This window comes from Cervus elaphus, chromosome X (assembly GCF_910594005.1).
Source record: "Cervus elaphus chromosome X, mCerEla1.1, whole genome shotgun sequence".
In the NCBI taxonomy this organism is placed as follows: domain Eukaryota; kingdom Metazoa; phylum Chordata; class Mammalia; order Artiodactyla; family Cervidae; genus Cervus; species Cervus elaphus.
Window position 1 is genome coordinate 81,260,363 of NC_057848.1, and position 118,526 is coordinate 81,378,888.

At 41.1% G+C, this 118,526-nt stretch overlaps 1 protein-coding gene and 1 long non-coding RNA gene across 4 annotated transcripts; both read right to left on the minus strand.

Annotated features, from left to right (window-relative positions):
* Positions 1-3,909: 3,909 nt before the first annotated feature.
* Positions 3,910-6,467, minus strand: LOC122690643. Its single transcript, XR_006340067.1, has 3 exons — positions 6,200-6,467; positions 5,107-5,305; positions 3,910-4,122 (listed from the first exon to the last, which is right to left on the minus strand). It is a non-coding gene; the product is annotated as an uncharacterized LOC122690643 (long non-coding RNA).
* Positions 6,468-43,438: 36,971 nt separating this feature from the next.
* On the minus strand, positions 43,439-100,687 carry SYTL4 (synaptotagmin like 4). Of its 3 annotated transcripts, none has more exons than XM_043896889.1 (17): positions 100,558-100,687; positions 77,180-77,351; positions 76,721-76,936; positions 76,350-76,459; positions 76,007-76,109; positions 65,410-65,511; positions 64,865-64,940; positions 64,110-64,200; positions 63,894-63,961; positions 59,448-59,540; positions 57,641-57,819; positions 57,250-57,352; positions 56,592-56,753; positions 49,997-50,105; positions 48,031-48,130; positions 46,794-47,002; positions 43,439-44,613 (listed from the first exon to the last, which is right to left on the minus strand). In XM_043896889.1, exons 2-17 carry the CDS (start codon positions 77,287-77,289, stop codon positions 44,465-44,467), a joined length of 1,980 nt encoding a protein of 659 aa, XP_043752824.1. In that variant the 5' UTR covers positions 77,290-77,351; positions 100,558-100,687; the 3' UTR covers positions 43,439-44,464. The 3 variants fall into 3 exon arrangements, with proteins under 3 accessions (XP_043752824.1, XP_043752822.1, XP_043752823.1); XM_043896887.1 differs by having other exon boundaries at positions 63,894-63,997; XM_043896888.1 differs by lacking the exon at positions 100,558-100,687 and having other exon boundaries at positions 63,894-63,997; positions 77,180-77,354.
* Between the last annotated feature and the right edge of the window lie 17,839 nt (positions 100,688-118,526).

The following is a 118,526-nucleotide window of genomic DNA, read 5'->3' on the forward strand; positions in this document are numbered from 1 at the left end:
AGAACCCATATGTCCACAAAACAGGAAATAGACACATTATGGGGTTTTCATATGATGGATAACATTACAGCAATGGAAACTGATTTATAAGTTGTACACATCAGTATACATAAATCTCACAAACACAGGGTGATGGGGGAGAGGAGAAAGACAAGTAATACATCTAGTATAATTATATTTGCATACAGTCCAAAATGGACAAGAAATAATGTAATTTGAAGGAACATTTCCATGCAGTGAATGTATAAATAAGTGAATTATTAATAAAGTTCAAGATAGTTGTTACCTCTGGGAAGGAATGAGAAGGTGAATCAGGGAAGGCACAGGTAAGATTCAAAAGCATTGGTTATGTTCTAATTTTCAAGCTTGGTGATGGGTATACAGGTGTTTATATTATTATGATATACCTTACATGTATGCTGTATTGTCTTCTGTATATACTAAATAGTTCATAATTTATAAGGAACTGATGGGGACTAAAATATGGTGGGAAATGGAAATAAAAGCACTAGAATAAATAACAAATTGAATGAGAGGGAGAGAAAAAGAGCCAACCTTTAAGTGCCTCTCAGAATAGTTTTAAACTGATTTTCTTCATGGATTTGGTGATGAAATCAATTCCTCATCTATGCCCACATAAACCATTGCTTAGACTTCTAAGAAATGTAAATTTCATGCCTCAAAACCTATGCTATAATATTATGTGATTCATATCACAGAGGACTTAATAATACCACATTTCACAAAACATCATTTTCTAAGAGTCCTGCCATGTTAGGGTTATAAATGTGTACTCATTTGTATTCCTTGGAGCTATAAGCATCTGAAAATAGGGGGCTTAGAGTACAATGATTCTTCATCAGTAACTTTAGTATCATTAAAATATCCCTAAGTGGTAACAGAAAATCATTTCCATCTCTGGCACCCACCATACTCCTTTCTTTTTCTCCCAATGGTAATCTCCCAGGTAGTGGAATAAAGGAGAGTTTTGGATCACATCCTTTCAGAAGATGAGCCATAACCAAGGAAAATATCAAAGCACCCTAACCTTTCCTGGGTGAGACAGATAGATACAAGACAGGTCTTATCCTAAAGAAGCCCAAAATTTTCAAGGTTGAAGGACTCAGTGAGAATATATTCAATACATGTGAAAATAGGAAACCCACAAACACCCAGAGTAACAGAAAATGCAAGGTTTGTCCCTGACCTGATTTAGGGACCATCTCTCAGAGACCCAGAGAAGCCCAATATGTTAGAGCTTCCAACCTTCAGTGAAGCAAGGCTGAGCTTCCTCCCTCACCATGAGAGGCATCACGTACATCTATGTGGATAATGTGGACCACTTGTCCTGTTGCCTGTATACAAAGCTACCACCTCTTAGCTTCCTCTCAGTTCTGAGAGTATAGCACTGACAGTGCCACTCAACCCTTAGAAGCACAGACTCGGGGAAGAGGAACACACATGCCTCTTGCGGCTGGGGACATGGGGCCACTTAGGGAGTAAATTCAGGGTCCTAGGTACCTGGACCATAACGAGAGGCAGGGACATGAACTTGGAGTATGCACCAAAAAAGGCTTATCTCAAAAAGAGGTGTTTTTTTGTTTAAAGTGAACCTCCAAAAATTCTTAAGCCTGCATAAGGGCCTTTCATGTTAACTACGGTTATACATGGGTGGCTCAGTGTTAAACAATTGCCTGCAATGCAGGAGACCTGTGAGGCGCGGGTTCAATCCCTGGGTCGGGAAGATCCCCTGGAAGAGGAAATGCTAACCCATTCCAGTGAGACACTCCTACGGACAGAGGAGCCTGGAGGCCTACAGTCCACAGGGTTGCAAAGAGTTGGACACGATTGAATTACATTACCTTAACTATATTAACCCAGAAATACACACACACGTGCACACACACACACGCTCCTAGCATGGCATGAACCAAACAGAACCAATCTGAAGCCTTTCAAGTGACACTACATGGATAAATTTCTACTTGGACTGTTATTTCATTAAACAACAATGAAAAAAGGTCTTGTGCCTTTTTTCTTTGTTCTAGCCATAAGGAATACTCTGTGTTACTATGTGATAATACATTCTTAAAGCACAAGGCAGAGTCATGGAAAAGGGTTGTGGATACCTTATACTAACTTCACTTTAACAAACCTCTATCAAGCACCTATGAAGAAGAAACCACAATGCTTTAGAAGAGACAAATAGAAGCTTTTACGTTCTCAACTATTCAGAAGCTCAAACTTTAGGGAGTCGGGGAGAAACATTAATAAATAATGTTAATATACTCAAGGATATGAGATGAACTAGCACAGAAAGTAGGAAAAGGTTTTGCTGCTAACTAGCGAGCATTCAAGTGGCCTTAACTAAATATGGAAATAAGGCCTTCTACCCTCAAACCCCTGGTACTCTCCTTCTCTGATCCTCTACTCTGCTCAAATACCACTTTACATTTTTCCTTCAATAAGTTCCAGATATTAGGCCCATTTCTCCTTGCAATTTTCTTTAGATGAGGAGATATTTCAGACCTAGACAAAGGTACAGAGATTACTGCACCCATGCAACCATCGCTCATCATAAAAACAAAAGATTACAAATAAAATTTAAACCCATTATACCTCTCCCCAGTTGAATTCTCCCTCTATTGAATAAGATTTAACCACTGTCCTAAATAGTTTATTGTTTTCACACACACCTGTCTGCATGCTACATATGTATGCATCACTCCTATGTATACCTTTTACTACAAATATATGAACCTATAATCAATATAAGAACTGTTGCATGTTTTTAAACTTCATATATGTATGGTATCATAAAGCCTTTATCCTTTCAGAAGTAGGTTTTATCTATTTGTCACTTCCACCCCTGAATCTTTGCCCCTTGTTATAAGCTGTATTTTGTCCCCCTGAAAAGATATGTTGAAGTTTTACCCCTTGAACCTGTAAATGTGACTTTATTTGGAACTAGGATATTTGCAGGTATAAGAGTTAAGATGAGGTCATACTGGATTAGGGTGGGTCCTTAATTCAGTATGACTGGTATCCTTATGAGAAGAGAAAGGACACAGAAACAGACAGGGGAAATCACTATGTGAAGATGGAGATTGGAATCATGTATTTACAAGGCAAGCGGTGAAAACGATTGACAGCAACCACCAGAAACTAGGAGAGAGGCATGAAACAGATTCTCCTTCAGAGCCTCTGGAAGGGACCACCCTTTCCTATATATTGCCCTCAGATTTCTGGCTTCCAGAACTGTGAGAGAATTTATTTGTGTTGTTTTAAGCCATCTGGTTTGTGGTAATTTGTTATGGCAACCTTAGGATACTAACACACCCCTCCCAGAGTGCTGTCTGTCTCAACCCCCTGAGAGTTCTAGTGTCTTCCTAAGTCCAGATCTTACCACCCTGTTTTGTTTACCTGCAATACCAAGTCAGTGAATTAAGGATGATCCCACAGTAGATGTAGTAAACCTTTCCCCCACTGCTCGAAAGCAGTGGTTCTGAAACTTCAGTGTGCTTTAGTAGCAACTGGAGGACTGTAAAACCCTGATGGCTAGCAGCCTACTTTCAGAATTTCCAACTCAGTAGGTCTGGAGCAGGGTCTGAGAATGTGCATTGCAAACAAGTTCCCGGTGATGCTGATGCTGCTGGTCCAGACAAGCTAGGTCATCCATCAGTTTCTTTCAATAAAATATAGTAGAGGCTAGGGCACCATCACACAAATTATTTACAACCTTATATTTTAATTTATTTGGGGTTGCAATAAAAGGATTTAAAACAGGCTTGACAAATAGCTGAAAGAAATCCCTTTCAGTGACAGTAAGGTGGGCCAAAATAAATAGAACAATGATAGATTTGAGTCAGTGTTATTCATGTGAAAAAAAACACACAACACTACAGCTTATTAATTTCAAACAAACTTTTATTTCCAGTGTGAACAATAATACGAAATTATCTGTAAAACGTAAGAGTAAAGTCAGATGTCAGAAGTTCGTATCATTTTGGGGCATTGAAACTTTGAAACAAAATTAGTATTTCAGGCTAATGAAAACAAGAATATCCATGAAGAACAAATGCATCTTTTCTTTTGCTGTCTGCTTCTTTCTAGACCTTCCCACTGTAGGATGAAATAAGAGCCAGTTAACAATTGTACCTCAATAACATGCACCAGTGACTTTCTAAATATGAATCAATACTATGTACATCTATTTTCTCAACAAGGAGAAAACAAAATGTTTTCTTCTTGTAACCCAGACCGTTGGTGATCAGGGTGCACGTCATTTCATCATGCGAACCTTATTTCCCTCTTGCCCACCACTATAAGTGCTTGCTTCTTCCTTGAAAGGCCACACCGTGATTTAAATAAGTCATTCCACCTTACAAACTGGTGTTCCCTTACACAAATCATAAATCCCTTATATTTCCAGACTTTCAGTTCCCACCTGTGTAAAATGAGAATGAGGCTTTATCAAACATCCACATGCATGAAAACTAAGAAAGGTGAGAGACAGAGACTAAAAGATGAATGAATAGAGGAAATAGAAACAAATATTTAATTACCAACTCAGTGATAACCAATAATCTTACTAAGACTAATTTTCTTTTCTTTTGAATAAAAAATCTAAATTGACCTAATATTTGTGAATTAATCCTGAAATGCAGTTCTCTTGAAACCCTTAATGTCTTACTACTTTGTAAGGAACCACTTTCTCAAAGTCATTGTCAGTACAAGAGACTACAATTCTGTGGCCAGGTGATGATGACACAGCTAATGCATGGCCTAGTCACTTTAGCTGCTGCTTCTGGTGACGATTCTCTAAAGAAGCACTGGTCTCCATTTCCAGGTCTGATAAATCTCCTATCTGTAGTAGACTTAAAGGTACAGGACAAAAGTCTTGTGGCTATAAATGAAATAGATTTCAGAACATACTGCCTCCTACATTATCTAGAATACATTATTAACAATAAACTGTTTTTCCAAAATTAAGTTTCAACAATTTTCTTATTTACCTTACAGAAGAAACATTTAAAAATATAAAGCTGTTAGTAACAGGTATGCGTCAGGAATGGTTATGTCATACTAAAGCCTATACAATAATACCTGTATTATCCAGAGCTGCTCTTTGCTGAGACCATATCCATTTAGAGTCCTTCAGGTTTTTCATTTCCATCCTCTTCCTCTTCATCAGCATTTTCATACTGATACTCACCCTCATCATTAGGGCAGAATGATGCAGACTTTGGCGTCAAAAGTTGGCAGGGAAAATATCCCAATTTAAAATCAGCAGCAGAGTCTAGGCCTGAGAGAAGAGAACTATGTTTAATAAAAGAAAAAACAAATAATAGCTGGGCATGTTTCTACCGTTTGATACATTTCTAGCCCCCACCCCCATGTCTGCTGCTTGACAATTTTCACAAACATTTTTCCCCTCTTTCCAGTAGATCTCACACAGATCTGATTGTTTCTGGCCCCTTTGGAGAAGGGATCCGAATCATTTGATACTGATACCATTTTGTATGTGTTTGTCGGAACCTCAATGGAAAAAATGTTCTTTTGATTTAAAGACAAATGGCTGATTCATGTCAATGTATGGCAAAAACCACTACAATATTGTAAAGTAACTAGCCTCCAACTAATAAAAATAAATGAAAAAAAAAATAAACAGCCCACATTCAAGTAAGGCTATAAAAAAAAAATTCTATGGGGACACTCACAGATTCCTCAATCGCTGAAAAGTGCCCCTGTGCTATGTCATCATTTTCTGAGATCCTCCTACCGAGAATATTCACATTTTTTAAAGCCGTTGACCAAAAGGGAGGGATGCCACTTGTTTGCCTCTAGGTCGGTTGACGGCAGCATGCTTTTTCTCGAGACCATGAAGGTCTATAGAATTGCCCTTCCACTTGTGCCAATTGTGCCCGGAGGTTTTTGAGAGCTTTGACCGTCTGCTTGACTGCCAGAGACCTGCCTTTGAGCTCAATGGCCCCACAAGGGCCTGAAGGCTTAGCCACCACTTGCCCGCCTCGGCCCCTCCGGGACCACAGGCCTCAAACTCCCAGTCTCAGAGGCAGCAGTCAGGACTCCCTCGCCCAGAACTCGGCCTCCACCGCCGGTTCCCCTGCCTTCTAGGATACAACCCCCTCCGCAGGATCCCGCAGCTCCCAGGGTGGAGCGCCCTCCACTGGGTACTCACCCTGCAAGACTTTGCCTCCCTCTCCCAGGTCTTCCTGCTCCTGAGGAGGCACGGGACCTTCTCCAGGGTCGGAGAGTGGCTGGGAGCAGCCCCTGACCATCAGGCACTCAGCGTGAGGCCGGAACAGGACATGTTTGTTGTTATGTAAATTGCGTAGAAAGGAGTCGACCTGACTCCAGAACAGGGGCCCAAAACTCTCCTCAGAGAACCCAAGGCCTGTAACCACTGCCGCACCCTCCTGCTCATTCTCGTTTGTGTCCTCCTCTTCCTCGACCTCTCCCGACAGGTGCTCCTCCTCCTCCACGTCCTCCAACTCGAAATCAGCCTCACCCTCTTCCTCGTCCTCCTCCATCTCCTCTACATCTTCCTCCATCTCCTCCTCCTCTAACAGCTCTCTATCACATTTCTCTTCCACTGTGGCCTGTGGCCAACCCTGCTCCCCGGGAAGGGCTCTGGAGACCTCCAAGGAGGCCAGAAGAGCCGTGGCCTCCTCGACTCCTTCCAGCCCCTCCCAAGCGGATGCCTGGACCCCAAGGAGACTGGGGTCGCGGCCCGCCCCGCCACCAGCTCTATCCTGGCCACCTGGGATCCAGTCGTGCTCCTCTGTGGCAGACATGGCAGGACAGACGCGCCAGACAGTGATGCGCCTGCAGTGACGTCTGCGGGGAAGATGGCGGCCGCCGGGCTGTGTCGCGCTGAGGAGACGCTGTTGGCTGTGGGACCGCAGGGTGGGGGTGGGGACGGCAGAGACGATGGCTGCACAGGGAACAGGAGTCTGCGAGTTGCTGGTGTAGGCCGCACAACAGGAACTTCAAGAGGGCGGCCCGCAGACCGGCCCACCAGGCCGAGGCTGAGATGGCTGGACAGGCGGGAAAGACCCTGATGGGCTGGCGGTGGTAGGTGGAGCTGGAAGGGTCAACCGGGGACCACTTCCTCCAACGCCAGCTCTAAGCTCATTTGCCAGGAGGCAAGGGTTGGCATGACCGCCGTCCAATGAGTGATCAAGGCTTTGAGACTGCAGGGAAGCCTTCCAGCCCCAGGTCATACTTTGAGCCCACAAGAGTCCCTTCCTTTACATTGCACCATTGCAAAAACAAAACCACAGTGTCCCTATAGGGCGGCACCCTGGGGTATGAGAAGCTGGGTGTGGTCCCCAGTTGCCACCTTGTGTCAGCTCAGGTCCTCAGAGATACACTTATTTTAAAAAGTTAATAAAGGCTTGAGAAAGAACATCAAAAGAAAGAGATGGAGAAATTGGAAAACATAAACTAAACTAAACAGGAACACCAAGTAGGAAGTAGGAAAAAAAATGAAACAAACTAGATAAAACTAAAAGATCATCATTATGGTCCAGTTGATTTTAAGCATGGCTGCTCATTAGCAACATATCTGTAGCTTTGGAGAATAAAAGCAATACCTTGGCATTTTTTCAAAAAATTCTAAAATAATTCTGATATGTGTCAGGATTTTAAAAGTGATTACAGGTTTTTCTATTAAATGGTAGCTTTGGTGATATAGAATTCTATTACTTTTCTGTTACCCGATCATGGTACAATGGTATTAAGTGAATAATAGTTACTCACTAGTATGTATAATATATATTTTAGAAAACTTATTAATGTTTGCCTAACTAAAAAATTTATGACAGGTTGATTCCACTTGTTTGACTTAGTATGAATAGAATGCTAGATTTCTAATTTTTAAAAAAGATGTGCAACAACCAACAAAGTTTTACTATATAACACTGAGAACTGTAGTTCCTTTGTCAATCTCTTGAAATACCTATAATGGAAAATAAACTGAAAAATAATATATGTGTATAGGTATAATTGAATCACCTTGCTGTGCACCTGAAACTTTGTAAGTCAACTATATGTCAATAATATATATATATATATATACACACACACACACACACACACACATATATATGTATGTATTAAGGAAAAAAAGATAAAGTGTATAGATCACATATGAGCAACTGTTTAAACCTCCTGTGAGAGACAGAAGGAGAATTTGGAGGTTTTAATGTTGCTAAAGCTACTTAGAAAAGAACATACAAGTTGACATGGATGCCTCGAGAATGGAGAATGGAGAGTGGAAGGAGTAAAAATAGGAGCTGAAAAGGGATTCATCAGGGCTCCCCAATTCACTTCAAGGCTCCAAGAAATGAAGAGAGACTTTTCATGACTGAGCTAATCACCTGCTCTACACTAAACAGTGACACCCCCTCCCAAATTCATATATTTAAATGTTTACCCACTCCATCCCCCAGATGATGGTATTTGGGAGTTATGGCCTTTAGTAGGAGACACAGTGAAGATAATCAACCCTTCCCTACATAGAACTTATGCATTATAGATTTCACCCCTTATATCGGCCTTGTTTTGTTTTACCTAACTCATACTCAATATTTTCAACGGGGATAGTCCATTGGGTCCCAAGCTGTCAAGCCCATTTCTAAGTGACAAAGACTCAATTTAACTTTATGAGCCATATGTCCAAGTGCCTATGCCCACTACGGGATATTTTAGGAGAATGGCTTCTATGATCGGGAGCACTGAAACACCACAATAATAAGATTCTTAAGGCAAATAAATCTATTGGCTATCTTCAGTATCTCCCTTAACACTATAGGGGCATCTTTTAAAAATTCAGTGGTATCTTCAAGTATTCCTCTATGTTGTTCCCTGGTATTATGTTCAAAAAGTTTTCCTAAAGGATGCATTTTAGCATTTGTTGAAAAGTGAAAGTCACTCCATCATGTCCAACTGTTTGTGACCCCATGGACTACACAGTCCATGGAATTCTCCGGGCTAGAATACTGGAGTAGGTAGTCATTCCCTTCTCCAATGGATCTTCCAAATCCAGGGATCAAACCCAGGTCTCCTGCACTGTGGGTGGATGCTTTACCAGCTGAGCCACAAAGGAAGCCCAGCATTTGTTGAAGTCAATTCCCAATATATTTGCAGAAGTCTTAAGCCAATAAGCACTTTTTATGTTTAAAAAATATTATTGGCTGATTCATATCAATGTATGACAAAACCCACTGAAATGTTGTGAAGTAATTAGCCTCCAACTAATAAAAAATAAATAAATAATAAATAAATAAATAATAAAAATAAATAAAAAATATTATTGCACTATTGTGGTGAATGTCACGGGCATTTAGTACATTCACAATGCTTTTCAGCCATTCTCTCTGTTGTCCCCAAATAAATCATCACTCCTAAAGGAAGTCCCATGCCAGTAATCAGTCCTTTACCATTTCCCCCTCACTGCAACCAGGCTCTGATAACTACTAACCTTCTGTTTACCTCTATGAACTTACCTTTTCTAGATAGCTGAGAGAAATAAAATCCTACAATATGTGACCTTTTGTGTCTGGCCTCTCTCGTTCCTTTTTGTGGCTAAATGTTATGCCGCAAAAAGTGACAGGATCACTTTTGTTCATGAATGTGAAACAAGTTGAGGACAAGTTGATGGATCCTTGGAATGTTTCCCATTTGGGTTCCCATTTCAGTTAGGGCTGCTATGAACATGGGCATAGAACTTTTTGTTACCTTTTGTTTGAACAAATAACTTCTAATTCTTTGGCTTACACAGTTAACAGTGGAATTGATGAGACAACCATAAGGCTTTTAACTCTTTCAGGAGCTTTCAGACTCTTTTCTACAGCTACTTGCTGTTGTCCAGTTGTTCTGCCGTTAAGTTGTGCCTGACTTTTTGCAATCCCATGGACTGCAGCACGCCAGGCTTCCCTTTCCTTCACCATCTCTCGGAGTTTGCTCAAACTCATGTCCATAGCGTTGGTGATGCCATCCAACCGTGTCATCCTCTGTTGTCCCCTTCTCCTCCTGCCTTCTATCTTTCCCAGCATCAGAGTCTATTCCAATGAGTTGGCTCTTTGCATCAGGTGGCCAAAGTATGGGAGCTTCAGTTTCAGCATCAGTCCTTCCAGTGAACATTCACGGTTGATTTCCTTTAGCATTGACTGGTTTGATTTCCTTGCAGTCCAAGGGACTCTCAAGAGTGTTCTCCAACACCGCAGTTCGAATGCATCAATTCTTTGGTGCTCAGCCTTCTTTATGGTCCAACTCTCACATCCATACATGACTACTGGAAAAACTTTGACTATATGAACTTTTGTCCTCAAAGTCTGGAAATAAACCCAGATATCCACCCTCAATTGAGAGAAGGAAATGGCAACCCACTCCAGTATTCTTGCCTGGAGAATCCCATGGAGGGAGGAGCCTGGTAGGCTACAGTCCATGGGGTCGCAAAGAGTCGGACACAACTGGGCAACTTCATTTCACTTCATCAAAGTAATGTCTCAGGTTTTTAGTTCACTGTCTAGGTTTGTCATAGCTTTTCTTCCAAGGAGCAAGCATTTTTTAATTTCATGGCTGCAATCACCATCTGCAGTGATTTTGGAGTCCAAGAAAATAAATCTGTCACTGTTTCCATTGTTTCCCCATCTATTTGCCATTAAGTCATGGGACCAAATGCCATGATCTTAGTTTTTTTGAATGTTGAGTTTTTAATCAGCTTTTTCACTCTCGTCTTTCACCTTCATCAAGAGGCTCTTTAACTCCCTTTTGCTTTATGCCATAAAGTTTGTGTCATCTGCATATCTGAGGTTATTGATATTTCTCTCGGCAGTCTTGATTCCAGCTTGTCCTTCATCCAGCACAGCATTTCCCATGATGTATTCTGCATATAAGTTAAATAAGCAGGGTGACAATATACAGACTTGATGTACTCCTTTCCCAATTTGGAACCAGTCTGTTGGTTCATGTCCAGTTCTAACTGATGCTTCCTGACCTACATATAGGTTTTTCAGGAGGCAAGTAAGATGGTCTGGTATTCCTGTCTCCTTAAAAATTTTCCATAGTTTCTTGTGATCCACACGAGGAAAGGCTTAACATAGTCAGTGGAGCATAAGTAGATGTTTTTCTGGAATTTGTTCTATGATCCAATGGATGTTGGCAGTTTAATCTCTGATTCCTCTGCCTTTTCTAAATCCAGCTTGTAAATCTGAAAGTTCTCAGTTCACATACTGTTGAAACCTAGCTTGAAGGATTTTGACCATTACCTTGCCAGCATGTGAAATGAGTGCAATTGTGTGGTAGTTTGAACATTCTTTGGCATTTCCCAACAGTAATGTACAGGGATCCCAATGCCTCTACATCCTCATAAATACGTTTTATTTTTCACTTAAAAAATTCTACTTACTCATCTTTTTTAATGTACTGTGACATCATGTGGTGGCTTTTCCTTGTATTTCCCTAATGACTAATGATGTTAAGCTTATTTTCATGTACTTATGCCACATTTGTATATCTTGTTTGGAAAAATTTGTATTCACATTCTATGCTCATTTCTCATTCAGATTTCTTGGCTACTTGTAGAGTTGTAAATGTTTTTCATGTGTTCTGGATACTAGACCTTTATTAGATATATGCATGCCACAAGATTCTTATCCTATTTTCTAGGTTGTGCTTTCACTGTCTTGTTAATGTTCTTTGATACAGAAATATTTTTGATTTTTATGAAATTCAATGCATCTGTTTCTTCTTTTGATACTGATGCTTTTATCATCATATTTACAAATCCATTGCCAGATGAAGATTATGAAGATTTACCCCTTCTGAGGACTGAATTATGGATCCCCCATATTCCCACATGTTTAATGCCTAAGCCCCATTATCTCAAAATGTGGTCGTTTTTGTTGACAGGACCTTAAGGTCAGCAGAGGTCATATGGTTAGACCCTAATGAGCCTGACTGGTATCCTAGACAAAAGTATACTTGGTGACAGGAAGACAAACCAGAGATGGGTATACACTAGAGAAACGATCATGTATGGATGCAGGGAGAAGCTCGCCCGCCATCTGCAAGCCAGGAGAGCCCTCACAAGAAACCAAACCTGCTCACACCTTGTTCTTGGACGTCTAGTTTCCAAAGCTGTCAGCAAATAAATTTGTGCTGTTTAAGCCATCGGTCTGTGGTATTTTGTGATAGCAAGCCCAGCAATCTAATATACCCTTGTATTTGTTCTAAGAGTTTTATGGTTTTAGCTCTTACAGGTAATTCTTTATCCATTTAATGTCTGTATTTGGCATAATGTAAGAGTCCAACTTTATTCCATTGCATATGCATATCCTGCTGTCCTCATACCATTTCGGGGAAAAGATTCCCACTTCTCACCACTTAATGATCTGATATCCCAGTGGAAAATCAATTGAGGGTCGATATCTGGGTTCTAGTCCATTGATCTGTATGCCTTTCATTATGTCAGTACCACACAGTCTTGATTACTGTTGCCGTGGTACATTCTGACACAGGGTAGTGGAGTCTTCCAATTTTCTTTTTCAAGATTGTTTTAGCTATTCCTGGTCTCTTGTAATTGCACATGAGTTCTAGGACCAGCTTTTTTTTTCTGCAAAGAAGGTCACTGCCATTTTGAAAGGGAATGCTTTTCATCTGTAGACCTCTTTATATAAGATTCCCATCTGTATATTAAGACCTCAAATTTTCAATGCTGCCTTAATGCCTTTGAGACTCATATTACCCCACTGGCCCAACTGTGCTTTCTCCTGCTCTCACCTGCAATGTCCCCTTCCTTGTGGGAAGACTACCCTACTCAGCTGATTCTCTCTTGTCAACTAGACTAACTGCACCCCACCCATTCCTCCAGCTACCAAGTTTTACTTCCCTGCCAGCCAGTGCAATATTCCAATAGGACAATCATCTCCTCATGTGGGAACGTAGGTGTGACCCATCCTCTTGTTACTACAACATTTATTTCCCATGGTCCCCACAGGTTAACTCTCTTCTTAAGTCCCACACCCCCATTGCCCTGCTTGGCATTCCCTGTTGCCACCCCACCCCCCGGCCAGCTGTTAGTCCATGAGACTCACAAACAGCTGGCTGTCCATCTGTCCAGTGTTGCATGCTTGGCTATCTCACACTACTTAGGGTAGGGGATCCCTCCTTCATTAGTGGGGTGAATGGGAGATAAACAAAACTTTAGTTGTCACAACAGGATGGCCCAACCATGACCCTGGACAGCTTTAACTCGCTTCTCCTTTGCTAACTAAATGTTTTTTTAGTTTAAGGTGAAGGCAACCTGGGCTGAAACTGCCAAAGGTGCCTGGATTGTGCTTTGGCGGGTGGCTATTCTGTTGTCTCTCTCAACCTCGGCCATCTGTTCCCACCCTAACTTATTGTTCTAGCACCTGAGGAGGGAACTTTGGTTAATTGTCTGTATCCTGGCCTGAGGTGCACTGGGTTGCCCCTGGTGCCTGGCCCCTCCCAGCATTCACTCTGAGGCTGGGAATCATCAATTAATCCATAGAGTGGAAGCCAAGGGAGTGTTTAGCCAATAGTGACAGGGAGTGCTGATGACATAGTTTCTTAACTACTCCACAGTTGATTCCCACTTTCTGGGGGGCAGCCTAGAGCCTTTGGGGATAAGAATTCCAGTGTAGTGTGTGTAGGCTGGTCACTGCAGATGGATCATGGAATGCAGTAGCAGGTAGATCATGGGGCAATCATCCAGAAAGGAGCCCACGGGGCAGGTTCAGGTCGACTTTCTAAAGAGTTGTGGAAAAGCATAGTTCCAGGCCACCCACAATGGAAGAATTATGAATAATGCTTCCTGGTTGCTTCTCACATGTATCCGTTTCAAGCAAGGGTAGCAAACTTTCCTTCTCCTTTGCTGTAGCCCCAAGAAAATGATCCCACATGCCACAAATAAAAAGACATCCCACATGCCTCAACAAAGATCCTGCATAGCACTATTAAAAAGATCATGCATGCCACCACTAAAGATACCACATGCTACAACAAAGATTCCACATGCCACAAGAAAAATCACACATACCACGGCTAAAAGATCCTGCATGCTGCAACTAAAAGATCCCATGTTGCAACAAAGATCCCACATATCACAACAAAAAAAGATCCCACATGACAAAACAAAGAGCCTGACTGCCACAATTAAAACTACCCCACATGCTGCAACAACAATCCCACATGGTACAACTAAAGATCCCATATGCCACAAGAAAATCCCATATGCTGCAACAAAGATCCCACATTCAGCAACTAAAAATATCTCACATGCTCCAACTAAAAGATGCTGAATGCCACACTAAAAGATAGACTTGGATTATTATGGTTTGCCTTGGAAATGAACAGACATCATTCTGTCATTTTTGAGATTGCACCCAAGAACTATATTTTGGACTCTTTCATTGACTATGAGGGCTACTCCATTTCTTCTAGGGGGTTCTTTCCCACAGTAGTAGATATAACGGTCATCTGAATTGAATTCTCCTATTTCAGTCCATTTTAGTTCACTGATTCCTAAAATGTCAATGTTCACACTTGCCATCTCCTGTTTGACCACTTCCAATTTACCTTGATTCATGGACCTAACATTCCAGATTCCTATGCAATACTGTTCTTTACAGCATCAAACTTACTTCCATCACCAGTCACATCCACAACTGGGCATTGTTTTCACTTTGGCTCTGTCTCTTCATTCTTTCTGGAGTTATTTTTGCACTCTTTCAGTAGCATATTTGGCACCTACCAACCTGGGGAGTTCATCTTTCAGCATCTTATCTTTTTGCCTTTTCATACTGTTCATGGGATTCTCAAGGCAAGAATACTGAAGTGGTTTGCCATTCCCTTTTCCAGTGGACCACGTTTTGTCAGAATTCTCCACCATGACCCATCCATCTTGGATGACCCTACATTGCATGGCTTCTAGTTTCATTGAGTTTGACAAGGCTGTGGTCCATGTGATCAGTTTGATTAGTTTTCTAATCAAAAACTAATTGTGATTTTGATTTTCAAATCACAATTTTGATTGTGATTTTCATTCTGTCTGCCCTCTGTTGGATAAGGATAAGAGGCTTATGGAAGGTTCCTGATGGGAGAGACTGACTGTTGGTGAAACTGGGTCTTGTTCTGATGTGCAGGGCCATTCTCAGTAAATCTTTAATACAATTTTCTGTTAATGGGCAGGGCTGTGTTCCCTCCCTGTTGTTTGACCTAAGACCAAACTATGGTGGGGGTAATGAAAATTATGGTGACCTCCTTCAAAAGGTCTTGTGCACGCACTGTTGTATTCAGTGCCCCTGACCCTGCAGCAGGCCACTGTTGACCCACGCCTCTGCCAGAGACTCCTGGACACTCACAGGCAAGTCTGGGTCAGTCTCTTGTGGGTCACTGCTCCTTTCTCCTGGGTCCTGGTACACCCAAGTTGTGTGTGTGTGTGTGTGTGTGTGTGTGTGTGTGTGTGTGTGTGTGTGTGTGTGTGCCCTCCAAGAGTCTGTTTCCCCAGTTCTGTGTAAGTTCTGTAATCAAATCCCACTGGCCTCCAAAGTCAAATTCCCTGGGGGTTCTCAGTCCCTTTGCCAGATCCCAGGTTGTGGGTCCTCATCATCATCATCAGTTCAGGCTCTGTTGTGTCTGACTCTTTGTGACACCATGGAATATAGCCCACTAGGGTCCTCTGCCTATGGAATTTTCCAGGTAAGAATACTGGAGTGGGTTGCCATTTCCTTCTCCAGGGAATCTTACTGACCTAGGGATAGAACCTGGGTCTCTTGCACTGGCAGGCAAATTCTTTACTGTCTGAGCTACAACTTTCTTAGCAGTGCGAGAATTTATTTGGTATAATAGTTCTGCAGTTGTGGGTCGTCTGCTCAGCAGCTCTAAGGTGGGGTTAACAGCAACCTCCTCCAAGAGGGCTTATGCCACATGCTGTGTGACCCAGGTCTGCTGCACCCAGAGCCCCTGCCCCTGTGGCAGGCCACTGCTGAACTGTGCCTCTGCAGGAGATACTCAAACACTCAAAGGCAGGTCTGACTTAGTCTCTGTGGGGTCTCTGGGTCCTGGTGCACACAAAGTTTTGTTTTTACAAAAGCTGGAGCATTTACAGTTTACTACAATTTGAGGTGATGTGAATAGAAGCATATGGTGTTACAGTCAAACAAGATTGCATGTTATCCACCTTGCATTGGGAACCTGAGTCAGATAAACTGGTTACAGGCTCAGTCTACCAGTGCCCACATACTTACATAGATTAGCATCTGGATATTGATGGTGAGGGGAATAAGCTCATTTTAATAAATGAAATTTATGGGGGAGCTTGTCAAGGGAGAGATTTATGCTATGGGCTCTAAAATCAGGTTGGCAGAAGAAAGTCCAGAATGTGGTTAAATCTGCCATCTTATGTTATTACTGTGACTAAGGACAGATGCAGTCTTGTTTTAGTAAGTGATTATATGTGCCTTTTTTTTTCAGACTGGTGTGATTACTGCCTGAGTTTCCTGCCAACTACCAGTAACAAATAGGCAGGAGGGCCAAGTTATTTAAAAAGTACAAATCAACTATATTATATATTTGGCCCATTTATGTCCCTGTATATCACAATGTTCCTTTATTTCAGTGTGGGACTATCTGTTCCATTGCTTCCATGCTGGGGGAATTTTTCTTTGGCAGATGCTTCTGTAACTTTAATAGCCTCAGAGGTGGCTACTTGGGAGGTAATCATGTGACTATACCAAAATATTTCCTCCAAGGTTAGCTTTGCTACTGGGCTTATCATTATTATTCTGTAGACATGATGGTTATGATTTAATATCCCCCAGAAGAGTAACATCGGGCTTCAATTTCCCTGAAGTTCTTTCCAAACCCTTGTTAAAGATGCTTGGTAAGCCTGATGAATTTTGTAATAGTTGTAAACAAGTAGCTGTCAATTTGGATGGAAAAACTCCCATAGAGAGAGTGGTTAGATTTCTCAATGGGATCAAATATGTTTTCATGAGAATTTTTTTTTTGCTGACATACTCAAAAGCTATGATTGTTTCCCGTGGGCAGTAAGTGTTGCAGTTGTTGAAGAGACCACTCCCATTGAGTGTGATGTAACCTTGAAGTTGGTATTGGAAGACACATTAGGAAAGAATTCCCAAACTAGATGTATTTCCTGAGTCTTCAGTCATGACTCCTCCGTGGTATTTTGTTGTATATATTCCTTTCCCTGTATGTATACTGTGTGTGTATGTCTATAAAATATAAAATCCTAATCAGGGAGGAAATTCATGGTGAGTTGCCCTTAGTCACTTAGTGGAATTTTTTTTTTAGTGCAAGGTTCAATAAATGGGACTTGTACTAGAGAGAGAGAGAAAAAAAAAAACATTATAACTAATAAGAAAAGTAACCAATAGATGTAAAGATAAACATTTCTGGCAGGGTTTACATTCCACATTATACCAGGGATTAGTAAGACCTCTAATTTTATCTAATTGTAACTGCATAGAATTTGTTGGTATGGCTCTGCATTATGGCATTTTTAATATGATTGCACCATCACAAGTATCCCGATTTTAATATTGGGTGCATATTATCTCTGGGCATTCTTTACATAAGACTCAAGACACAGTGGCTCTATGTGGTTAATGGCACTACTTAAAAACAGTGGGTCTCATCTGACTTGAGGTCAAAGTTGGCCCTGAGGGTTTAGAAGGTTAAAGAGTCTGCCTTAGTGAAAATGGGTTTTGCTAATAGTAGAAGACCAACATAGACAGCATATTAAAAAGCAGAGACATTACTTTGCCAACAAAGGTCCATCTAGTCAGAGCTTTGGTTTTTCCAGTAGTCATGTATGGATGTTAGAGTTGGACCATAAAGAAATCTGAGCACCAAAAAATTGATGCTTTTGAACTGTGATATTGGAGAAGATTTTTGAGAGTCCCTTGGACTGCAAGGAGAGCTAACCGTCAATCCTAAAGGAAATCATTCCTGAATATTCACTGGAAGGTCTGATGCTAAAGCTGAAGCTCCAGTACTTTGGCCACCTTAAGCGAAGAACTGGGTCATTAGAAAAGACCCCGATGCTGGGAAAGAGTGAAGGCAGGAGGAGAAGGGGACGACAGACACATCACCAACTCAATAGACATGAGTCTGAGCAAGCTCTGGGAGTTGGTGGTGGACAGGGAAGCCTGCCATGCTGCAGTCCATGGGGTCACAAAGAGTCTGACATGACTGAGTGACCGAACTGAACTGAACTGAATAGTACAAGAAACAGAAGAAGGTTGCTAGCTTCAGTGTTGGTGTCTGTGGTTATTTAGTAGGACTGACAAATGTGAATAGCCAACATTATGGTTCCCATTGTTCCCAATCAGACCTCTGTTGTAAGACTCCCTATTAATTCCATGTGTATAGTTTCCAGACAGATCATGTCAAGTTGTAATTAGATTACTAGGGCTGGGTCGACCACCAACAGACATAGAGTCAACACTGGCAAAGGTAGGAACTTCTCAGCTAAGAAAAGGCATGGTAACAGCATAAGGCTTAAAGTGTGAGGTCACCTGTAGCCAGAAGTAGAGGATCTGACTGTCCCTGGGTATTGTTCACATGGTGTTACCTGGTCTGGGAAAGGTTTAGGTCCACCTCTTCAGTGGACCAAAGTACATGGATGGTGGGTAAGGTCAACTCTGTTGAGAAAGTGGTGGGTAGTTTGTTTGGCTTATACTGGATGATGATGAACACAGGCTCAGGATGGTTTCACAACCATTAGTCCATGTCAGGTTCTCATCAGGATCATGAAGGATGTGGCTAAGCTCTGGGTTTTCTATGAGGGAGAAAGGAAAGATGAAAGTACCAGGTGAATGTTTCTTTTCTGTACATGGCAATACCTGGGCTCCCATGTCTGTGAAAACCAATAATTGGGTTGTGTCTGGTGGGAATGTTATACCAGTAGACACAGAAATATCTCTGTGGGGTCCTTGTCATTAGTTGTGAAGTTAAATGTGATGGAGTTATGCCATATGGACATGAATTTAATATAATCTAAACCATGGGCAGTATTCTAGACCATTTGAAGGACCACTGCTCTCCAAGTTCTCTTACTAGCCCTTGATTTAAAAGTTCTTTATGTCTTTCATGATACCTGCTACTGGAGGATGACAGGATAGGTTAAAAAAAAAACCAAGCAATGATTATAATGCCTGTTGTTCTTCTGCTTTACCATGAAGTGGGAACTTTGGGTTGACTGTATAATTTGTATGGCAGTCCCAAGGATTGTAAAATCTGAATCACTGTATGTACACCTGAAATTAATGCTATATTGTAAATCAACTGGAGTTCACCAAAAAATAACTAAAGTAAAAATTAAATTAAAAGTATAAAATGTTCAGTATTATACACATGTGATTATATACATTAAAAAAAAAAGCCTGGAGGTTATGCAAATTAACTTCAGTGTCAGAGAATGTAGCTATATTCTCATGGAGTTGCAATTCTCTAGCAGAGAGAGGTTGAGCTCAATCCAATAATATTACCATTTTAATAGAGATTTCTGTTGGTATAGGAGGAGCTTCTGCTATTCCCCAGGGCACAATAGGAATCTCAATCCATAGCATAACTGGCTCTGCAGAAGAGACTTGAGTTTCGATAAGGGCTCAGTGTAACTCTGGAAGTTGCCTCTCCATTGGCCAATACCTTCGCACTGAGTCTGCGCGTTGCTAAAGCCCATGGAGATTTGGTCCAGTGGCTCCCAGAGTGAATTTTAGGGTCACCCAAACTTTTACCTGTAAGGCCTGTCCTCAGAACACTAGTTGTAAAGCTAGAACAATAGCCTTTTTTAGTTTATTTAGTGCCTGTTGTTGCTTGGGTCCCCACAGATAAGTGGAAGTCCTGAGGGTGACTCCATACACAGGTACCAGTAAATGTTAGAGGCTGGCACCAGAGTCCAAACATTCCTACAAAATGTTGGATCTCCTTTACCAACATGGGAGGGTGGGGCCCTAGGACCTTTTACCAAACTTGGACTAGGTTACCCTTTTGAGATTCAATTATAGCCCAGGTATTTAACAAACTAGGAGGTGCCTTGTACCTTATGGAGGGCAATTGCCCATGCCCTCAGTAAGGTGTTCACTCACAGTAGTGATGGTGTGTGACATAGAGTCTTGGCCAGGCCCAGGGATGAGGATGACATCGATACAATGCCAGAGCTGAGTTTCTGCAGGAGATGCCAGTACAGAACATGCATCTAGGTCCAGACTGAAAATCCAAATACAATCACAGAGGAATTCATGTACCCAACAGGCAACTGGGAAAAAATTGTACTGTTGATCCTCAAAGAGGGAAGGCAAATTGTGACCAATTATCCTATGACATATTTAACAAAGAGAACATGTTAGCCCAGTCTTGGACTCTGAACCATTTACCAATATTATCTGAATGTCATTCATTAAGATATGAAATTCATAATGTCAATACCTAGTAGAGGGGATCTAATACAGGAAGGAGCCTTCTTTAACTCTCTCTAGTCCATAGACAGCCCCTACCTGTTACTAGTGGCTTTGAGGACATGCCATAGCAGGAAACTGAAAGTTGGGGATCCATATCCTTTTACTAACTTGGCTATGACAGGCCATAATCCTTGGGTGCTTTACTTTTAGTCAGTACCTCTCACATGGGTAAAGGAAGGTTAATTCATTCCCATTGGCCAGAGTCTACCAGTAGCATAAACACATTAGGCTTATTTTATGAGGTTATCTGCTGACTGAGGAAATCCATTTCAAAACTGGGAAAAGGAGACTCAGAACAACCAAGGCAGAGGCATTCTTTAGCAAAATAAAGCCAATTTTAAAAGCTCAGTAGCAAATTATCCCTTCAATTAATGCTCCTCCCAAGCTAGTCGTCTCCTGGGGGAATCCCTTTAATGCAGCAGCCCCCAGCCTTTTTGGCACCATAGATGGGTTTTGTGGAAGATAATTTTCCCATGGGCTGGGGTGGTAGGAGGGATGGTTTCAGGATGATTCAAGTGCATTACATTTATTGTGTACTTTATTCCTATTTTTATTACATCAGCTTCACCTCAGATCATCAGGCATTAGAACCTGGAGGTTGAGGACCCCTGCTTTGAAATATTAGTGCTCCCTGGGTTTCAGAAGATGTGGGCACCTGTGTAAATCAGAGCCAGGCAATGTTGTTAATATTTTTGAGCCAACACTACAGTTTATATGGTAAGAGGTCAACTGCCTGCCAGAAGAGGCCTGCTTTGAGACCACTGGGTCTTGATGTGGTGTCTGGTCCTTGGTACTGTCAGAGGTCAAGGGCAGACATGGAAGGTCAGGCTGTTACTGAAGGAAAAGCCAGACCAGGTTGGAATATAACTTTAGTAACTATATCAATTGCTATACAGATTTATCAGAGATCATCTAATATGTCATGGCTCCTTATCCCTTGGGGTCCAATACAACCAACTTCTCTTTTTCATTTCAGAGTTCATGTTTAAAAGGGGACCTGGTGTTAAGTGAATCATTTTGCCAAGGAAGGGGGCAATCACTCTATGGACAGTGATTTTGAATTAGGCCAGGTAGGGTATTGAATGTACACTTAACAGGCAGCACTGGACTCTAAGTTTGTCATTCATGAGCTTCCGTTAAATCCAGGGCAGCTATGTCCTTTTGAATTGTCTGAGCATTAGACATTACTGCCTGTAAAGAAGCTGACCCCCACCCCAAGAAACAACGTGGTGGTCTCACGACTGAATTCAGCCCCCTCAAGACTTGGCTAATCATTACGCTGCATGATATCTGTGGTCTGAGGAGAAGCCCATTCCTTCAACCCTGGTTGATGGATGCTAATGTCCTTTGAGAGTCTGCCAGGATCAAATGTTGGACCTCCTTTACCAACATGGGAGGTTGGGGTACTAGGAGCTTTCCTTTCACCAAACTGGGACTAGTTTATGAGTGTTAATAGCCTCGATAGGGAGGCCAGAGGTCCCCAAGATGCGGGAGGAAATAAAGTACAACTGGCAGATGTCTTTTTTTCTTTCCTCTTCTAATCCTGTGTTGCCATGGCATGGCAACACTTGGTCCCACCTGAACTTAACTTTATCTCAAACCTTGAGCTAACCATTGTGTTTTTCTTGTGGAAATGTTTTCTTAAGCTGTGTTAACGAACTACATATTTGCTTGGAAATCTGCCTTTCTTCAAGATTCATGTCAATTGTTTTACGGCTGGGGATGACTCACCTTGTGCCAATGCTATGTCAAAATGCATGTTGTGGATGAGAGGCCTGGTGCAACTCTCAGTTTTGTGAGGCATCTCCCTTTCTCTAATTAGCAGCTTACTAATAGGGATATAGCTCCTTGTTAAAAACTAGCAAGGGGGCACTCTTTCTGTCTCATTCTGATGTATATGTCAGAAGCTTTCTCTATGTCTTTAATAATTTAATAAAACTTGATTTCACAAAAAGCTCTGAGTGATCAAGCCTCATCACTGGCCCCAGATCGAATTCCACTCCTCTGGAGGTCACAAATCCTGGCGTCATTCATGGCTTATAACAGCAACCTTTTCTAAGCTTTCAATTTTCACTTATAGACCAGACATTGAACAAACTAGGAGGAGAATTAATTGAAGGGCTAATTCTCTACTGAGGTTTTAAAATTGACTTAGTTTTTCTAAAAGATGCTTCTGCCCTAATTCTTCTCTCTGAGACCATCTCTTTTCCCATTTTGGAATGGACTTTCTCAGGTAGCAGGTAACCTCATGAAACAAGCCTAAGGCTTTTATGCTGCTGGTGAGCATTGGCCAGTGGGAATGAGTTAACATTCCTCTACCTGTGTAAGAAGGATTATGGCCTGTCATAGATGACTTAATGAAAGGATATGAATTCCCATCTTCAGTTCCCTAATATGGCCTGTGCTTAAAGCCACTACTAATGGATAAATGTTGTCTATAGTCTACAAAGAGGTAAACAAGTCTGCTCCCTGCATTAGAGCCCCTCTACTGGGTGTTAACATTATGAATGTCATATCTTAGTGAAGGATAATGCTAGTGAATGGTTCAAAGTCCTAGAATGGGCTAACATGTTCCCTTTGCTAAATATGTCATAGGATGGTCAACTACAATTTGCCTTCCCCGTTGCGGATCAATAGTACACCTTTTCTCAGTTGCCTATGGGGTACATGAATAGCTCTGTGATTGTACACAGGATTTGCCATCTGGAACTAGGTGCCTGCTCTGTACCAGAAACTCCCATAGAAACTCGGCTTTGGCACTGTATTGATGTCATCCTCATCACTGGACCTGGCCGTGACTCTGTGTCACACACCATCACAACTGTTAGCAAACACCTCACTGAGGGGCTGGCAATTTCCCTTCATAAAGCACAAGATGATGCCTGCTTTAAAATATGAGTACTTTCTGGGATTAGGGAGGTGTGGGCACATGTGTCAATCAGAGTCAGTCAGGGTCATTAATATTTTGGAGCCCACACAACAGTTCAAGTGGTAAATGGGTTACAGTCTGCTAAAAGAGGGCTGCTTTGAGAACACTGGGTCCTGATGTGAGGGCAGCATAATGTATGTGTGTGCAAGACACCCTTATTATGTGTAAGGGTGTCTACATGTGTGAAGGAGTTTGTAACCATATTTGTATGTGTGATTGAATGTACATGTTCACTTGCAAACAACTTAAGGAGGAATATGCTCATGTATGTAAGTAAATTTATGAATGACAGTGTACATGAGGAATATTCGAGTGTGTGAATGAATGCATAACTATTTTAACTTGAGAACATTTGTATGAATTTGTCCATGTGTCAGTGTGTCTATGAATGGGAGTAAATCTGTAAGCATGTTCAACTGAGTGAATGTGTAACTTGTGGATGTATGTGAGCGTATCTGTGTATAAGAGTGAATTGAGCCTGTTCATATGTCAGTGTTAATGTGCTTTTGTGTGTTTCTGTGTGTTCATGTGTATGAGTGAATTTGCAAGCAAGTGCATGATGGTAGCACGTTTACCTCTGAGTGAATGTGTAACCATGTTGATTCGTGTGAGTTGTTAATGTGTACATCTATTTCTGAATCGATGCATGCATGTATGTGTGAATGGTAATCATATACATGTACATGACTGTTGCAGAGTGTATTTGTGAGTCTGTGATCAGGTTCACTGTGTGTATATGTGCACATGTTCCTGTGTGTCTGCAAATGACTGTGTGAATATATACATCAGATGATGTTCCTGTGTTCAAATGAAAATGTAAGCATATCATGTATGTTCATGACTATGAATGAATGTATCCTTTGTATTTGTGCTTTTCTACATTTGTGTTTGAGTAAATGTACAAACAGGACTGTCAATATACACACAGACATAACTATGTGTGTATATTATTGAAATGAAAGTTTAAATGATTTTAGGAACACATGTGTGTGTTAGTGAATATACAAGCATGCTTGTCTGTGTAGGTACATGGTAAACTATGTGTTCTTTTCTGTGAGTGAATGTGACTATGTTTGTGTATGACCTAAAGTGTGCTCCTTATGTGGAAGTGATAATGTCAGTGTGCCTATGTGCAACTGTGAGTGAATGTGTATTTGTGTGTTTGTTTGTGAGAGATTGAGTGAATATGATCTTGGCTAAATGTGAATGTGTGATCATGCCCATGTATGTACATAAGTGTTTTTGGGGTGTGTATGAATGTGTAAATGCACATGTATGTGTGTTTATGAGCATGCAGACTATGTGAGTATGTCAAAGTGTTCATGTTTGTGAACTTGTCATGCATGACTTATTTGTGTTAGCATGTGGTTTTTAAAATAAATGTGAGAACATGTCCATGTCAGTGTGTGTGAATGGATGTAGGGACTGAGTATGGGTGAGTGTATAATTTTTCTGTATGTAAGTCCACGAGAAAGTGCATGTTTATGTGGGATGTGAGTGAAAGTGGAGGTCTACAGCTGTTAGTGACATAATGGCTGAGCACATTTGTGTGTCTGAGAATGTTCATGTTTAAGTAGGTTCATGTGTGAGTGAATGTCTGAGTATGCTTGTGTGTGTGAGCATGAACCTATGAAAATGAAAGTGTGGAGATGTTTGTGTTTTGAGCATTTTAATCTGCTAGTGTTATAGTTTGTATTTGTGAATACATGAATTTGTGTGTTCATTCATATCTTAGTGTGTGAGCAAGTACATAAATGTGAGCATGTTCATGTGTATAAATTATGGCATGAGCAAGTTGGTGTGTGTGAAGGTATTAATGTATAATTATTTTTCCTTTGTGCAACTGAATGTGTAAGCAAGGTCATGTATGTGAGCATGATGTAAATTTTAAGTGAAGTTGTGAGTATATGTGGGTGTGCCTTTGTGCTTGAATTAATTTGTGAACAAGCTCATTTAACTGAATATATCAATATATTTCTTTGATCTTGCTTATCTGTTTAAGTTATCCTCTGTTCATGAGTGTCTGAGCAGGTTTATATGTGTGACTGAATATAATTAGGTACACTTATGTGAAATTTTCCTTTGTGTAACTAAATTTGAGGTTTTCCTGTGTTTGATCATGGTAAAATATGACTATGTTCATTAAGTGAATGTGTGAATATGCAGATGTATGAATGAACATCTAAGTATATGTGTGATTGTACTGAAATATGTGATCATGTGTACGTTCATGTATGTGACTATGTGATGGCATTCACGTGTGGATTAACTTATGAACACTCATGCGTGAATGAATATAGAAGCAGTTTTATGTGAGCATGTTCACGCCAGTTTAATGTCAACATCTTAGTTTGCATGACTGTGTAAGTATCCTGTGATTGGTCATGAATGTACATATGTGTGAAGGAATGTGTGTGCATACTTGCACATCTAATCATGTTAATGTGATCATGCTCATTTGTGTGAATGAATGTAAGAGTGTGCTCCTATGTGTGATTAAATGCATGAGTGTATTCCTGGGGAGTGATTGTCTGTCTGTAGGTGTACGTTCATGTGCAAGTGGGAATGAATGCATGATTTACTGTGTCTTTGTGTGTAAGAGAATATCATAGTGTTCATGTATGTGAATACATGTGTGAGTGTGAATGTATGTGAATGTGTCTGTGTGCAAATGATTGTGAGAGTAGGTCACTGTGTCTGCCAGTGTGTAAGCATGTTCTTGTATGTGACTGAGTTAATATACATGTACATGTGTGCATGTTCATTCATGTGAATATGTGAACTTGATGTCTGAGTGATTTACAAGTGTATATATGAGCATATTTGTCTAAGTGAATATACAAGTATGTCAGTGTGCAAGCTTATTCATGTGTGAGTGAATGTGAGTGTATTAGATCTTTTGTGTGAATGTACCAGCATGTTTGTCTATGAAAAATGTGCAAGTGTGTCCATACATGTGAGCATGCTGAAAGAGAAATGAAAAGTATGTCTTAGTGTGTTCAGGAGTCAATGTGCAAGAATGTGTGTGTTCACTTAAAAAACTGGAAATAGAACTGCCATATGACCCAGCAATCCCACTCCTGGGCATACACACCGAGGAAACCAGAATTGAAAGAGACACATGTACCCCAGTGTTCATCGCGGCACTGTTTATAATAGCCAGGACATGGAAGCAACCTAGATGTCCATCAGCAGACGAATGGATAAGAAAGCTGTGGTACATATACACAATGGAATATTACTCAGCCATTAAAAAGAATACATTTGAATCAGTTCTAATGAGGTGGATGAAACTGGAGCCTATTATACAGATTGAAGTAAGCCAGAAAGAAAAATACCAAAACAGTATACTAACACATATATATGGAATTTAGAAAGATGGTAATGATAACCCTGTATGCGAGACAGCAAAAGAGACACAGATGTACAGAACAGTCTTTTGGACTCTGTGGGAGAGGGTGAGGGTGGGATGGTTTGGGAGAATGGCATTGAAACATGTGTATTATCATATGTGAAGTGAATCGCCAGTCCAGTTTCAATGCATAATACAGGGTGCTCAGGGCTGGTGCACTGGGATGACCCTGAGGGATGGGATGGGGAGGGAGGTGGGAGGGGGGTTCAGGATGGGGAACACATGTGCACCCATGGCGAATTCATGTCAATGTATGGCAAAACCAATACAATATTGTAAAGTAATTAGCCTCCAATTAAAATAAATAAATTTATATTAAAAAAATAAAGACCAAGGATGGCACAGACACACTGGAAATGAAAGCAAAACCAAGTTTATTAGAAATCTGATATTTTTGGAGAGGGAGAAGAGTTCTGTGATGAGACAAGCACACTGGCACAATAATGAGACCAACTAGTAGTAAAAGCCAAGGAAGTAAGAGTGTCATTGATGAATCAAAGATAGCATGATAACAAAATGGAACTGCTAATACTGTACATTTTCCCTTTATTTTTCACTCATGGAGTTGACCAACCAGGACTGCCCACCTCTGAAATCTTAAATTCAAGAATCCTTGCTTTTCAATTACAGCTTACCCCCACTATACCTATCTACAACCTTATCAAGACCACAGTCTTATCATATGTGAAACGAATCACCAGTCCAGGTTTGATGCATGATACAGGGTACTCGGGGCTGGTGCATTGGGAAGACCCAGAGGGATGGGATGGGGAGGGAGGTGGGAGGGGGGTTCAGGATGGGGAACACATGTATACCCGTGGTAGATTCATGTCAATGTATGACAAAACCAATACAATATTGTAAAGTAATTAGCCTCCAAAAAATAGATAAATAAATTTTAAAAAATAAAATAAAATTTTAAAAAATGAAGTACTAATGGGCCATGGTGGATGTACAATAGAAGTCTTCTTACTGCTTTTGATACTAGTAATTGGTCATTTGATTGGAAATAAGTTACAAGTGGCAAATTATCTTTTAAAATAAATATAAATTTAAATTTTTAAAAAATGTGTGTGTTCATGTGAGACATATGAGTGTGTCTTATATGTGACTAACTTTGTGAACATATTCATGTGAATGAGAGAATATATGCATTTGTGGTAGCATATATGTGTCTACATGTGTGTGAGAATTGAAGATGTTTCTGTTAGTAAATGTGTGAAAATGTCTTCATATGAGCATAAACTTGTTTTAGTGAATTTGTAAGCATGTGTATGAGTTGCAGCTGGTATGTGTGTGCGAGAGAACATAGAGATGTTTGTACATGAGTATGTAAATATGGGAGTAAGACTGGACATGTGATTTGTATAAATCATTAAACACAAGAGTATATATGTGACTGACTTTATAAATATTTAAATGTGTTGATTCTCATATTTTCTGTATTCTGTTTTCAAGCTTTTCAGATCATCTTTACTATCACTACCTTGAATTATTTTTCAGGTAGTTTGCTTATTTCCTCTCTGTTTACTTGGTCTTGATATTTTCTACCTTGGCTCTTCATTTTCACAATATTTCTCTGCCTTTTTTTTTTTTTTGTAACTTACTGTGTTTGATGCCTCCTTTTCCCAGACTATGGGGTCGTGTTCCTTCTTCCTTTTGGTTTATGCCCTTAGTGCATAAGTTTGGTCAAGTGGTTTCTGTAGGCTTTGTGATTGGAGTAACTTGCTCCTGCATTCTGGTGGGAGGAGGTAAATTTTTTTTTCTTTCTTGATGGGCAGGGTTATGTGAGGTGGTATGTTTTAGGGTGTTTGTGACAATCCTGTCTGCTGATGACTGAGTTTTTTTTTTTTTGTTTGTTTGTTTTTTTGTCTTACTCTTTGCTTTGGTGAGGCATCCTGCACTGGGTGCTGCCAGCAGTTGGGTGATGCCAGGTCCTATACACAGGTGGAGGCATTCATGGGAGTTCTCACAAATTAATACTCCCTGATGATAGGAGTTCTCTGGCAGTCTAGGGTCCTGGACTCAGTGCTCCCATTCTAAAGTCTCAGGTCTGATCCCTGGCCAGGGAACTGAGATTCCACAAGTAATTTGTTATGGCATTAAAGGGGGTTAAAATAAACACACAAAACAAAAAGCAAAACATAACAAGAAACAAAGGTGAACCCAAACAGTAAATACAAAATCAAATAAAAAATCAAATAGACTAACAACAAAAACAATGGTACACAAACACACACACACACACACACAAACTGAACCACAGGAGGCCAAAGAAAAGAAAGTACAAAAGAGTGGTCTGGCCAGCAAAGTAAACCAAAGGTGATACTGACCGATTAAAAACAAAACTAACTTAAACACAAACTGGAAAACAAAACTGAAACACAGTGCCAACTGGGGAGTAAAGCAAAAAACAAAACAAACAAACATGCTGGAAAAAAAAAAGAAAAGGAAGAAAAGAAAATAAAAAACCAGTTGTATGTGTGTGTGTGAGTTGCTCAGTCATGTCCAACTCTTTGCACATGGACTGTAGCCCACCAGTCTCCTCTGTCCATAGAATTCTCCAGGCAAGAAGAGTGTTGCCATTTCTTTCTCCACAGTATCTTTCTGATCCAGGGATTGAACCCAGGTCTCCTGCATTGCAGGTAGATTCCTTACCATCTGAGCCACCAGGAAACCCCAAGCAGTTTTACAAAGTATATAAAATTAATTATATACACGACTGAGCAACTTCACTTCACTTCATGTGTGTGTGTGTGTGTGTGTGTGTGTGTGTATAAAAGAGTAGACACTGAGCTATCAAGACAAACACTGGACTGAGATCTGGTCCAAATGCATAATTCTCTTGACTTAGTGAAATTGTTTTCCCAGATTTCTCACATGATGGTCACTTCTTTTCAGGGTTCCTCTTACACCTGACACCTTAATATGATCCCCTTCTTTCTCTCCTGCCCACAAATGTACAACCACAGGAAATTCCTCTATGAACTAGTACTCAAGAAAAATTTTCAAAAGATGACTTCAAATCCAGAAGCAATAAGGGAAAACCATGGGAATACTTGATTTCATTAAAAATTGCATGGCAAAAACATCCCATAAGCAAATTAAACAGAAATTTACAAATTTGGAAAAACATACAACTAATTTCCCTGGCAAAGTTTATCTATTTGTAATAGAAATGTTTACTGTCGTTCAGTCCCTCAGTCGTATCCAACTATTTGTGACCCCATAGACTGCAGCATGCCATGTTTCCCTGTCCTTCACTATCTTCTGGAGGTTCTTCAAACTCATGTCCATTAGTTGGTGATGACATCCAACCATCTCATACTGTGTTGTCTCCTCCTCCTGCCTTCAATCTTTCCCAGCATCAAGGTCTTTTCCAATGAGTCAGCACTATGCATCAGGTGGCCAAAGTATTGGAGTTTCAGCTTCAGCATGAGTCCTTCCAATGAACAGTCAGGGTTGATTTCCTTCAGGACTGATTGGTTTGTTGTCCTTACTGTCCAAGGGACTCTTTTTTTTTTTTTTTAATTTTTTATTAGTTGGAGGCTAATTACTTCACAACATTTCAGTGGGTTTTGTCATACATTCCAAGGGACTCTTAAAAGTCTCCAGCACCACCATTTGAAAGCATCGATTCTTTGGCTCTCAGCCTTCTGTATGGTCCAACTTTCACATCCATACATGACTAATGGAAAAAGCATAGCTTTGACCATATGGACCTTTGTCAACAAAATGATGGCTCTGCTTTTTAATACACTGCTTAGGTTTGTCATAGCTTTTCTTCCAAGGAGCAAGCTACTTTTAATTTCATTGCTGCAGTCACCATCTGCAGTGATTTTGGAGTCCAAGAAAATAAAGCCTGTCACTGTTACCATTATCCCCATCTGTTTGCCATGCAGTAATAGGACAGGGAAGTCTGGCATGCTAAAGTCCACGGGGTCTCAGAGTCGCACATGACTGAGTGACTCAAATTAACTGAACACAGCTCAGATATGGAAGCACAGAGAGTTCAGGCAACTTGCCTAGGATGACACAGATCAGAAGTGGAAGCACAGAGAGATTATGAGGTGGCCTAAGATCACACAGCTCAGAAGTAGAAGCATAGAGAGGTTAGGCAACTTGCCTAAGATCACAGACCTCTGAAACGGAAGCACAGAGAAGTCAGGCAACTTGCCTATAACCACACAGCTCAAAAGTGGAAACACAGAGAGGTCAGGCACATTTACTAAGGACACACAGCTCATATATGGAAGTACAGTGAGGCCAGGCAACTTGCCAATATCACACAGCTCAGAAGTGTAAACATAGAGAGGTTATACAACTTGTGGAAGATCACAGAGCTCAGAAGTGGAAGCACAGGGAGGTTAGGCAACTTGCTTAAGATCACACAGTTCAGACGTGGAAGCTCAGAGTTTTCACACAACTTGCCTAAGATAAAACAACAAAGATGTGGAAGTTCAGAGAGGTCAGGCAGCTTGCCTAAGATCACACTGCTCAGAAGTGGAACCACAGAGAGGTTATGCAACTTGCCTAAGATGACACAACTTAGATATGGAAGTATAGAAAAGTTCAGCACCTTACTACAATCACAGAGCTCAGAAGTGGAAGCAAAGAGATGTTAGGCAACTTGCCTAAGATTACACAGCTTAGATGTGGAAGCACAGAGAGTTTAGGTAACTTGCCTAACATCATGTAGTATAGAAGTTGAAGCACAGAGAGGTAAGGCAACTTACCTAAGGTCACACAGCTCAAAGATGGAAGCACAGAGATGTCAGGCAGTTTACCTAAGATCACACAGCTCATAAATGGAAGCACAGACAGAATACACAACTTGCCTAGATCTCACAGCTCAGATGTGAAAGCACAGAGAGGTCATGAACCTTTGATAAGATACATAGATCAGAAGTGGAAGCACAGAGATGTTGCAAAATTTGCCTAAGATCACACAGGTCACATATGGAAGCAGAGAGAGGGTATGCAACTTGCCTAAGGTTACACAACTGATATATGGAAGCACAGACAGGTTATGAAACTTCCCTAAGTTCACACAACTCACATGTGGAAGCACCGAGAGGTTCGGCAACTTGCTTAAGATCATACAGTTCAGATGTGGAAGAACAGAGAGGTTAGGCAACATGCCTAAGATCACATAGCTCAGATATGGGAGCACAGAGAGGTTAGGCAACTTGCCTAAAATCACACAGCTCAAACACGGGGGCAAAGAGAGGTCAGGCAGCTTGCCTAAGATCACACAGCTCATACATGGAAGCACCAATACATTAGGGAATTTGCCTAAGATCACACATCTCAGACAGGGAGGCACTGAGAGGTTAGGCAACTTGCCTAATATTTCACAGCTCAGAAGTGGAAGCACAGAGAGGTCAGGCAACTTGACAAAATCACACAGTTCACTAGTGGAAGCACAGAGAGAATGGGCAACTTGTGAAACGTCACACAGCTCAGATATGAAGGCACAGGGAGTTCAGGTAAATTGCTTAGTTCCCACAGTGCCGAAGTGTAAGCACAGAGGTTAGGCAACTTGCCTAAAATCACACAGCTCAGAGGTGGAAGCACAGAGAGGTCAGGCTACATGCCTAAGGTCAAACAGCTCAGAGGTTAAAGCAAAGAGATGTCAGGCACCTTGCCTAAGGTCACACAGCTCAGAATTGGAAGCGCAGAGAGATTACCCAACTTGCCTAAGAACACAGAGCACAGAAGTGGAAACAGAAAATTTAGGCAACTTGCCTAAGAGTACACAGCTCATTAGTGCAAGCACAGAAAAGTCAGGAAACTTACCAAAGATCACACCTCAGAAGTGGAAGCACAGAGTGGTTAGGCAAGTTACCTAAGATCACGCAGCTCAGATATGGAAGCAAAGACATCAGGCAACTTGCCTAAGATCAAAGAGCTTCTGTGGAAGCACAGAGAGTTTAGGCAACTTGCCTAAAATTACACAGTTCACAAGAGGAAGCACAGAGATGTTAGGCAGCTTACCTAATCACACAGCTCAGAAGTGGAAGCACAGAGGTCAGACATCCTGACTAAGATACAGCTCACATACGGAAGCACAGAGAGTTTTGGCAACTTGCCTAAAATCACACAGCTCAAATATGGAAGCACAGGGAGGTCAGGCAGCTTGCCTAAGATCAGACATCTCATATATGGAAGCACTGAGAGGTTAGGCAACTTGCCTAAGATCTCACAGCTCAGATTTGGAGGCACAGAGAGGTCAGGCATCTTGCCCAAAATCACACAGCTGAAAAGTGGACACATAGAGATGTTCGGCAACTTGCCTAAGAACACACAGCTCATATTGGAAGCACATAGAGGTCAGACTTCTTGACTAAGATACAGTTCAGAAGTGGAAGCACAGAGAGGTTAGGCAACTTGCTAAAGTCACACAGCTCTTATTGGAAGCAAAGAGAGATCAGGGAACTTGCCTAAGATCACACAGGTCAGAAAGAGAAGCATGGAGATGTTAGGGAACTTGCCTAATGTCACAGAGCTTAGATATGGAAGAACAGAGAGGTCAGGCAATTTACCAAATATCACACAGCTCAAAAGTGGAAGCACAGAGATTTCAGGCAACTTTCTTAAGATCATACAGCTACAAAATGAAGCACACAGAAGTCAAGCAACTTGCCTAAGATCACACAGCTTGAAGTGGAAGCACAGAGAGATTGGCAACTAGCCTAAGATCTCACAGCTCAGAAGTTCAGGCACAGAGCGGATATGCGACATTCCTAAGATGGGCGCAATCTCAGAAATGACAGAATGATCTCTGTTCATTTCCACGGCAATCCACTTGATATCATAGTAATCCAAGTCTATGCTGCAACCACTAATGCTGAAGAAGCTGAGGTTGAACAGTTCTATGATAACCTACAAGACCTTCTAGAACTAATAGAAAAAAAAAACAAAAACGTGTTTCTTTCATCACAGCAGACTGGAATGCAAAAGTAGGAAGTCAAGAGATACCTGGTGTAACAGGCAACTTTGGCCATGGAGTACAAAGTGAAGTAGGACAAAGCCTGACAGTTTTGTCAAGAGAATGCACTGGTCGTAGCAAACATCCTCTTCGAGGCCCCCAAAATCTGACTCTACACATAGACATCACCAGATGGTCAATACTGAAATCAGATTGATTATATTCTTTGTAGCTGAAGATGTAAGCTCTATACAGTCAAAAAAAAAAAAAAAAGCCCAGGATGTGACTGTTGCTCAGATAATGAACTCCTTATTGCAAAATTCAGACTAAAGTTGAAGAAAGTAGGGGAAACCACTAAACCATTCAAGTATGACCTAAATCAAATCCCTTATGATGATACACTGGAAGTGACCAATAGATTCCAGGGATTAGATCTGATAGAGTGCCTAAAGAACTATGGACAGAGGTTCGTGACATTGTACAGGAGGCAGTCATCAAGACATCCCCAAACAAAATGAAATGCAAAAAGGCAAAATGGTTGTCTAAGGAGGCCTTACAAATAGATAAGAAATGAAGAGAAGCTAAAGGCAAAGAGAAAAGGAAAGATATACCCATCTGAATGCAGAATTCCAAAGAGAGCTAAGAAAGCCTTCCTCAGTGATCAGTGCAAAGAAATAGAGGAAACCAATAGAATGGGAAAGACTAGAGATCTCTTCAGTAAAATTAGAGATACAAAGGGAATATTTCATGCAAAGATGGGCAAAATTAAGGACAGAAATGGTATGGACCTAACAGAAGCAGAAGATATTAAGAAGAGATGGCAAGAATACACAGAAGAACGATATAAAAAAGATTTTAATGACCCAGATAACCATGATGGTGTGATCACTCACCTAGAGCCAGACATCCTGGAATGTGAAGTTAAGCGGGCCTTGGGAAGCATCACTACGAACAATGCCAGCGGAGGTAATGAAATTCAAGCTGAGCTATTTCAAATCCTGAAATTGATGCTGTTAAGTGTTATATTCAATACGCCAGCAAATTTGGAAAACCCAGCAGTGGCCACAGGACTGGAAAAGGTCAGTTTTCATTCCAATCCCAAAGAAAGGCAATGCCAAAGAATGTCCAGACTATCACACATTTGCACTCATCTCACACGCTAGCAAAGTAATGCTCAAAATTCTCCAAGCTAGGCTTCAACAGTATGTGAACTGAGAACTTCCAGATGTTCAAGCTGGACTTACAAAAGGCAGAGGAACCATTGCAAGATGAAATTGCCAACATCTGTCGGATCATAGAAAAATCAGGAGGGTTCCAGAAAAACACCTACTTCTGTGTTAATGACTACACCAAAGCCTTTGACTGTGTGGATCACAACAAACTGTGGAACATTCTTAAAGAGATGGGGATACAACAGCACCTTACCTGCAACCTGAGAAATCTATATGCAGGCCAAGAAGCAACAGTTAGAACCAGACATGGAACAACAGACTGATACCAAATTGGGAGAGGAGTACAACAAGGCTGTGTATTGTCACCCTGCTTATTTAACATCTATGCAGAGTACATCATGTGAAATGCAAGGCTGGATGAAGCACAAGCTGGAATCAGGATTACTGGGAGAAATATCAATAACCTCAGATATGCAGACGACACCACCCTTATGGCAGAAAGTGAAGAAGAACTAAAGAGCCTCTTGATGAAAGTGAAACAGGAGAGTGAAAAAGTTGGCTTAAAACTCAACATTCACAAAACTAAGATCATGGCATCCGGTCCCATCACTTCATGGCAAATAGATGGGGAAACAATGGAAACCATGACAGACTTTATTTTCTTGTGCTCCAAAATCACTGCAGATGGTGACTGCAGCCATGAAATTAAAACACGCTTGCTCTTTGGAAGAAAAACTATGACAAAGCTAGACAGCTTATTAAAAAGGAGATACATTACTTTGCTGACAAAGTTCCATCTAGTCAAAGCTATGGTTTTTCCAGTAGTCATGTTTGGATGTGAGAATTGGACCATGAGCACTGAAGAATTGATGCTTTTGAACTGTGGTGTTGGAGAATACTCTTGAGACTCCCTTGGACTGCAAGGAGATCCAGCCAGTCCATCCTAAAGGAAATCAGTCCTGAATATTCATTGGAAGGACTGATGCTGAAGCTGAAGCTCCAATACTTAGGCCACCTGATGGGAAGAACTGACTCATTGGAAAAGACCCTGATGCTGGGAAAGTTTGAAGGCAGGAGGAGAAAGGGATGACAAAGGATGAGATGGCTGGATGGCATCACTGACTCAGTGGACATGATTTGAGCAAGCTCCAGGAGATGATGATGGATAGGGAAGCCTGGTGTGCTGCAGCCCACAGGGTCTCAAAGAGTGGAACAGGACTGAGTGACTGAACTGAACTGAACAGAGCTCAGATATGGAGCACAGAGAGGTCAGGCAACTTGCCTTGGAACACACAGCTCAAAATGGAAGCAGAGAGGTCAGGCAACTTTCCGAACATCACACAGCTCAGAAGTGGAAGCACAGAGAGGTCAGGCAACTTGCCTAAGTACAGAGCTTTGAAGTGGAAGCACAGAGAAGTTAGGCAACTTGCCTAACCTCACCCAGCTCATAAGTGGAAGCACAGACGAGTCAGGCAACTTGCCTAAGATTACACAGCTCAGAAGTGCAAGCACAGAGATGTCAGGCTATTTGCTAAGACCAAACAGCTCAAAAGTGGAAGCACAGAGAGGTCAGGCAACTTGCCTAAGATCACACAGCTCACCTATGCCATTACAGATAGGTTACACAACTTACCTAAGATCATATAGCTGAGATATGGAAGCACAGAGTGGTCAAGCAACTTGTCTAAGATAACACAGCTCAGAATTGGAAGCACAGAGAGGTTAGGCAACCCCCCTAAAATCACACAGCTCAGAAGTTAAGCATAGAGAAGTCAGGGAACTTGCCTAAGATGACACAGCTCAGATGTAGAAGTCCAGAGAGGTCAGGCAACATGCCTAAGATCACACAGCTCTTAAGTGGAAGCACAGATGGGTTAAGCAGCTTGCATAAAACCACACAGCTGAGATATGGAAGCAGAGATTTAGGCAACTTGCCTAAAGTCACACAGCTTAGATATGGAAGCACAGAGAGGTTAGGCAACTTGCCCAAGATCACACAGTTTTTAAGTGGAAGTCCAGGTAGGTTACTCAACTTGCCAAAGATCACATAGCTCAGATGTGGAAGCACAGAGAGGTTAGACAACTTGCCTAAGATCACACAGCTCATATTTGGAACACAGAGATGCCTGACAACTTGCCTACGATCACATGGCTCACATATGGAAGCACAGAGAGGTAAAGCAAGATGCCTAAGATGAAACAGCTCAGATATGGATGCACAGAGAGGTTAGGCAACTTTCCTAAGATCACACAGTTCACATATGGAAGCACAGGGAGGTTAGGCAACTTGCCTAAGATTGCACAGCTCAGTTGTGGAAGCACAGATAGGTGAGGCAACTTTACTTAAATCACACAGCTCAGAAGTTAAGCAAAGAGTGGTCAGGAAATTTGTCTATCATCACACAATGCAAAAGTGGAAGCACAGAGAGGTCAGGCAACTTGCCTAAGATCACACAGGTCAGATGTGGAAGCAGAGAGGTCAGACAACATGACTAAGACAACACAGTTCAAAAATGGAAGCACAGAGCGGATAAGCAGCTTGCCTAAAATCATACAGCTCAGAGGTGGAAGCACAGGGATGTTAGGCAACTTGCCTAAGGTCACTCAGCTGAGATGTGGAAGCACAGAGAGGTTAGGCAACTTGCCAAACATCACTGAGCTCACAAGTGGCACAGCCGGGATTTAAACCAAAATGGCCTAGCTCCAGAGCTAAACAGGATATTATACTGTTTCTGCTTCTCTACTTTTCATTTAAAGACAGCTGAAAACTCTAAGCAAGGAGAAGTTTTGTAATTCCACTCAGATGGAAAACTCAGAGTTTCCCCAGGAGGAAAGAGGGAAAAGAAAAGCTCTCGACCCAAGAAAACTCACTGTCTCAAGCAGAATGATGGAATGGAAATTGAATGTCCAGGACCTATCGGTGCACTGGTGAGTCATAGAGAAGCTATTCCACTGGGTCGGTTAGTGAAAATCATTTTAAAAAATGAAAAACTAAAAGGCAATTTCTAGGTGGAACTGGACAAATAGGGAATGATCAAACTTGGAGCACAAAGGTCCCTTTTCCCTACAGGGAAATATAGGAGCTCTGAAAGGCAGGAAGCGAGTTATGGGCAGAAGGCAAAATATAGTGAGTCAATGTGGGAAATCTCCGGTCAGACAGGGTCTGTGGCTGCAAAGGCAAAGATTGCACATCAGGTAAAATGAATGCCTTCCTTGTCTTTTTCACTCATGCTCCATGTGGCAAGCCAGGGCATGCCAGAGGGTCAAAGGCCTGAGTAAAAATGCAAGGAGGCCTATGGCCTCTCAAGCAGAGTTTTCCACCTGGGCCTGACTCCCTCTATAAATGCTCCTCTAGCTTAAAAAAATTCAGGAGGCTTTGTTTTGTTTCATTTTATTGCATCAGTCAGTCAGTTCAGTCAGTTGTGTCCCACTCTTTGCGACCCCATGAATCGCAGCACGCCAGGCCTCCCTGTCCATCATCAACTCCTGGAGTTTACTCAAACTCATGCCCATCGAGTCGGTGATGCCATCCAGCCATCTCATCCTCTGTCTTCCCCTTCTCCTCCTGCCCCCAATCCCTCCCAGCATCAGGGTCTTTTCCAATGAGTCAACTCTTCGCATGAGGTGGCCAAAGTATTGGAGTTTCAGCTTCAGCATCAATCCTTCCAATGAACACCCAGGACTGATCTCCTTTAGGATGGACTGGTTGGATCTCCTTGCAGTCCAAGGGACTCTCAAGAGTCTTCTCCAACACCACAGTTCAAAAGCATCAATTTTTCGGTGCTCAGCTTTCTTAACAGTCCAACTCTCACATCCATACATGACCACGGGAAAAACCATAGCCTTGACCAGACGGACCTTTGTTGGCAAAGTAATGTCTCTGCTTTTTAGTATGCTGTCTAGGTTGGTCATAACTTTCCTTCCAAGGAGTAAGCGTCTTTTAATTTCATGGCTGCAGTCACCACCTGCAGTGATTTTGGAGCCCCCAAAAATAAAGTCTGACACTGTTTCCACTGTCTCCCCATCTATTTTCCATGAGGTGATGGGACCAGATGCCATGATCTTAGTTCTCTGAATGTTAAGCTTTAACCCAACTTTTTCACTCTCCTCTTTCACTTTCATCAAGAGGCTCTTTAGTACCTCTTCACCTTCTGCCATAAGGGTGGTGTCATCTGCATATCTGAGGTTATTGATATTTCTCCCAGCAATCTTGATTCCAGCTTGTGCTTCTTCAGCCCAGTGTTTCTCATGATGTACTCTGCATATAAGTTAAATAAGCAGGGTGACAATATACAGCCTTGACGTACTCCTTTTCCTATTTGGAACCAGTCTGTTGCTCCACATTCAGTTCTAACTGTTGCTTCCTGACCTGCATACAGATTTCTCAAGAGGCAGGTCAGGTGGTCTGGTATTCCCATCTCTTTCAGAATTTTATTGCGTAGTCAAGACAAATTAATCTTGCTTTCTTTCACTGAAATTTTACTGTTACTTCCTTTGGATTCTTAGTCAGGAAATTCTAACTCACTAAAATAGGGGAAGGAAACATAGTGGAGTCAGATTGCCAGCCAGACCCAAAGGGGTTACCAGACCCAACCCTCTAGGGCCTACACACAAACACACAAGCTATTCCGTCAGTCTGCTGACTAGGTAACATCAAAGCATTTGGTTGTTCTGCCCTGTGAGCATAACTCCTTTCTTTGATATATTTCAGAAGAACCATCCCTTCCTTCAAATCTTGGCCCCTGACATGCATATCATCTTCACAGGAGGCAGCAGAGTCAGACCTTGCTTCACATCTCCACTCTAATGCCTGAGAGTGGGCTGACTTTCCTCACCTGTGCAAAGGGAAGTTTTCCTACTTCATAATGAGAGTCTTAATAGCCTCAGTAGGGAGGCCAGAAGAGCCTCCAGTAGGGAGGCCAAGTGGCAGAGCTTTTTTTCTTTTCTCTTCTAATATGTTGTCATGGTGACACCTGGTTCCACTAGAACTTAACTTTATCTCAAACCTTGAGATAACCAATGCACTTTTCTCATGGAAATGTTTTCCTTAAGCTATGTTAATGAACTACGTATTTGCTTGGAAATCTAGTCAAGCTATGGATTTTCTAGTAATCATGTATGGATGTGAGAGTTGAACCGTAAAGAAGGCTGAGCACCAATGAATTGATGCTTTTGAACTGTGGTGTTGGAGAAGACTCTTGAGAATCCCTTGGACTGCAAGGAGATCCAACCAGTCAATACTAAAGGAAATCAGTCCTGAATATTCATTGGAAGGACTGATGCTGAAGTTCCAATACTTTGGCCACCTGACGTGAAGAACAGACTCATTGGAAAAGACCCTGATGCTGGGAAAGTTTGAAGGCAGGAGGAGAAGGGAACAACAGAGGATGAGATGGCTGGATGGCATCACCAACTCGATGGACAGGAGTTTGAGCAAGCTCTGGGAGTTGGTGATGGACAGGGAAGACTGGCAGGCTGCAGTCCATGGGGATGCAAAGAGGCAGACACTACTGAGCGACTGAACTGAACTGCCTTTCTTCAAGATTCCTGTCAACTGTTTTATGGTCGTGGATGACTCACCTTGTGCCAATGCTATCTCAAAATGCACATTGTGGGTGAGGGGCCTGGTGCAACTCTCTCGGTTTTGCAGCTTGCTAATAGGTTTTTCCAGTGGTCATGTATGGATCTGAGAGTTGGACTGTGAAGAAAGCTGAGTGTGGAAAAATTGATGCTTTTGAACTCTGGTGTTGGGGACGACTCTTGACAGTTCCTTGGACTGCAAGGAGATCCAACCAGTCCATCCTAAAGGAGATCAGTCCTGGGTGTTCATTGGAAGGATTGATGCTGAAGCTGAAACTCCAATACTTTGGACACCTTGTGCGAAGAGTTGACTCATTGGAAAAGACCCTAATGCTGGGAGGGATTGGGGGTAGGAGGAGAAGGGGAAGACAGAGGATGAGATGGCTGGATGGCATCACCAACTCGATGGGCATGAGTTTGAGTAAACTCCAGGAGTTTGTGATGGATAGGGAGGCCTGGCATGCTGCGATTCATGGGGTCGCAAAGAGTCGGACATGACTGAGAGACTGAACGGAACTGAATTGGATAGGTATATAACTCCTTGTTAAAAACTAGCAAGGGGGCGCTCTTTCTGTCCCCTTCTGATGTCTATGTCAGAAGCTTTCTCTGTCTCTTTTATACTTTAATAAAACTTTATTACACAAAAATCTCTGAGCAATCAAGCCTCATCACTGGCCCCAGATCGAATTCCTCTCTTCCAGAGGCCAAAAATCGTAGCGTGGTTCATGGCTCATAGCAGCAACCTTTCAATAAGGACTTGGAGAAATTAAGGAAATAACATATACCTAGCAGAAAGCTTTGTACCCAAGAGGCATTCAATATATTTTCATGCCCTTTTGTATAAGAGATCAATGATCACTTGGGCTTTACCTGGAAACCAAGAGCGTTATTTTTGAGATGGGTCACTAGGCATCTGGGTTATTTATCTCCCAAAACTAAATAGTGGAAGTAGGAGTAATAGAAAAGGCCCTCCCTCCTAGAGAAAGTAAAAGATCCAGAAAGAAACAGCAGAGGATGTCTTTCCTACCCTGTGTACTTTTCTCTCCTTCCTGAAGCTGCAGAGATGGGGTGGGGGAGTGGCTACAAATCTAAAGGAGGAGTTCTTTTGATACTTTAGAGAAAGACAAGCATTGGCACTTCTAAGGTGGGTTCTCATTCTCTCCTTATATACCAAACATACAGATCAATGCATCAGACCTCAGAGGAGGTATCAGGCAGTAATGAAGGGAGAGGGAAATTTTCTTTGAGTCAGCAAATGATGCTTAGGGAAGGGCATTTGTCACTTTGGTTCTTATCCTTGGAACCATGTGAAGAGCAACAACAAAGTCAGGACATCAGAGACAAAAGTGTCTAGAGAACTAAGGAATGCAAACACTTGACAAGGAAGAAAGTTTTATTGAAGCACACAGACATCTTGGGGGGGGTGAGGGTGGAGAACAAAGGAGCAAGTGACAGTCCAGGATCCCAAGTTATGCTTTGCAGTACAATATTAATCCACACCAATACTATTTTGTTCACTTCATACATACAACAGAAACCACAGTATCCACCCTGAATCCCTCAGCCTCATAGGCCAGGCAGCTGGCAGCTGACTCTACTGAAAGGAACTTCTTCTCCGGTATAGACTCCCTTTACAGATGACTTTGGGAAGGTACAATTGTGAGAATTAAAAGGTCAGTTTGGGACAGTGGGTTTCAGAAAATGAATCTTAGGTCAATAGACCCTTCTTAGGAAGGTTTCAACCCACCATACCCAGGTTACATCTAGGTCAACTTTGGGAAACAAGAGAAAAAATATAGGAACTGAAACCACTTCAAGAAGGAGGTCAGAAAAGCTGTGTTCTCTGAACACATTCTCTTGGACACTAACAGTGCCCAGCCTAGAGAAAACACTGGCCTGGTTTAGACCATAGCTGGCAATTTAGGCTAATACGACAGTTCAGTTCAGTTCAGTTGATCAGTTGTGTCTGACTCTTTGCAACACCATGGACTGCAGCATGCCAGGCTTCCCTGTCCATCACTAACTCCTGGAGCTTGTGCAAACTCATGTACATTGAGTCGGTGATGCCATCCAGCCATCTCATCCTCTGTCATCCTCCTCTCCTCCTGCCTTCAAACTTTCCCAGCATCAGGGTCTTTTCCAATGAGTCTGTTCTTCGCATCAGGTGGCCTAAGTATTGGAACTTAAGCTTCAGCATCAGTCCTTCCAATGAATATTCAGGACTGATTTCCTTTAGGATGGACTGGTTGGATCTCCTTGCAGTCCAAGGGACTCTCAAGAGTCTCCTCCAACACCACAGTTCAAAAGCATCAATTCTTCAGTGCTCAGTTTTCTTTATAGTCCAACTCTCACATCCATACATGACTACTGGGAAAGCCATAGCTTTGACTATATAGACCTTTGTCATCAAAGTAATGTTTCTGCTTCTTAATATGCTGTCTAGGTTGGTCATAACTTTCCTTCCAAAGAGCAAGCGTCTTTTAATTTGATGGCTGCAGTCACCATCTGCAGTGATTTTGGAGCCCCCCAAAATATAAGGTTTGTCACTGTTCCCATTGTTTCCCCATCTATTTCCCATGAAGTGATGGGACCAGCTGCCATGAGCTTAGTTCTCTGAATGTTGAGCTTTAAGCCAACTTTTTCACTCTCCTCTTTCACTTTTATCAAGAGGCTCTTTAGTTCTTCTTTGCTTTCTGCCATAAGGGTGGTGTCATCTGCATATCTGAGGTTATTGATATTTCTCCTGGCAATCTTGATTCCAGCTTGTGCTTCCTCCAGCCCAGCATTTCTCATGATGTACTCCGCATAAATGTTAAATAAGCAGGGTGACAATATACAGCCTTGACATACTCCTTTCCCAATTTGGAACCAGTCTGTTGTTGCACGTCTACTTCTAACTGTTGCTTCTTGACTTGCGTACAGATTTCTCAAGAGGCAGGTCAGGTGGTCTGGTATTCCCATCTCTTTAAGAATTTTCCAGTTTGTTGTGATCCACACAAAGTGTGTAGACTGTAACACACAGCGGACACAAATGCTATGAAAGATGTGGGAGCGAATGTGTTATGTGGTATATGGTATGTCTTTTCTTTCATTATGAGCTTTCTAATGACTGCTATATCAGTTTAAAATGCAAAGAATCAGCACGGGCTGAGAGATGCTCCATTGCTGGTCCTCTGGGACCACTGAGAAGCCTGTACTGGGCATGCCTGTGACCTAGTCCAAAGGCCATTATCTAATTAAAGTGCTCTTCTAAAGCAACTCTATTATAAGGGTCCTGCAGAGGTCTAGGGAAGGTGTTCAAAATTGGAAGCAACTTAGACATCTTCTTAGCATTTCCAGGAAAACTATTAGACCCAAGCAAGGTGGAAACTGCTCCAACAAGAGTTAAAAGCCAAGTTTCAGAAATGTGTCAAGGTAGAAATGGAGTGAAAAGCATAAAGTGGAGGAGAAAGAAGGGACCAAGTCACCTCTCTCCAATCTTCTTCTGTCTTTAGTAAACCACCCCTGCTTCCCAGAGCCTTGGCCTCAGACCAGGCACACCCTGAAACACAGACCAGTACAAGTGCCAAAGGCAGCCAGGGCTTCCTATGAAAGGAGGAACCAGGATAGCAAGACAGGCGGTTAAAAAGTTGTTTTAAAAGATAAATTAATTAAATCTCATAAAGATAGAAGAATCATGGACTCTGGAAATATATAGTAGTTAATGCACAAATAAAAATATTTTTAAGAGACCCTTATTCTTGAGCCTCCTTTAAAAAGGGGAAGTCTACATCGCTCTAGTATAATGAGATCTGTAGAAATACACATTTATACACACACACACACACAAATTGTAAATCTTCGCCCTTGGTTTCTTCGCTTCCTCTGACTTGCCCTGGACAGGAATGGACCTGCAGAGAAGGACAGGGCTCACAAGCCCAGCTTCTGCTTGGCCATTGAGGAACGGAGTTGCAGAGTCCCTTCGGCCCAAGACCCTGGGTACTGTCGCATCTTCTGCCACAGGCTCACTTCTTCCCCAGTCGAGTCCATCCAGTCCACCACTTCCCCGTTACTGATCCCTGAGGAAAAATACCAGAGGAGGCTGAACAGAGACCCCACTCCTCAGCCCACCGGAGAAGATGGGTTATGCATTAAAGGCAACATCCCATAAAAGACAGTGTGCTATGAAGATGGGCTAATGGGGACAGTGTTCTGGGAACAGCTCCCTGTTGACTGCACTGCCATATTTCTCTGCTCCTGAGATTCCATCAAGAGACTTCAAGTTGATAAAACAGGGCTCCAAATGGCACACAGTAGCTCGAGACCTCTTATTCTAAGGTTATTACAGCTAGGGTCATTCTGTTACTGCCAAGTTGACTTATGATGGAAAGGGAGAGGAGGGGAATGCAAGGAAGGGAGGAAGAAAGGAAGAAAGAGGGAGAGAGGAAGGAAGGAGGGAGGAAAGGAGACAGAGAGGGTGAGAGGGAGGCAGAAAGAAAGAGGGCTGAACACTTTTATTTTCTAGCTGTAGACTCCAGGCTTGAAATTTGGATTATATGGGGCCTCATTTCTACTCTCTTGTACATTCATTCATTCAGGAAACATTTATCAAGTGGCTACTGTGTACTAAGTACTCTTCCAGACTCTGGAGGTACAGTGTGAACAACACAGAAAATGTTCTGCCTTCAGGCAACTTACGTTTGAATAGAGAAGATAGAAAATACAGAAGTAAACCAACAAGAGTGAGGTAAGCATCATAAAGCGAATAAACAGAGTGATTTGTAGTGCCTAGATCAGGGTCTCAGATGAAGTGGTCTTTGGGCCCCTCTGAGAAGGAGATATTTGAGTCAGGAGCTGAAGGACAGAAAGAAAGCAGCCCTTCCAGACAGATGGAACACTAATTGCAGAGGTTATAAAGTGGGGAGAAGCTTGGTATATTTGGAGAACAGAAAGCTAGTCACCATGTTTAGAGCACAGTGAGCAAGCAGTGTTACAGGACAGATAATAAATGAACAGAGGGTCCAGATCACACAGGGGCCTCTTGGCATGATGAGAACTTTGGGTTGTTTTCTAAGGTCAGTAGGAGCCCCTGAAGGGTTTTAAGCAGGGGACTGACATGAACCAGCTTACATTTGTAAGAACATCATTCTAGATTCTTTGTGTTAAATACTTTGTATGAATTAACAATATACAAGTAATAGTCACAGCCACAGGAATGTAGACTGTAGAGATAGAAAACAGTATTCAAGACTAAGCCTTGAGAACCACCAATATTCCAAGTTTGGCTAGAGAATGAGGATGCCCCAAAGAAAAGTGTGGTGTCAACAGAAGCTAAGTTATTTCAAGAAAAAGGGAGTGATCAGCTATGTTAAATAGCATGAAAATTCTAGAATGATGAAAACAAAATTTTGACACAAGCTGTTGCTCAGTGGAGTGGTGGGATAGAAGTGGGATCACAGTGGACTGAAGACTAAAGGAGACATGAGGACATGGGGACGACTCTTTTTCAGAGATTAGAGGGGGGACATGGACTCAAGAGAAGGTTTGTTTCTGTTTATTAAGACTAGAAATACCAGAGCATATCAACTTTCACCTCCAATAGAGAGGTAGAGAGAATAAAACTGATCAGACAGGAGAGACAGGAGATTCCAGAAGAAAGTTCATTGATAAGGTGAGGGTGTTGTGATCTAGAACACTTGGACAGAGCTTGGCCTTTGCTAGAAGGACCCCTTCTTTTATATAACAGGATGGAAGGTGGAAATCAGAGGAACAGATACAGGGACATTTGGGGATGTTTTTGGTGGGAAGCTGATGGCATTCCTGGGCATTCGGAGTACCATTTATCTGTACACCTGACAGTGCATGAGCTTGGCCTGCCTCCAGCCCTGCACATAGTAGGCACTCAGTAAATCCTGTCCGGATGTTCACTGAAAGGAAAGAAGACAACTCTTGACATAGAGGAGCTATGCAGCGAAAGTGGCTCAGTCATGTCCGACTCTTTGTGACCCCATGGACTATAGCCCACCAGGCTCCTCTGTCCATGGTGATTCTCCAGGCAAGAATACTGGAGTGGGTTGCCATGCCCTCCTCCAGGGGATCTTCCCGACCTGGGAATTGAACTCATGTCTCCTGCCTTATGGGCAGATTCTTTACTATCTGAGCCACCAGGGAAGCCCATGCAGGGAGAGGGATGGGTCTATTCAGATTGAAATATATAAGAGCCCCTGAAGACAGTGAGGGTGAGGGGAGAAGCTCTCACCTGTGCCGACACTCAGCCTGACCCCACCCAGGAAGTCATTGCTGGCCAGGGGCTCCCGGTCCCACACAGTCAGTTCCAGGCACATGTGTTGGAGATCTTCCAGCCTCACACCATTGTAGACAAATGTATGGTTATAGTGGGGATTCAGGGTCTTCTTCACCACAGGAGTTTTACGCTTACTGGCCTTGTTCCTCATGGGAAGGAGGTATCTGGCAGACAGTGTGGAGGAGTCAACAACCTACTCAAAGCTGGCAATATCTCTCTAAATTCCCCTTTCCTCTCCCACAGGCCTAGCCCAGGAAGGTGAGTCAACACTCGGATCCAAGAACACATATTCCCTCCTTTGAATCTGAGGAAACACAGTTCCTACCACCTCCACTAGATCATTCACCTGATTCAATGCCTTTAACCTGGAGAGAAAATTAACACAATGTTATTAGGGAGCTGTTGTCTATACTCCACCAAAAATGGGTTTTGAATATCTTGTTCCACCTCAATTGGGCAAAGTCCTCTTTAGTAAAAAAAAAAAAAAAACAATAAACAATAATAAGTACTTCTTGTTGTTCAGTTGCCAAGTCATGTCCGACTCTGTGACCCCGTGGACTGCAGAATGACAGGCTTCCCTGTCCTTCACTATCTCCCAGAGTTCACTCAAATTCATCTGCATTGAATCGGTGATGCTATCTAACCATCTCATCCTCTATTGCCCTCTTCTCCTACCTTCAATCTTTACCAGCATCAAGGTCTTTTCCAATGAGCTGGCTGTTCACATCAGGTGGCCAAAGTATTGGCATTGTAATAAACATAGGCATTGCCAAACATGATTTCAAATTTGGTAGAGAACTGAAGTCAGTGGGGGTGAACTGTAAGTTGGGGAAAGCTGGCATTGCTTAAATACTGTGGGTAACAAAGTCCTGAGTCCCCATCTTGACAGTCAAGGAATGCATATTTTTATTCAGGATTAAGAGCACAAATCTATAACAAAGGAAAAGTCGGATCTAACTGTCCACCACTCTCCTTTTTGGAAATCAGCACTGCAGCCCAGTCCAAACTGAGCTCTGATCAGTGCCAACACAGTACTGGAGGCTGGGCCATTACCTAATTTCAAGAACAAAGTTGGCTGCTGGAGATGGCAGGACACACAGGGATAATATCCACAGAGAAAGGTTTAGCTGGATTCCTCTCTGAGCTCTCATGTCCTGAAACCGGTTAATTTGGTGCTGGTCCATGGACTCACCCCTTTACAAAGCTGTCTGAAGTCCCTCCTAATTTGGCAGCTGTCAGGTTCTTGGCTTCTTTGATCCACACCTGGAGCTCTCCCCCTTCCCCACCTTTACCTGGAAGGGATATCAGTCAAAGCAAATGAGTTCTGACACCTTCACATTTCTCTCAAGCTTTACCTACGTAGCACTTTCTCTCCTGGTTCCTGAAGACAGCCAGCTCCACAAAAAGTGGACCACACCTACCTTGTATTCGCAGTACCCAGCACAGTGCCTGACAGTGAGCAACAGGCACTCAAGTCATAACAAAAATAGCAATAAAGACTTACTGAAAACTGGCTATGTGCCATATTCTACATTAAGCATTTATTCCTCAAAACAATTCTATGAGATATAGACTATCATCCTCATTTTACATGTGAGAAGATTGAGGCATAAAGAAATAAAGTTGCCTGATATTTGTTGAATGATTGAAAAAAGGGAACTCCTCCACTTCTGTTCCGGATTCCATCCCCATGGCAACAAGACTCATCAGGCATCATCAATTTCAACCCCCAGCTTGCATTTTAATATCTTGTTCTCTACTGGTTCCATTCCTTTCAGTCTAAATAGATGCTAATCTCACTTATGCTTTTAAAAAATTCTTTTGAAAGAATATTTCCCTTCATCCTATCTCCTTTTCAAGCTCTCCTCCGTTGTGCTCTTTTCTCTCACCATCAATTTTCCTAGAAAATAGAGTCCACATGCATCACTTCTACTTCTTTGCCTCATTCACTCAGCCTAGTTTCTAGTGAAATCTGGCTTCTGCTTCCACTGAGATCCACTGAAAATGTAATCTAATGCCAAGGAGTTGTGTCTTCTCATTGGGCCTGACAGGCCAGTGGTATTTCAATACTGTTGACAACCCTTGCTCCCTTCATCAAGCTCTCTCCCAGCATGGCTCTCTTCTGATAAGCCTCTACCTCACTGGCTTCTCTTCCCCCTCTTCATACTTTACATTTTTCCCCATGGTTCTCTCCTTGCCTCTCTTCTCTAGTCATCCTGCACAGCCTCTTTGGAAATCTCATTGACTTCCCCAAATCCTACAGATTAGACCTTGCTGAAAGTAACTTTTTAAGAAATTTTTCTTAAAATTTCTTGATTTTCTTGTGTTGCCAAAGCATCAAGTTCAACTTCTTACCATTACGTGCATGGCCCTTTATAGCCAGGCTCCAACCCCATCAACAATTCCATCTCCACTCCCACATCTATATACCAGAACTCCAGCCCCACTTAACTAAGAAGTTAACTGCCTCACAGTCACACACCACCTCACATTTACCATGCTTTTTTTCCAACCTTTGCACCTGCTAGCTCCTCTTCTTAGAAAGTGCTCTTCTCACCCCATCCTCTTCCTTTTCTGCCTGGTAAAGTCTTAAGTAAAATACCATCATTACTTCCTCTTTAAAACTCTCCAAAATACAACCAGACAGAATTTATCACTCCTGTATCTATGTTCTTTGAGCAGATGACTGTCATTCTTTTTAAAATAAGCTGTTCAAGGGAGGGCAAAAATCATGTCTTATTCACCTACATATCCACAGTCACTAGTACAGTGCCTGGTGTGTTGACTTACTCTTCCTCAGCCTTCAACTTCCTGTCCCTTATACTTATACACCACCCTTTCCAACCACCTTCTCTCAGTCCTGAAGTTTCTGTCCTGTTCTGACTTCTTAGTAGCCTTCCAGAGCTGGACCAAGACCAAGTTAGTTTAATGGCATCAAAAAAAGACAAAACAAAAAAAATAATTTCAACTTGAAGGCATTCCCTTCTGGTTGAAAAACAGAAATGGCTTACTTACTACAGAAATCTCCCTTAGAAGATGATCCACTGTGAATCATAATCTGGTCTCTCTAATAGTGCTAGCCACTAGCCAGCACCAACCTTGCACAGATCAAGTGCAGAAAACTAAGAGTTAAATCCAAGGCCCAAAAGAAAACTTACTCTTTTTCCGGTCACTTCCAATGGGGAGTTTGGAGGCTGGGATATATTTCAATGAAACCACCAACTCGCCTTTGTGTGTTGGCAAGCTAGTTGAGGACTCAGCACTGATCTGAAACACAGGGAAAACCAACAGGAAAACCAACCAATAGGCTGGGCTATTCAGACTGTTGAGACCTCTCACTGAGGCAATTCTAAAATTACCTGCAAGAAGAGCTTCACAGAATAAAAGTATCCTCCTCCTTATGAATACCATCCAGGATCCCTAGGCCATGGCAGCCACAGGATTCTAGGCAGTTTCTTCAGAAGGAGCTGCAGAAGAACTAACAAAGAGTCTTCTGTGATGCTGACTGTTTTCCTACTCTGGGGATACTGTTACTAGATTCCAAATACCCTTAAAGGTCTTCAAGCAAGGCTGTCATACAAACTGACAGGGGACCGACACCATGATGAAGAATCTTGCTACCAACATTGTTAGTGATAGCCCCAAAGTGGAAACAATCTAAATGTCAATCAATATAGGAAAGGTTAAATGAGTGATTTTAATGCCCTTGTATGGCATATGGCATGTGATCCTCAAAAAGGATGCAGTGAATCTCTACATGCTAACAGGGAAATATATCTAAGATGTACTGTTAAGTCAACAAAGCAAGATGCAGAAAAAGTATGCCACTTATATTAAAACATATTCTTACTTGTATATGTGAATATATATATGTTAATAATGATTATTATAATTATCACTCATACAGTACTTACTATATCTGCCAGGTACTGTTATAGTATTTTAAGTATATCATTTTGTTTAATCCCCAAGATACTCCCTATGACATGAGTACAATTACCCCCACTTTACAGATTATGGAACAGAGGAACAGAGAAGTTAAGTAACTTGCCCAAGGTCACATAGTAATTGGCAGAGCCAGGATTCAAATTCAGACAGACTCCATTCAGACAGACTCCAATTCAGAATCCATGCTTTTAACCACTATGCTACACTGCATAGAAAAACCCAGAAAGATACTGACAAACTTAACACTTGTATCTTCTAAAGAGGGGAGTAGAATGGGAAAGGAAAAATGGCTTTCACTTTTTACTCTCTCTATATCTATAGTGTCTTTTTAATGAGAATGGCAAGTATCACTTGTATGATTTTCAAAGATCGGAAGTCTTTTTTTTAAAAGAGAGCTTGCAGATATTTGAGGGCTCGGTGAAACTCTGTTACTAGGATTTGGATATGCTACAATTTTAATTTTATGTTACTTTTGGTTAATAACTCTCTCTACCACTAGAATCTAAATGTCAGGAGGACAGGAATCAAGTGTTTTTATCATTGTTCATCCTAGCATGCCGGACACTTAGCAATGTACCTGGCATATATAGGTGCTCTACAAATATTTCCTGAGAGAATGCAAGAGGGAATGAGTGGGTGTCAGGGATTAGCAGCAAGTGGCCATGAGCAGCAGGATGGTTTTGCTGGCTCTCTTGCCATGGCTGTGTTCCTTATGTCTTAGAATCCAGAGCATGAGCTGGTGCAGATCAGAGGTGCTCTTTCACTGCCTGTGTTCATGGGGGCTCCTCTAACATAGGGCCTCAGCTCTGAGTATAGCAATACAAGGAAGGCATAATCCCCATCAATCTGGAAAAATGTACCATATACCAAGAATGCACGGCAGTGTAATGGATGAAAGAGACATAGAAGAATAGGGAGGTGGATGCCAGGAAGAGAAAACTGAATGGAAGCAAACGGATCACTAGGGCAAGGAAAAAAAAAAAAGAAAAATCAGAGACAATAAATGGAGAATGTTTTCAGTTAAAATATGCAATACTAGAGTGGTCTTTTTGTTGTTTATAAAATATCTATACAATTTGTTAGTCTCTAGATTGTGGGCTTCACTGGACTCTTAAAAATTAGGGTTTAACCTTAGCTGGAAATTGGCATAATTGGCATATTTGTTTCAAGAGCATATTTTCATTCTGGCTCAAAATAATTTCAAAGAGCAAACAGTTCCATTTCAGTGCAGGTTTTTCTTTTGTTGGAAGGCATTCTTTGTTGGCAGTAGTTCATGATGGTTTACAATGACATTTCCATTATAATTGTATCAACTGTAGGCCGTTGAGAGAATGACTTATATGCGAAATGCTTAAGAAATTCTAAATTTCTAATAATATGCTATAGTTTTATTATAATGGCTTTCCTATTTTTATTAGTATTTAAAGGGAGATTTTTAATGTTGTTACTATATTTTTGGAGGGCAGTAGCTTCAAAATACCAAATGCTCATTTCTTTGACTCAGCAATTTCACCACCAGAAATTTCTCCTACAGTTACACTCACAAAAGGACTAGATATAGCATACCATAGTTTTAACAGAGAAAAAAGAGGCAAAAAAATTAAATGCCCATCAGTGGGGGAACTGAAAATATAATACAGGTACATGAAGAATGTGTTATGTGTGCTTAGTCATTCAGTTGTCTCTGACTCTTTAAAATCCCATGGACTGTAGCCCACCAGACTCATCTGTTCCTGCGATTCTGCAGGCAAGAATACTGGAGTAGGTAGCCATTCCCTTCTCCGGGGGATCTTCTGGACCCAGGGATTAAAATCAGGTATCCTGCACTGCAGGCACATTCTTTACCATCTGAGTCACCAAGGAAGCCCACATGAAGAATACCATCCAGCAATTAAAATGAGATAAACCTGCAGTGATGGCATAAAAAAATGTCCATGATAAATGACAAAGTGTTAAATGAAAAAAATCAAGATATATATACACACAATGAGAAGAGCTCATTTGTGTAAAAAGGAAAAAATGTAAATCCATATTTATATATCTGTCCTGCTTAATACAAAATTTATATAAAGATATTCAAGCAGTCGATAACGCTGCTAACCTACTTTTCTTTTTATATACTTCTATATTGTTTTATGCAATCTCAAAAACAACAGAATGATCTCTGTTCGATTCCAAGGCAAACCATTCAATATCACAGTAATCCAAGTCTACGCCCTGACCAGTAACGCTGAAGAAGCTGAAGTTAAACAGTTCTGTGAAGACCTACAAGACCTTCTAGAATTAACACCCAAAAGAGATGTCCTTTTCATTAAAGGGGACTGGAATGCAAAAGTAGGAAGTCAAGAAACACCTGGAGTAACAGGCAAATTTGGCCTTGGAGTACAGAACGAAGCAGGACAAAGGCTAATAGAGTTCTGCCAAGAGAACGCACTGGTCATAGCAAACACCCTCTTCCAACAACACAAGAGAGGACTCTACACATGGACATCACCAGATTGTCAACACCAAAATCAGATTGATTATATTCTTTGCAGCCAAAGATGGAGAAGCTCTATAGAGTCAGCAAAAACAAGACCGGGAGCTGACTGTGGCTCAGATCATGAACTGCTTATTGCCAAATTCAGACTGAAATTAAATAAAGTGGAGAAAACTACTAGACCATTCAGGTACCACCTAAATCAAATCCCTTATGACTATACAGTGGAAGTGAGAAATAGATTTAAGGGACTAGATCTGATAGAGTGCCTGATGAACTATGGACGGAGGTTCGTGACATTTTATAGGAGATAGGGATCAAGACCATCCCCATGGAAAAGAAATGCAAAAAACCAAAATGGCTGTCTGAGGAGGCCTTACAAATAGCTGTGAAAAGAAGGGAAGTGAAAAGCAAAGGAGAAAAGGAAAGATATACCCATTTGACTGCAGAGTTCCAAAGAATAGCAAGGAGAGATAAGAAAGCCTTCCTCAGTGATCAATGCAAAGAAATAGAGGAAAACAACAGAATGGGAAAGACTAGCAATCTCTTCAAGAAAAAGAGATACCATGGGAACATTTCATGCAAAGATGGGCTCAATAAAGGACAGAAATGGTATGGACCTAACAGAAGCAAAAGATATTAAGAAGAGGTGGCAAGAATACACAGAAGAACTGTACAAAAAAAGATCTTCACGACCCAGATAATCACGATGGTGTGATCACTCACCCAGAGCCAGACATCCTGGAATGTGAAGTTAAGTGGGCCTTAGGAAGCATCACTATGAACAATCTAGAGGAGGTGATGGAATTCCAGTTGAGCTACTTCAAATCCTGAAAGATGATGCAGTGAAAGTGCTGCATTCAATATGCCAGCAAATTTGGAAAACTCAGCAGTGGCCACAGGACTGGAAAAGGTCAGTTTTCATTCCAATCTCTAAGAAAGGCAATCCCAAAGAATGCTCAAACTACTGCACAATTGCACTCATCTCACACGCTAGTAAAGTAATGCTTAAAATTTTCCAAGCCAGGCTTCAGCAATACGTGAACCATGAACTTCCAGATGTTCAAGCTGGATTTAGAAAAGGCAGAGGAACCAGAGATCAAATTGCCAACATCTGCTGGATTATCGAAAAAGCAAGAGAGTTTCAGAAAAACATATACTTCTGCTTTATTGACTATGCCAAAGCCTTTGACTGTGGGATCACAATAAACTGTGGAAAATTCTGAAGGAGACGGGCATATCAGACCACCTGACCTGCCTCTTGAGAAATCTGTATGCAGGTCAGGAAGCAACAGTTAGAACTGGACATGGAACAACAGACTGGTTCCAAATAAGAAAAGGAGTACATCAAGGCTGTATATTGTCACCCTATTTAACTTATATGCACAGTACATCATGAGAAACGCTGGGCTGGAGGAAGCACAAGCTGGAATCAAGATTGCTGGGAGAAATATCAATAACCTCAGATATGCAGATGACACCACCCTTATGGCATAAAGTGATGAACTAAAGAGCCTCTTGATGAAAGTGAAAGAGGAGAGTGAAAAAGTTGGCTTAAAGCTCAACATTCAGAAAACTAAGATCATGGCATCTGGTCCCATCACTTCATGGGAGATAGATGGGAAACAGTAGAAACAGTGGCTGACTTTATTTTGGGGGGCTCCAAAATCACTGCAGATGGTGACTGCAGCCATGAAATAAAGAGATGCTTATTTCTTGGAAGGAAAGTTATGAGCAACCTAGATAGCATATTAAAAAGCAGAGACATTACTTTGTCAACAAAGGTCCGTCTAGTCAAGGCTATGGTTTTTCCAGTGGTTATGTATGGATGTGAGAGTTGGACTAAAAAGAAAGCTGAGCGCCAAAGAATTGATGCTTTTGAATTGTGGTGTTGGAGAAGACACTTGAGAGTCCCTTGGACTGCAAGGAGATCCAACCAGTCCATCCTAAAGGAGATCAGTCCTGGGTGTTCATTGGAAGGACTGATGTTGAAGCTGAAACTCCAATACTTTGGCCACCTGATGCAAAGAGCTGACTCATTGGAAAAGACCCTGATGCTGGGAAATATTGAGGGCAGGAGGAGAACGGGACAACAGAGGATGAGATGGTTGAATGGCATCACTGACTCAATGGACATGGGTTTGGGTGGACTCCGGGAGTTGGTGATGGACAGGGAGGCCTGGTGTGCTGCGGTTCATGGTGTCGTAAAGAGTCGGACACAACTGAGTGACTGAACTGAACTGAACTGACATTGTTTTAATTTTGAACCATGTACACATAAATCCTTTTATTCTTAATGTTCTTTATAAGCAATATATGTGTAGACATGGTAAAAATTTCAAATGTTATAAAAGGGCATATAGAGAAAACTAAGTCCTCCCACCTCAGTTTCTGTTTTTAGAAGCAGTCACTACTACTACTTCTATGTCTATCTTTCCCGTTATTCTATCTACCATGAACTATTTTAGCATTGAAAATGCTAATTTTAAAAAGTTTTACAGAAGAACCTTGCCACTGAAAATTTCTGATAATCAAGAATTCCTAACTCTGTTTTAGCAATTTCAGCTTAACCAGAATGACAGTAACCTACTGAACATCTTTTATGTGCCAGGCACTGATTGGTACTCTGTATACGATACTACTGAAGAGAATATTATTATCATTTCCACTTTATAGATGAAAAAACTAAGGCCCACTGAAGTTAGGTGACTTACCTAAGTTAGTTTTTAAGTTAGGTAATTTCCTTAGCTGTCAAATCACAGTGGCTGGATTCAAATCCAGGTCCACACTCAGATCCCAGGTAGTATTACACACTCCGCTACACTCGCCCCTGGGATTCTATCTCCAAAGTAATACTTTCCCTGGCTTGTATGACAAAGAGCATGGGAAGTGGTGCTCCATGAATTGGTTTACTTCCCATTTCTGTAGTGAAAAGGGTAGTTTGGAAAACCAGCACAGACTAGGATACATCCAAAAGGTTAGCTTGGAGAAAAGGCACGAGTCAGGATGTTAGGATACACCCAGACTCTGGAAGATTAGGAGGCAAAGCTTAACACACATATATATGAAAGACTTCAAAGGGGAACCACAGCTTCATCCTTCACCTGGCTTGTTAACAACAAGCTTGTTAACAACAATGTAACAGAACAGATTACTGACACTTGTCATCCCAGAGCATCTGAAATTACTGTTAAACTAGGAAACCCCAGCAGGGGGCGCGAGAACTCCACAGACTACATTCAAAACTGTTCCTGAAGAAGTCACTGCAGACAATTCTACCTCAGATGCAAATGCAAACTCTGTAGGGAGTTGTTAAAGGAGACTACCTTTCCATGTAAAGGGAGACAATGATCTAGTTTCTTATCAAGCTTCCAGGAATCCATCTGGACCTCTGCCTCTCCAAGAAAAGTGTTTCTGCCAAAACGACCGTGATGCCACACCGAGAATTGCAAAGTCCTCTGGGCCAGGAGAGATTCTGGGATTTCATACTGTGAAAGGAAAGGAGACACCCGAGATGATTAGTTCACAGTACTTCCTCAGAAAAAGATTATTCCAAAATCTGAGCAAGCATTCTCAAAGTCCATAGTCCTGATCAAATCACTTGTCCCTAAGCACTTTGAGTTTCATCCCTCAAAGCCTTCACTTATCCCATTTCACAAAAACCTACCATATTAATTTTTCCTTCAGTGGGTGAAAGAACACTGCAATATGCAAAAGAACTGCCAGGGAGACTCCTGATCACAAATGACCCCTTAAAATGTGATTTGTGACCACGTGGCCCTCCAACTTCACCAGAATCCAAGAATATCAAATCAGCTTTGTTTGCTGAGAGGTCAGGATGTGAACAGATGCCCACAGTGTATCCTCAAACACAGACATGGCCGCTGAAAACCATGTTGACCGCCATATAGTAGAGGAATTGCTACAGCTCAGCACACAAGACAGAACAAAGTTCTCCTATCTTCTCAGACTCTAGATACTTACTCTGAGGATCTCATCATATAACGGATTAATAGTGTCCCGCTTGATGCTGGTTTTTCTTTTTCCTTGGCGGGATTTGTCTGGCAGAAGATAAGCCTTCACATATCTAGAAGCCAAGGAGGATACTGAGTCATTGGCTGTCTTTTTGGAAACCTGCTTCTCACTTACCTGCCCTCCATACACATACGCCATGATGAAATGAAAATATCACATCCTCTTATACACACCATTCTTGGATTTTCCCAATCCTGGCCCCTTTCCCACATCTCCCCTAACCACTCTCAATCACACCTCCCTGTCTGCCCAGGAAGTAAGAGCTTTGGTTCAAGGGTGCCCAAAGAGATGTTGTGGTCTAATCATCTCCAAGCACTGTGCAGGGTCCGGAAACACTCACGGGTTTGAGCGCTTCTTGGCTTCATCAGCATAGGCCAACTGTTGGCACTCTTTCACGTGAATGACCAGAGCCTGTGTTTGCTGTTCGTACTTCAGAGAAAAGGCAATCTTTCCAGTCACAAAGATGTTCCCGAAATCACCAGCTTCACTATAGATGCTCATCATGCTGCCAATCGTACTCTGAAGATAAAAGCACCCACATAACAGGTGGTAACTAGACTTAGCATGGTGAGCATTTTTAAATTTACAGAAATCATTATGTTGTGTAACAGGAACTAACATAGTGTTATAGGTCAATTATACTTCAAACACAAACAAAACTCATAGAAAAAGATAGCAGATTTGTTGTTATAAGAGGCAAGGCGTCAGGGGAGGGGGAATTATATGAAAGTATTCAAAAGGTACAAACTCCCAGTTATAAGATAAATAAGTACTAGGGATATAATGCACAACATGATAAACACACACACACACACACACACATATATAATTAACACTGCTGTGTGTTATATATATTTAAGTGGTTAAGAGAGCAAATACTAAGAGTTCTCATCACAAGGAAAAAATTCTATTTCTTTAATTTTGTATCTATATAAGATGATGGATGTTCCCAAACTTATTGTGGTAACCATTTCACGATGTATGTAAGTCAAATCATTATGCAGTAAATCTTACACAGTGCTGTATGTCAGTTATATCTCAATAAAACTGGAAGAAATAAACAAGATAAAGGACCTATAAACATCTGGTGAAGGCACACTCTCCCTGCCACATTGCTCACATTTTCACTCATGAGAAAGTCATAGTCACTAAACAAAACAAAAGCCCCTGCAACTAACCAGTACTGCCGATGGTCTTGTACCCAGAATGTAAGAGACAGCTAAGAGCACACTCACAACTGCTTAAAACTGCTCAAGTTTATCAATCAGCTCACCTAGGCTCTGAGCTGCTCTTCTTATTCTCTTTTTATACATTTTTATTGTTAATTTTCAACTGCCCCAGAAGGTGGGCAAGGAGTAGAGGTAGCCAGTCTGATTTTGGTGTATATTATGTATGTTACAATGTTGGTTAGAAGGGATCAGTTACCAATTAAAACAAGGGGCATTAATTATCTGTGGGTTTCTTTTATCCACCTTATCCCTCTCAAGGCCTATAGAGAAAAGTGAATGTGTCAGATTTGGGGGGAAAACCCCACCAGAGGTGAAAAGCCACGTTCCTCTCAGCTAATAATCAACTCTGCAAGCCTACCGTTCTCTTCCTGTGTGAGTGTGATCATCTAATCACCCTGCTTTCTGACTCTGTTTCCCCTAAACATCAGTCTTCATACTTAATGGCAGAACTAAGCCTTAATTCTTAAATGTCCCTTTAACTTTATGATTCTGATTGGTATAGTTTTCCCTTAATCATATCCTGATGCCAGTTAACCCTGCCAAGACCCTTCTCATGGCATTCACTGCCCTTGAATGTGAGACTTGGGGTGTGCTCTGATGAGGACACCTGATCTTTCTCACTTTGTGGCCTGGGTACCTTTTTAGGGTAGAAGTTATGGGTTACTGTTCACAAAGCTGTGATGAACATCTCTAGCCCTAACTACCTGAAATGAGAATTTCCAGGGCAGAGACAGAAAGTCACCTAACTGTGCACTAAGCAACTATGGTCTAACTTGAGAAAAGGAACAAACAAATGCATCTCACTTACCTAGAAAGAATAACCAGAACTCCCCCACATCCTGACTCTGCTCTAGGGAAGTACTTCCATCTTTCCTGGTACTCCAACATGTCCACAGCCACAGAACTAACAGAACTTACCATGGAGGAACCACTTCTCATGCTGCTTCTGGCCAGCTTCTGACGATGCAACTTCACCAGGTGGTCAATATCTTCTTCTTCTTCTTCCTCTTCCTGGAATGATAAATATAGATCAGAGTTAACAGAAATATGAAAAAGTTCAAAAACGAATATCTTTCCTTTAGTAGGGCCATAATTGTTGCTAAGCTCTGAGGTGTCATGTGCACACATATATGCTTATCTCTATCTTTGTGTTTCCCTATTTCAGGCTCCCAAACTACATCCCAACCATCCTTCTCAAATCACAAAATAGTAACAATATCTCTTTCTAATTTGACTGCCCCAACCCAGCCATCTCTTTACATTTTATTAAGTGTGGCATAAATCCCTTGGAGGAGATTGCCATTAGCCCCATCATAGAGCCACCGAGAAGATGACCCACAAACTGGAGAACAATTATATCAAAGAGTGTCCAGGAGTCTCCAGTGGAGGCGTGGGTCAACAGTGGCCTGCTGCAGGGTCAGGGGCACTGAATACAACAGACCTGGGAGCCGCAGAACATGCTGGCATTAAGTCCTTTTGAAGGAGGTTGCCATTACCGCCATTACCCCTACCATAGTTTGTCCTGAGGCCAAACTATAGGAAGGGAATACAGCCCCACTCATCAGCAGAAAACTGGATTAAAGATTTACTGAACATGACCCCCCCATCAGAGAAAGACCCAGATTCCCCCCACAGCTAGTCCCACCAATTTGGAAGTTACCACAAGCCTCTTACCCTTATCCATCAGAGGGCAGACAGAATGAAAACCACAATCACAGAAAATTAACCAAACTGATCACATGGATCACAGACTTATGTAACTCAATGAAACTAGAGCCATGCAGTGTAGGGCCACCCAAGATGAACAGGTCATGGTGGAGAGCTCTGACAAAATGTGATCCACTGGAGAAGGGAATGGCAAACCACTTCAGTATTCCTGCCTTGAGAATCCCATGAACAGTATGAAAAGGCAAAAAGATATGACACTGAAAGATTAACTCCCCAGGTTGGTAGATGCCCAATATACTACTGGAGAAGAGGAGAGAAATAGCTCCAGAAAGAATGAAGAGGCTGAGCCAAAGAGAAAACAACGCCCAGTTGTGGATGTGACTGGTGATGAAAGTAAAGTTTGATGTTGTAAAGAACTATATTGCATAGAAACCTGGAATGTTAGGTCCATGCATCAAGGTAAATTGGAAGTAGTTTAACAGGAGATGGGAGTGAACATTGACATTTTAGGAATCAGGGAACTAAATGAACTGGAATGGGTGAATTTAATTCAGTTGACCATTATATCTACTACTGTGGGCAAGGATCCCTTAGAAGAAATGGAGTAGTCCTCACAGTCAACAAGAGTCTGAAATGCAGTACTTGGGAGCAGTCTCAAAACAACAAAATGATCTCTGTTACAAAGGCAAACCATTCAATATCACAGTAATCCAAGTCTATGCCCCAACCACTAAGGCCAAAGAAGCTGAAGTTGAATGGTTCTATGAAGACCTACAAGACCTTCTAGTACTAAAACCAAAAAAAGATGTCATTTTCTTCATAGTGGACTGGAATGCAAAAGTAGGAAGTCAAGAGATATCTAGAGTAACAGGCAACTTTGGCCTTGGAGTACAGAATGAAGCAGGGCAAGGCTAACAGAATTTTTCCAAGAGAATGCAGTGGTCATAGCAAACACCTTTATCCAACAACAGAAGAAATGACACTACACATGGACATCACTGGATGGTCAACACTAAAATCAGATTCATTATATTCTTTGCAGCCAAAGATGGAGAAGCTTTATAGAATCAGCAAAATCAAGACTGGGAACTGACTGTGGCTCAGATCATGAAGTCCTCATTGCAAAATTCAAACTTAAATTTAAGAAAGTAGGGAAAACCACTAGACCATTCAGGTTTGACCTAATACAAATCCCTTATGATTACACAGTGGAAGTGACAAATAGATTCAAGGAATTAGACCTGATAGACACACTGCCTGAAGAACTATGAACCGAGGTTCATGACACTGTACAGGGGGCTGTGATCAAAACCATCCCCAAGAAAAAGAAATGCAAAAAGGCAAAATGGTTGTCTCAGGAGGCCTTACAAATTGCTGAGAAAAGAAGAGAAGTGAAAGGCAAAGGAGTTAAGGAAAGATACCCAACTGAATGTAGAGTTCGAAAGAATAACAAGGAGAGATAAGAAAGTCTTCCTCCATGATCAATGCAAAGAAATAGAGGAAAACAATAGAATGAGCAAGACTAGAGATCTCTTCAACAAAATTAGACCTATCAAAGGAACATTTCATGCAAAGATGGGCAAAATTAAGGACAGAAATGGTAGGGACCTAGCAAAAGAAGAAGATATTAAGAAGAGGTGGCAAGAATACACAGAAGAACTATACAAAAAAGACCTTAATGACCTAAATAACCATGATGGTGTGATCACCCACCTAGAGCCAGACATCCTGGAATGCGAAGTCAAGTTGGCTTTAGGAAGCATCAGTATGAACAAAGCTATGGAGGTGACATAATTCCAGGTGAGCTATTTCAAATCCTAAAAGATGATGCCATGAAAGTGCTGCTCTCAATATGCCAGCAAATTTGGAAAACTCAGAAGTGGTCACAGGACTGGAAAAGGTCAGCTTTCATTCCAATCCCTAAGAAAGGCAATGCCAAAGAATGTTCAAACTACTGCATACTTACACGCATGCCACACACTAGCAAAGTAATGCTCAAAATTCTCCAAGCCAGGCTTCAACAGTACATGAACCAAGAACTTCCAAATGTTCAAGGTGGATTTAGAAAAGGCAGAGGAACCAGAGATCAAATTGCCAACATCCATTGGATCACTTAAAAAGTAACGGAATTCCAGAAAAACATCTACGTCTGCTTCATTTACTATGCTAAAGCCTTTGACTGTGTGGATCACAACAAACTGTGGCGCATTCTGAAAGAGATGGGAATAACAGACCACCTGACCTGCCTCCTGAGAAACCTGTATGCATGTCAAGAAGCAACAGTTAGAATAAGACATGGAACAACAGACTGGTTCCAAATTGGGAAAGGAGTACATCAAGGCTGTATATTGTAACTCTGCTTATTTAACTTAAATGCAGAGTACATCATGCGAAATGCCAGGCTGGATGAAGCACCAGCTGGAATCAAGATTCCCAGGAGAAGTATCAACAACCTCAGATATGCAGATGACACCACCCTTATGGCAGAAAGTGAGGAAAGACTAAAGAGCCTCTTGATGACAGTGAAATAGAGTGAAACAGCTGGCTTCAAATTCAACATTAAAAAAACTAAGATCGTGGCAACTGGTCCCATCACTTCATGGCAAATAGATGGGGAAACAGTGACAGACTTTACTTTCTTGGGATCCAAAATCACTGCAGATAGTGACTACAGCCATGAAATTAAAAGATGCTTGCTCCTTGGAAGAAAAGCTATGACCAACCTAGACAGCATATTAAAAAGCAGAGACATAACTTTGCTGACAAAGGTCCGTCTAGTCAAAGCTATCGTTTTTCCAGTAGTCACGTATGGATATGAGAGTTGGACCATAAAGAAAGCTGAGCACCAAAGAATTTATGCTTTTAAACTGGAGTGTTAGAGAAGACTCTTGAGAGTCTCTTGGACTGCAAGGAGATCAAACCAGTTCATCCTAAAGGAAATCAATCCTGGATATTCATTGGAAGGACTGATGCTGAAGCTGAAACTCCAATACTTTGGCCACCTGATGCGAAGACCTGACTCATTTGAGAAGACCCTGATGTTTGGGAAAGATTGAAGGCAGGAGGAGAAGGGGATGACAGAGAATGAGATGATTGGACAGCATCACTGACTCGATGGACATGAGTTGGAGCAAGCTCCAGGAGTTGGTGATGGACAGGGAAGCCTGGCATGCAGAGTTGTACATGACTGAACTGACTGACTGAAGTATTTACTTGAGCCTCCAACCATATATCAAGCAATGTTTAAAAAACAAAAGAGATAATGAAATATAATGAAATATAATCTCATTCTTTAAGCAATTTAGCAACCAGATTTACTTTAGGATTGAGGGAGAAATCAAAATTCACGTTACCTTTTCCTAAGGAACTAAACAGGTAAATTGAGAGTATCAGGTAGTAAAGTCAACTTTGCTTGCATGCAAAGTCATGTCTGACTCTTTGTGACCCTATGGACAGTAGCCCACCAGACTCCTCCCAGAATCCTCCATGGGATTCTCCAGGCAAGAATACTGCAGTGGGTTGCCATGCCCTCCTCCAGGGGATCTTCCCGACCTAGGGATTGAACCCATGTCTCTTACGTCTCCTGCATTAGCAGGCAGGTTCTTTACCACTAGTGCCACCTGGGAGGCCCAAAGTCAATGATATATATAAATATATATATCATATGGTGACCAGGTGAAATACAAGGGTACTTACCATATCCACACTGAGGCCTGGGACAGATTTGCTCCTGTCTCCCAAGGCACCACTTTCATGCCCCACTTCTTCCGGGCGAAGATCAATCACAGACTTAGTATATTCTGAGTGAAAAATCAAAAACCAAAGCAAAAGAAACATACTCTTCTCCATACCAATAACCCACCAAGTACTCACAACTTCAATCTCAAAAGGCCATGAAGGAAAACCAGCTACCTGAAGGCCTGAGGATTTTTCTGGTGTTCTTCTTGAATATCATTTCACCCTCGTCCACAGATACCACATTTTGACCCCTAGGCTGAGTTTCCTAGGGACAGATAAGGGCAAAATAATGGAAAAAGACTGTTGGGTAGGTGAAAGAGTGGACTAGGGAAGAAGACTCAGATATTCACTAAATTATGACAAACCTAAAAGAAAGATTAATTTAATCTTAGGGCTTTAACTTAATCCTAGGAAGTTGCACAAAATCTATTTTTTTGTTTGTGGTTTACACTAACTTTTTAAACTTTTTAAACTTTTATTTTGTATTGGGATATAGCTGATTAACAATGTTGTGGTAGTTTCAGGTGAACAATAAAGGGACTCAGCCATACATATATATGTATCCATTCTACCCCAAATTCCCGTCCCATCCAGGCTGCCACATAACATTGAGGAGAGTTCCACATGTTATACAGTAGGGCTTTGTTGGTTATCCATTTTAAATACAGCAGTGTCCATCCCAAACTCCCTAACTATCTCTTCTCTTCATCTTTCTTCCTGGCAACCACAAGTTCATTCTCTAAGTGTCTTTCTAAAACCTATTTTCTCACGTTTCAACCAAAATCTTAGAAAATGCTACCACAGGAATCTGAACTAAAATTTGTTTGCTTCAATTCTTAATTTAAATTCTTCCTGAGAAAGGAAGAAGAAAGAGAGAGAGAGACAAAGACAGAAAGAGAGAGATCAACCAACCAATAACTAAAGCTTACCTTTTCTACTTGAGGTTTGGGGGCAGACATCTTCTTCCATTCTGGAAAGAGGCCAGATTTATCCAGAGAGTCTCTCCTGGGGGCAGATACAGAAACCGTAATAAAATCACCTTCTCCCCCCGTCCCTGTCCATCTAGGGACCCAAGCTCTATGGAAGGAAAGCCACTGGCTTAAGGTCAGTAACCAAATGCAGAAGGTAAACTTCACATCTGATTTACTTTGAAGGAATGCAGACAATCAGATAAGTAGCTTTGTACAAACACTCACACCCCCATGCCTAAGGGATAGCAGCATCCACTGATGCTGGTCCAAGGGTCCAAGAACACTCCTCCAAAATGCAGCAGCCTGTGGAAGTTAGTGTGTTCCAGAAGGCTGTGCTCAGAGAAGTGCTAGTGGGAGACTTGCAGCAACAGAGAAAATATTTCATTCACCTTACCAAGTACAGAAGTCAGGAACACCAAAGGCAGGGGAACCCCACACCCTGGCTCTAGAGAACAAAACGGAAGCTCAGTTGAGCAGAATGGCTGGGACTGGGGACATCTCACCTGGACATGGTATCCGAGTCAGCCATATAGCTATCCAGGCTCTCACTCTCGGCTTCCAGTGCACTCTTTCCACTTTTCAGCTTTGGCACTTCAAATGACATGCTACAATAAAAACCAAGAGCCAACACATAAAGAAAGTGGGCTCTCCTGCTGGGTGTTGGGCTTCCTTCCAACTCCTTCACAGTGGTAGCCTAAGTGATCTTTCTAAGAGCTGAGTAAACTTTTAAAACTGCTCAGAGGTTCTCTATTGCCCTTGGGATTGAGTTCAAACTCTTTAGCATGGCAAAAAAATCCTTATGAGTTGACCCCCTGCTCATATCTACAGACTCATTTTTCACCCTCCACCTCTCCTTATACTTTACATTATGGAATGATGAAGCTCTCTTGGTTCCCTGAATATGACAAAGCTACTTTTCTTTCCTCTTCTCTCTGCCTAAGATGGTCACAGTGGCCATTTTTCTTGTTTACTTGAAACTCCTGGCTAAATCTACTCCTTCTTCCTGTCTCTCTTTACATGTCAATTCCTCCACATCTCTGACCATGCCCCAACCCCAAGTATGGATTAGTAGCCTTCCTATGTTCTCCTAAAGCAACCTGATGTCTTTGTAGTAATCATATCCATAATTATTATGTCTTTTATACAAATTATTTAATTTGCACGATAATTTAAACAAACAACTTGTTTAGTGTCTTTCTCTTCTATTAGACTAAGCTCCAGAAGATCAGTGATCACATATTTTGTTCATTGCTATGTTCCCAATGCCTAGCAGAGAAACCAGCATAGACTGGGCACTCAATTATTTGTTGACTGAATTCTTGACTAAATCCCTTCAGTGGGGCTTAAAGTATGTACATAAATAAGCAGTATGTGTCTCTTTCAGATCTGGTTTCCTCAGTGTGTATGCCCAAAAGTGGGATTGCTGGGTCATATGGCAGTTCTATTTCCAGTTTTTTAAGGAATCTCCACACTGTTTTCCATAGTGGCTGTACTAGTTTGCATTCCCACCAACAGTGTAAGAGGGTTCCCTTTTCTCCACACCCTCTCCAGCATTTATTGCTTGTAGTCTTTTGGATAGCAGCCATCCTGACTGGCGTGTAATGGTACCTCATTGTGGTTTTGATTTGCATTTCTCTAATAATGAGTGATGTTGAGCACCTTTTCATGTGTTTGTTAGCCATCTGTATGTCTTCTTTGGAGAAATGTCTGTTTAGTTCTTTGGCCCATTTTTTGATTGGGTCATTTATTTTTCTGGAATTGAGCTTCAGGAGTTGCAATCCCACTTTTGGGCATACACACTGAGGAAACCAGATCTGAAAGAGACACGTGCACCCCAATGTTCATTGCAGCACTGTTTATAATAGCCAGCACATGGAAGCAACCTAGATGCCCATCAGCAGATGAATGGATAAGGAAGCTGTGGTACATATACACCATGGAATATTACTCAGCTGTCAAAAAGAATTCATTTGAATCAGTCCTAATGAGATGGATGAAACTGGAGCCCATTATACAGAGTGAAGTAAGCCAGAAAGATAAAGAACATTACAGCATACTAACACATATATATGGAATTTAGAAAGATGGTAATGATAACCCTATATGCAAAACAGAAAAAGAGACACAGAAATACAGAACAGACTTTTGATCTCTGTGGGAGAATGTGAGGGTGGGATGTTTCAAAAGAACAGCATGCATACTATCTATGGTGAAACAGATCACCAGCCCAGGTGGGATGCATGAGACAAGTGCTCGGGCCTGGTGCACTGGGAAGACCCAGAGGAGTCGGGTGAAGAGGGAGGTGGGAGGGGGGATCGGGATGGGGAATAAGTGTAAATCTATGGCTGATTCATATCAATGTATGACAAAACCCACTGAAATGTTGTGAAGTAATTAGCCTCCAACTAATAAAAAAATTAAAAAAAATAAAATAAAAAAAATAAATAAGCAGTATGCTTTGAAGATATTATTAAGAAGACCAGAATTTCTTTTCAGTTTAATGAAGGATGACCCTGGGCATTCAAAACAACAGTCCTCATCTCTAAAGGGAAGGACACAATTCCTGGACCCCTTACCTCAAGGAATGCTTGTAATAGTCTCCTAACTGAACTCCCTACTTCTGCCCTTGTCCCCATACAATCTATTCTCAACACAACAGCTAAAATGAGCTTTAAAAATATAAACCCAGGGAATTCTCCGGTGGTCCTGTAGTTAGGACTCCACACTTCCACTGCCAGGGGCCCAGGTTCAATCCCTGGTTGCGGAACTAAGATCCTGCAAGCCTCGCAATGTGGAATAAATATACACACACACACACATATATATAGTCTCCTCCATATATATATATATCTCCAATACAGAATTACCACACAACCCAGCAATTCCACTCATAGGTATCCACCCAAGAGAACTGGGAGCACGTGTACACACAAAAAATTGTATATAAATGTTCAAAGCAGCATTATTCACAATAGCCAACAGGTGGAAACAGTCCAAATGTCTATCAACAGATGAACAAATAAAGGAAATGTGGTACAGCCATATAATGAAATATTATTGACAACAAAAAGGAATGAAGTTCTACACATGCTACAACATGGATGAACCTTGAAAATATTATGCTAAAGTGAAATGCCAGACACAAATGGCCACATTCTGTATGATTCCATTTATAGGAAATGTCCAGAATAGGCAAATCCATAGAAACAGAAAGCAGATTAGTTGTTACGGAAATAGGGAGTGACTGCTTAATGGGTACAGGGTTTCTTTTTGGAGTGATGAAAATGTTCTGAAATCTGACAGTGGTGATGGCTGCACAATATTCTGAAAGTACTAAAAGATACTGAATTGTATACTTTAAAACTGTTAAAATGATTAACCTTATATGAATTTTACCCCAATTAAAAAAATAATATCACATCATTCAGAGCCCTCCTTCTAACTCGGAATAAAGACAAAGTCCTTACAAGTGTCAAAATCTTACATGATCTGCTTCTCACCCAGCCTCTGTCTTTATCCCCTACCCTCTCCCCTTGCTTGCCAGTTCCAGATGACTCATACGTGCCAAACACAAACTCACTTTAGGGTTGTTATACCTGATACTTTCTCTGCCTAGAAAGTATCTCTTTCCCCCAGATGCTCTCAGGGTTTGTGTCCTCTTTGCTTGTCTCCTCTCAAATGTCATCTTATTATCAAGCCTTTCCTTGCACTGGCCTAGATAAAACTGCCTGCATACATACACGCTTTCCTGGTACACCCTTTTAGACTACTTTATTTTTCTCCATAGCACTTGTCAACATCTGACATATATTTACTTGATCATTCACTTACTGTCTGTGTCCCCCACTCCCAAATCTACACTTCTCAAGCAAGGAACTTTGTTGTCTTCACCAGTATATCCTATTGCCTAAAACAGTGCCTGGAAAATAGTAGGCATTCATAGACAAACAAATGAAGGAATTAATAAGAAAAGAACACAGAATGAAATAGCCAAAATCTATAATGTCTTAGGCAGGAGAGAATAAACTTTCCAAGTTATCATAACATGATATTTGAGATAGCTCTATGAAAACAAACAGCAGGGGTTGAAATCCTAGGGGTGCCAGAGGTGAAACAGTGTCATTTCTTGAGAGAGATATTAGCTTTATAGTCAAAAACACAGCAGGGAGCTTGATTTCATTTTCACTTTAGAATCATTCTTTTTCCCTCTTTGCTCCAAAGAACAAAGAACCCAAAGCAGAACCTTTCCTCTAGGGAGACAGTTTAATAGTGGTCCATGGAGAGTGTTTTCTGCTTGTATTTTTTCCTAAAGATTAATACGTACTGATCCAAAGCTGATACAAACCACTCGAGGGCAAAAAAGCAATTATTTGACATCTGTGCAGTAGAAAAATTAACTTAGAGATGGGAGTCCTGGGCTCTAACTATCTGTATGATCTAAGGTAAATCACTTATCCTGCTTTCTTTTCTGCAAAAATAAGGGAGTTGAATTAGATTATTTGTGAGGCCCCATAATTTTATGAAAAAGATCATTTATGGCCACTTAATCTGTTTTCATGTTTAGGATAGATGAAAGTCTTCTGGGTCCAATGAGACAAGAAATCATAGACAGCCAGAAGCAGTGGGCTTCAGAAATTACATTCTGACCAGTGATGTCAGATGTGTTAATCAAATTCAGGAAATAAAAGCCATTTTTATCCACAAAAGAAGGGGAGGGGCTCATCACCTAAAAACAGATAAGTCACCCAACCAAGGCTGTGTGGATAAAGTCATAGTACATATATTCAATGACACACCATATGAGAACAAAAAAGAAGAAGATGCCAATGCTATATTTTTCTGTCATTTTTTTCCATTTGCACCTTGGGCTATAACTAACATTAATAAAATGCACGTGTTTAAGTGTTTGATTTGATTAGTTTTTTTATTTATTTTAATTGGAGGTTAATTACTTTACAATACTGTGGTTTTTGCCATACACCGACATGAATCAACTATATGTATACATTTGTGAAACCATCACCACAATTAAGCTACTGAACATATCTATCACTCCCCAAAGTTTCCTCATGCCCCTTCATAGTCCATCTCTCCCTCCTCAGACCTGTCTCCAAGTAATTGCTGATCTGCTGTCATTAACATTTAGCTTGATTTTTCTAGAATTTTATATAAACAGTCATACAGTAGGTCCTCTTTTTTGTTTGGCTTCTTTCACTCAGCATGATTATTTCGAGATTCATCCATGTTGTTGCATGTATCAGTAATCCATTCCTTTCCATTGCTGAGTAGTATTCCACTGTATAAACAAAGCAAAGTTTATCCTTTCACCTGCTGATAGACACTGGGGTTATCTCTAGGTTTTGGCAATTACAAAGCCACTATGAACATTCATGCACAAGTCTCTGTATGGACGTATTCTTGTGTTTCTCTTGAGTAAATATCTAGAAATTTAAAGGCTGACTCACAAGGTAGGTGCACGTTTAACTGGTTAAGACACTACTAAACTGTTTTTCAAAGTGGCTTCACCATTGGACATTCCTAGCAGCACTGTATGAGAATGCCAGTTGCTCTACATCCTCATCAAAAATGGGTATGGTTGGGGATCGAGTCAATATGGCAGAGGAGTAGAATGTAGAATTCACCTTCTCCCACAAATATATAAAAAATACATGTGAAATGAGTCTCACAGAATATCTACTGAATATTTTCACTGAATATCCTCACTGAATATCTACTGGAAGAAGACCTCAGACTTCCAAAAGGGCAAAAGAAAAATCTCCATATAACTGGACAGGACAAAGGGAAAAAGGAAGAGAGAAAGGAATCAGGACTGGGACCTGTGCCCCTGGGAGGGATCTGGGAGGGAACTGTGAAAGAGAAAAGGGTTCCACACACAGGAAAGTTCCTTCACTGGAGAGAGATCAGCCAGGACAGAGGGGCAGCTTTAGAGCCTCAGAGCAGAGTGTAGTAACAGGTTTGCAGAGGGCAAAGCGAACAGGGACCTGAACAAACAGTGCCAATGGCATTCCCCAGCCTAGATACTGGTCTGTTGGGGAGGTGGGGGCTAGGTGCTGAGTCTCAGGTTATAGAGGCCAGAGCTGGGGAGAGGACTGGGGTTGCCTGCATGAAGATAGCCTGAGGGGGCTAGGGTGTGGTGTGCCACATAACGGTGCTAACAAGAAGCCTGGGCCCGCCAGACAGGCAAGGTGCCATTAGCGGGGGGTGAGCTAGGAGAGGGGTGGGCTCGCCATAGAAGCTTCTTTCCACAACCATATACTCTCATATTGGCAAAGCACTGCCTACAAAAGCTCCAGGGGTGTGTGAGAGCCACCACTGCCATCTCAGACCCCAGAAGAGGGCACAGTCTGCTGCTACCACTAAGGGCCCCACTACGGGGTGCCAACTGCTGTACCTGCCTTCCTGGGAGCGCACTTGCACTCTCCCTGTCAAGGGGATAACAGCCAACATGCAATGAGGAAAGAGACGGTAAGCACCCGAACCAAAAACAACCCTCATGCCAAAAAAATATTAAACACACTATGCTACGCAGGAACACTCCTGCAGATAAACAGCCCTCCAAGACTAAAGTAGATATTTGTTTCTCTTAAACTCACAGAGTAAGAGAAACATAAGCAAAATAAAGAAGCAGAGGAACCACTCCCAGTTAAAAGACCAAGAGAATTCCCCTGAAGGAACAAACAACGAAATAGATCTCTTCAGTCTAATAGATACCAAGTTCAAAAATGGGGTAATGAAAATACTGAAGGAATTAAGAAAGCATAGTAAGCATAGTGTTAGTCACTTAATCATGTCTGACTCTTTGTGACCCCATGGACTGTAGCCCACCAGACTCCTCTGTTCATAGAATTCTCTAGACAAGCATACTGGAGTGGGTTGCCATGCCCGTCTACAGGGGATCTTTCTGACCCAGGGATCAAACTCGGGTCTCCTGCAGTGCAGGCATATTCTTCACCATCTGAGCTACCAGAGAAGCCCAAAGAAAGGAATTAAGAAAGATGAGTATCAAAGAATTGATGCTTTCAAATTGTAGTGCTGGAGAAGACTCCTGAAGGTCCCTTGGACAGCAAGGAGATCAAACCAGTCAATCCTAAAGGAAATCAACCCTCAATATTCATTGGAAGAACTGATGATGAAGTTCCAACACTTTGTCCATCTGATGTGAAGAGCTGACTCATTGGAAAAGACTCTAATGCTGGGAAAAATTGAAGGCAGGAAGAGGAAGGGATGACAGAGGATGAGATGGTTAGACAACATCACTAACTCAATGGACATGAATTTAAGCAAACTCTGAGTGAAGGACAGAGGAGCCTGGCATGCTGCAGTCCACGGGGTCACAAAGAGTCAGACACAACTTAGCAACTGAACAACAACAATGTATATATAGTATGATCTTTTTGTAAAAAGAAATTAAAATTTTAAGAATCCAACTCATATTTGTACATTGAGACAGTGTGGTAGTCTATACACCAGAATTATTAATAACAATAAGAACTGTCTAGGGCAGAAGAAGTAAACTTACTGGGGACTCATTTGATATATTTCTATATTGCTTTCCATCAATCATATAAAACATGATAAGATCTCATTTCTCTTTGGATGAGAGAAAGTTAGGGTGGGAAAACACAAATAAAAAGTCAAAACTTTGCCAGCAGCAACCAAATGAGGAAAGGAATAAAGCCTCAAGACATGAAGTTTGAAAAGTGAAGGCTAATAAAACAGAAGAAAGATCTAGCCTGGCAAAACTTCTTCCAATGTGTACAGATTAAGTGAGTGAGTAGGCAATCCTGGGGTAAGATAAAGAAAAGAAATATACCCCAGACAAGCCTTGTGTGGGATGTCACCTCTCAGGGCACTGGTATAAACCAGAGGATGCACCTAGAGCTAGATTGAGTGAGACCAAACACTCAAGACTGAGTGAGCCAGACAGGGAAGCCTGGTATGCTGCAGTCCATGGGGTTGCAAGGAGTAGGACATGACTGAGAGACTGAACAACAACAAGACACTTATGAGAATTTCAGGAGACTGAAACCCAGTATCCCCAAGTTATCTTTTGCCCCTCGCTTCAGTTCAGTTCAGTTGCTCAGTCATGTCCAACTCTTTGCTACCCCATGGATTGCAGCATTCCAGGATTCCCTAACACCAACTCCTAGAGCTTGCACAAATTCTGTGCCCATCGAGTCAGTGATGCCATCCAACCATCTCATCCTCTGTCGTCCCCTTCTCCTCCTGCCTTCAATCTTTCCCAGCAACAGGGGCTTTTCAAATGAGTCAGTTCTTCACATCAGGTGGCCTAAGTACTGGAGTTTCAGCTTCAGCATCAGTCCTCCCAGTGAATATTCAGGACTGATTTCCTTTAGGATGGACTGGTTGGATCTCCTTGCAGTCCAAGGGACTCTCAAGAGTCTTCTCCAACACCACAGTTCAAAAAAAAAACAATTCTTCGCTGCTCAGCTATCTTTAAAATCCAACTCTCACATCCACACATGACTACTGTAAAACCCATAGCTTTGACTAGATGGACCTTTGTCAGCAAAGTTATGTCTCTGCTTTTTAATATGCTATCCAGGTTGGTCACAGCTTTTCTTCCAAGGAGCAAGCATCTTTTAATTTCATGGCTACAGTCACCACCTGCAGTGACTTTGGAGCCCCTCAAAATAGTCTCTCACTGTTTCCATTGTTTCCCCTTCTACTTGCCATAAAGTGATGGGACCAGATGCCCTGATCTTAGTTTTCTGAATGTTGAGTTGTAAGCCAGCTTTTAAATTCTCCTCTTTCACTTTTAGTAAGAGGCTCTTTAGTTCTTCTATCTCTGCCATAAGGGTAGTATCATCTGCATATCTGAGGTTATTGATACTTCTCCCAGCATTCTTGATTCCAGCTTGTGCTTCATCCAGCCTGGCATTTCGCATGATGCACTCTGCATATAAGTTAAATAAGCAGGGTGACAATATACAGCCTTGACATACACCTTTACTGATTTGGAACCAGTCTGTTGTTGCATATCCAATTCTAACAGTTGCTTCTTAACCTGCATACAGATTTGTCAGGAGGCAGGTGAGGTGCTCTGGTATTCCCACCTCTTTAAGAATTTTCCACAGTTTGTTGTGATCCACACAGTCAAAGGCTTTGGTGTAGTCAATAAAGCAGAAGTAGATAATTTTCTGGAACTCTCTTTCTTTTTTCATGATCCAACGGATGTTGGCAATTTGATCTCTGGCTCCTCTGCCTTTTCTAAATCCAGCTTGAACATCTGGAAGTTCTTGGTTCATGTACTGTTGAAGCCTAGTTTGGAGAATTGTGAGCATTACTTTGCTAGTGCAATTGTGCAGTAGTTTGAACATTCTTTGGCATTGCCTTTCTTTGGGATTGGAATGAAAACTGACCTTTTCCAGTCCTATGGCCGCTGCTGAGCTTTCCAAATTTGCTGGCATCATCTTTTAGGATTTGAAATAGTTCAACTGGAATTCCATCACCTCCACTAGCTTTGTTCATAGCGATGCTTCCCAAGGCCCACTTGACTTTGCATTCCAGGATGTCTGGCTCTAGGTGAGTGATCACACCATTGTGGTTATCTGGGTCATGAAGAACTTTTTTGTATAGTTCTTCTGTGTATTCTTGCCACCTCTTCTTAATATCTTCTGCTTCTGTTAGGTCCATACTATTTCTGTCCTTTATTGAGCCCATCTTTGCATGAAAGTTTCCCTTGGTATCCTATCCCTTGGTAAGCCCTCCCTTGGGTTATAGAAAAGAAGTATATAAAAAGCAATTCCTCTTTTCCCTAAGTATTTTATTTCATTATTTTTCTTTTTTTTTTATTAAAGTATAGTGACTCAGACAGTAAAGAATCTGCCTGCAGTTCAGAAGACCCAGATTCAATCCCTGGGGGAATGGCTACCCACTCCAGTATTCTTGCCTGGAGAATTCTATGGACAGAGGAGCCTGGCAGACTACAGTCCATGGGGTTGCAGAGTCAGACATGACTGAGGGACTAACATGTCCACATAAAAACTCATTACAAATGTTCATAATAGCATTGGTCCAAAAAGTAGAACAAACCGAAACCTATCAACAGATGAATGGATAAACAAATGGGGGTATTTACATATAATGGAATATTATTTGGCAATAAAAAGAAATGAAGTACTGATACATGCTTCAACATGGATGAATCTTGAAAACATTATGTTAAGTGAGAAAAAACAGTCACAAAGGACCACATATTTTATGATTCTGTTTAAATAAAATGTCCAACATAGAAATTAAAAGTAGATCAGAGACTGTTTAGGGATGGGGAATGATATGGAGGTGGGTGAGAGGCAGTAATAGCTAAAGGGTACAAGAGTTTCTTTTTAAGGTAATAAAAAGTTCTAAAATCAATTGAGGTGATGGTTGCACAATTCTGTAAAATCTACTTCATTGTACACTAGTAATGGGTGAATTATATGGTCTGAATTATAGCTTGATAAGGCTATTACCAGAAAGATACCACACAAAAATGACTAACTGCTCAGTGGTTTTCATAATATTTTTTCTTAAATTTAGATGGATATTAATGACTTTACAGTAAAGAAACATTCATCTGAAGATTAGTGATTCCTGTATTTTATTTCAGTGTTTATTCTATTAAATTCAAGTAAAATGAACCAAAGCTTTTAATATATTATGATCCAATATTATAAAAGTTTTTTGATCTATCCATCCACCTATTCCTCTATCTATATATATGCAAAAAACATAACTGAAATAACTTCATATAATATGAATACTGGGGTAGTAAGGTTTTGGGTGATTTGCTGTTTTCTTTATTGTTTTCTATACTGGTTAAATTTAATAATGAGTTTGTGTTATTTGCATTTTGTCTTCAAATTTTTCTTATTAAAAAAAGAGTAAATATACCAAAATGTTGATGCTTATATGTGGGTTACAGGATTAGGAATTTTTTTTCTTCCTTGTTTACTCTTTTCTGTAATTTCCAAATTTTCCTACAATGAACATCTATTATTTTATAAATAGAAGTTAAAAAACAAAACAATTAGAGGCATGTGCAGTCATTTCTTTAAATGATTGCTTGGTTCTTACCTGGGCTCCTTCTGTTGCTCCTGAATGATCTTTCTTCCTGGCCAGATATCACCCAATTGTGACTGATGAAGGAGAGACTGTTCCACTGTCTCTCTTTTATTCACTTCAAGACAAACAAAAGCATGGCATATGGGTGATGATGGGGGAGAGGATGTGGGGGGAGGGGAACACAGCATGCTTGCAGAAAGGATGGCAACACAATCTTTATGTTGCCCACAAATGGTTTGAGCCCATGGAATGAAGGAAGACACACAACCAGTAAGAATACACTAAGATTCCACACCAGAGGGTCTATGAATGAGGTCAAGCACCTCAAGGAACCATATCCCAACAGGTCTGGTACCTGCAGGTTTGCGGCGCAGAGACATTCTGATTATCTCACTGCCTGTGTGGTAAGCAAAGCGATTCACTTTCTGGTCATAAAACCAGTCTCCAGTTGCCTTCTTCAGCTCTCTGGGAAGGAATAAAAGAAAATGAGAGATGGATTTTTAAAAAATGGCCCTTGGTCAGAATGGGGAACATATGTAAATCCATGGCTGATTCATGTCAATGTATGGCAAAAACCACTACAATATTGTAAAGTAATTAGCCTCCAACTAATAAAAATAAATGAAAAAAAAATGGCCCTTGATATTCAACTAATAAAGGACAAGGGGAGAAATGCTAACCACAACTGGGGCCCCCTTTCTTCTCTCAACTCTAAGTAACACTCACATTTCCTTGGTGCACACCTTGCACTTCCAGGTACCATTGCTTTCCTGAACGCGGCAGTCCCGACACACCAGGTGATTACAACCCCAACAAGTGTTGGTCTTGGGAGTCAAACGGCCCAGGCTCTCCTGGCACCGGGCGCAGGTCCGATCACTATAGCGCTGGCTGCCCCTTTTGGCTCCTTTCCGTTTTATCTCCAGTAACTCATTCTTCAGTCGCCTGCCAATACCCAAAAGAGAAGCACAAGTGATTCGGAGGCTGCATGGGCTGGATAGAGATGGGTTGAGGGGTGGAAACAGTAAGACTATTTAGTTCTGTGAAAGCAACAGAGCCCAACCTGACCCAGTGAGGAGCTGTAAACCTCATACACAAGTTCCTCTGAAAGTCAGATAAGAAGTATAAGGAAAAGTCCAGGTATCATTGGTTAAGGGCCTGGGAACATGATTTTTCTGGGACTCTTACCTAATCCTTTTCTCATCTGCTTTTCGGAGTTCCTCATCTCGTTGCAGAACACCGAGGATCAAATCCCTTTCCACCTCAGACAAAAAAGAGAGATCAAGTATCTCCGACATGACTTGTCCTAGTTTTTCCTTCTACTCTTCTTTCTTCAAAGCTACCAGGCCACCAGATTTGCCTGAAATAAGATAAAAACTAATTTTATACAGATAATTTACTATTTCCCCTTTGAGCTAGGCTAAAGAGACAACATAGAACTATGTGACCAATTTACCATTCCTACTTCCTGGTGAATCCTACCCTGAAAATGAAGATTCTAATTTTTCAAGAAGAAAAATTTATTCATGACTCTGGCAAACAATTGGGTCTTTCAACATGAGCATCTCAGTCTGGAAAGAGGACACAACAGCTCAGTCAAATTCTCCTTCCACCAAGTGGATCCTCAATTATCTAATTTTCAATACTTTTAATGTTCTCAAGTCACATATCTATTAAGCCAAATAATCAGACAGCTGATCTCTATAGTGGAGAAAACCACACAGGGATCTCTGCCAGTTGAAGCTTATTTCCTTCCAAACCTTTCCTGACCAGAGTCCTGGATTCAGTCAGCTTTCTACTACACTTCAAAATGGCCATCACCTACTCTATCTCCCAAAGTTCTTATTGCTAACACTACCTCAAGAATATCTTCACCTATTTCACTCACATTTGTTGAGAACCCACTCTGACAGGCATTGTGCAAAGTGCTACAGATACAAAGATGAGTGAGACACAGTTCCTGTGCTGAAGAAGATCACAGAGTAGTAGAGGAGAAATGTACACACAAACAAAGTACAGTGTACTGAGCACACTTAGAGGGATAATAAACTGTTATGGGAACTTACAGAAGGGAGTAATTAGTTCTATCTTGCCTAGACAGAGAAGAGAGAGAACTATACACATGTGGAAGGTTTTATAGAACAGGTGGATTTTGCCTTATAGAACAGAGTATATGTTTGTTGGTTGGGGACAATGGTAGGAAATACAGCTGGAAACCTGATTATGTAATTCTCAAATACTCTTAAAAATTAAGAATTTTTAAGTTGATGACACAGAGAATAGAAATCCATCAAACACCTTTGTTGTTGCTTTGTTTTTGATATGGGGAAATCACATACTCAAATTTGTTTTACAAAGATCACTCTAGCTATAGTATGAAAGGCTGGTTCAAAAGACAAATTGAAGTACAGTAACACATTGTTGTTCAGTTGCTCAATCAAGTCTGACTCTTCATAACCCCATGGGCTGCAGCACGCCAGGCTTCCCTATCCTTCACCAACTTCAGGAGTTTGCTCTAACTCATGTCCATCGAGTCAGTGATTCCATCCAAACATCTCATCTTCTGTCATCCCCTTCTCCTGCCTTCAATCTTTCCTAGCATCAGGGTCTTTTCCAATGAGTCAGTTCTTTGCATCAGGTAGCCAAATTATCGGAGCTTCAGATTCAATAACAGATAACACATTGTAAAATGTGCATACTCCAAAAGCAAGCAATACCACATCTAAGAATCTAGCTGATAGAAATATTCACATAAACGTGTATGCAAGGTGTATGTACAAGAAAGTTACTAAAATATTATTTGTAAGAGCAAAAACAAGTTCTTTAACAGAGAAATCATTAAACAAAACAATATTTCCATATGATGGCATACTATGTATCCATTTTTAAAATGTGGTAGATCTGTAGGAACATAGATCCTGAGTGAAAAATAAGAGTCATTTTAGGACTACACTTGAATGATCTGTTTGCTAAAGTATCTATACATTTGTATATGCAAAGAAAAAAATCTAAAACAAAACCCATTATCATTGGTTCCTCTTGAGAAGCAGAACTGAGGGGGGCAACTTTTACTTTTTATTTTATATAGCTCTGATTTTTTTTTTACAGATAAGTCTTACTTTTAAATTTCAGGAAAGAAAACATTCAAAGAAATACAGAGAGATTACTGGACAAAAAGACAACCTAAGTTTATTTAACTATGCTTTTAACCAACTGGGCAAAGTCACTGTATCTCTCTCATCCTCTGGGTTTTCAACTACAAAATGAACTACTTCTCAAAGGTATCAAAAAAATTGAATATTGTGTGCTAAAAGTCCCATCAGTGTCTGGAACACACATTTGGAATACATGTACTCACTGCATCTGCTGCAGGGCAGACCTAAACCAGAACAGGAAGACAAGAGCACACAAATAGGTTTGAGAAGTAGAATTGACAAAATGGAGTGACTGACTGAATGGAAAGAATGAAGGTGAAGGCAAAGATGCCTAGTATGCATGTCAAAGTTAAACACCTGGCTAGTAAGAGTTGTAACAGTGACAGGGGCTGTAAGAGAAGAAACAGGTATAGAAGTAAGGCAAGAAGTTTTGTTGTAGTCATATTGAGAGTCAAAGAGCCCAGGAAGGACTGAGTATGAGAAAGGAACTAAGGATCATACTTACCTTCACTGCTCTCCCTTGAAGTTACACATGTGCTTTGACTTTTTAAAACTAATTACCAACAAGACAATAATAGACAGTACAAACAAAGTAATGGCAACCCACTCCAGTATTCCTTCCTGGAGAATCCCACGGGCAGAGGAGCCTGATGGGCTACAGTCCATGGGGTCACAAAGAGTCTGACACGACTGAGCACACTGAGCACAAACAACATACCAAAGCTACACAGGTTCTGGAAATATCAACACTTTCTTGATTTCATTATTTCTTGGTCTTTATTGAACTATAAAATGCTAAGCCTCTTTTATAGGCCCTTTGTTAGGAAGTCATTTGAAAAAATACTGGCTCAAGTTTTTCCTAAAATTTGATGAACAGTACAAATTCACAGATCCAAGAAGCTCAATGAATTTCACAAGAAGCAGAAAGAAAACTGCATCACATGGGACAGCATAGTCAAATTTTTAAAAATCAGAGATAATGAGAAATTCTTTTTTTTTCTATTTATTTTTATTAGTTGGAGGCTAATTACTTTACAATATTGTAGTGGTTTTTGTCATACATTGACATGAATCAGCCATGGATTTACATGTATTCCCCATCCCAATCCCCCCTCCCACCTCCCTCTCCACCCGATTCCTCTGGGTCTTCCCAGTGCACCAGGCCCGAGCACTTGTCTCATGCATCCAGCCTGGGCTGGTGATCTGTTTCACCCTAGATAATATACATGTTTCGATGCTCTTCTCTCGAAACATCCCACCCTCGCCTTCTCCCACAGAGTCCAAAATTCTGTTCTGTACATCTGTGTCTCTTTTTCTGTTTTGCATATAGGGTTATCATACACACTGAGGAAACCAGATCTGAAAGAGACACGTGCACCCCAATGTTCATCGCAGCACTATTTATAATAGCCAGGACATGGAAGCAACCTAGATGCCCATCAGCAGACGAATGGATAAGGAAGCTATGGTACATATACACCATGGAATATTACTCAGCCATTAAAAAGAATTCATTTGAATCAGTTCTAATGAGATGGATGAAACTGGAGCCCATTATACAGAGTGAAGTAAGCCAGAAAGATAATACAGTATACTAACACATATATATGGAATTTAGAAAGATGGTAATGAGAAATTCTTAAAAGTAGCCAGCAGGTGAGAGGCAGGAGAGAAACAACATACCATACTCAGAAGAATAAAGATAATGATGAAAGTAAATTTACCATTGGAAACAATGCAAACAAGAAGACAGTGGAACATCTCTAAAACACTGAAAGGAAAATATCTGCCAACCTAGAATTCTAAACCCAGTGAAATGTCATTCAAAAACAGAGGTGAAATAAAGACCTTTTTTTAAAATGCAAAAATTTAAAGAATTAATCACAATCAGATCTGCAACTATTAAAAAAAAATGTTAAAGGAAGTCCTTCAAGCAGAAGTAGATAATACCAGATAGAAATAATAGAAATATGGATCTGTAAAAAGTAATGAAGAACACAAGCTATAGTAAATATGTGGGGGTGTGTGTGTGTTAGTCACTCAGTCGTGTCCCACTCTTTACAATCCCATGGACTGTAGCCCACCAGGCTCCTCTGCCCATGGAATTTTCCAGGCAAGAATACTGCAGTGGGTTGCCATTTCCTACTCCAAAATATGCAGGTAAAAAATATTATTTTCTTATTTGTTACCTTTAAAAATATAATTGACTCCTTAAAGCAAAACAATTTATAAAACATATTGTGAAATTCAAGACATACACAGAACCAAATTAGAAGAGTTGTACAATCTGTTTTCAAGACTTATTATAAATCTACAGTAATTAAGGGAGTGTTTTAGTAGCATACAGGTAGACACTGGAAGAGAACAGAGTCTAGAAATAAATCCTTATGTTTATAGTCCCTTAATTTCTGATAAAGATGTAAGGGAGGGGCTTCCTTGGTAATCCAGTGGTTAAGAATTTGCCTACCAATGCAGGGGACATGGGTTCAATCCCTAGTCCAGGAAGATCCCACATGCTGTGGAGCAACTAGGCCCATGTACTACAACTACTGAGCCAAAGCACCAAAACTACTAAAGCCCACCTGGCTAGAACTTGTGCACCAAAACAAGAGCAGCCACCACAATGAGAAGCCTGCACACAGCAACGAAGAGTAGGCCTCACTCACCGCAACTAGAGAAAGCCTGCATGCAACAATGAAGACCCAGCACAGTCAAAAATAATTTTTTTTTAAAAAAATATGCAAGTTACATGTATTCCCCATCCCGATCCCCCCTCCCACCTCCCCCCCCACCCAATTCATGTCAATGTATGACAAAACCCACTGCAATGTTGCGAAGTAATTACCTTCCAACCAATAAAAATAATTGAAAAAAAATATGCAAGGGAATTCAGTGGAGAAGTGACAGTCTTTTCAACAAATGGTGCTGAGTAAACTGGGTAGACATATGCAAAAAAAGCAGAGATTTCTTAGATATAATACCTAAAATGTGATCCAGAACTTGCTAAAACATAAACTAAAAACTCTGCTCTTTGAAAAATGCTAATAAGAAAATTTAAAAAAAAACTATATATACTGGAAGAAAATATTTGTAAACAGTATATCTGATAATGACTTGTATCCAGAACATGTAAGATACTCTCAAAACTCTACACTCTACAACGTGGTATCACCTCATACCAGTCAGAACGGCCATCATCAAAAAATCTACAAACCATAAATGCTGGAGAGGCTGTGGAGAAAAAGGTACCCTCTTGTACTGTTGGTAGAAATGTAAATTGATATAACCACTGTGGAGAACAGTGTGGAGGTTCCTTAAAAAACTAAAATTAAAACCATCATATGACCCAGCAATCCCACTACTGGGAATACACCCTGAAAAAACCATAATTCAAAAAGAAACATGTACCCCAATGTTCACAGCAGCACTATTTATAATAGCCAGGACATGAAAGCAGCCTAGATGTCCAACAACAGATGAATGGATAAAGAAGTGGTATGTATATACAATAGAATATTACTCAGTCATGAAAAGGAATGAAATGTGTCATTTGTAATGATATGGATGAACTTATCATCTGCCATACAGAGTGAAGTTAGTCATAAAGGGTAAAACAAATATTGTATATTAATGCATATATATGGAATCTAGAAAACAGTACTGATGAACCTATTTGCAGGGCAGGAATAGAGATGTAGATGTAGAGAACAGACATGGTGTGGGGTAAGAGGATGACAAATTGAGAGAGTAGTATTGACACATATACACTACCCTGTGTAAAATAGATAGCTAGTGTGAGGCTTCTGTATAGCACAGGGAGCTCAGCTTGGTGCTCTGTGAGGACCTAGAGGGATGGGAGGCTCCAGTGGGAGGCTATATATGTATACTTATAGCTGATTCATGCTGTTGTACAGCAGAAACTAACACAACATTGTAAAGCAATTATACTCCAATTAAAAAAAAAAAAACAAAAAGTAGTTCTTGCTAATCACCCCTACCAAAAAAAAAGAAACACAGGATTGGGACACAAGGGCCAAGAAAAATCAATGCTTTATGTGTGTTAATGTTTATCTTTATTTAAATAAAGATTTTTGAGACAAAAAAACTCTAAACCTTTTAAATGAACCAAAAATTTAGGTAAATGTATCACCAAAGACATTTAAATAGCAAATAAGCATCTGAAAAGATGTTCAACATCATTAATTCTTAGTGAGATGCAAACTAAAATCACAACGAAATGCCACTACTCACTTATTAGAATGACTAAAACTAAAAATGTAACAAATGTTGGCCAAAATGTGAAGCAACTGGAACTCTCACACACTGCAGTGGGAATGTATTAATAAAATGATACAACCATGCTGGAAAACATTTTAGTAGTTTCTCAAAAAGTTAAACATATATCTCCCATATGACCCAGACTTTCCACTTCTAGGTATTAACCCAAGAAAAGCAAGAGCATATGTCCATGCAAAGACTTGCATGTGAATGATAATAACAGCATTATTCATAATAGCCAAAAACTGGAAACAACCCAAATGCCCATGAAAAGGTGAATGGATTTTTCTTACTTGAGCTATATCCACATAATGGAACATTGCTCAACAATAGAACACACTGAACTACTGACACACACACAGCAATATGGATGAATGGCAAACTAATTATGTTGACTAAAAAAAATCAGACAAAAAAGAACACACAGTAGTACATTATTTCATTTATATAAAACTGGTAGAAAATGAAAAATAATGTATAGTGACAGAAAACAGATCAGCGGTTGTGAGAAAACAGGGATATAATACAGAGATGAACAGGAAAGAACGATTGGTGTGGTTTGTTTAGTCACTAAGCGCTATCCAACTCTTATGACCCTATGGACTGTAGCCCACCAGGTTCCTCCAAGAAAGGATTACAAAATAGCAAAAGGAAAATTTCTGAAGGTAATAGATATGATTACTTTCTTGATTTTGGTAATGGTTTCATGGATATACAGAGATGTCAAATTTTATTAAATTGCATACTTTAAATATGCACAGCTTATTGTACGTAAATGATGACTCAAAAATGTACTTTTTAAAGTTTAAAGGTTAAATGTAAAATAAATAAATAAAGTTTAAAGGTTAAATGTAACTAAACGTTTTGTAACCAGCACCTTTATACTCCCAAAATACCTCTAAGGCAGTAGGAGACTTTAAATGCATTCAAACAGTAAAATATTTTTTTATCAAAGGGGCTTTTATAAAGAATACAGAGTAGATTTGAAATTTTTTTCTATTATTATTTAATTATTACCTAAAAGATGTATTTCATCTTCTAGCCCTTCCAAATGAAGATATTCCATGAGCACTGAACCATATGTTAAAAAGACGAAAAGACAGCATTCTGAGAGCTGAGAAGATGGAACAACAACAAAACATTTGTATAACTGTTTCCTGAAATTAATATTTATACTGTTATTTAGTAAGTGCATCCAACAATGCACTTTTTAATTTTTAGATTTATATGTTTTGTGAGGTATCCTGTCTCAGCTACAACAGTCATTAAACTCAAGTATAGGGGCTTCCCTGGTGGCTCAGTGGTAAAGAATCTGCTTGCCAATGCAGGAGACATGGGTTTGACACCTGATCCGGGAAGATTCCACATGCTGTGCAGCAACTAAGCCCAAATTCTGCAGCTACTGAAGATCGGGCGACCTAGAGCCTGTGCTCCGCAACAAGAGAAGCTACCTCAATGAGAAGCCATGGATTGCAATGAACAGTTGCCCCACTTGATGCAACTAGAGAAAGAGCCTGCGTGGCAACAAACACCCAACACAACCAAAAATAATTTTTTTAAAAAAAATGAAGTATTAAGATAAACAACTTAGAATCAGACCTTCAGGTAGCTGTATCATAAACCAAGATTTTGTTCAAATGAAGCACCACAGTGTCACTGCTCTCAAAGAGCAACGGTTGTTACACTATTAATAAATATTAAAATTAATCTTAAAGAGGGTTTGTTTCATCTCATACCCTTCTTTATTTTTGTAAATGCCTTATAAAATATTGGGACAGTGAGAAATATATAGTTTGTAAATAAATTTATGTGTATTTGTTGTTGTTGTGTAGTTGCTAAGTCATGTCCAACTCTTGTGACCCCATGGACTGTAGCCCACCAGGCTCCTCTGTCCTTCAGATTTCCCAGGCAGGAATACTGGAGTGGGTTGCCATTTCTTTTTCCAGGGAATCTTCTCCATCCAGGGATTGAACTCGGGTCTCCTCCTTGGCAGGCAGATTCTTTACCACTGAGACACCAGGGAAGCCCTTGAGTATATTAGAGGTGATTAAAAATTTTGCTGGTAAGGGAGAGTGATCAAAAAGTTGGGAAACAATTTGCTTAAAGGAGGGTGAAGAGAAACAATTCCTACTAATTGCCATGTATTATCATGATTCTACTTACATATAGTTATATGTTAATTAGGAAAGAATAAATCATTCTGATGACTATAATGCAGTTGCCCAGATGCAAGTAGGGTAGTTTAATGAATGAAGTTCATGCTGCCATAAGGTACATTCCGAAGTGGACTCTATTAGCTAATTGTGATGAAGGCAATTACCGTATCTGAAGCAGACCAATCTAGCACAGTCAGAATTAATACCTATTATGTGTGCGGGTTTCCAAAACATGAGTGAAGCATACCTAGCAAAGTCCAGCCCACTTTGGAGGAAAAGAACTAACTATTTTAAAATCTAAAGGTAAAAGAGAGAGGATTTTAGAGCAGGGAGAAATGAAGCCAAAGCATGTTATGTGGTGAGCCTGCCAAACTCACCCTTGCCCTCCAAAAAAAGACTCCATGTAGAAAAGAAAGTTCCCAGGGATGCAGGGCTTCCCTAAATCCCCTTGTTTGGATCCAGCCGTCTATACACAAAGGCACCAATTGAGAACATCCTCTTGGTTGGTAACAGCTGAGTGACATGCAACATTGCTTACAGTCAACAAAAAGTTTTACATTAGGACACTGTGTTGGTTATTTTATCAATTGTCCCTTTCAATTTTAAGGTGATGTCTGTCCAAGAAAAGAAATCTAAATGTTTATTAAACATTTAATAATGTGTTTGTCTTCTATATCTAGTCAAGGTTGCTCAGATAAATTTAAGGTAGATTCAAATTGCAAAGGTGCTAAGTCTAGATTCTCAGGTCTTTCCAATTTTTCTTGGATACAGACTCCCACTCTCGTCCCCTGAAGTCCCTTCTGGCTCCTAGATTAAATGGTGTAAATGTATCTGGCCCCAGAGATTATTCTGTGAGATCTCCCTCTCCTGTACTGGTAGTTATCTCTGAATGTCTGTGTGGTTTTAGGCCTTCGAAATTCTACTTTTTCCCTGACCTGGAGCTCTGTATTCTGCACTGTTTACAGAACTGCTGACTAGTTAGGAAGGCCAACTATGTGCTAAGTGCTGTGCTCACAAAACAATGCAGAGTATCTGCCCACAAAGAACACACAGTCTATCGAAGGAAATACTTACAATCATAAAAGAACATGGTAATCAAAGAAATATACACACAGGGTATTATGAGAATGCCAAGTTGGAGCACCTATTCCAGCTTGGAGGAAGGGAACTAGAATGAAACAGCAGCAGCACATGAAATGGCTGTAAATATCTACCAGATGGTTAATGAGGTAGAGGGCACAGCATTTACAAAAGCAAAAACATAAGCATAGAGGCACAAAGCAATGTGGTACAGGCAAGAAGTGCAGTGATATTGTACAGCAAGTTGTAAGGAAGGATGTGGAAGAGGCAAATGGGGATCCAAGGAGGAGCTTGATATGCTATGCTCAGAGACATGGATAATTAGCCTTGGACAATGAGAACGACTGAAGACTTTTCAGGAAGGCAAGGACTCAGATCACTCTGACAGTTTTGCAGAATATAGATTTGAGGAGGATCTAGTATAAACCCAGGGGGAAGACAATGAGAGCCCAAAGTAGAGGGCAGTGATAGAAGAGATGGAAAGGGGCCATACTGAAGATTTAACACTGAGGTAAAATCTGCCAGACCTGTGAATGTTCTGTAACACAGAACAGCCACTTCTACTAGGACTTGGAGTTCCGATTTGCTAGATTTCTAATTAAAAGCAGTATGGCATAGAAAAGTGCCTACAAGGACTGGATCTGGAGCTCGGTTCAAATCATAGCTTCACTACTTTTTAGCTGTGTAACCTTGGGCCAGTTATTCAACCTCCCTGAATCTGTTTCCCCATCTGCAAAAAGTGATTAATAATAAGAGCCACTTAAAGCTATGAGGATTCAAGTACGTTCACGAGTAAAGGGCACAGCATAGTGCCTGGTCTAGAATAAGCATTCAATTTTGGTAGCTGTTTAATTTTGTTATTATTAACCATATGCTTTAGAAAATATATGAGCAAATTGCAGTTTTGACAGCTTACTATGAAATTTGAGAAATCAAATCAGCATTCTTGCCCAGATAGAAAATCACCATACCTCTCTGCAGGGAAGTAGCTGACAAGCATAAACATTAAGCAAATGTTAGTAATTAGAAATGATAAGTTTAAAAGATATTTATACACTGTCCCAGACTGCATTTAAAGTGACTCATAAAGATACATAGTGAAGTGAGTGAAGTCGCTCAGCCGTGTCTGACTCTTCTCGACCCCACGGACTGTAGCCTACCAGGCTCCTCTGTCCATGGAATTTTCCAGGCAAGAGTACTGGAGTGGGTTGCCATTTCCTTCTCCAGAAGATCTTCCCGACCCAGAGATTGAACCTAGGTCTCCCTCATTGCAGGCAGATGCTTTACCATCTGAGCCACCAGGGAATATAAAGATATATAGAACAAAATAGCAGAAATTTAAAAAACAGTATCAAAAAGTAGAAAAGCAAGAGCAGAGACAAAATAGAGTAAAAATCAAGGCTCCAAAACAAAAGGGCAACTGAGGCTTCCCAGTGGTCAGCTAGAGTCCAGACCCCCACAAGACCACCAATGGAGCAAATCTACACATACAGTAATCTTGCCTGGAAAATTCCATGGACAGAGGAGTCTGGCAGGCTACAGTCCAAAGGGTCACAAAGAGTCAGACATGACTGAGCACACACGAAAAAGAACAGAATGCTTTAAAACCCAGGTCATTTATACGCATAAAACACTTTTTAAGTCTAGAGAGAGTCGACACGTCATTTTTCAATAAGCTTTATCACCACCACGGTGTGAAACTCCATTATCTTTCCTCAGTCAACCAGCTTTGATAAACCAGCATGCCCCTCAGGGAAGACCCTCTTCTCATGCTTGGGTCAGAGATGGTGGGGATTTCTAAACTGAACTCTAGCTAGCATCTAATTCTTTCTTGCAGGACACATCACCTAAAAATCACCCACGCAGTCCCCTTAAATGAGAAATCATGATGGTTCATGACTAATCCAACCCATGTTCACATGTAGCTGTGATTTCATGCATTTGGTTTCTTTTTTAATTTTAGGGATGCTGTGATCTAGCCATGGCCACAGAAACTTTAAACACAATGAAATAACCTGTAGTCGAACTTGAATTGAACTATATATGTGGCAGACAATTTTAAGGTGTTATTTAAGGCCTATAAGACATAAAATAAATGCTAATTTCCTTCAAATATAAAATTAATAATGTGTATATGAGTATATATAAGCAGAAGAGTAGGTATAAATTGGAGAATATAAAATAAAAATACAATATTAACATACAAGCTCTCTTTGCCTCCTAAACCACTTAATCATAATTACACATTACATCAAATCCCTAGAACAAGATTAGTACATGTATTATCAACATCTGGTCAACAGCTAGAAGCAATATCCTAATATTAAAAAAAATACTATAAAAACTACTAAAGTATAAAAAAATTAAAACTGCCAAAATATTCAAATTTCATGTGTATGTATTTGTTTTATCTTCAATTGTGACATAGCAAATAAAGTACCTTTAAAAGTTCCAAGGGGGGAAGATAATTTAATTTTCATTATTCAGTTAATGTAATTTACAATAAAGCAAGGCACTATGCCTAGATGGACTTTCCTAGCCCCACATACATAAACATTTGACCTTGGTATTACTATTATTTCTAAACAGAACTACACAATCAGTAATCAGCATATCAATGAGGGTGCCCTTTACTTTATAAAAATGAATATTCTCCCTCACTAGATAATTAACTGTATGAGAGAGGGGACTTTGTTTTGTTCATCTCTGTGCCTTTCAGTGCCAAGAGTGCTGTCTGGTACATAATATGCACACAATAAATGTTTGTTGAATGACTGAGCTGGCATTAAAAATACCATAGATCATATTTAGCCACACCCAAAAGTTTATCACCCAGGACTTCTCTACATTTGATATCATTAATTCAAATACCCTGCTCTAGCTACAGTTGCCTGTCCTTCTGGCCTGTTCATTCAATGACCTCTCCCAGCCCTACACCAGTTCTCAGACCTCATGGTGGGGAGGTAGTACTCAGAGACCTTTCACTTCCACTATGTCAGCTCCTTCCTGTCTTCACTTCTTTTCCTAGACAGTTTGGATTCTATTGTTTCAACTGCACTCTTCTCATCATCCTCAATAACCCATTTTCATTGCAAATATCTAATAAAAACACAACCCTGGAAGAGCCCAACTGTTGTGCTTTATGCTGCACTGGGACTACTGAGATCTGCTAGAGAAAAAAAAAACCACAATATGGTGGATTATGATCAATATGAATTCTTGGTTGCCAAGCTCACTTCAACACTGCCTGACACTCCAGCTATGCTTCTGTGGTCCTAGCTTGCTCTCCTGTTCATCACAGTATTTCAAACTTTCCACAAACACCTCAATACTCCATCCCAAACCCTGCTCCACTTCAACCCCTTGCTCTAAGAGGATTACCTTTCCTCTTCCATCATAGGGAAAAATAAACACCTTCAGACAAGCTCCTGCCACCAAATCTATAAACTTATTGTTAACTATATCTATTCACTTTTTTTCCTTCAAAACTGTAATGTCCTTCCTCTTGTTTAAGGGTAATCTCTCCATTCCATTCTGGGATCCTCTCCCATCTGGCATAAGGACTTTACTTGGTAAGGACTTTGCTCTATCAATTATCTCTTTCCATCAGCCTTTAAAGACATCTAAGTCTTCCTAAATTAAAAAGAAAAAAGAAAAAACTTCTCTGGATTTCAATTCTTCCCCTACTACCACCCTTTCTTTTCTCTTCAGAGACATATTTGTCTAAGGAATTGTCCATATCCACTGCCTCCACTTCCTCATATCCCCAAATATTTCCCAACCCATCAAAGTCTAGCATTCCACCCCCCACTCTCCTGAAATTGCTCTAAGGTCACCAACAACCTCCTAAATCCAATGGATAGTAGTCAGTTTTTATTATCCTAGACATCTCTGAATCTTTAGCAACACTGACTATTTTTTAATGGAGCCATTCCATCTTGAAAAACTTATCCTCCTGATATTCAAGTATATGCACAAATATATATCATAAGAATGCTCAGTGTTTAAAACAGCAAAAAAATTATACAATTTAAACATCAATACGAAACTGATTAAATAAACTATGGCACATACATATAATGGAATGCAATCTCACTGTTAAAAAGAAAGAGGTAAGGGACTTCCCTGATGGCCCAGTGGTTAAGATTCCATGCTTCCACTACAGGGGGCAAGGGTTCCATCCCTGGTCAAGGAACTAAGAACCCACATGACACACAGTGCAGCCAAGAAAAGAGACAGAGAGCGAGCTAGTTCTACATATACTAACACTGAAAGCATGCCACAAATGTTAAGTAAAAAATACATTCCAGAACACAGGTATGCTAATTCCATTTGTATTTTGTAACATATAACTGCAGACAGGATGGATGAATAGATGAATGGGAGGGAGGAGAGAAATATTTCATATGGGCATGGAAAATGTCTGAAAGAGGATATGAATTTAATATTGTTACCTGTGGAAAATAGGATATGGAGAGGAGAATGGAATCTTTATGTTATCTTTTATTGGGTCAAGTAATAAAAATGTGGTCAGATCCCTAAGCACACCAACATTTCCAAAGCAGGCAAGAAAGAAGTTTAAAGCAATCAAAAGGGAACGGTCAGAGAAACTGGGTAAAGTATATTTTAGTGTACCAGAGATAAGGGAGGAGAGAGAGAAAGGTAGTTAATGGTTTTAAACATGGAAAGAAAGATCTACTAAAAATAAGAAGAGGGAGGTGTACAATAAATAAAGAGCATGAATTCTTGAAGAAGGCCAAATGACCAATAGATGTAAAAAAAAAGTTTCACTCTTACTGGTAATAAAGTTTTTTTTATGTTTGCCTATCGATTAAGCAAAATTTTAAAGACAATATTCAATTTTAAAAGGGAAGATGTAAGAAGTACTCTCGCACTTCGTTAGCAAATGCAAAACAGTTTTGATCAAATAAGGACCTATTGTATAGCATAGGGAACTCTACTCAATACTCTGTAATGACCTCAATGGGAAAAGAAGCTTAAAAGAAGTAGATATATGTATAACTGAGTCACTTTACTGTAAAATAGAAACTAACACAGTAATTTAACTCTACTCCAATAAAAATTAAAATAAATAAATTTAAATTTGATTTATAAAAAACCAAACTTCATGCAAACTTATCACAATTGCAATTAAATCATTGATTATAAAATATGTTCCTTTTTAAAACATTTACTCAAAAAAAAATTTACTCCCTGATTGAAATAAGTTCTACTCCCAAAAAAGGGCATCATCTACCTTCTTATATACTCCATCTCAAGCACTTAGTCTAAAAACTGGCACATTGTTGACTCTGAGTAAATAAACCCATGCATGCATGCATGCTCAGTTGCTTCAGTCATGTCTGACGCTTTGTGACCCTATGGGCTATAGCCCACCAGGCTCCTCTGTCCATGGGGTTCTCCAGGCAAGAATACTGGAGTGGGTTGCTGTGCCCTCCAGAGGGTCTTTCTGATCCAGGGTTCGAACCCAAGTCTCCTGCATCTCCTGCACTGCAGGCAGATTCTTTACACTGAACCACCAGGGAAGCCCAAATAAACCTATATTTTCTGAAAAGTGACAAGCAATAGTTTAAAGACACTGAAAACTAAAGCTATTAGAAAAAAACATTTATTTATTTATTTGGCTGTTCTGGGTCTTAGTTGTGGCATGTGGGATCCAGTTTCTTGATCAGGGATCGAACCTGGACCCCCTTGCATTGGGAATGAGGAGTCTTAGCCACTGGACCACCAGGGAAGTCCCACTAAAGCTATTCTTATGCCTGAGTTGACAGAGGTACAAACAAGAAACAGTGCAGAAGTCAAGGAAATTTTCCATCTCTTACTGAATTGTGAAACATCAAGTTAGGTTTAGATAGACACAGATATGAAAGCCACAGTGGTCCATCACTTCAACTATTCTGGCAGCACTGACCAATTTCCTACCCTCTTATATTTCTGCCACAGCCACCGAGAAATATCCCCCAAACTAGATAGTCTCCACTTTGTTCCTACACCTGGGCTGATGAGTACTTCTGGAGAGAATAGATACAGAGTTCTGTGACTTGGAAGGAGACAAATTCAAGTTATCCAAGCCTCTCTGGGCTCACTATGATGTGGCAATCTGGATGATTTGCCACTAAGGGGCTCCTCTATTCATCCTTCTCAAATGCTGTTCCAACCCATCACCACTCTCATCAGTTGGGATCTCCTCCAAAATCCTGTCCTTCCACAGCTCATTTCTTCTCCACAGCTCCAACAATCCTGCTCTCATTCCCTCCTGTCTCAATGGAAGAGCTACCTCTCTTTCTCGAAGACCCATCTTTTCACCTCTTTCATGCTGAAGCCCCCACCCTCCTGCATCCTCCAAATCAATCAACCTGGCATCAATCAAGCTCTGAAATGGGTTCATCTCTCTCCTATATTTAAAAAGAAACAAAATTAACATTCTCTTCTCCCCTGTGCTCCACTGTCTATGGGAAACACTCCTTCCCATCAGAGTCAAGCCTCTGCAAACATATGCTATATTCCCTATCAGTCCCTCTAAGTGCTACCCCCAACTCTCTACAATCTGCCTCTCTCCTCCTGCTGCATTAATATATCACTGACATCCTAATTACCAAATCTAATGAACATGTTTTTAAATGTTTTATAGTATGCTTTATCTGATTACAAGAGGGGTACACATCATGAACAAAGTTATGACTATGGCAGACTAAAGAGAAAAAAAGACTTGTACTGTATAACAGACAATGGGTAAATATCCCTTAAAAATAGTGTTCTTATAAATAAATGAAATATATAATCCAAAAGAGAAATGTGGGAAGGATATTGAGGAGCAAGTCTCAGGAAAAATACAAGTAGCTAACACACATGAAGATACTCAGCCTTACTAGTGACCAGATAAATGAAAGTTAAATCAGTTAGATACTATTTTTCATTGTCAGATTGGCAAAAATTAAAAAGACTGTCCATCCTCAGCAAGGGAATGAGGAAAAGCACTCTCAATGGTGAGAGTGTAAATCCTCTTGGATGCCACTTTTCTGATGCCTATTCACATTTTTTAAATGTGTATGTCCTTTGACCCAACAATTATCCTACTAGAAAGCTGTCCAGCAGAAATACCTGTGTGTTGACCTAGCTCTACATACATCATTGAGCACTGTGCAAAGATGCTTATTGCAGTATGTGGTGTCTTGGACTAGGGAGATAGGCAGAGGAGATGGAGATGTGGCAGAATATAATAACATGGTGGACAGGATTTGCTGATGAATTGGGTGTAGGGAGGGGGTGAGAGAATGAGAGGAATCAAGGGTGACTGTAGGTTCTTGGTTTGAATGAATGATGGTGTCATTTTACTGAGACAGGGGAGGGTTGAGGGAAGGAGCTAGGGATTTGAGAGGACTCAAGTCCTGTTTTGGAAATAGACTCAAGAGACATAGAGAACAGACTGGTGGCTGCCAAGAGGGAGGATGTTGGGGAAGGGATGGATTGGGAGTTTGGAAGTAGTGATGTAATCTAGTATACAGAGGATAGATAAACAACAAGGTCCTACTATATAGCAGAGAACTATATTCAATTATCCTATGATAAACCATAGCAGAAAGAATGTTTAAAAAAATGCATAGGGAATCCCCTGGTGGTCCAGTGGTTAGGACTGCACAGTTTCAATACCAAGGGCATGGGTTCAATCTGTGGTCTGGGAACTAAGATCCCGTAAGCTGTGTGGCAGGGCAAAAAATAATGTGTGTGTGTGTGTGTGTGTATATATATATAGATAGATAGATACTGTATGTATGTATTTATATACATATCTGTATGTATATAAATACAGTATATATATATACAGTATCTGTATATACTGTATTTATACATATAACTGTATAAATATATATATATGCATGTATACATAACTATATATATATATACATATATATATATACACCTGAATTACTTTGTTGTACAGCAAAAATTAACACAACATTGTAAATCAGCTATATGTCAATAAAAAAATTTTTAAAGACTGTTGTTTTGGCCATGTAATATTTGAGATGCCTATTTGATATCCAAGTAGGAATGCTTAATAGCTCATTAGATCTATGAGGCTGCAGCTTAGAAGAAAGGCTTGGGATAGAGACATAAATTTTGGAGCGACAGAGGGTATTTAAAACCAATGGGCTGGATGAATGCTTCTAGAAAGATTCTGGATAGAGAAAAGTCTGAGCCCTGGGTCACTCCACTATATTGAGAAGTTGAAGAGATAAATTGAGTAGAAGAGGTTGGGCATAACATTTTGCACAAACTTCAGTTTCAGGGAAGTTATCATTCATTAAATGGTGGAGAATCACATATTTACCAGTGTATCAAGAGTCCAACTCCTTCCAGGCTGTCTTTGGAAAGATTCTAGCCTTATTTTTTTTTCTGAATGTTTCAAAACATTTAAATAGAACAGTACTTTTTTTTTTTCCTGTTACATAGTGGTTTCCTCACATGGTATAATTCTCCTAGTATAAAACTTGTCAAGTACCACACAAGCAGTAATCAGCAATGGCTTTTTCATAAAGTTAATAATCCAATAAACACATCATGCCTAAAAGGCTAAGAGTGACTTGAGGCCAGAAGCTTAATTTGTTAGGCATCTTTTATTCTTTTGAGCTGTTCACTTCCCTATCACACAGCAACTTTCTCCAGCTTCTTACTGAGCTCACTGGATAAATGCCTTAAGACATCTGACAAGTCACACCCCTCTTCCTAGTGCGGACCACAAGAAGCACAGCATCTTTACATTTCCACTTTAAATTTTAGAAGTTTCCATCCAGAGACTCATGCCTTAAAAAAAGAGAGAGGAAGTACTTCCAAGCAGGTCAAAGTTGTCATCAGGCATGCAATCTCAAAGCAGAATTGTGTGAGAACTGGGCCTGGGGCAGACTGGGGACACTTAAGTTTCTGGTCCAGGAGAACATAAAAGAGTGCCAGTTCCTACAATGGTGATGTCATTCATTAATTCATTTAACAAATATTAGCAAGCACCTACAATGTGCCAGGCTCTGTTATGGATGCTGGGGTCCACTGGTGAATGAAACAGACAGCAATCTCTGCCCACATAGAACTTACACTATGGAAGGAGAAGAAAAGAAAAATGAATAAGAAAGAAAACAAGAAAAGAAAAAGAAAAACAAGAAAGAAAAATGAATAAAATACATAAAATATTACATTAGAGTAATAAGGTAGTGGAGGGGCATATATCAACAAAATGTTCAAGGAAGGACTTAAACCTTTAAAATTTATTTAAATAAGTTTAATTAGGGTGGTTAGGGATGACCTCACTAAGGTGACATTTAAGTGCAAAGTCCTAGCTGTAGATTCAAGTGCCTCAAAAAGGTGTCTTCACAACCTCTTTAACAAGTGGTGCTGGGAAAACTGGTCAACCACTTGTAAAAGAATGAAACTAGAACACTTTCTAACACCATACACAAAAATAAACTCAAAATGGATTAAAGATCTAAATGTAAGACCAGAAACTATAAAACTCCTAGAGGAGAACATAGGCAAAACACTCTCCGACATAAATCACAGCAAGATCCTCTATGACCCACCTCCCAGAATATTGGAAATAAAAGCAAAACTAAACAAATGGGACCTAATGAAACTTAAAAGCTTTTGCACAACAAAGGAAACTATAAGCAAGGTGAAAAGACAGCCCTCAGATTGGGAGAAAATAATAGCAAACGAAGCAACAGACAAAGGATTAATCTCAAAAATATACAAGCAACTCCTGAAGCTCAATTCCAGAAAAATAAATGACCCAATCAAAAAATGGGCCAAAGAACTAAACAGACATTTCTCCAAAGAAAACATACAGATGGCTAACAAACACATGAAAAGATGCTCAACATCACTCATTATCAAAGAAATGCAAATCAAAACCACAATGAGGTACCATTACACGCCAGTCAGGATGGCTGCTATCCAAAAGTCTACAAGCAATAAATGCTGGAGAGGGTGTGGAGAAAAGGGAACCCTCTTACACTGTTGGTGGGAATGCAAATTAATAAAGCCGCTATGGAGAACAGTGTGGAGATTTCTTAAAAAACTGGAATTAGAACTGCCATATGACCCAGCAATCCCACTTCTGGGCATACACACTGAGGAAACCAGATCTGAAAGAGACACGTGCACCCCAATGTTCATCGCAGCACTGTTTACAACAGCTAGGACATGGAAGCAACCTAGATGCCCATCAGCAGACGAATGGATAAGGAAGCTGTGGTACATATACACCATGGAATATTACTCAGCCATTAAAAAGAATTCATTTGAATCAGTTCTAATGAGATGGATGAAGCTGGAGCCCATTATACAGAGTGAAGTAAGCCAGAAAGATAAAGAACATTACAGCATACTAACACATATATATGGAATTTAGAAAGATGGTAATGATAACCCTATATGCAAAACAGAAAAAGAGACACAGATGTACAGAACACAATTTTGGACTCTGTGGGAGAAGGCGAGGGTGGGATGTTTCGAGAGAAGAGCATCGAAACATGTATATTATCTAGGGTGAAACAGATCACCAGCCCAGGCTGGATGCATGAGACAAGTGCTCGGGCCTGGTGCACTGGGAAGACCCAGAGGAATCGGGTGGAGAGGGAGGTGGAGGGGGGATCGGGATGGGGAATACATGTAAATCCATGGCTGATTCATGTCAATGTATGGCAAAAACCACTACAATATTGTAAAGTAATTAGCCTCCAACTAATAAAAATAAATGAAAAAAAAAAGGTGTCTTCTGTACTTCAATCCCATCATCACCTGACCTCAGCCCCTTGAAGGGATGGTATCCCCAGGTCCTTGTACAAATATTTGTTAACCTCTTATGCTCAAAATAAAGGGAGCTCCAAGATCTAGACCTTGTCTTAGATTACAACCTTCAAGACGGAAAACCAACTGTGGTCAGCACATACTCAGTCACTTAGTCATGGTTTGACCCTATGGATTGTAGCTCGCCAGGCTCCTCTGTCCATGGGATTTTCCAGGCAAGAATACTATCGTGGGTTGTCATTTCCTTTTCCAGGAAAATCAACTGAGAGAGGTTTTAAGGGATTTTCCTGAGGTGTTAACAAAGAGTTTTAGGACACAGAATAACTGGCAATTCTGCTTAGTGGAAGGAACTGTGTGTTCAGTAAGGTTGTCCCAAAGGAGGTGAATTTAGAGCTAAATCTTGATGAATAGGAATTAATGGCAGTGAAGTGAGTATGGGTGACAAAGTTATCGCTTCAGGGAAAAAAAGAGAGAGAGAGAGAAGAGAGAGGAAAAAAAAAAGTAATTTAAGCAAAGACCCAGAGATGGGATAAGAGGGAAATTTTCTCACTGACTGTTCTTCCCTAGGTAGTCCATCCATTCCATGATAAAACAAGTCCACACTCAGGCTCAGATGTTCTGGCGTGGTTGTTGGGAAATCCTTACCACTTTCCACACCCTCATTTCTCCCCTACTTAGCGGAAAAGGAAAAAATTGAGCCAGGCACACATCCCTAGAATCAAGGGTCACCTTCTCTAACTTCAGGACAATTCCTTCTGAGCTGACAGCCCTGGAGGTTCACTCACCTGAGTACACGGGGTGGGGTGGGGGGATGTGCTTATAGTGGCAATGTGGCAAGCATTCCCACAATGGAAGTGAAATGGGTGAGCCACCAGTGATGTAAGTGCTCCAAAGTCTCTGCAGTCCCTCTGAGATGGAATCAAGGACCAAAACTTAGGCTTCAGCTTGGAAGGGAAATGTTTCATCACTTAGTCCTCATTTGTGAGCTATTTAGTGTTCCTAAAATCTAAGACAGCAGAGTTGGTGTAATAGGGGAGAAGAATACAGCTCAGCTGCAGTCAGATGGCCCAGCTCTGGCCCTCATCCGTTGGGTGATTTGAGTCAAGGTACTTAAACTCTCAGAGTCCCCCTTTCATTATGTTGTTGTTGAGTCACTAAGTCATATCTGACTCTTTTGCCATTCCACGGACTATTAGACTGCCAGGCTCCTCTGTCCATGGGATTTCCCAGGCAAGAATACTAGAGTGGGTTGCCATTTCCTTCCCCCCAGGATCTTCCCGACCCAGGTATCGAACCTGTGTCTCCTGCATTGGCAGGCAGATTCTTTACTGCTGAGCCACCAGAGAAGCCTGAGCCTTCAGGCTTATAATTGTGGTACCTCACACATACAGTTATCATTAGTATTATGTGAGGTAATTATATAAAGAACTTCTCACAGTGCCTGGCTCAATGGATTCTAACAACCCTGATTAGTAGCAGCTTTAAGGGGGAAAGCGCAGAAAGCATCAATCAGAAATGTCACATACACTCACAGACCAATTATCCCTGAACAGGCCTCCAAACTCCATTTCACTGCTCTGACCTAGTGAGAGGCACCTGAAATTGTGCTATCAGAAATGTTCATCCCCTGCCAGGAAAAGTCTCACAAGCCAAGTTGGTGGTCTTTTAATATTAGAATTCCCAACATATGCAAAAAAAAAAAAAAAAAAAACACCCAACAACTATAACTACAGCCAAAAACTTCATTAGGGCCTCAACTCTTTGCATTAACCATTGTTCTCTCCACAGACCATCAGGTAAACACATGTGGCCATTAACACCTCAAAATTAATGGACTTATGAGGGGTGGGGAGCTGAAAGCAGAAAAGAAGCCAAGAGGTACAGTATGTACTGAAGACTAATTTCTGGCACAAATGTACAAGGTCTAGGATCAACCCTGCCCAAAGCAGTATTATGGAATGCTAGGTCCTCTGATTCTTGGAGAAGCAGGCAGGATACTTCAGGAAGAAAAGTTTGGTTAATTAGAAACATCACCTGTTCCAGTCGCCAAAATTCTAACCCAATGATTTTAGCACCCAAAATTCCAACCATCTTACTCAACTCAACGTTAAGGGTTGGAGGGACATCTTTTCTACCCCTTTACAAACCATCACAGATGGAAACGTTCTATGTCTCTTCTGAGGGCTCTGAGGACCCTCTTTCAGAAGCGTATCTCGCTGACCGCTGTAAGTTGTCCTTTAGTGGCTAAGTCGTGTCAGACTCTTGTGCAACCCCATGGATTGTAGCCCATCAGGCTCCCCTGTCCATGGGATTTCTCAGACAAGAATACTGGAGTGGGTTGCCATTCCCTTCTCCGGGGGATCTTCCCGACCCAGGGATCCTGCATTGGCAGGCGGATTCTTTACTGCTGAGCCACCAGGAAAGCCTAAGGGTGGCAAGATAAAGCGGTTCAGCTCCAGAGCACACAGCCGGGTCCTCAGCCCCAAGTGCAGAGGGTGCTCACTGAAGCAGGACTAGGGGCCAACCGGCCTCCAGCCTTTACCTGCGGTGGATCCGCGGAGGCCAGGGAAGTGGACGCCGTGAGGGCCGAGGTCCGGAAGCAATGCGGGGCCCAGACACCGCTGAAAAGGTGACTCTACGCCTTGGAGGGCGCAGTTCCCGCTAGAAGCTCGGCCCCACTCCCGCCCCTAGGGTCAGCTCCCGGGAGGGGCCCCGGCTCCCGAGGGCGGGAAAAGCCGTCCACACTGGAGGAAGCAGAGCCCCGAGGGGTACAAGCCCTTGGCGGCGACGGATGGGCCGGGGAAAGGGCCGAGAGACTAAGGGAAAGCAAAGTGGTGGGGAGGGACCGCCCAGCTGACGGGAGTCAAAGCGTGGGGTTGCGGTCCGCCCAGGCGGACGGGGACTAGGGACAGAGGGTCAGCTCCGGACAAGGCGAGACTGGGAGACCGGGAGGGGGGAGGGAAGAGCGCAGGTCCCCTAGATGGGGATGGGGGCGCTGAGGCAGTGAAAAGGGGCTGGGGGCCCAGGAGGCGTCCCGGACCGAGTGCGGAGGGACGGTCGTGGGCCATGGACCTACCTGTCACCTGCAACAGGTGCCACGAGAGGGCGAGACGTCCCAGTGCCGGATTCAAGGAAGGGTCTCCCGCTCCGGGAAGACCGCAGCCCCGCTCCAGCAGCCGGCCCTTCTCACCCTCCCAGGAGGCGGAAAAAGCTGCAACTTTCCCTGGAGCGGGGAGGAGCTGGACTCTTAAAGGGGCCGCACAGCACTCCGGGCTCCATGGTAGGGGGCCGCGCCACCGGCCACCCGAAGGGGAGCTCTGAGGACCAAATCCTTAAGACACTGGAGGGATGCGGTCCCAGGTTAGCAAAGGGAGCTTGACGACTGACATAGGAGTCTGACTAGACCTGGGTTTCATAGGTGGTCCCTCTCTCAAATGATACATCATGTCTCTCTTCCGTTCAGCTGAGCGACAAGTTGTCAAGTTGTTGTGTACTTCTAAGAAGACGAAGACTCTTGACCATATAATTTGGGAAGAAAAAATACGATGCTATTCTGATCCTTTGACTTTCAGTTTTTGATGGCAAATAAAAGTGTCTGTCCAAAACAGAAACGTTTTGGGGAAAGGACATAGACTAAATTCACACACAGACAAAACTGGTTAAAATATTCAGCTCACTAGTAATCCAAATGGAGTAAATTAGAACCATAATGAAACTCTTCAACAACGGTTTTTGTTTGTTTGTTTGTTTTTATAACACTTAATGAAGACAAAGTGGCCACAAAACAAGCTCTTTCATAATTGCTAGGAGGAGTGTGTTTTGGCTTAAAACCCTTTTAGAAAGCATGTGAGCAGTATATATCAATAGACATTAAAATGTTTATATTTACCCAGTAATTATAGATTCCTCTCCCCAGTCTCCCTACTCCCCCTAATTCTTCTCATCAGCTATTAACCAGGCTCAAGTCCCTTCCATCTGTCATCAGCAATTAAACATGCTCAAGTCTCTGTCACCTTGAAAAAAAAATCCTCCCTACATACTAGGTACTCTCTAGCTCCTCTTTATGGGCAATTTCTATTCCCTTCTTACTCAGCAATTTGGCTTCCTTCCCCTCCAACACTCCACTGAAACTGCTCAACAAGATACTCAACCAATGAACTCTGTGTCAGAAAAGCTATATTAAATAAATAAATGTGGTATTTTCCCTGCTTATCTTGCTTGACCTCCCCACTACATTTAACACTGTTAACCATTTCCTCCTTGAAAGTCTTCCTGTGGCATCTATGATGCCGCACCCTTGCTTTGCCTCCAAACCCTTTGCTCTCTCCTCCGTCTATTTTGCAGATTCCACTTCTGCTATCTAGCCTCTGAAAGCTGGACATTCTCAGGACTAGGCTACCTATACTCTTTCCCTGTATGATCTTTCACTCATTTGGCATGAATTACCATCTATATGACCACATCTGTAATTTTATACCTCCATCCAGACCTCTTCACTGAGCTCTCCTTTCTTGACATTTCCACTTGGATGTCTCAAACTCAACACATCCGAAGCTGAACCCACCACATTTTCTCTTAAATTTGCTCCTCCTCCTTATCTCAGGAGATGACAACATGTCACCCAAGGCAGAAATTTTGCACCAAGCACTAATATTTGCATATAATGAATGAATAAATGTTTCCTAAGGAAACAGAAATGTACACAAATTTTTTGCATAATGATGTTAATGCCAGTACTACTTAGAATAATAAAATACTAGAAAAAAATCCTTATGGTTCACAGTGATAAGAGAACAGACCCTCTATGATTTCAATACCTTTAGACCATGAAATCTTTGCATCTTGTTCTATGTCCCTGGATATATTCCAGTGTCTCCTGGTTTATAGTCTGTGAGAATTTGAATAGAATTTGTTTTCCGATGTGTGAAAATTGTTTAAAACTTAATTATGTTGAAAAAAATTCTTATGGTTCAAAGGTTAAGTAACAGTATAGTCACAGAATATTATATAAACAATAAAAATTATATTTACACATAATTCCTAATGACAAGAAAATGTTTATACTCTAGGATTAATTGAAAGTATGTGCTGTGCTTACTTGCTCAGTGGTGTCTGACTCTTTGCAACCCCATGGACTGTAGCCTGCTAGGCTCCTCTGTCTGTGGGATTCTCCAGGCAAGAATACTGGAGTGGGTTGCCATGCCCTCCTCCAGGGGATCTTCCCAACCCAGGGATCAAACCCAGGTCTCCCGCATTGCAAGCAGATTACCATCTGAGCCACCAGGGAAGCCCTGAAAGTATAATACAACTTTAATATAAGATATGATCATAAGAATTAGTGGAAATGAGTAGAAAAGGCTAAAAAGAAATGTGGAAAATAGTAATAGTGGCTGTCTGTAGGTGGTAGAACAAAATGAAGTTTTGGCTTTCCTCCTTTTTTTGTATTTTCCACTTTTTTTCTTATTTCTATTGAAGTATAGTTGATTTACATTGTGTTAATTCCTGTTATACAGAAAAATGATTCAATTATACATATATATATATATACATTCTTTTTTAAATATTCTTTTACACTATTTTTTCTGTGACTGTGGTTTTCAGTCTGTCTGCCCTCTGATGGAGAAGAATAAGAGGCTTATGGAAGCTTCCTGATAGGAGAAACTGACTGAGGGGGAAACTGGGTCTGGTTCTGATGGGCGGGACCGTGCTCAGTAAATCTTTAATCCAATAAGATTAAAAATCTTTAATCCACAGCCTTGTCTAACTCAGTGAAACTATGAGCCATGCCATGTAGGGCCACACAAGATGGACGGGTCATGGTGGAGAGTTCTGACAAAACATGGTCCACTGGAGAAGGGAATGGCAAACCACTTTCGTATTCTTGCCTTGAGAACCCCATGAACAGTACGAAAAGGCAAAAAGATAGGATACTGAAAGATGAACTCCCCAGGTCGGTAGGTGCCCAATATGCTGCTAGAGATCAGTGGAGAAATAACTCCAGAAAGAATGAAGAAACAGAGCCAAAGCAAAAACAAAACCCAGTTGTGGATGTAACTGGTGATGGAAGTAAAGTCTGATGCTACAAAGAGCAATATTGCATAGGAACCTGGAATGTTAGGTTCATGAATCAAGGCAAATTGGAAGTAGTCAAACAAGAGATGGCAAGAGTGAACATCCACATTTTAGGAATCAGCAAACTAAAATGGACCAGAACAGGGGAATTTAACTCAGATGGCCATTATATCTACTACTGTGGGCAAGACTCCCTTAGAAAAAATGGAGTAGCCATCATAGTCAACAAATGAGTCTGGAATGCACTACTTGGATGTAATATCAAAAATGACAGAATAATCTCTGTTCATTTCCAAGGCAAACCATTCAATATCACAGTAATCCAAGTCTATGCCCCAACCACTAATGCTGAAATTGAATGGTTCTATGAAGACCTACAAGACCTTCTATAACTAAAACCCCCAAAAGATGTCCTTTTCATTATAGGTGACTGGAACACAAAAGTAGGAAGTCAAGAAATACCTGGAGTAAGAGGCAAATTTGGCCTTGGAGTACAGAATGAAGCAGAGCAAAGGCTAACAGAGTTTTGCCAAGAGAACACACTGGTCATAGCAAACACCCTCTTCCAGCAACACAAGAGAAGACTCTACACATGGACATCACCAGATGGTCAATACCGAAATCAGATTGATTATATTCTTTGAAGCCAAAGATGGAGAAGCTCTATACAGTCAGCAAAAACAAGACTGGGAACTGACTGTGGCTCAGATCATGACCTTCTAATTGCCAAATTCAGACTTAAATTGAAGAAAGTAGGGAAAACCACTAGACCAATCAGGTGAGACCTAAATCAAATCCCTTTATGATTATTCAGTGGAAGTAACAGATAGATTCAAGGGATTAAATCTGATAGAGTGCCTGAAGAAATATGGACCTAGGTTCGTGACATTGTACAGGAGACAGGGATCAAGACCATCCCCCCAAAAAAAGAAATACAAAAAGGCACAATGGTTGTCTGAGGAGGCCTTACAAATAGCTATGAAAAGAAGAGAAGTGAAAGGCAAAGGAGAAAAGGAAAGATATGCCCATCTGAATGCAGAGTTCCAAAGAATAGCAAGGAGAGATAAGAAAGCCTTCCTCAGTGATCAATGCAAAAAAATAGAGGAAAACAATAGAATGGGAAAGACTAGAGATCTCGTCAGGAAAATCATAGATACCAAGGGAACTTTTCATGCAAAAATGGGTGGGCACAATAAAGGACAGAAATGGTATGGACCTAACAGAAGCAGAAGATATTGAGAAGAGGTGGCAAGAATACACAGAAGAACTATATACAAAAAAGATATTTATGACCCAGATAATCACAATGGTGTGATCACTCACCTAGAGCCAGACATCCTGGAATGTGAAGTCAAGTGGGCCTTAGGAAGCAGCACTATGAACAAAGCTAGTGGAAGTGATGGAATTCCAGTAGAGCTATTTCAAATCCTAAAAGATGATGCTGTGAAAGGGCTGCATTCAATATGCCAGCAAATTGGGAAAACTCAGCAGTGGCCAAAGGAGTGGGAAAGGTCAGTTTTCATTCCAATCCCAAAGAAAGGCAATGCCAAAGAATGTTCAAACTACTGCACAATTGTACTCATCTCACACACTAGCAAAGTAATGCTCAAAATTCTCCAAGCTAGGCTTCAACAGTATATGAACCATGAACTTCTAGGTGTTCAAGCTGGATTTAGAAAAGGCAGAGGAACCAGAGATAAAATTGCCAACATCCATTGGACCATCAAAAAAGCAAGAGAGTTCCAGAAAAACATCTACTTCTGCTTTATTGACTATGGCAAAGCCTTTGACTGTGTGGATCACAACAAATTGTGGAAAATTCTTAAAAGAGATGGGAATACCAGACCACCTGACCTGCCTCGTGAGCAATCTGTATTCAGGTCAAGAAGCAACAGTTAGAACTGGATATGGAATAACAGACTGGTTCCAAATTGGGAAAGGAGTACATTAAGGCTGTATATTGTCACCATGCTTATTTAACTTACATGCAGAGCACATCATGGCAGAAAGGGAAGAAGAACTGAAGAGTCTCTTGATGAAAGTGAAAGAGGAAAGTGAAAAACTTGGCTTAAAGCTCAACATTCAGAAAACTAAGATCATGGCATCTGGTCCCATCACTTCATGGCAAATAGATGGGGAAACAGTGCAAACTGTGACAGACTTTATTTTTTGGGGCTCCAAAATCACTGCAGATGGTGACTGCAGCCATGAAATTAAAAGACACTTGCTCCTTGGAAGAAAAGTTATGACCAACCTAGACAGCATATTAAAAAGCAGAGACGTTACTTTGCCAAGAAAGTACATCAAGTCAAAGCTATGGTTTTTCCAGTAGTCATGTATGGATGTGAGAGCTGGACCATAAAAAAAGCTGAGCCCTGAAGAATTGATGCTTTTGAACTGTGATGTTGGAGAAGATGCTTGAAAGTCCCTTGGACTGCAAGGAGATCCAACTAGTCCATCCTAAAGGAAATCAGTCATGAACATTCATTGGAAGGACTTATGCTGAAGCTGAAACTCCAATACTGTGGCCACCTGATGTGAAGAACTGACTCCTTGGAAAAGCCCCTGGTGCTGGGAAAGATTGAATGCAGGAGCAGAAGAGGACAACAGAGGATGAGATGGTTGGATGGCATCACTGACTCAGTGGACATAAGTTTGAGTAAACTCCGGGAGCTGGTGATGGCCAGGGAAGCCTGGCATGCTGCAGTCCATGGGGTCATAAAGAGTCGGATAAGACTCTTTACAAGATCCTCCAGGGGATCTTCCCAACTCGGGGATCAATCCCTGGTGTCCCACATTGTAGGCTGATTCTTTACCACCTGAGCAAGGGAAGCTCTCCTCCTCTCCTACCATTTCTGGAATATCATAGCTTCCTGGTTCTCCTCTCTCTTTCTTACTCTTCTCAGACCACACTTTGTCTGCCCACACTTTAACGTTCAAGGCTTAACCATCACATTTACTCAGGAGAAATCTGAGGGCACTAACATTTACTAGTGCTTATTAAATGCACTGGTTTTAGGGGCTGGAAATGCAGCAGTAAACAAACATACAAAGATCTTGCACACATGGAGCTTACATTCTAAGTCAAAGAACAATAAATAGTAGCACAGTAGCAAACACACATAGCACTTACTATTATTCCAATTACTATTCTAAGATATTAATCTAAGACACACACATACACATTTAGTCCTCACAAAAAAGTCCTGTGATATAGATACCATTACTACTCCCACTTTACAAATAAAAAAACTGAGGCACAGAGAGGTCAAATGGTTAAGCTGGGATTTGAAACCAGACAGTATGGCTCCAGAGTTTATGTTCTTAACTAGTATTTTATATTGCTTCTCAGTTATAAATAATCACATCAAATAAGTACTAAGAGGTAGCGAAACTGGTATTTCAATTATTATTACTCACCAATTACCTCCCTTACATCCAGGAGAACTCTAGAAATTAATTGGAGGAAGAGAAAGAGAATGTTTAAGAGGATTCATGGGAGTAGAAGGCATTATGGTTCCCCTGTTAAGTATGTTAATCACTCAGTCCTGTCCGACTGTTTGCGACTCCATGGCCTGTAGCCCACCAGACTCCTCTGTCCATGAGATTCTCCAGGCAAGAATACTGGACTGGATTGCCATTCCTTTCCCAGGGGATCTTCCCAAACCAGGGATGGAACCCACATTTCCCACATTGCTGGAAGATTCTTTACTACCTGAGCCAGGGAAGCTCTGTTCAAGCCAAGGAAAAATGTCTCAGTTAAACCTTTCAAGAGGTGAAACTGGTATCTTAATCTCAGGTTGAAGGCTTGCTGCGCTACAGAAATGTTTAGGCCTGCCTATGTAGCCACTAAAGCAGGAAGAGTTCGTGGGAGAATTTAACATATGTCCTGTGGTGTTTGAATAAGGCAAGCTTGTGCTTAACTTTCACCTGAAGAAAACTGAAGGCAGAAAACTGGTTGAAGTTGTTCACAATAGCAGGACAAAGAGAGAGGTCTAGACTTCCAAGGGACCATGTTTTCTATGGGCCAGGTAGTTTCCTTAGAGTGTATCTGGCAACTCCAGCAGAAGAATGAGGATCCCATGAAGAGAAAGTTGTGTGAGCAAGAGCCATAGAGGAAGACAGTCAGTGTACATTGTTCCCATCAGGAATGGCACAGGGAGGAGGTCCACTAGGGGAATGGGAAGTGAAGGAGTCTCTGAAGAAACCACAAAAATACATTACAAGAAAAGGCAGTACTGGGGCACCAATAGCCAGATTACATCACATCCACTCAAAGATCCACTCAATTAAGCCTCACTGTCCCTTTAAGACTATCTCTTACTACCTACTGGGACTGTCAACACTGGAGGAATGTGAAGCAGCAGAGCAAGTAGGGCAGGAAGGAGCCAGGAGAGTGCAAGAACAGACTAAGTCACTTTTCTTCATTGAAGATCTGTGGGATCTCCAGTCAACTGCACTGGAGATTGGGGGCTGAAGAAGCTTTAAATTGTATGTGAGAAGAATTTTTAATTTTGAGTGGTTGAACTTTGTAATGCTTATTGATTATACTATTGTAAATATCTGAGAGTAGCCTAAAAACTAACGGGTCATGTATGTAACATAATGTGCAATTGTAATGTGTTACCAAATGAAAGCAGGGTAAAGGAATAGAGAGTGATGAGGTGATATTTTACATAAGTTAGTGAAGGAACGCTTCTCAGAGGATGTGATACAAATGAAGTGAAGAACCAGGCCCTAGTTATATCCTTAGCCCTCATCCCTTTTCAGTGTACACATTCTCCTTGGACTATTTCATCCATTTCCATGGCTTGTTTCTCCTGATGACTCTCAATCTTGAATCTTTATCCTAAATTTTCTCCTGATCTTCAGGCTCATATATTTAATGTCTACTAGATATCCCCATCTCAGTGATCACAACTATTTCAAACTCAACTTCTCCCAAATTAAACTTCATTTTCCTTCCAAACCTCTTCTGTCCCCAGTGTTGTCCATCCTAGTTAATAGCATACAAATAGCACAAATCAGAAATTGTCCCCAATCCTAACTCATCCCCAGATCCTATTGTTCTCATCACATAAACAAATCTTGAAATCCTTCTCACTGCCACTACCCTAACTCAAGTCATAATCATCTCTCACTTGGACTACAATAATAACCTCCTGACTGGTCATCCTACTTTCAATCTATCTTCTACCCTGCAGCTAAAGTAATCTTCCTTAAAGTCAAACAGGATAATGGAGAAACTCAATGGCTCTTGATAGTTCTTAGAGTTGTCTTTCATGTGGCTTAGAGGGACTTTCATGATCTGCTTCCTATCTTTTTTTTTAAATTTTCAATTGGTTTTATTTTTATATTCTCAAAGTTTTTGTTAAAGGGTAGGCTCTCTTAGCTATTTCTAAATTTTTACTTATATTTTTAGTTGGTGGAAAATTGTTTTACAGTTTTGTGTTGGTTTCTGCTGTACAACAACATGAACCAATCAAAATTATATATACATATATTATATATATATATATATATATATATATATATATATATATATATATGGTATGTGCATGCTCAGTCGTGTCCGACTCTTTGCAACCCTCTGGACTGTAGCCCGCCAGGCTCCTCTCTCCATGGGATTCTCCAGGCAAGAATACTGGAGTGGGTTGCCATATCCTTCTCCAGGGTATCTTCAGTACCCAGGGATTGAACTGGGATCTCTTGCAACTCCAGCCTTCACAGGCGGATTCTTTTACCACTGAGCCATGTATATATCCCTTCCCTCCTGAGCCTCCTGCTTCCTATTTCTTACATGCCATCTCTTCCACCACTCCTTGTTCTTGAGTGCTCCTCTCCCAATCAACCTAAATGATCTGCACTTCCAACCAAACCCCAAATTGTCTTACATCCCTTCCATCTTCCTTTATCTTTGCCAGGCTAATCCTTTCTCACTCTTCAGCTCACATATGATCTCTTCTGGAAAGCCTTTCCTGTACCCCACTAATATGGGTGCCTGTCCTCTGGGTTCCCACTGCCCCACAGCACCTTCTACATATCTTGGAAACAGCACTCACTCCATGGCATTCTCATTGTTCAAGTGGTGGACCTTCCCATTAAAATGTGAGCCCCTTGAGAGCAGAACCTATGTCTTATTAATTTCTGTATCAGTAAGACCTGAAATGTAACACAGGTTCTCTTTCAAAATTCAGAGTGTTCCTCTGCCTGAATTCTTCTTTTCTTTATTCTTCCTTGCCCTTTAAATTACCAATCATTCCTAAAGATTTCATTAGCTTATCCTATAGGATGTTTGTGTGCTAAACAGCTAGCAGATTCATTTCTCCTAGTTCTCAAAGTTGCCCCTTGTCCCACAGGACATTTGGCAATATCTGGGGGTACTTTTGGCCAGCACAACTAGGGGAAGGAATGAGGTGACACTGGCATCTAATAGGTAGAGGCCAGGGATGCTTCTAAACAACCTGTAGTATACACTGGAGTGGGTTGCCATTCCCTTCTCCAAGGGATCTTTCTAACCCAGGGATCAAACCCAGGTCTTCTGCATTGCAGGCAGGTTCTTTACTGTCTGAGCCAGCAGGAAAGCCCCCAGTATACAGCACAGCCCACACCTCCCCCCAACAACAAAGAAGTATCCAGGTGAAAACATCAATAGTGTGGAGGCTAAGAAACCCCACCCAAGGGCAAGCAAAGCCCTCATCTCTGGTGGACTTTCTAGCCTTGTTTTTCTTATGCTGAATTACAGAGCTGCCTATGAAATCCAGTCCTGTCTTCTGGGGTCTAAGATAATAATGAGGAGGAAAAGGGAGTCATAAAGATGAAGTCCTTTTGGTCCTGGGTTTTCCTGGATGAGCAAAACCACATTTCAGTGTGTGTTAAAACTCATATTTGGGAAAATACTTTCTCTACAGGGAGATATACCATTCTACACATGGCCCAAAGTGCTTTAACTAGATTCAGAGAACTCTTTAGAGCTACTATTTTTGGCTTTACATGCATTATCTCTTTTAATCCTCACAATAGCCCTATAAATTAGGCACTGTTACTATCTCTGCTTTACAGATGAAGAAACTGTGGCTCAGAGAAGTTAAGTAACACATTAATGATAAAGGAAGGAATAAGTACTTAAATCCAACACCTTTCTATTACACCATGCTAGGATGATTCAGTACTGAAAGCATATAAAAATCAAGTTCTCAACACAGAAATATCTTCTAATTCTTCCAACAGTTTGTTTGCTTCTATCAAACTTAAAAAAGAAAAAGTAGCTTGGTATCCACTCTTAAGTCCAGTTAACCCTTTGATTGACTCTTCACACTTGAGTAGGACCCATCTTCCTTTGGTACATTTCCATTAGGGGCACGGTAGTCCAAAAGGATCAGGCCTGGGCTGAGAATCAAAAAGATATAAGCTCAATTTGATTAATCATGTGTGCTTAAAAAATGACTCATGTACATCACTGTTCCTTGGTTTCTCACCTTCAAAATGATAGTTTGATTATGATAAAAATAGGATATGAGAGATGTGATATATTCCACATACAGTCTTTTCTAATATGCAACTTTAGTGTCATTTCTCAGGCTCAGGTCCAATCCCTAGCCTAAGGTCCCTAGGATTCCATCTGCTTTTCCTTCTTTGCAAAAGTGCTGCTGCCATTTCTATTCCCTTGAGGTTCTCATCAGTATTCCAATTCTACCATTCTGTAGAGTGGGAAACCATCTCAATACTGAGAGAGTCATTTCCTAGGCAGGTTGATAAGAAGTCTAGGGGTCTCCAAGGAGAGAGGGGTCTGGAATTCTCAAGGAGGAAGAAAGGACAAACTTTTTTTGTCCTTCTACATTCCTTAAGATTATATAACAATAATGTATCCTGCTTGAGGACAGTCTCTGGAAAAAACCTTCCGGCTAATCCTGTTATCTTAAGGTGTAAATTATGGGAGTAGGTCTAGTGAGGTCTTTATAACCTCCAGACATTCTTTTGATTCACTGTAATAACTAATTAGAGTGTATAACTCCATGGCTAACACTAGCAACACTTTCTGCCCCCTTCTGATGCCTATGTCAGAAGCTTTCTCGATCTCCTTTATACTTTAATAAAACTGTATTACACAAAAGTTCTGAGTGATCAAGCCTCGTCTCTGGCCCCAGATTGAATTCTTCTCCTCCGGAGGCCAAGAATCCCAGCATCTTTGCATGTTCAAAAACAACCTTTCATCTTGGGGGCTCATCCGGGATTCTTCAGGACGAAGTAAGGATGCTTGGAGCTCTAGTTCTTTGTTCTTCTAGCGAACACGTTTTCTGCTGTACTTTACTAACTCTATGGTGTGCTTGCGTGAATGAATGAAACACCCTGCATGAAGCAAGTGAGGAGCCCTGCTCTGCGGTTCCATGGTGACCTCATACGGCTTATGGTAGAAACCTGTCGGGGGTTTATACCGACCTGCCAATGCCAAAAGGCACCCAATGTCTCCTTCGGGGACTAACCAGAAATGGGCAAAGCATGTGGACCGAACTCTCCTTTCTCGGTCAAACTTTTTGGTCTCTTTGACCAGTTCATAACTCCTTGGAATTAGAAGTACTAACCTAATCTGTCAGATCATTGACTTTCAAGGGACTTGTGATCTATGCTGTTACTGCGTACTATGACTTAGGTCCCAAACTTGGATTGGTAGTCAGGAAGCGCCTAGCCTCGCTAGGCATGGAAAGTTTGGAAGCTAGATGGAGCTCTAGCTCCAAGAGCATCTCTGAGGTTAAAGGTTACTCAGAATGGAACTACAAGGGATTTTTCCCCCCTTTGGTAACACTGGCTCTTAGTGGACCAGAGGAGACTCTTATACTGATGTGGTGACGCTTAGGAGGCTCTTATAATGGTGTGGTGACGCTTGGAAGGAACATCTCAGTTTTATGTTTTTTGTTTGTATGTTTATTGTGGTCAGGAATGTACTCAGGGTCGTACACAGGCACTCAGGTGACGAATGTTTCCCCCAGCGGTTTAGCCTGGGAGGCATTCCGAAGGTTACTCTGCACCCCAGGTGGCATCAGAGGTAAACAAGGTTTTAATGGTGAGGAGCTGGATGTCAGTCAGGGATGCCATCAGGTCTACCCCTGGTGCATCTCCACCCCAACTCGGTGGTAGAACCAGAAGGGACGAGTATATCACCTGCATTGGTAAGGGACAGACTAAGTCCGACCAGGAAAGAAATGCTTTGGTGTAAAGTCTGTCTACACCCCAATCTAGAGCAGGGAGGGATGCCTCCAGTAGAAAGAGGGTACTGGTTGCTTTTTTTTCTCTCTTACAGATGGGCGCTAACAATTCCAGCCTTACTCCTTTGAACTGTATCCTGAAAAACTGGGATAGATTTGATCCCCAGGGCTTAAAGAAGACACACCTGGTCTTCCTGTGTGATACTGCATGGCCACGGTATCCATTGGAGGAAGAGACCGGTTGGAGGGTCTCTTAAGTATAATACTGTTTTACAATTAGACCGGTTTTGTAGAAAACAAGGAAAATGGGTAGAAGTAGTATGTGTGTTGCCCTTTTTCTCTCTGTGAAATATGCCAGACTTATGTCCTAAGGGTATAGATTTGGGTGTGACACCTTCAGCTCCCTCCTGTCCTCCTACTTTGCTAGATGAGATGGAGGACAGGAGACCAAGAGATAAAGAAAAGCAGGTTTCTCCAAGCTATCCCTGGGATCATATGTGCAGAGCAGCCAGAGAGACTAAGGAACAGCCACACAAGCTGTTCCTTCTTCATGAAGCACCCACTGGGAAAAATAATCAGTCTATAAGAGTTAATAAGCCTTTTTCTTATCAAGAAATACAAAAAATCAAGGAGGATCTGGGAGACTATTTAGAGGACCTGGAAAAATATATTAGAGCTTTTGAAGGTGTTACTGTGCTTTATGACCTTACGTGGAAGGATGTGATGTATATCTTGGGACAAACGCTGACTCCCGACTCAAAGACTCGAGTTTTGGGAAAAGCAGTTGCTTATGGAGATGAATGGTTTGGTACTGAATCAGTAGGGAAGAGGGAGGACGAGATAACCGCCCTGGAGATCAGGCGGTCCCACCTACAGAACCAGACTGGGACTACAACACAGCTAAAGGAAGATGGGATCAGAGTCATTTTGTCAGATGTATTCTTGAAGGACTCAGGCAGGCACGTGCTAAGCCATTAAACTATGGCAAATTGGCAGACACAGAACAGGAGAAGGAAGCTCCTAGTAAATTCCTAGATAGACTGAGAGAAGCCCTTCGCAGATTCACTGAGATTGATCCCGAAAGTGAAGAGGGAAAAGTGATCTTAAAGGATAGATTTCTCACTCAGTCAGCTCCAGATATCCTCTGTAAGCTATTAAAATGGGCTTATGGACCAAATCAGTCTTTAGATACTCTGTTACAATTGGCTCAGACAGTCTATTATGGTAGGGAATATGAGGAAACGAAATAAAGGCAGAAAAGGACAAAGGAACAGGTCGAAGCCCTCGCAATAGCTATGAAAACAGCCTGAGAAAAATGCCCAGAGGGACCCAGGTGAAAAGGGATGGGCTTGCTATTACTGTGGAAAGGCGGGGCACCTCAAGCGAGATTGCCCTCAGGCATCCAAGCCACCCCCAGCTCCATGTCCGGTCTGCAAAGGACCACACTGGAAGAGAGACTGCCCCCAGAGGCGTAGGTTTCAGGGGTCAGACTCTCAAGACAATCAGAACTGAAGGTGCCCGGGGGTCCCCACACAAGCTCCTGTCCTAATTACACCTGAGGAACCTCGGGTATTAATAACTGTGTGGGGCCAATCCATCGATTTCCTTTTAGATACTGGGGTAACTTACTCCATGCTTACTGAAACCCCTGGCCCACCTTCTTCCCGATCCACTTCTATAATGGGACTGTCTGGAGGAGCCAAAACATATTACTTCAGTGTTTCTGTCAGTTGTGATTGGGATTCGGTGCTATTTCCACACGAGTTTCTGATAGTGCCAGAGTCTCCCTCAGCCCTTTTGGGGAGGGATGTACTGAGCAAGGTCCATGCCTCTGTTTTCATGAATATGGAGCCTTCCCTTTCTCTCCCTTTAATTGAACAAAATGTAAATCCTAGAGTATGGGCTGATGGAGAATCTGTGGGTCGAGCACAAAATGCTATTCCTGTAGTTGTCAAGCTCAAAGACCCACACTTATTTCCACATAAGAAGCAGTATCCACTGAAACCCGAGGTTAAGGAAGGGTTAAAACCCATCATTGAGAATTTAAAGGAGCAGGGACTATTAATTCCCTGTAACAGTCCATGCAACACTCCTATTTTGGGTATACAGAAATCAAATGGTAAATGGAGACTAGTTCAAGGTTTATGAATAATAAATGAGGCTGTAGTTCCTTTACACCCCGTGGTGCCTAATCCTTATACTCTATTGTCTGAAATTCCTGAACGAGCCAAATATTTCTCGGCAATTGATTTGAAAGATGCATTTGGCAGAGGAAAGTCAATTTCTATTTGCCTTTGAGGACCCTACACAGCCAGCTTCTCATTTAACCTGGACGGTTTTGCCCCAGGGATTTCATGACAGTCCTCACTCATTTGAACAAAGTTTGTCACGGGATCTACAAATCTTTAATAGCTCCGAAGCCTTGGTGTTACAGTATGTAGATGATACTTTGCTCTGTGCTGAGACAGAGGAAGCTTGTTCGCGAGCCTCAGAAGACTTCTTAAACTTTCTGGCAGGCTGCAGTTACAAGACATCAAGAGAAAAGGCTCAGCTTTGTCAACAATCTGTTAGATATCTGGGCCTAATCATATCAGAAGGGACTAGGGCCATAGGCCCAGAGAGAATTAAACCTATACTAAATCATCCCCTACCTATAACTTTAAGACAACTGAGAGGATTTTTGGGAATCACAGGCTACTGTCACATTTGGATTCCAGGTTATGGGGAACTTGCCCGGCCTTTATATAAGTTTATAGCTGAAACTCAGCAGGCCCAAACCGACAAACTGGTTTGGTCTCCAGATACTCAAAAGGCTTTTAAGGTTCTTCAGACTGCTCTCCTGCAAGCTCCTGCTCTGAGCTTACCCACAGGGTCAGAATTTAGTTTGTCTGTCACTGAAAGAAAAGGTGTGACCTTGGGAGCTTTGAAACAACCCTGAGGGCCTCACCAGCAACCTATTGCTTATCTAAGCAGAGATTTAGATGTAATTTCACGTGGGTGGCCCCAGTGCCTAAGAGTAATTGGGGCAGCAGCTTTATTAGCACCTGAAGCTTTAAAATTAATTAATGGATGAAACCTTACTGTACTGACTTCTCATGATGTGAGTGGAATCTTAAATTCTAAGGTTAATATTTGGGTGACAGACAGTAGGCTTCTTAAATATCAGTCATTGTTGTTAGAAGGACCAGTAACTAAGCTTAGTTTGTGGAAACTTAAATCCTGCCACTTTCCTTCCTGAGAAGGAAAATGAAACACCTGATCATGATTGTTCCCAATTCCTAACTTTAAACTATGCAGCTCGGGAAGATCTAATGTATACCCCATTAGACAATCCTGACATGGAAATATTTACTGATGGCAGTTCTTTTGTTCGGGATGGAAAGCGTAAAGCAGGTTACACCGTGGTGACTGCTGAACAGGTTTTAGAAGCAAAATCTCTCCCCCAGGGAACCAGTGCTCAGTTAGCAGAGCTTGTGGCTCTGACCCGAGCTCTAGAGTTAAGCAAAGGGCAGTAGGTAAATACCTACACTGATTCTAAGTATGCTTATTTGACTTTATATGCTCGTGCTGCAATATGGAAAAAAAAAAAAGACAGTTTAAAACAGCAACAGGAGAACCTACTAAACATTTCAGAGAGATTGAGAGACTTTTAACTGCTATATATTGTCCTAAAGAAGTAACTGTTATGGATTGCAAAGGACACAACAAGGATGGGAGTAAAGTAGCTGAAGGTAATCAGCTGGCTGGCTGTCAAGCCAGAAAAGCAGCACTTTATGAAACCCTCTCACTACAGATGCCTTTGATCAGGACAGGTCCTGTGGAACAGGAAAAACCACAATATACTGAGGAAGAATTAGAAAGATATGAGAAAAGATTACTGATAAAGGATGGTTACAGTCTGGGATGGACAATTAATAACTCCTGAAAGTGCTCAATGGAAAATTCTTAAGGGTTTACACCAGAGTTTTCATTTGGGTGCAGAGAGTACTTACCAGATGGCTTCTCGTTTGCTTGAAGTTAAAAATGTAATGAAAACTTTAAAGAACATTATCAAAAGGTGTGATGTTAGTCAGAAAAATAACCCAAAGACTGAAAAGCTAGCAAAATCTGGATTACAACAAAGTGGAAAGTATCCTGGAGAGGACTGGGAAATTATTTTACTCATATGCCAAAACCTAATGGATATTCTTGCTTACAATTTTGGATGGATACTTTTACTGGATGGATTGAGGCTTTTCTATGTCGTAGTGAAAAAGTTAAGGAGGTTATAAAGATTTTAATCCATGAAATTATCCCCAGGTTTGGACTGCCATAGAGCCTTCAGAGTGACAATAGCTCCACCTTTAAAGCTGCTGTAACCCAGGGGGTGTCTAAAGCTCTAGGAATAGAATATCACTTACACTGTCCCTGGAGACCCCAATCCTCAGGGAAGGTTGGAAAAGCTAATGACATTATCAAAAGACATCTGTGCAAATTAACTCGAGATGCAGGACAACTGGATTAAAATCCTACCCATAGCTTTAATGAGGGCTTGAACTGTCCCCAAAAAGGAGGGACTGTCCCCCTTTGAATGTATTTATGAAAGGCCTTTCTTATGCACAGACATTGTTATAGACCTTGAAGCCTTGGAATTAACTAATTATGTAACTCAGCTCTCAGCTTTCCAACAGGCATTAACAGAACTCCAGGAGATGACTCCTGACCCAGCCTCTGAGTCAAGCAAGCCTCTATTTGAGCCAGGAACCGAGGTCCTCATAAAAACATTGAGGTCTGTGGGCCCATCCCTCGAGCCCCTCTGGGAAGGCCCTTACCAGGTTATTATTTCTTCTCCCACAGCTGTCAAAGTGCCAGGAATTGATTCATGGATACATCACACTCGAGTTAAGAGGTGGCACCCTGACCAGAATTAAGTGACTTCATTTTATGTCTTTACTTCCTATGCTCTGACTTTGTACTTTTCAGATGGGCCTGATAATCTATGTGAGTCTACTTATGCTGACTCCAAAAATCCTGAGTCTGCTGTTTGATCCTCAAGACAATGCCTTCCTGTCCTGGGCTCACTCCTATGCAGCATTTCACAATCAGTCTAACTGCTGGGTCTGTGGCACGCTCCCCTCTTCATCAGTGGAAGGTTTCCCGTGGTGGACATCTCCACTTCAAGGAAAAGACTTTCTCCTAGTCTGCAAATACCTTTGACAACAATCATATGCGGTGCCTGTTCTTCATCTGATGACATCTAACAACCCTAAAATGGACTGGTGCAACACATTGTACTTTAACTATGGACATAATGTGACTTTTAATTTTGACTATACATTGTCTTGGTTCAATGACTATTTTGCTACACATAAGGCAAATAGGTCTAGATCTAATGGTTTTTTACCTGATGTTTATCAAATATGGGATGAGGCTATATGGTTAACTACTGAAAAAGGACGTCTAATATCTACTGCCCCTATATGCTGGGAACAAATAGAGCCATCCCCAGAAGTTAGTCAACAACTTAATTATAGTGATTGGAAACACCTGGGATTTTTGCCTCAGGAAATATGCAATGTAATCATTCCCGTGTTTTCCAACCCCAATTCAGGTCCTCTCTTTGTCTGGCCAGGCACTGATTGGGACTGGATATCTCAGTCATGCTGGCTTGTTCCAAATGGGACTTATTGGATATGTGGCTCTTACCTATGGGCATGGCTCCCCCCTGGTTGGATAGGGAGATGCACCCTAGGTCTAGCCTTTACTCACAACTTTATATTTTCAGAGCTTC

Excerpts from the sequence above, each read along its gene's own strand:
- SYTL4 (XM_043896887.1), bottom strand. The coding sequence starts at position 77,289 with ATGTCGGAGATACTTGATCTCTCTTTTTTGTCTGAGGTGGAAAGGGAT. Across the intron at positions 76,937-77,179 it reads GCAGATGAGAAAAGGATTAG|GCGACTGAAGAATGAGTTAC; the intron begins GTAAGAGTCCCA and ends GGGTATTGGCAG. Across the intron at positions 50,106-56,591 it reads GTCTCCCTTTACATGGAAAG|ATCAGTGCTGAGTCCTCAAC; the intron begins GTAGTCTCCTTT and ends CCTGTGTTTCAG.